This window comes from Podarcis bocagei (assembly GCF_964188305.1).
Source record: "Podarcis bocagei genome assembly, chromosome: 7".
NCBI lineage: Eukaryota > Metazoa > Chordata > Lepidosauria > Squamata > Lacertidae > Podarcis > Podarcis bocagei.
This window is the reverse complement of record NC_138132.1, coordinates 36,373,911-36,498,277: the sequence shown is the minus strand read 5'-3', so window position 1 is coordinate 36,498,277 and position 124,367 is coordinate 36,373,911. Positions and strand designations below refer to the sequence as shown.

The following is a 124,367-nucleotide window of genomic DNA, read 5'->3' as shown; positions in this document are numbered from 1 at the left end:
TCCCATTGTGCTCAGAGGGACCCAGAAATAGACTCTAGCACCTAGAAGCAGGGATGCTTTTGGACTTGAGTATTTGGGATATTTGCCTCAAGTATGCTTAATGGGAGCTTATGAAGAAGGGCAATGTCTTAGTGGTGGCGCATCTGCTTGGCCTGCAGAAGGCCCTGGGTTCAGTCTCAGATTGCATCTCCAGGTAGGGGTGGGGAAGACTCGTTGCCTGAAACCCTGGAGAGCTATTGCTACCAGTTTGTGTTGACAATACTGAGCTAGATGGACCAATAAGGACATGAGAAGAGACAGCTGGATCAGGCCAATGGCCCATCTGGTCCAGCACCCTCTTCTCACAGTGGCCAACCAGATGCCTGTGGGAAACCCATGAGACGAACCGAACCTTCTCCCCTCCTGTGGTTTCCTACAACTGGTATTAAGAAGCATTGCTGCCTCCAACTGTGGAGGCAGAGAATGGCTAGTAGCCATCAATAGCCCTCTCCTCCACAAATTTTCTGACCCCCCCCTTTGTAAAGCAGTTTCCTACCCCCATAGGATTAGCCAGAGGGTGGGATCTGCCACTTCCGGTTGAAGGAGGGAACTTAGTCCATGGGTTTTCTCATCCAGTTCCAGAACCATCTCAAAGTAAAAATGGGGTGCAGAGAAGAGAATCCCAGGTGGGACTCATGGCAGGAACATTAGGGAGTCCAAAGGCCAACACTAGTGTTGGGCTTGCAGTGCAGAAATGGCTGGGCTCTCCTGATACACTCAGCCAGAATTCCCCCAGCTAAAGGACTTGACATCCTTTGTGGGCTCAGCCCCACCATTCGCCCTGCGTTGCACCTGCAGGTGGAGAGGGCACCGCTTGGACACCGGCATCCTCACGGCATCTTTGCGGTTGCCCTTCCTGCCCCCCCTCCTGAGCCAGCCCAGCACTTGTTGCAGCTGCTGCTTTGCTTCCAATTAGCTCACATCTGTTACAGCTCCAGTGCCGCCCCCAGCACCCCTCCAGCAGAGCGCTGAGCCGCCTGCAAGTGATTTCATGTGGCAATAACGGGAATCACGAAACCTGAAAAGAATCTAAACAAGAGAAGCCACTCCAATTAACCTTAACCCTTGAGAGGCTGGGTGACACCCACCACTGAAGGGGGCTTCATGGTGTCCTTCAGAGATCCGATATTAGCTGTGACTTAGGGGACCTGAGGAACTTCAGGGACACAGGCGTCTGTATGTGTGTCTATGTGTTTAAGACAATGTTTGGAGTCAGGTTGCTGAAAGGGTCTGGCTCAAGGAGGCTGCTCAAACCCTCACCCCTTAAAACCAGAGAAGGCTCGGAAGAAACCAAAATGGTTGCAACACCAACATGTTTAAATGCATTGAGCACAAACGGCCTCATGCTGCTTCTCCCAACCCCACATTCCAGATGTGCCTCCGGTTGCCAGAACCAGACCAGATCCTTGAAGGATGTTGTGACACTCTGGTTTGCGTTAGGCGATGAAATAGTGACCTTTTAAGTTTCCCAAAATTCCTTGGGGTTTTTTTTTTGGGGGGGGGGGTTGAACTGCTAATCACATCTCTCATGAAAGTAATACCAAAAAGACCGCAAAAGTGTTGTTGCTTTAAAAAAAAATTAAAATCAATTCAGAACTTTCCTTAAAAATGTTAAGCAGAACCAGAAATTTCCGTTTAATGTTTTGAATCTGCAGAACTGCTAATTTCAGAAATAGTAAGTTTCAATTCTGCTCCAAGCCTATCCAGATGTCAAAGAGCATTTGCTGCTGCTTGCCAGGGCTCCCCCCCCCCCCCGAACAATTCCCCGCTCAGCCTGGATAGCAGCTGAACCTGAGATGTGCCTCCATGTCAGGGAGCTCAGCAGGGGCCTGTGTACCTTTGCAGGCTCACGTGCCTGGATGGTGCTCTCATGAAGCACATGCCTGCTGTTCGTGCTGCCTTTGGCATTTGAGCTGAGACCCACCTGGGCTCTCCAGCAGTCAGGGAAGAGGAAGCCACCCTCTTGCATCGTCTGGATAATTGGAGGCAAAGAACCAGAATTGGGATCCACCATGATCCAACTGGGGGAAATGTTTGTGGGTTCTCATGAAGTGGCCCCATTAGCCATAGATGACGACTGATGCTTGCAGTTGCCACACCCCTCCATCTTTGTTGAGAAACCAGGGAGGCCATGTGGAGCAGGCCATGCAAAACTGCCTCCATTGCTACCCAGTTGCTGCAGAGTACACTTTACAGAGGGCAGAACATGTGTTTGGATTAGTTATTTCTTTTATGGCATTTCTATCCCACCTTCCTTTCATCCTGAAACTTAAGGTGGCCTACACGTTCTCTGGAGGCCCTTCCCCATCCAGGTTCAGAGGCACTTACTGTATTTTTCCGTGTATAAGACGATGCTTTTTGCTAAAAAGAAAATAGGCAAAAATTGGGTGTCATCTTATACACGGATGGTGAATGCAGAGGGGGGACGTGTGATTAATGGCAGCGGCAATTGGGTGGGTGATTGGTGGCTGCAACAAGGCCTGCTGGTGATTGGTTGGGGCTGCGGCAATCGGCTGTTGGCAAGCAATCTGCAGTGGTGAGCAGGCGGGTGAGCGATTGGCAGAAGTGACCTCCCCCACCCCCAAAAGCTAAACAACTTAATTTCTTAATTTTGGTTTTAAAAACTAGGGGGCGTCTTATACACAGAAAAATATGGTAGCTTCAGCAAGGTGGTGGCCTCAGGCACCTGCATCATCCAGAGAAGGAGCTCAGGGGGCAGAACTGGGTCTTCTTGAGAACTCCCAATGCCAGCAAGGGCAGGCAGGGTTGGGCCAGGGAGTTCCACTGTCTCTTGCACCTTATTGGATTGTGTTTGGCAATGGGTGGATGTGTGACAGTAGGTCTTCCAAATTTCCAAACACTTCTTCGTTTTTAGTGTTCTAGTTATAGCTAATGCTGCATTATTCGTGTGCTTTCGCCTCTTGTAGAAGCAGCACAGTAATGCCACAAGCCACTCAGTGATACTGAGGTGTCCTCTGACAGGTGGCCTTCCAAGCCTAGCCACCTTCTCAGGCTGTGTTAGGGTCTGCCCTGGTTGACCATCCTCTTTGAAAACTGATACCAAAGAAACTAAATTAGCCCCTCAAGGTGCTGTGGTCAATTTTCCAGTTATTTTTCCAAGGGACACATACGCAAATATTTAGTTTTGTAGTTCCAGTTTTGTACTTCCCTTTTCCTGTCGTTAATTAAAAATAGCATTTGGGTTTGGGTTGATCCCATGATATGACAATAAAAAAGGCTAATTGAATGGTGTAGGGAGTGATGGGGGGGGTTGTGTGCAGAGAGCCCCAGAAAGCCACATATGGTGTAATAAAAACAAATGAAGAGACTCAAATGTGTTTTGTGTCAGGCACGAGACTCATCAACATTAAATATCACTAACATGGAGAATGCATATTAACTTGTAACATATCACAAGACCTTGTTGGCTGATGAATTCAAAGGAGAACATCTTGGCTTTGCAATGGAGTCTTCTGAATGGAACGTGACCTCATAAGTGAAGTTGATTCCTGGGGGGGGGGGGAATTGTGGCCCCCGCAGATTCCCGAGGCAAGGGTGCATTCGCCCTTTGAACTTCCAGACTGTTACCGTGGAATGTTTTACAACCATTCCTTGGTCTTCCATGCACCACTTTAAAGCCTTCAAAGTGTCTGTGTCTTCTTGTTCTCTCAGAATTTGCTGCATATGGCTGAGGACTATCCAGAGTATTTGAGCAATTGCAAGAAGTCAGGCCACGGGGTTGGCTTATTTACTGGGAAAGGTCTGTGCTCAAGACAGCTAGCAGTACAGCTACCAGAACAAAGTGATTCTAAACCCCAGATATGTTGGTTTGGAGGGGCTGGACTGGCAGATCAACATCCACCTGTGGATGGAGACTGCTGCAGATTGAAGTCCAGCCAAGTGGAAGCAGCAGAGGCAGAAAGGGACAGTATGGGTGTGTCAAGGGCACGGTGAGAGGCATGGTTTTGCAGCGTCCAAACCCCTGCCATCCTCTGTGCATGCCCAAAAAAACACAGCCCAGCTTATACCACTGAAAGGGCAAGTCTAAGAAATTGCAAGCCCCTAGGTAGAAATGGACAGGCCCCAAGAGGTCCATATTGGCACAGGAGTGCTCAGGATCCAGTACAACCCACCAGCCAATCACCTGGCACCACCAGACATCTTTATCATAGAATCATAGCATTGTAGAGTTGGAAGGTGCATCCCCTGCAATGCAGGAACCATACTTGTGGAAGGCCCCTGAATTGGTATGTATTCTGGATCCAGGTCAGGTTTGCCCCTGGTCAGATCGGGGCTACTCTAAAATAAGGTAAAGGTAAATGGACCACTGACCGTTAAGTCCAGTCGAGGATGACTCTGGGGTTACGGCACTCATCTCGCTTTATTGGCCGAGGGAGCTGGTGTACAGCTTCTGAGTCATGTGGCCAGCAGAACTAAGCCGCTTCTGGCGAACCAGAGCAGTGCATGCAAAAGCCGTTTATCTTCCCGCCTACTTATCTACTTGTGCTGGTGTGCTTTTGAACTGCTAGATTGGCAGGAGCAGGGACCTAGCAACGGGAGCTCACCACATCGCAGGGATTCGAACCGCCAACCTTCTGATTGGCAAGCCCTAGGCTCTGTGGTTTAGACCAAAATAACCTGAGCCCTAATACAAATACTTGAAGTAAATACTCCTCAATCTGTCCGGCTGTCTTTAAGGTGTATTTGGAAGCTGCAAATGCAGCAGCCGGGTTGCTCACTGGGGCATGTTCTGGTGGTAGGTGGCACCTACTTCCAATTCATAGGGTCCCCCCCATCTAAGAATCCATTATCTCTTGCCAATCCCAAACCAAGACTCTGTGGTTGGAATGGGATTCCTTCAAAGCCTCAAGTTGCGCCAAGGATGATGTGCTCAGAAACTCTGTTAACACAAACATTCACAAACACAAACTTGTTTTTTGAGTAACCACCGTAGCGGTTGTGACTTCTGCAGAGAGAGCCACTAAGAGGCTCATTTACACAAGTGACATAATTTCAAACATGTCAAAATATGGATTACAGAGGCTGGGGTGGTGAGGAATGCTCTTGGAACAGAACAAGAGCAGAAGGAAACTGTTCCTGAATGGTGGATTCTTCGTGCCTCTCAGTCAGTAGTCCCCAAATCTTTTGGGGGCCACTGCCCCCTTGTTTTCCTGAACTTATCCCCAGTACCCCCAACCTTACCCTATAAAAAGCATTATTCAGAGCAGGGGTTTGCATGACCCACTAAGGATGATAATAACACAATAGAATTTGAAGCAGTAAGTTAATTGTACATTTATTCAAAATCTAATTAAAACTGTTTGGTTTAATTAAGTCAACGAACTTGATCCAGTGATACCAGCTTTTCAAAGTCTGATAACCATTTACACCTCCAGCACTCCCTGCCACTCCCATGTGTTTTGTGTGCCTCCTAGGTTATCCCACTGCCCCAGGGGGCACCCACTGTGGGAACCCCTGCTCTAAGCCACTGGTCTATAACTGGTGGGTTAGGACCCACTACTGGGACGCAGCCTAAACAAGTGCAACAGGCAAACAGCACAATTCTACCAAACTAAGACCTTGATCACCTAACATGGCATTTGTTCCATTTACTGTATTTTTCAAATACAAGAAGGAAGAGGTGTGGGTGTGTCACTCTGTCTGGATAAGAGGAGGGCCACTTGAGCTGGGATCCTTTAGGCAGAAGAAGCCAAGCCCACCACCCCAATGCCACTTGGCATTTGCTTTACTCATGCTAGCCTTGTTGGAATTGCAGCTTAAAAGAGAGGAGGTAAATGGAGCTGGAGCTGCTAATTGTTCTCTCTGTTTAGAAGCCTCCGGCTGCTGGCCAGGCCTGCAGAATCCAGAGCTTCTCAGCTGTGGAACTTGGCACTGGTTGGGTGAGACGGGGCTTCGGTCTTTGGCCCCCTGCCCTCGGCAAAGCACCTGAAGTCAATTAAGTTGCCATTCTGTTCTTTTTAACTTTGTCAGTCGATGGGGGGACGGCACGCAGAGGGAGGGAGGCCTCAAGCGGTGTAAGCTTTGCCCCGTCACTGTCTCAGCAGGCAATGTGAATATGGAGGGGCGCTTTGCCAGACCAAGACCATCCCATCCAGGACTTGGAGGAAGGCATCAGCACTGCCCTGCTTACCTCTGGACTTTGTTCTGTCTTGAGCTGGGCTTCCAGGCTTATACTGATCCTTCCTGAGTCTGGAAGCTCAGAAGAAATTCCAGCTGAGATCCACTCATGTCTCTGAAGTGCGACTTTGATCATGATGGCCAGGAGTTGTGCTGAAAGACCCACAACTTGCAATCAATGGAGTGGAGATGCATTTTTAAATAAAAAATGTGGGCAATATTTTGCAGTTTAAGAGCAGCTGTGAGCTTGTACCTGCTCCATCCCACAAAGAGCCTCGTCCAAACAATCATTTTCTCTGTCTTTCTTTCTCTTTCACTGACTACCAAAGCAGACCTGGGGAGTGTTTATGGAATCTGCCTAAGAAAAATCTATCCCTTTGTTCTTAGCCCTGTTCAAAATGTAGAACCGACAATATACCGTACATTTAAGCTGCCCCAAATCTTGGGAATAATAAATAAATAAATGCAATCCGAAAATATTTCTTACCCTTGTTATATTTTTCACTTATCCCCATCCCTAGTGATGGGAATCAATACTTTTGAAACCAAACCAAAGGCAGGCCATGAAATACAATATGAAGTATGTAAGACTGCCTCTTCTATAACATTAATGACTCCCTGGTACTGAAGGAAAATCCAGCCCCCATGTTTGCAGGAAGTGCCTAGGTTAGATTCCGGTGGTAAGGCCGTAACAGGAAGGGTTGTATAGGCACCAAGGGACATTTGGGGCCAAGCCAGACCTGCAGAAGAGGGACGGGATCCCTAAGAAGTGAGCGATAGGGAATGCTTCTGATCCCCAAATGGCAACGGGGCAGAAGAGCGAGGGGATGAAAGTGCACCAGGACCTTATGGTAGATCAAAGAGGGAAAAGGCCCTAACAGAAAAGTTGCTTTCCTAAATGGATTTTGTAAATTGTCTTTCTAGACATTGAATTGGAACAGAAAGGAGGAATGGAGGTATTTGCCTGAACCCACCAATAGGGTCTGTACCAGCTCCAAACGCCAGGAGCCATCGGCAATGTCTGAGGGATTCCCAGAGGCATGGAGTGCCTGCCCAGTTTGTGGTGTGATCTGGCCCCTTCAGCTGGTGTCTGGGAAGCTGGATTGAGCCAGGAAGCCTGGCTCCAGGGATAAGAACGGAGCATCTCAGGGAAAATGCTTTCCATTTGCTGCCTGCCGCTCAGGATAGCAGCAAGGGACTTGGTGGGTGCAGGAGGCCACTTGGCAAGGTCACACTACAGCTCTAATGCCTTTCCCCCCAAGCTTCCTCTCTGTGGCTTTGAAGGAGAAACCAAAAGGACTCACCCTGTCCAGCCCACTTTCCTTACAACTATCTGGGAAAGGCTTTTCAGAACAAGTGGAATGAATTTAGTTGCTGGACTGGCAGGCGGGACGCTTGGTGTCATGGGCTGGATGAGTCCAGCCCTCCCTTGGGTCCTCATCATCCCAACTCATCCAGTCTATGACACTTGGCCTGATTCAGCACACTTCCCACATTCTTCTTAAGCAAAGAGGCATTCTCTAGGTCATCTCACACAGATCACTGACACAGCCGCTCAAGAGATCCTAAATATGTACTCCTGCTGGTATATTTAAATTCCATTCTTGTAAGTAGACCACGCAAGACCACAACAGCCCTTTCTTTTGAACTGACATTTCCTGCAAAGCCCTGAAGTTTATAGTAGCTGATGAGATAGTATTGCTTTCATAGGAAGCCTTGGACCATAAGCCTTTGTTTGAAATCACCGGGAACCATGAAATGTAATGTAATAGCAATCAAGACCTGAAAACTAAGTGTTCATCTGACCTGACAACAAAAGCATAGCACCTGACACTTTAAATCCTTGCATCCAAAGTTGAAAAAGAGGTGTTGTCATACCTGGGCATCCTTTTTAATTATTTAAATTTGTATGCCACCCTTTATCTGAACATCACTGGGTGGTTCACAACATAAAAATACAAAATGAGAAAACAAAATACGTAATAAAACAAGAACAAAGACAAACCAATAACCCCCATCCCACAATCACATTTAAAAGGCCATAGACTGTGAAGCAGGCAAAGTCCTGGTTATAAAGCTATGTAATAAAGGCACCAGGCGAGCCTCCCAGGGGAGAAGACCCCACGAATCATTTATTAGGGATGGAGGGGTGTTCAGTAATGCAAAAAGTTGTATTAGCTTCTCCCTCTTCTGCAGGTCCTAAATAGATGGTGCTTTGAGGCTGCAGTTGCCTATGAAGATACTTCAGGTTTTTCCTCAGAGATCCTTTCCTGTAAAGCCCTTCCCCCTGTTGAATGCAGTGATTTTTACTGGGTTCCTCCACCCTGGCTACTAAATGCATTTGCAATAATTTTTAAGCTGCTGATAATCCAGCTGTATTCAAAGTTCTTAAACACACCATAATTATTTAAACACACCATTAGTGCACCTACCTGTCATATTTTCCCCAAGTAGCCAGAAAGCCCATGGGAGGTGGGGATGAAGGAGGTCTTCAACTGATGCTGGAATATTGACCAACTGGGCACCATCCAGACTTGGGTGGGGAACTTGCCCCACAACTTGGGTTGGTCATGGTTATTGATGACTCATAGATCTCCTGACCTAGCATTGGCCACTACCAGAATGGCCTCCCTAACAGACCTCAAATTCCAGGTAGGACAATATGGGGAAATATACTCTTTCAGATAGTGAGCTAATGGATTTTAATGAGCTTTACCATATTGGATATAACTCTGGTAGCAATCACATCTACTGAGATAGGATTTTATTGTTTTTGAAAGCCACCTTGAACTGTAGAAGAAAAAGGCAGGCTATAAATCTTTTAAATATATAGGTAAAGGTAAAGGTAAAGGGACCCCTGACCATTAGGTCCAGTCATGACCGACTCTGGGGTTGCGGTGCTCATCTCGCTTTATTGGCCGAGGGAACTGGCGTACAGCTTCCGGGTCATGTGGCCAGCATGACTAAGCTGCTTCTGGCGAACCAGAGCAGCGCATGGAAATGCCGTTTACCTTCCCGCTGGAGCGGTACCTATTTATCTACTTGCACTTTGACATGCTTTCAAACTGCTAGGTTGGCAGGAACTGGCACTGAGCAATAGGAGCTCACCCCGTCATGGGTTCGAACTGCCAACCTTCTGATCGGCAAGTCCTAGGCTCTGTGGTTTAATCCAGAGCTCCACCCGCGTCCCTTTTAAATATATGGGCGCAAGTAAATAAGACCTGGAAGTGAATCCCTTTTGAGTTCGGCCAGCTGCTCTATTACTGTGACCCAAGATAGGCAGCTAGGGGGGTCCATGCACAGACACCATGACCTGAACATCTCCCAGCTCAGTCTCTCATCACCTGCAGTGCTCTCACACTGACTTGGCCCCTGCGCTAGCCCCACCTTTAGACCATCTCCCTCACTCTTATCACTGCAGGGGGTTGGACTAGATGACACTTTGGGTCCCTTCCAACTCTCCAGATTCTATGATTCTATTATTCTCTCCCTCTCACGTGGCTGGTGCCTCCTTGGCCTTCTTGCCCATACAGGCCAGCAGCAGGAGCAGGAGCAGCAGCAGCAGCAGCTGGAAAATGTGGCAGCCACATGTTGGCAGAGGCTGAGTCCTGGGCACATTTTTTCTCCGCGCAGCCTTTAAGCGGTGGGAAGCATTTCAAAGGAAACCATTCCCCCCATAACATGCTTGTGATCAGAAGATGACTATTTAGAAGGCAGCCCGGCATTAATTTAGCAATTCACTACAGAGTTTGGCGTGAGGTTGAAAGCACTAAAATAAATTGTGGTGAAGTCGTTTCCCTCAAACCAGATTGTGTGGTTTACATTATTTGTCAAAGTTAAGTACAACTGGCAGGTTTGTATCATTCATGCGCAGCTCAGCAGGGAGAGGAGCCTGAGGACAGGCACTCTGCGGGGCTTTGGGGTTGTCAATGTTCCCCCTAAGATGCTGTTTGATGGGATACTGCACAAAGCTGGGTCAACTGGAGGCCAGTTCCCTGTGTCTTTAGCACCATGGCGTCATAACCTCTTCTTCTTCCTTTCATGTTCCCTATAAGTTGATTGGTTTATTTCCCCATGATCTCACATGGAGGAGGGCACAAGGGACAAAGCTCTCTCTCATACCTGCTCCCTAGCCACTGGCACAGAGAGGCATGCTCAGTAGCTATGAACCCTTGTGGCTGTATCCTACCTCCAGTGTCTGCAGTACAATGCTTCTGAAAATCAGTTGCTGGAATCCTCAGGAGGGCTTGGCAGCCAGGCAGACTTGGTCCAGGTGATACAGGCTTTACTCTGGCATGGTGCTCAACAATCCTGTGTTAGTTTTTTACCTGGATACTGCTGGGGAATAGGGCTGCTCCTGCTGCTACCCAGGTCTCAAGGTGTAACCATTCTGGGTTTTAACTTCCTTCTCACCAGAGTCTCCAAGGGAGTGAGTAGAAAAGTCAGGATGACTGGGCAGAATCAGAGACAGGGGAGTTGACTTTGTGTCCTATGAGGTTCCACCACAGTCCCAGGAGTGTGTGAATCCTCACCTTGCTGCTGTGCATCTAAACCAGGTTTCCTCAAACTCGGCCCTCCAGATGTTTTGAGACCACAATTCCCATCATCCCTGACCCCTGGTTCTGCTAGCTAGGGATCATGGGAGTTGTAGGCCAAAAACATCTGGAGGGCTGAGTTTGAGGAAGCCTGATCTAGACCAAATCCCTCTCCAATTTGTCCTGTTTCATATGCAAAAATAGGATTTTGCCAGTCCTTCCCCTTCACAGTGAATTATATGTTTTTGAACTATTCACCAAGCTTGCATTTAGAAGTCTTCACTACACTTTCATTGCATAAGAAATCATGTATAAGCAGTGCCCACTCTAATCTTAATCAAACAAGGTTCTTATGCTGAGTAGGTAACCTGGCACATACCCTCTCCCTGACCCTATCCAGCCTTGTGATTTCATGCCCTGTTATTGTTTGAGACTTCACCATCAACTTTGTTGGAATGGTCATGTTGTTTGGATGCCTGGTTATTGTCTTCCAAAGCAACTACTATATTCCAAACTTAAAAATGGAAAGCGTAATTCTGGTGATCAACAAAAGAAGTTTAAAGATTCTCTCAAGGCAAATCTAAAAAAAATGTAGTATAAACACCGACAATGGGGAAACACTGGTCTGTGAGCACTCCAATTTGAGAACAGCCTTTACCAAAGGTGTCATAGACTTTGAAGATGTTTGGCCTCAGGACAAAAGGGAGAAATGAGCTAAGAGGAAGGCACATTTGGCAAACCCTCACCATGATCAACTCCTGCCCGGAAACCTATGTCCCCACTGCGGAAGGATGTGTGAATCCAGAATTGGCCTCCACAGTCACTTATGGACTCAATGTTAAGATTGTGTTCATGGAAGACAACCTTACTCGACTACGAGTGATCGCCAAAGAAGAAAAAGAATTGTTTGAGTTCTTAAAACGTCCCTATTTTGAAGTTATTGAGTCTTAATCTGAGATACGTGCCGACTTCAAGGCAAAGTGAGGAAATGAGAGCATATTACATTCTCTTCAAAGGCAAATGTGATTTTAAATTTAATTTTATGTAAGACAATATAATGGTGATGTTATAAGTGAGATGAAATGAGCCTTGTTAGACAGCCTTGTTCCAGGCAACCATCACCCCTCCTCCCAACCGTATTGCAGTTTCTTCTTTCAAACTGCTAGAAAGCATCCACCTGCTGAGCCAGAGGTTATGGCCAGCCCCCATGGTTATGCCACCTTAAAGACCCCACAGAGAGAGGCTGTCGCTTATTGCTCATCTTAAGAGGATATTTCCTGTGAACATTTATTAAACACAATCCCACTTATCGCAAATGCTTTGGGATGAAATAGCTGAGGACTGGGTTTGTTTCCTTCTGCACAGATTACCATTTGTGCTATGGTTGCAGAGCCTGCATTGAGCTTCTAACACCACTAGGAAGGCCACACAATTGCTGTGGGATTAGCATGTCTGGGCAGCAGCCGGATCCCCTATTATATTATTCCAACGATGTGCGGAATCAGCTGACGAGCCTCCTGCAGGGGGGAAGCCAGGATCGGAAGTTCTGTCATGCAGCTTTGGAAGGGAATGTGAGCAGGGAGCATTTGCGGCAGCTGTGAGACACCCTGGGAGCAGCAGAAGAAGGTTGGAAGGACCAGGTGGGGCTGTCTGGTGACAGCAGGGTGCCAGAAGCACCAGCCAGTATCCACAGAAGCCATAGAGGGCTTCTGGCCAAAGGGGCTGGCCAAAGGGGAACACTTCCTTGTGGGCTGATGGGCACTTTTCATTCTCCCATTCTTGAGGCCTTTGTCCTGCAAAAGACTGCATGACTCTTTCTGGGTAGCATTTATGGTAAGATGCTGGAACAAAGCAGTGAAGTCTCTACCTGACGGAAAGAAGCAGGACTAACTTTGCTGCTGGCAAAACCCCGCCTGTTGATGAGAACAGGGCTGGATTAACTATTAAGGAAAATAAGCATGTGTTTAGGGCATCAAGGGAAGGAGGGCACCTAGAAACTTTCCATTCCCGGATTTACCATGGACCATATGGTGTAGCTCCTGCCAACCTAGCAGTTCGAAAGCACATCAAAGTGCAAGTAGATAAATAGGTACTGCTCCGGCGGGAAGGTAAATGGCGTTTCCATGCACTGCTCTGGTTCGCCAGAAGCGGCTTAGTCATGCTGGCCACATGACCTGGAAGCTGTACGCCGGCTCCCTCAGCCAATAAAGCGAGATGAGCACCGCAACCCCAGAGTCAGTCATGACTGGACCTAATGGTCAGGGGTCCCTTTACCTTTACCTTTTTATATGGTGTAGCTGAACCAGGTTCTGCAAAAAAACCACAATAAATGAAAAAACCCCAAACCACATACATGTATATATACAATAATACAAATAGTAATATTAATGATATATTGTTTTTTTATTTTTTATATTTTGAATTAGATATATGGGGGGACGGACCAAAATCTTTTAAGTGCTTAGGGCCTCTAAAGGTCTTAATCTGGCTCCAGGTGAGGGCATCAATCTATCCATACATGTACCTTATGGAGTTTCACAGAGGCAATTCTGACAGGGCCCTGCCCACAAAGAGCTTACCATCTAAATCAAGCTGTGCAGAAGCAATTTGAGGGGCTGGGGGGCAGGGAAGTAAGTGAAAGAAAAAAGGGGAAAGGGAGGATGGTGAACAAATACAGGAGCTACCATTGTGGAGTAAGAAGCAAGCCATTTGCTAGAAGCAAGAAACGTATGAGGGAGTGCAAGAATGTAGGAAAAGCGGGGGGGGGGGAGGGAAATTGCTTAGACTTTTAAACTGGCATAACCAGATTGGAGGGGGGAGGGGAATGAACTAATGGTGCACTTGAGGCCAAGAAGACTGAGAGGTGACATGAGAGCCATCTTCAAAGATCTGAAGGGCTGTCACATGGAAGATGGAGCAAGCCTGTTCCTGCTGCTCCAGTGGGGAGGACCTGAGCCAATGAATTCAAGTGACAAAAAAGGGAGATTCTGACTAAACCTTAGGAAGAACTTTCTGACAGAGCTGTTCAACAGTAGAACGGACTCCCTCAGAAGGTGGTGGGCTCTCCTCCATTGGAGGTTTCTAGGCAGATATTGAATGGCCGTGCATCAGGGATTATTCAGCTGTGATTCCTGGCTTGCAGGGGGGTTGGACTAGATGACCCTTGGGGCACTTTCCAACTCTACAACTATATGGTTATATGAAATGTCAGAGGGGCATCAGCTAATAAGGAGCTGTGACATCCAGTCACTTTGTATCCATAGCAAAGCATTGGAAAGGAAGATCCCTTTTGTTTGCCTATCCATCACAATTTAAGGGTTTGGCCTTTGGAAACAGTGTCTGGGCGGAAATCACTGAAGTGTCTGGGGAAATCTGAATTTCCCTAAAAATAGCTCAAAAACATTTTTTGGGAAAAAAGTTCAACAACTTTTATTGTCCCACCTAATTCAGAAGTGTGTGTGTTCAGCTAAGCCTCAGTAGCTAGGGAAACCCAGCCAGATGGGTGGGGTATAAGTAATAAATTATTATTATTATTATTATTATTATTATTATTATTATTATTATTATTATTATTATTATTATTATTAATATTATTATTATTATTATTATTATTATTAGCACTGAATAGGTGGCCTGGGTGATGCTGGGCCACCAATTCTTTCTACTGCCACAGAAGCTGAGCCGATGAATTCTGTAGCGTTTGTGAAGGTAAGAAGAATGAAGCCACCCTCGCTTTGCCACCCACAGAAAGAGAGGCCCCCTCTCTCCCTGCCCCACCAAGCACCCCTCACTTCTGGTGATGGGAGAGGAAGAGACCACACATTCTGTTCCTTGCCTTTACATTCCCTCCTTCTCCTCCTTAAGTTAACCCCAGGAACCTTCCATATCCATCTCACATTATCTCTCTTTGCAGACGGCAAATATTCGAGGTCTTTATCAGGGGTCTTGCCCACAAGAATGTTCTTCCCTAAACAAGATAACAAGTGGGGAGGGGGCTACCTGGTCCTGATTCTAGCAAGGAGTTGGCTTCCAGGACCGTGCAAGGATTTGGGATCACAGGCTGCAGCTAGGCAGGTTGGGAGCTACCAGAGGGGAGCTGAGACCAGAATCTGGACCAGAAATTTCAAGAGCTCTTTGCTGACACATAGGCCTAGTCAGGAAGAAGCAGGTGTCCTTTTGAAAATGTATCTATTAAAAAAATACATACACTTATTTTCTGCTCCAGATTCAGTTGATGCATCTGCGAATCAGGCCCAAATGAAACAAAGGTACCACCACGTAAATAGTAAAATCATAGAATTGTAGAGTTGGGAGGGACCCCAAGAGCCATCTAGTCCAACCCCCTGCAATGCAGGAACCACAGCTCAAGAACCCCTGACAGATGGCCATCCAACCTCTGTTTAAATACTTCCACTGAAGAAGAGTCCACCACCTTCCGAGGGAGCCCGTTTCACTGCCAAGCAGCTCAGAAAGTTCTTTCTAACGTTTTGTGAGAATCTCCGTCTTTGTCATTTGTTCAAGTCCTGCCTTCTGGAGCTGCAGCAAAGAAGGAAGTAGCAGTCTTTTAGGCATTTGAAGTTGGCTATTGTATCTGTCCAAAGCCAAGCACAGATAGTTGTTGTTTAGTCATTTAGTCGTGTCCGATTCTTCATGACCCCATGGACCAGAGCACGGCAGGCACTCTTGTCTTCCACTGCCTCCCGCAGTTTGGTCAAACTCATGCTGGTAGCTTCGAGAACACTATCCAACCATCTTGTCCTCTGTCGTCCCCTTCTCCTTGTGCCCTCCATCTTTCCCAACATCAGGGTCTTTTCCAGGGAGTCTTCTCTTCTCATGAGGTGGCCAAAGTATTGGAGTCTCAGCTTCAGGATCTGTCCTTCCAGTGACTACTCAGGGCTGATTTCCTTCAGAATGGATACGTTTGATCTTCTTGCAGTCCATGGGACTCTCAAGAGTCTCCTCCAGCACCATAATTCAAAAGCATCAATTCTTCGGCGATCATCAATTCTTCGGTGATCAGCACAGATAGTAGTGAGGCCCATTGTTCAGCACCAGAGAAAGAGAAAATGTGGCTGCCCCAAGGGGCGTAGGAAGGGGGGGTGCAGGGGGTGCGATCTGCCCCAGGTGTCATCCCTGAGGGGGTGGCAAAATGGCACACTGCGTGGGGTGGCACTTACTGTGGGGCCTGGCCTGCAGGGCACCCGAGCCATGCGTCTCTCCTGGGAGTGACGTCGTGGCTTGGGGTCCCACGCTGCCTGAAATGGCAGTGTGGGGCTTGCGTCCGCCAGAGCTGCCTACTCTGTGGGCAGCTCGCTGCGCCACCCCTGTGCACGGATCACCCCAAACCCATGCGTGGATTGCTGCCATGCCCCCATGGTTGGCTCGCCCCGTCCCGCCGCTCTGGGTGCCAAAGCAGCTAGCTATGCCCCTGGCTGCCCCCTACCCCACCCCATGAAGGAAAAAGGAGCTTTCTACACAAGGATAACTAACTTCTGATGTCTAACCTCTAGGTTAGATTACTGCAATGTGTTATATGTGGGGCTGTCTCTGAAGATGGTTTGGAAACTTCCACTGGTACAGACTCTGGCAACCAGGGCAGGACGGTTTGAGCATATAACACCAATCCTAGCCCAACTGCACTGACTGCCAATTAGTTTCTGCACCCAATTCAAAGTACTGGTTTTGTCCTATGAAGCCTTAAATGACTCAGGACTGCAATACCTCAAGGACTGCTTCTCTGCATATGAATTGATGCAGACCCTGTGATCAACATCTGAGGCCCTTCTTTGTATGCCCTGCTCACAGCAGGTCCAGAAAGTGGCAACACAAAAACCGGCCTTTTCTGCAGTGTTTCCCCATTTGTGGAATGTTCTCCCCAGGGAGCCTCGCCTGGCACCTACATTATATATTTTTAGGTACTAGGCAAAAACATTTGTCTTCAACCAGGTCTTTGGATGATTAATCTATGACCTTTTAAATGTGCTTGTTTTTTTTTTAAAAAAATGCTTTTGTAGTTTTTGTTACATATTTTGTGGTTTTTATTTTATGTTTTACATTGTAACCCTGCTGTGATCTTTGGATGAAGAGCGGTATCTAAATTGAAGAAGAAGAAGAAGAAGAAGAAGAAGAAGAAGAAGAAGAAGAAGAAGAAGAAGAAGAAGAAGAAGAAATAATCTCCAGATTTTAATAGGGATGATGGCAGAATGAGTAAGGAAAATTGTGAGGAATTAAACTTGATACTTTGCATTCTTGTCAGCTTCCTTTCAAAAAGCATTTCCCTTTGGGATATTTGCATTTCCCATGACTGGGAGAAAACACCTGAGGCATAAGGGGGCCTCCTTCCCACCCAAGCTTTGTCTGAGGCTCACAGTGGCTAGTCAAAGCCAATGAGCTGTCACTGCCAAATTATCCCAGGTCTCCCAACTTCTCACCCTTCCTCACCCCTCTGAGTATTTTCACCGTATGGGGTAAAAGATAAACATGACTGACATTTGGAGTGAGGCAAAACCATCCTTTATCTGCAGCATCTTATTTCCCCCTGAAATTCATTTCACAACTTGCCTGATGCATGGCTTGAGTTAAGGAACTAGCAGGCAGCTCTTACCGAGAGGGACATTGTGGGGAAAGAAGATGGAGGAGGAGAAGTGGTCAGATGATGCCAGGATCTGGCCTGCTCCTCTCCCTAACAGCATGCAAAGGTTCACCTGTGGAGCAGCAGGCTGTGCTCATCATGAAAGTCTCACAACCTGAGACAAGCAAAAATCCTCAAGCAAAAGGGCAGAGAGCTGTATGCGGGTATGTGTTTTCTGTTAAGACTACGGCCGCTGTGTCGCCATCTGAAGTTTGAAGGCCACAGGGAGGGCAGCAGTAGAGCCATAATTGAAAACTAGACAGCCCCGATGCTGAGAGACGCCCCAAAATGCCTTCATGCCTGTGGTGGCTGTTAGTCAAGCTGATATTCTAACCCCTGGAACACTCAGCCTTTCCCTCACAAACCACCAGCTGACCCAAAGGAGTAAAATATCTAATGTGTGTTCGTCAGGAACAAAAATTGGAAGCTGTCTACAACAAATGAGGTTTGTTTGGTGTAACCTAAGCTCTTCCATGGGGAGTGGAAGACAGAAAGCAGCAATCTTGGGCCCTGGGAAATAAAACCCTTTCCTTCCCAACCTCCGTTCCGTCTTGCCACATTTCACAAATCAAACTTCTCAGGCAATTAAAGTGGGGCTGCTCCTCAAGAAACAGACACAGAAAGGTTTGAAATTTTATAGTTAAAAATGATGGCTTTGATGTGAAAACTTGAAGCTTTCACATCAAAACCCAACATCCTTGAGGGGGAAACAATCAAGAGAGGAAAAACACCCTCACTTAAAGACTACAACAAAGTGCTGCAATTTTGGCAGACTCTTTAGGTGGGCAGAACTGTACCTCAGAGTGCAGCAGAGTCCCCTTTTAGGGATGGCGTGTGTCCTGCCCAACCCTTAAAAGAGATGGGGGAAGGTCTGCCCCATAATTCATTACAAGCTTTTAGGTTTAGCAGGGGGTGGTTCTTCCTCTCTGCTTCACAATCAGAGAGGCCTCAACCCAGGTGGACTTGCCTGCTCTGCAGCATGGCAGAATAAGGGGAGAAGAAGTCCAGAGTAAAGGACCATCTTTCTGTCCCACCCCCAGCTCCCCAAAATCAAGTTTATGTCGAGACATCTTCTGTCTTGCTGCCAGAGTGCATACTCAAAAACTGTCTGTTCCTCATTTATCCACTCGTTGTTAGTAATTAATTTTATTCCCACACACTTGGTGATTTCTCTGCTTCCTCCTAATTTTAGATTGTTTATAAACAACTTAAAAAGCACAGGTCCCAATATCGATCCTTGGGGGAATTCCATTTGCTATTTCTCTACACTTGGAGAACAAGCACTCTCCTCTTACTCCTTGACTGTTCAGCTTAGTGAGGTACTTGTTGAAATTTTTTTGAAAGTCCCAGTACACCATGTCAAGCAGATCTCTTCTATCTGTATGTTTGTTGACACTCTTAAAGAACCCAAGCAGGTGGTTGAGATAAGAAGTTTGCCTTGCAGAAGCGATTCTTTTTGTGAACCATTTTGAGGTTTGTTTGTTTATTTGACAATCAAGCAGTATATACATTTTAATAAATGAATAATAAAATGACGTAATCAGGAAATATGGCAATGTAGCTGGACTGTAAATAAATTTCTGTAAATCCAAAATACTACTCATGACTATCATGCCAGAGGTACAGTGTAAAATGCAAAACTTTGACTCGCTGCCTTAGAATATTTAGGGGTAATGATTCCCAAGAATTTGGCCCATGCTGAAAAATTCCAGTTTACACAACTTCTTAAAGGTATTAAAAAGACCCTTTATTTATGGAATACGATCAAGCTCCCATGGATGAGAAGGATGGTGACAATAAAGATGGTAATTGTACCCAGGGTCTTCGTTTTTATTTCACATGACACCATTAGCTATTTCATCATGAAGGCTCTTCTTCGTGAGATGGTTTCTGGTAGCTGTGCAGTCTGCTGTAGAGGCCATTTACAAGGTCATCCAAGCCAGACAGCCCCCACCCTACATGTCTCAAGCCCCTTTTGAATTAGGTGATGGCCCCTTCAGAACATGAGATCTACATTTGGCATCAAGTCTGATCTTTTTAAAATTCAGTTTTAGTATCCATGTCTTCTTATCTTGCCCTTTTATTTCAAACTATTCTCTACACCAACAAGTCCTGGAAAGAAAATATTTGCTTCCTTGATTCAAGCTGACTGATTTGTGATTTGAAACAGGTGTGGGCAGCCTTCAGGCTCCACTCTTTGTGTTGTGCTAGAACCCCAAGGCCTACTAACCAGAGCCAGGTGGGGAGAGGGGAGCTGGTGGGCAGTGTCATCAATTACTAACTGCACCCCATGAGCCACACTCTGGCGTGGCCTGCAGAGGCAAGGACAAATTTGCTCCGGAGCTACTACAGGCAAGGGATTCAAACAGCTCAATTTAGAAGAGAGGGAGAGAAAAAGGCTTTATTGTTCTCGTTAAAGCACTTTGGAGTCAGGAAACCTTGCCAATGCACTGCAAATCGCCTAGTGATCTATCAGTAGATCCTACCCCTGATGGAGGCAAACACCCCCCTGCCTTCAAAACTGTGTAAGAAACTAGACCTAAGTAGCTAGAATTCAGGTGGCAGAGCTCAAGAGACTGGCAGCTCAGCCTCACCTCCTAGTTCACTGAAGAATGAGGCAAGAAAAGGCAGAGGCCAACATCTGAGGAGGATTCAGTCCATGGTGTTAATGCAGGGGAGCCCTGGTTTGTTGGGTGGTCTAATCTGGAAGGGTTCAGAAGGGCTCCGAGATCTGGAACCAATGAGTGATGTGATTCCTGCATTGCAGGGGTTGGATTAGATGACACTCTGGGTCCCTTCCAGTTCTATGATTCTATGGTCATCTGACCATCTCTGGCTCTGGGATGTGGTTGTACCTAGCAGAAGAAAGGAACATACTCAATAAATATAAATATACTTTGCAATACAGAGCTGTGAACAACAAGTCTTCCATTCAACACAATTCAGGGCAGGGTGTGTGTGTGTGTGTGTGTGTGTGTGTGTGTAAAGGTGAAGGATATAGAAAGTTGGCTTATACCAGGTAAGACCATTGATCCCTCTAGCCATGGGCGTAGCAAAGGGGGAGCAGGGAGGGGCAGCTGCCCCCCATCAATAAAACTAAATAAAAATGCATAGCAAACTAAGGTTCTGCCCCCCCCTAACAAAAGGCCTCCCCCCCCAACAAAACCCCTGGCCACGCCCATGCCTCTAGCTCAGTATTTTTCACATGGACTGGCAGAAGCTCTCTAGAATTTCTGACAGAGGACAATCCCACCTCTTACTGGAGATGTCGGGGATTGAATCTGGAACCTTCTACCTGAAAGATAAGTGCTCTACCACTGAATTATGACCTTTCTCCACGAAGCATGTCCCTTTCCAGATCAGTTATCAAAGCAGATTGCAGTAGGAGAGAGGTTAGGAAAGGATTTCCCCCTTGTGGCAAACTCCCCACTCACTGCTGATGTCAGTGGGATCAATCTTACCCAAGCAATGTGGGTATTTTGCTCTGCAATCCTTTGTAATGCCAAAACGAAGTATCCTTGCTTGGGGCCTGATGAAGGAGACCCCAAGCCTACTCAGAGAATCAATTGTTGTTAAAAAAGAAAGAAAGGAGGGAACCTGACACCTTAGTTCTTGGAAGGCCCTCAGATGTTGGTCAGCTACTATCAGCCAACATGGCCAATGGCCAGGGATGATGGTGGGTTGTAGGTCAACCACATCAGGTATTGGGATGGGACGAGGCTACAGGTTCCTCATACCTGCATTCGTGGATCCACATTTGGCTCATTCCAGCCTCAGCACCAAATACCTTCCGCTGTGATCCTGAGCCGCAGCCCTCCCCATAAGGAAGCAGCTGGAAACGAGAGAGCTTGACATTTTGACGCAAGTGTGATGACCGAACAGGCCGAGTTGTTTTCAGACAAAGGGTTTTTAAATATTTATAGTCTGGGAAAGTTATTTATTTTAGCATTCTAGCCAATGCGTCTCATCACAACCCCTTCATAAATGGTAACAAAATGGTGAGAATGTTTAGCAGGCGAGCAACCAACATTCCATCCCCTCTGAGCATTCCGCTCTCGGCAGGGGGGGGGTGTCTATATGACCCACTGATTGGCTGGCACCAAGAAGCAAGCCCACAAAAGCTTTAGAACACAAGAGGGGGCTGCTACATCAGGCCAACGACCCATCTAGTCCAGCATCCCGTTCTCACAGTGGCCAGCCGGATGCCCGGGGAAAACCCACAAGCAGGATTCAAGTACAAAAGCACTTTCCCTGCGGGTTTCAGCAGCTGGTTTTTGGAAGCATTGCTGCCTCTGACTGTGCAGACAGAACATAGCCAAAAAATTGCTCCAAAGGTTCCAGTATGTTTTTATCCTGCTGCACATGGCCTTCTCATGGCTTTTTATTTTATTTTTTTAAAAAAGATACTACTACTATGACTTTCATGTTTTTGATTCTGCTTGTGACTTTCCCAGCTTTAGTTTAGTAGCTAAGGCCATTCATCGACAGGGACAGCCTGACTAGTGTAGTTCATTCATTGATGAGCTTAAGGCTGGATTATCACAGGGTTCTCCACATGGGGCTGCCCTTTGGTCTGGTCCCAAGCTCCAGCTGGTGTAGAATGCAGCAGCCAGATTGCTGGTGGGGCGGGGAGGGCATGACCGACAAAATGTGATACCATTGTTAAAATACCTGCACTGGCTGCCCATCTACTGCTGAGCCACACTCAAGGTATTTGAATTAATTCACAAAGCCCTGGACAATTTGTTTCCAGGATACCTTAGGAACCACCCAAAGCCTTATATCCTGGCTCTGTCACTGAGATCCTCTGCAGGCGTGGTGTTGGTTGTCCCTTGAATTGGCAAAGCTCATTTGCCACCAACATGAAATACAGTGTCTTTGGTCCAATCTTGCGGAATGCTCTGCTGATAGAGATTAAGCAGGCACCTTCTGTTTAAGTCTTTAAAAGCCTGCTGAATATGTTTCTATGCTGCCAAGCTTATGCAGGCAATTAAGAATGCATTTATGCCCATTAGTTGGTTGATGTTCTCTGGGTTTTTAAAATTTTTGTATATAGATATTATTGGAAACCACTTCAGTTTTTTAAAATGATACTTATACATATTTTAAGTTAATTAATTTATCAATATTAATAAAAAATAACACCACTGATTAATATACTGGGGGATCCTGCAATTCTATTTCCCGCTAAGGAATTTAGTTCTGCTATTTTCCTAGTTAGTATTCAGTATACCCTGTTGCTCCCAGCCCTTTTATATCTTAGTTCTAAATTCTTAATTTCTTGTACTAAAAGCTCTTTCTGTTCTTGTCCTCTCTTCTTAATTCAACTCCATTCTTGTATAAAGGTACCTTTCAAAACTGCCCTCAGTGTATGCCATAGCAGATCAGTGGAATAAGCCTCCAGCTGATGAATTACCAAAAAACCCTCAACCCCTGTTTTATGTCATCTATTAGGTTTTTGTTGTTGTTGCAAGCCTGCTTTGTAGAAGTGAAGGGTTTAATTGCCAGGATTGGGTTTGTTTTGTGTGAAAGGCATATGCTAATTCAGTTTTGACCAGAACATGGTTAGAAATGGTTGTTAAAGCCCATGTCTGTTTCTTGGATATTAAGAGTTTGAGGCAGGGCTTTTATCAGCCAGAGCTCACACAGGAGCTCAGCTCTGGCATCTCTCAGGTGGGCGCCATTACCATTCTAAGAGAACAAGGGTGAGCTCCAGCCCCTATTTTTCTAGAAAAATAGCACTGGTTTGAAGTTATTATGTAGTCAACTTGCGTATATGGTGTATTTACTCCTGAGTAATTCTGGTCAGTTTTGCCTAGCTGAGGAGGGAACTCTCAACCATATCAAGAGCAATGACATAGGCATTGACCTTGCCCATATTATAGTATTATTTTGCTATATATTTTTAAGAAATTGCAACAAACAACCCCCCTCCACTTCACATTTAGAGTAAATGCCTGCTGAAAACTTTTCTGTTCTGCCAGGCCTATGCTCGCAATTAAGAATGCATCCTTCCAAAATGGTTAATTGATGTCTGCTTTTAACTTTTTTATGGCCTTTATTGTACTGTTTTATCCTTTATTGCTGTAGATCGCTTTGATACATTTTCATGACAGAGCAGTATATAAAATTTTTTTTATAAGTAAATAAAAGGGCCTAGAGAGACACCAGCTATTCATCTTTAATATTTGGGTTACCAAGACTTTCATGGCATAAAGTTATGGTATTTTTTTTTATACATTTTGCGTGACTTACCATGCATGTTGCGTATCTGTAGACTTGTGATTTGGGGGAGGGGGGGAACCACATACCTGGTGCAGAAGCACCCTTAGCTGCTGAAGCCAAGGAGCTATTGGCTAACCAAAGCAAATAGTGGTCAAAGGTAATGAAATAAAAACACCAGAAAATCCCTGCTTCTAGTTCGGGATAAAGGGGAGCCAATGTAGTTCAGCATTCTGCTCTCGCAGTGGCTAACCAGATGTCCTGCCCACAAGCAGGATTCAAGCGCAAGAGCCTTTCCCCCTCTTGTGGTTTCCAGCGACTGGTATCTAGAAGCATTTATTGCCTTCAGCTATGGAGGCAGAGCATACAGTAGCCTACTAGCCACAACGGCTACTGTATGCTCTGCCTCCACAGCTGAAGGCAATAAACTCCTTTTTAAAAACATCTATTGCCAGGGCTTTTTTTTTCAGCTGGAACTTACCACCACCTCTAAGGTGGGCACCATTCCCATTATAAGAGAACAAGAGAGACATTCATGGTGAGTTCTCGTACCTCTTTTACTAGAAAAATAGCACTGTCGTTTATTTATTTATTTATTTATCCATCCATCCATCCATCCATCCATCCATCCATCCATCCATCCTGCCTTGCTTCCTAAAGGAGCCCATCACTATATTTTGTGGGAGTGAATTCCATTGTTTAAATAAGTGTTGGGGGAAGAAGTAAATGTTGGCTGCAGTAAAGTGAAATTTGTCTTTGTGTAATGGATTCAGAGGAAAGATTCTGAGGCTGTGATGAAACCTTATATTCCGACGTAGCTCAGCACTGCCACCTAGAGCATGTGGAATTTTGAACTCCTGCCATGAAGCATAAATAAACATACATCCTGTGCTTTGTCTCTGAATAAAGATCTAGGAGTTAAGCTCTTTTTCACAATGCTGCATCCAATTAGAACTGGCTAGCTCTTCCACTATGCAGGCACAGAGTTGTTAAGAAGGTGCAACTACCACCTGAGTACATTTCTGTTTTGCCACGAAGACAACTGACATCAGAAATGGAGTTAATCTCTCTGTTTGGCTTAATAACAAACCATCTTAGGAAGAAGGCCATCATTTACTGGTTACAGATTCCCATAAATATGTGAGGCTTTAACCCCACTCATTGTCATTATGGAAACATCTACTCAAGAGAAAAATTATATAAAATCCAATACTCTGTCCTCCTTTTATATTTGAACATTTGGAATTTGGAAGGATATTTTCATCAGAATCTTCACTCCACCTGGTGGCAAACTATCACAATTCTTTTCGGGGGGGGGGAGCAACACAGAAGGGTGGAGTCTGTCAGTAAAGAAAATTCCCCCTCCCCTGTTCTGTCACACAGGCACATTGGCAACAGAGGAAAAAACAAGGAAAAAATGTCTGTAAACTCAACACAGTGATACAGACATAATATGTGTGATAAATGTATATGTGTTGGTTTGTCACCTTCTAGGGCAGTGTTTCGTGTGCTGTTGGGGGACACTGAATACAAATAAGGGGGAAGTAGAAGCATAAAGAAAGAAGAGAAGAGAAGAAGAAAAATAAAAATGATTCGTACATGTTTCATCTGTTGTGAAATGGCGCTTACCGCCAGGTCGGGCACTATTGTGGATAGGTGATCACGCATCCCCTGGAGGCGAGGGGTTTTCTCAGGCTTGGGTGAACCCTTTTCACCTTCACCTGGCCCAGGAAGTGGATCACAGCTTGCTTGCCTATTTGGCCAATGGCAGGTGGGCTGCAGCCCTGGCCCCAGGACATCAAAAAATAAGGTACCTCTTCATTGTGCATCACCTAATCAGTTCATTGAATTCACTGACGCCAGCAAAGCCTGACTCCAGGTTCAAGGGGGGCCTGGCAAACTGTCCTTTGATGGTATCCCTGGTGGTCTCAGCTGGTGGCAGCATCACTTTCAGTTTCAGTTTCTAGGTCTATTTTAATTTCCCAGATTGCCCCAAATATATTGTCACTCTGGAACATTGTGGTAAATTTAAATGGCAGGTGGACACAGCTGCCTGGCACTGTCTGGAGTGCCAGGATGGATTTTATTTCTAAAGGGACCCAGCACCCTGACAGCTATGACCCCACAGCCTCAAGCCTGAGCCCTGGTCATTAGGTGGGTTGGAGCAAGCAACTGAATGGAAATTGCCAACGTCCTCCTCACTTCATGCCGCAGTGAGTGTAATTCTCCTTTGATATGTACTCAGCTTCTCTTGTTTTCCAACCTCATTCCATCTCCCTGAGAGAGCGATTTTTGGGTGGGAGGGGGATGAGTCACCAGGCTTGGCCTAAGCAATATGTCACCAGCCCCCAATACGTCCTTCAGTGAGGCAGAAATGGACTGTGGCTCATTAAAGAAGAATTATAGCTTCTGCTTAAGTAGATCTTCCACCTAAAATAAATTCCAAAAAGCGTTCAGGCGACTTCAAATGTCAATGTGAGAAGAGTGAAGCCATCTGGAGCAGATCACGACAACAACAGTAGTCAATGGAAGGGAAAAGAGGCTCCAGCTGGAAAATAGGCTTCCTTAGGGGCCATTCTGGTTTTCCAAATGTATCCATTTGGGACCCACAAAACATGGGAAGGGTTTAGAGCAGGGCATGGAGAAAGTGGATGTAGAAAAGTTCTCCTCCCTCTCTCATAACACTAGAACTCAAGGACAGCCAATGAAGCTGAATGCTGGAAGATTCAGGACTGATAAAAGAAAGTCCTACTAGATGCAGTGCATAGTTAAACTGTGGAACTTTTCCCCGCAGGACGCAATGATGACCACTAACGTGGATAGCTTTAAAAGAAGATTGGACAAATTCATGGAGGAGAAGGCTATCAACAACTACTATCCATGATGACTGTGTTCTGCTGCCACAGCCGGAGGCAGGAATACTTAGAATACCAGTTGCTGGGAACTGCAGGAGGGGAGAGTGTTTTCCTCTAAGTCAGCTTTCCTCAACCCGGCACTCTCCAGGTGTTGATGGAGCCAGGTAGCCCCAGCAGTCAGAAATGGCCAACTGTCAAGGATTAGGGAAGGTTGTACTTGAGGAGATTTCACCCCTCCCATACCCAAGAATCTCCTGATGATCTCCTGATGGTCTCTGCTGACTCTCCAGAGAGGAGGAGGCGTATCCTGCCTATCTACTTATTCTGCCCAGCAACATGTCTGTGAGTGAGAGTCAGTCAGCCAGTGTATCGGAGAAAGTGAGAGATTCTAGAGATAAGATTGCTGCTAAGTGCAGCTGCAGACTCTCAGTATAGCATTGATTTATGCTTAGAATATTCAGCTCTGTATATAGTTTTGTATCATAGTTGTAGTTACAGAATAAAAGGAAGATATTCTACAGAGCTGCTCTCTGAGTGGTTTATACTCTGCAAGACTCTGCAAAACTCGGCTGCGCAACGACTGTATTATTGAGACAGTGAATCCGGTGCTCTCAGCTCTGAGCTGTGAGTCCACAGCACTGTGACCTGTTCCTGTGAGAAGGAGGTCTCTGGCGGTGCTTCCCAGCTCGCCTAGCCCAGTCGGGGTTGAGGTGCATGAGTCCAGTTGGTGCACTGGCTCTAGGGCGATGCTGACAGTACTCTTGTGCTCAAATCCTGCTTGTGAGTTTCCCTTTGGGGCATCTGGTTGGCTGCTGTGAGAACAGGATGCTGACTAGATGGGCCATTGGCCATGATCCAGCAGACTGTTCTTATTTTCTGGTATTCTTGTGTTCAAAGCATATGGAAGGCACCACATTGGTGAAGGCTCTCCTAAGCCACCGTAAGAAGTTCCTCCTTTTCTACAGCTGTGGGGTGGTGCTTACAGACACTGGATCCCATGCCAGCCTCCTACCAGCCCCACTGTGATTCTGTATTCCTGCCTCACTTTCCCGCTCTGTGCATTTTGTGTAGCATACCAGGAGCCTGCTCTCTCCAGCTCTAGCTTTCATGCATTGATTCCCCACCCCACCCCCGGCAAGATGTTGTTGGAGCCACCTGATCAGTCTCGACTCCTGGCCCTTCTACCATTTTGTTCTCCTGCTCTCTCTTCACAGGCAGAAAGGATAAAGCGTAGTAGGCATATGCTGAACTGCATATTTGGCACTGTCTTGGGAGGGAGCCAGGCAGAGGAGGAAGAATCAAGACATCCTGGCAATCAGCCTCCAACAAGGGTGGCATCAATTAAATACCACAGAGATAACACCGCATGACGCCTTCAGAAAGGCCTCCTGGGCTTTCCCTCATAAATAATATGATACCACAACATCCCTGCAGCAACATCCAGACAGGAACATGTCTGTTGGCCAAACACTGGCAAGGAATCCCAACACAAAAACTGCCTTGTTATTCCCAGAACAAGCAACCTGCGATGCACCTCCAAATCCCTATCAGTTTAGATGGCACAAACTCAGATGTTGTGGTACGTGGTCAAATCCTCATTCCTATTCAAACTAGATGTTTGGCTTGTTTTTGACAATCTGTTTTGGAGCTAGTTGGATGCCAAGGAATGACGGATAATATATGGAGGAGTCATAGATAATAGAGACAGAGTTTGCTTGGCGGGTGGGGTATTATTTATGTATTAGCTGCTCTTTAGCCTACCTTTTGGGGTACCTACCCTCCTTAGGTAGTTTATAACCTCAAACGTCATCATTATACGATAAATATTAAAATGACAAGAAAATAACAAAAGAGAGAGCGCAACTATAGGGATTTGCTAGTTTAGTAGTTTCATAGTACTACTCTCTAGTAGATTGGGAGCCAGTGTGGTGTGGTGGTTAGAATGGCAGATTAGGACCTGAGAGACCAGGGTTCAAATCTCTACTCAGCAATGAAGCCCACTAGGCGACCTTGGGCCAGTCACTGCCTCTCCACCTAACCTACCTCACAGGGTTGATGTGGGGATTAAATGGGGGGGGGGGGAGAACCATGTATGACATTTGCTAAAACAGAACACCATAAACATGGTGAACTAACTGCAGCCTGGAATGAAGAACATATTTACAGTTCTTCTAAAGACCAACCAAGAAGGAGGCCTGTTTACCTGGGAAGAGTGTCCCAGAGAAGCCACCACAGAAAAGCCTTTGTCACTAACCAAGAAAGGATTCACCCCCCCCCATTTTTGTTTTGTGTAAATTCTTGTTGCTTAGGGCGTGAACACAGATACACACTGGGATGAGGATCACAATGAGCTGCACATACTAGCTACATGTCAGTGAACCAAGCACTGGCCTATGGTACGTTCTGAGGCTTCCTCTCACTGGAGAACAAGGCCCACTGCAATTGGTTGCCTGAGGTGGGCTGCTTCCACCTTGGGCACGTCTTGGGTCCAGGGAGCACTTGCTTTCCTAGAAACAGGAGGTGCTGGTGCTGCAAGTGAGGGAGCAGGTCAGAGGAAGAGGACCAGGCCTGCCAAGAAGCAAGGATGGGGGTTACTTATGTACCAGGCACTGCAGCCAGCAGGGACCCCAAACTCTGAGATTTCATTTGACAATAAGTATCTAGCCTTCCTGGAAAGAATGTTACCAAGCAAAGCTTCTAATTGACTTCTGTGAGATAAGCCAGCCTGGCCCCTCTCAGCCTTGTTTGTGGTTTTAGCCAATGAGTGATGTCAAAGCCCTAACAGATAAGTGAGTTGATTGGACACCAGGCAATAGGAATCTCTGGGGTCCTACAGAGCTGCTGTTTCCCTTCCCCTTTAGTGCAATTTTCATTCTTGCTTCTGCCTCATTTGATAGTCCTTGAAAACTCCATCATTTGCCCTTCCTTTTTTCCTAGCAACAAAGTTGCATCTTTCCTGTGGTGGGTTCAACTGAGATCTGGTATAAGCTATTTTCTGCAAACACTCCTACACAATCAGTGTGCGTGGATGTTAAAAAGCCCTTCTCTCACACACCCCCAACCACAAAATGTAAAATGTGAGACCTTTGCAACGAGGCTTAGGACAATGCCTGGAGCATTTTTGTATATCAGGGTTGGCAAACGCCATTTGTTTGCTGAAAAATTTCAGTGCTAACATTCACTTTGCTGACGCACTACAAAAGGGGTGGAGATCCTTTGGCCTGTGGGGCTGATTCCACCCAGCACAGGTCGTACTTGGGCCTGGGAGGCCATTCCCCCCAAACCACTTCCATCTGCATGACATCACATGTGACAGCAGGTCTGCAGCAGCAGGTAGAAACACAACAGCAAGGGAGGCTTCAGCTAACTGGGGGTGAGGGCAGGGCTATGGATCATCTGCGCTACTGAGTAGCACCGATGACCCCCCTCCCCCAAGTGGAGCATGTTGTGAAGACACAGAGGTGTCCTGGCTCCTCCTGCAGCATTAAGACTCTCAGCCCAATGGTTGCCAAAGGCTTTATTCCAGAATTCACTGCAGTGCCCCCAAATCAGACTCCAGGTGCCTCCAAGAAACCCCCAAGCAGCTGCTCCTAGCAACCACAATGGCACCTGAGCTGTCCCAAACAATTGAAGAGCCTTGTGGCACTTCAGAGGCCATAGTGGTGGCATAAGCTTCCATGGGCTCAAGCCCATTTTGCCAGATGCATCCAATGCCCACATTCAAACACAGTTTTTCTTTCCTACTGGCCCTAAATATGACCTGAAAGGTTGTGATTGGTGGAGGTTTTCTTAACATTTCATTTCGGTTTCTTCACCATTCATCCATCGGGCTGAAGTTTTAGTGCAATGTACTTAGTGCAATGTAGTGAATCAATATCATTTGTGTACTCAGGGAAAAGGAGTCACAGGGGTGGTTTTTTCCAATATGGGGTTCTCTGGTGCGTGGAGTGAAACTGGTCTGATAGCTTTTTATTCCATGAAGATGAACCTTAGAGCAGTGAATGGACACTAATGCATTATACAGGCACAAATGGACACAAGAGAGATTTAGCTGAATCAGACTTTGGACTGAGCCTCAGTTGGCTACACTAGGCTACACTCCCAGGCTTTGCATCCAGCTCCCGGGCCAGCCTCCTGTTAGAAAAAAGTTGTGTTCCTTCCAAGTGGCTAACAAGCTGCTTCGAGTATGTGACATGTTTATTAACAGATGCAGAAGTGACCATAGATGACTCCTTAGGCTGGTTACTACTGGAATGTCATCCTCACCCTCATCCTCCATGACTTTTAAATGAAGCCAGACACAGAAGGGCCTCTTTGTCCCATCTTCCACCCACCGTGGCAATTTGCTGAGCTCCTGCTGGCTCTAGACAGAACTTTGCATGCTCCAGTCCAGGTTTTGCAACAGTCGCAATATTTTGGCAGGATATTGTCTTAGGAGGTGGTACGAGTGGGGTGGGATTCCCTCCTGCCGCAGTTTGCACACTCCATGCCTTTGCAAAGCTGGATGTGTTACGTTTGTAGGCAGGAGGAGAAGAGCAGTGATACAGGGGAAGCCGTCCGGGCGAAGAGGGGCTGGAGTCTGCCGCATCAAAAACAGGAACTTATTAATGTGCAAATTGCTTAGATATGATCACATTCTTCTTTTGCTCAGCATATCCAGAGAGCCGTGTGGGATACAAACGAGCCCAGGCAATCTTCGCAAGCAGGAATTCGGCTCAGTGGAGGAGACGGAATCGCTTCCCTCTGTGAAATTTGGAAAACTATTTGGTGCCTGGCTTTGGAAGAAGAAAGGATTTGGGGTTGTTGTTGTTGTTTTTAAAAATCCAAACTGAAGGTACAAAAACTGGCAGAGGGAAAAACTTGTGCGGGGAAACTTTTTTCCCTGCTGGAATGGATGATTGCGATGAGTGCTGAAATTGGAGTCTAACCAGAGTAGCGGAGAGAGTTTCTTCAGGCAGCAGCAAGCAACTGACAGCTCAGAGGTAAGGATTTCGCAACCCACGCTTGTTTGGAAGGGGCTGTTGCAAGGGCTGATTTGCTGGGCATGTCAGGTTGCTTGAGAACAGCACACCTAATGTAATGTGGTGGATCACACTTTTTGGCATTGCTGGGGAACTGCCAGAGAACAGAACCTGGAGGGTTTCACTCTCAAACCAGGGACAGGGTTTTCCTGGCCTGACTCTGGTTCAGTGTTAGGAAATGGTTTGGGAATATGGATCATGTTCCTAGGTGATGGATCAAGGGAAGTATCTCAGGACAACTGTGTATACATCCCCACTCACCATGCCCCCCTCCACCTCTTTCCCCCTTTTCTTCCTAATGTAACACTAATGTCTCAACAAATGAAACTGATCTGTAGAAAATTTAACTTGAAAAAAGAGACATTGCACATAGTTTTGTAAACCAAGAAATCTTTAATAAAAATATGTTTTCATCATCATCATCATCATCATCATCATCATCAAAAATAGGGGCTAGGGCTCCCTGCTGCATTTGGTTTCTTTGCTATAGTACTTCCTGATCAGTCCTTTCCTAAGGAGGCATTCAGCCTGGCAATCTTCTACATAATGCCCTATGATGCCTGGTTCCAGGAGGACAACCAGATGGGCAACTGTGGTGGCGATTACACATTGCATTGCATCTGATTAAATCCTCTTTGTTGGTCCCCAAAGCCTGGGCTGACACTCTAGAAATGTGTTTTAAATTTATCCAAATTGAAGAGCAGAAACTGGAATCCTAAACATGCTTACATGGGAGTGAACCTTATTGAGTGGGAATTAACTCTGAGCTAACATGCTGTATGGTTGTGCTGAAAGGGTTGTCATCAAAGTATGGAGATCAACAGTAGTTTTTTTTAGAGTTTAAGATGGTCTGTTAGAGCCATTGTTTCCTGTGGTGTACACCCACACCCACACACCATTCGATCCGCTGCAGTGTCTGATTAAGCTGGCCACACTGCATGATCAGCAATTCTAGCAAGGTAGGCATGTCATCTACCACCTTCAACTATCTTAGTTTGGAGGACCATCGTTTTTGAGAGATTTGCATGGCCTCCTAAGATCAGCGACATACAAGTGTTTCTTTTGTCCTTGGGATATACCGTACATCCATATTTTTTTAATTGCATTTATATCAGGCATAGGCAAATTCTAGCCCTCCAGATGTTTGTGACTACAATTCCCATCATCCCTGACCACTGGTCCTTTTAGCTAGGGATGATGGGAATTGTAGTCTCAAACATCTGGAGGGCCGGAGTTTGCCAATGCCTGATTTATATCCTACCTTTTCCTCCAAGGAGCTCAAAGTGGCCTGTATAATTCTACCCCTCCTCATTTAATCCCCACAACAACCCTGTGAGGTAGGCTAGGCTGAGAGAGGCAGTGACTGGCCCAAAGTCACCCTGTGAGCTTCATGGCCAAGAGGTGATTTCAACCCTGCTCTCACCCAGGTCCTGGTCAGACACACCATTACGCCACACTGGCTCTCTGGTTGAAAAGATTTTAAGATAAGCACATCACTGGCCACAAAGCCTCTCAGATTCTCAAAATAACAATCCTCTGGCATGGATCCTTTGGGCAGCAGTTTCCTGTGTGGCTCAATGATTTGCTTCTCTTCTGCATGATTTCCTGGGCTGTGCAGAAGCCACTCCTTTGGAACCAGAGCTGGAGGAAGAAGGCACCTGGCTTCAAGGACCAGCACAGCCTATCCCCTGAGGGAGATCCAGCAGATCCCTCCTGTTGGGTGAGGATGATGAGTGAGGACAGAATCCAACCCTGCAGCAAGTTCCTCCATGCCTGAAAGAACCGCACCTTGGAATCTGGGGGCGTCTGGCAAAGTCCCAGCAGGAAGCATGATCCCCCAGGGATTCTCCATCTGCCTGGAATGAGGCAGGGCTGGTACTGCACTTGGGGTTCAGGGCGGGGTCCATAAGAAACAGGGAATGCTGAATGCCAAATAAGAAGAAAAACAAACAGAGAAAAAGGACTGGAGGCTGGTGATGACCGTCTTCTTGCAGGGGAGAAATGTACCCAGGAGTTTTTGTTTTGTTCTGAAAGCAATGCCTCCCTGAGAAATAACGGGAAGCTGTAAAATCTGGGCACAATTACGTTATGTTAAAGGAGGCGAGTTTGTCAACAGCCTGTTTCCTTCCTTTGCTGACCCTTTGGCAGCACCCTTCCTCAGGACTCTACGCCCAAACGAGATCAAGCACAAGTGAGCCTCAGAAGTGGGATGAACTGAAAACCCTCAGCCAGTGAGAACATCCACACCTCCTCACCCCAATCCCAAAAGAGCTAACCTTCTGAAGTCCACACCAGCTGATCTCACCATGATGGTTCTGCCTCGACAGTCAAGGCAGCAATGCTTCTGAATACCAATTTTTGGAAACTGCAGGAGAGGAAAGGGCTCTTGCACTCGGGTTCTGCTTCCAGGCTTCTCCTAGGCGTCTTGTTGGCCACTGTGAGAACCAAATGTTTCACTAGACAGGCCATTGGCCTGATCCAGCAGGCTCTTCTTATGTTCTTAATGCCAAGAGGCATTGTGTGAGTCGTTGGCGATGAGCTTTAGAAAAGCTTCAAGGTGTCATTGTTTACTGCCATTGGCATGAATATCATGGCTCCATTTCCTTTGGCTACTGTATAAAGCCTGATGGCTTTGCTAGTGTACGTGTTCCCATGCTTCCATGCAATGCATACTGTAGGCCAATGGACTGGTGAGGAAGCAGGGAAAGCAAGAATAAGAACATCAGAAGGGCTTGCTGGATCCAGTTTTCACAGTGGCCATCCAGGGAACAAGACCACTCTCCCCTCCTGTGGTTTCCAGCAACTAGTATTCAGAAGCACTCTGAATTCAGAAGTATTTAGGCTAGTAGTCATTGTTAGCTTTAGCCTCCTCCACCAGTTTTTTCGAAATCTCTTTTAAAGCCATTTAGGTTGGTGGCTCCCACTGCCTGCGGCGGGAGCGAGTTACGTAGTTTAAGTATGCCCTGAGTGAAGGAGGACTTCCTCCTGAATCTTCCAACATTGCTTCGTTGGATGTTCATGAGTTCTAGTGTTATGAGAGAGTGAGAAAGGCTTTCTCCATGCCATGCATAATTTTACAAACTAAAACACAACCTCTAGTTTGATGGGACCTTTTGCAAGGGATGCACAGGCAAGAGAAGGCAATTGAGGCTTCTGAGGTTGCCAAAATGAGGCTTTATGAAGGCAGCAGGGGGAGGGAGAGGAGGAGGTTGCAGATTAGCAGAGCCCACCTGAGTGCTGAGCAGGAGCCAGGGTTGGGCAGGAGGACACAGATCTTGAGAAGGCTCCTGCAGACTTCAGTGGTCTTCTTCCATGGCTTCCTTGCCCTTCAGTTTATATTTCAGGATTAGAGAAACTCCTATCAAAACCAAATGTTGACCTTCTGGTTAGGAAACACAACAGAGCCCAGCCTGTTTTTATGGCTTGGAGGATTTAGCAAAACAAAGTGCATTTTCAGCATCATGTGGGGATAAGGCAACGATGGCCCCCCTCTCTCCCCCTGCCAGCCACACGGTTTTTTTCTCTGCTTTCAGTGACCTTGTGCACTGCGGGAGGCGAGAGATGGCAGTTCTGTCCTGTGCGGCTCTCTCCCTGCTCAGCGTGCCAAGCAGGACGTTGACCCCCAGAGCAGGCAGGAAATGATGATGGGCCAGAGGGGTGGGAAGGGGTCAGTCAGAGGGTCACTGCCAGGGAATGCCTCCATGAAGGTGGGAGAGGGCAAACGGATCTGTGTTTCTTTCTTAGATCTTAGAATAGTAGAGTTGGAAGGGAGTACGAGAGACATCTAGTCCAACTCCCTGTAATGTAGGATTTTTTTTGCCCAACGTGGGGCTCAACCCCCTAACCCTGAGATTAAGAGTGTTGTACTCTACTGAATGAGCTAACCATCCATATCTTGCAAACTTCTGGGGTGACAGCAGGGGTGGGCAGGCCAGAGAACCAGCCATTGCTCGAGTCAGCCTTCCAGCCATACCTTTTGCCTTGGATTTTTTCTTCCCCCAACCCTGGTATGGTGGCAATGGTAAAGCACTCTGCACATGCTCAGGTGAATCTTCTGCTTTGTTATTGCTTCACATGTAGCAGGATGGAAAGGGGCTCCAGGGCCACATTCGAGCGTCCTGGGTAGTAGTTATCACAGGCTATGTGAGGTTGCTACAGGGCTTACAAGGGCCAGCTATATTGGCATGCCCTGCCCCCCCTCCCACCACTATTGTTGTAGATTGAGAGATGCCTAAGTGTCAGGATTGCCACCAGCCACCCAACCTGCTTCCGTCTCCCCTCCACTCCTATGCATGTTGGCACCAGGAGTGGGAACTGCACTTCAGTAGATACTGGTAGTGCTGGCAAAGGAGTCCTGCTGGTATCAAGACCCCTTGCAAGCCAGCCAGCCAGCCTTTGACTGGTCTGTGTGAACCATACCAATGAAGAGACTCTCTGAGCCGTCCCTCTTAGGGGGAAGAGCACAGCAAAGTGGAGATCACAGGATGTAAACAGGGGATGAATCACCCTGCGAAGCTGGCGTAATCCTTGTTTGGCTTGCAGGAATTTATTAAAATCTCTATTTATGAAGGAGATTTATTTATTGATGCTGAGGACGGTTGTTTTGGCTGGAGGAGGTTCACGCGTCTGCACCAAATCAACTTTCTAGGCAATGAGGCCTGCAGGAGTTAAGCACCTCAGTTGTGGAGCCAAATGGAAACTTAACGGGTTGGGAGGACTCATCGGCCCACAATTGTAACTGCTAAGGAATCTGACAGGACAGGCCCCCATCACTTTTGATGTACAATGTGACATTATGCATTGCATCAGCCCCCGGGTTGCTTTGGAATGGGCTTTTGGGCCAGGGCTCCTAAAACCACTTGTCACTTAAGTAAACTATGAGGTGTCAACGCATCGCAAGAGTGACCCCAGGGAGCATCTTTTATGGATGGGAACAGCGGAAACTCAAGCGGTTTGGAAGCCCAGCCTGACAGATAGAAGTCAGTATCTGGGCTTGTATGGAAGCAATGGAGCCTCCCTCCCCAACTCTCTCTTAAGCTATGGAACTCATTCCCACAGGAGGCAGTGATGGCCACTGACTTGGATGGCTTTGAAAGAGGATTAAACAAATTCATTGAAGTGAGGACTATTGATGGCTACTACCCATGATGACTGTGCTCTGTCTCCAAAGTTGGAGAAAGTAATGCTTCTGAATACCAGTTGTTAGAAAACACAGGAGGGAGAGAGTACTTTTGTGCTCAGAACCTGCTTGCTGGTTTCTGACAGGCATCTGGTTGGCCACTGTAGGAACAGGATGCTGGATGTCCACCCCCACCTTTGTCTGATCCAGCAGGCTCTTATGTTCTTATGCGTTCTCTGGGCCTCCCTTGCACTCTTAGTTACAGGCAATGGGAGCCTCTCCTTCCTTGTTCCCCTACTGCTGTTTTCTCTCATCTGCAGGCCCATTGAGTCAGGCCAGCTGTTACTGGGGGAACTTGTTGCTAGTTCCCAGGACTATAGTAGGTTAAGCTCTGTGTGCTGCTGTTGTGCCATGTGTGTCCATCTGGGCTGTCAGGTGGGCTTTGGATTCTCTATCACAAAGCAGAAAGTGGTGCAACTTTCTCCAGGTTCAAAGGCAGTATGAACATAAGAAGAGCACTGATTAATCAGAACAAAGGTGCATCTAGACCATCTATTTTCTTATACCAGAACAGATCATTAAAGTCAGTCTGTGAGCACTTAGAAAAAGATGCTGTGATTACTAAAATTCAGCATAGGTTTATCAAAAACAAGTCATGCCAGATGAACCTCATTTCTTTTTTTGATAGAGTTACAAGTTTTGTGGATCAGGGGAATGCTGTAGACATAGTGTATCTTGATTTCAGTAAGACTTTTGACAAAATCCACCATGATATTCTTGCGGAGAAGCTGGTAAAATATGGGCTGGACAAGGTAACCTTTAGGTGGATTTGTATCTGGTTGACTGACTGAACCCCAAAAGGGCTCATTAATGGTTCTTCATCATCTTGTTAAAAAGTGACAAATGGGGTCCTGCAGCACTGTGTCCTGGGCCCATTGTTGTTCAATGCCTTTATAAGCGACTTGGATGAAGGAATTGAGGGGATGCTCATCAAACTGGCAGACGACACCAAACTGGGAGGAGTAACTGCTAATGATGCAGGAGACAGAATTGGGGTTCAAGATGACCTTAACAGATTGGAGAACTGGGCCAAAGCTTACAAAATGAATTTCAATAGAGGTAAATGTAAGGTTCTGCACTTAGACAGGAATAAAAAGCTTCACAAACATAAGATGTAGGAAACGTGGCTTGTTAATAGAACATATGAAAAGGATCTAGAGGTCTTAGTAGACCACAAGTTTAACATGAATCAACTGTGTGATACAGCAGTGAAAGAGGCTAATGCTATTCTAGGCTGTATCAACAGAAGTATAGTATTGAGATCAAGGCAGGAGTACCTGGAGGCTTTTCTCCTGCTGAGTGAGCTCTGCTCCTACCTCCAGTCCCCATTTGGACAGGCAGTTTTTGCACCCAACATCTCATTGCAAAGCCCACTTTGGAGTTTTGCTTTTTTTCAAGCACCTTAAACATTTTTCTGTTCAAAGATCTGATCTGCATTTTCCCCCCATACCAAAACAGTTTTGTACTTTTGGCTTCATGGAGATGGGGGAGTTGGCTGTGTGATGTGACACAAGAGCACAATCTGCTGGAAAAACAACAACAGAACAGTAGCCTCTACCTTGAACTCGAACAAAGCTGAAGATTCAGGACTGGAAGGACTTCTTCATGCAGCACAGTGTTAAAATATGGGGTTTGGGGAAAGACCAAGAATTAAATTTAAAATATTGACAGATAAGAAGGAAAAAGGAGGCTTTGCAGTACCTGATCTAAAACTTTATTATGAAGCGGCATGTTTATGTCGGACAAAGGATTGGATAATTCAGGAGAACCTAGACTTGTTAGATTTGGAGGGGTTCAACAATAGATTTGGATGGCACTCTTATCTTTGGTGTGGTAAGGCAAAAGTGCATAAGGGGTTTACAAATCATGTGATAAGAGGTGCCTTATTTGAAGTCTGGGAAAGAAACAAGAATTTGTTGGAAAGGAAAACACCGTGGTGGCTGTCATCAATTGTTATATTAACAGTTAAAAAACTGAACATACTAGGGAGAGGGGCCACATATGAGGAAATTTTGATGAAGGCTGAAAAAGGTTGGAAATTAAAGCCCTATGAGTGTATTGCTGGAAAACTGACAGGATGGTTGCAATACCATCAAGTCAATGATGTCTTTAAAGAGGATAAAAAAATAGGATTTGAGGACAAAAAAAATCAAAATTCCAAATAGATATTTTAGAGAGTAAATCCAAGCTATTATCAAAAATGTACAATCTCTTACTAGAATGGAACACAAAAGATGAATTTATAAAAGAGGCTATGATAAAATGGGCTATTGATTTAGGACATAACATAGAATATGATGTATGGGCCAAACTCTGGAATGAGAGCATAAAATTCACTGCTTGTTTGGCCTTAAAAGAAAATGTTATGAAGATGGTTTATCGTTGGTATCTCACTCCCACCAAATTGGCAAAAATGTATAGAACAAGTAGTAAAACCTGCTGGAAGTGCAAGGAAAAAGACGGCGATTTCTATCACATGTGGTGGTCTTGCAATAAAATAAAAGAGTTTTGGGATGCGGTTTACAACGAGTTAAAAAAGATGTTTAAGTACAGTTTTCCCAAAAAGACAGAATAATTTTTGCTAGGTTTGGTGGGAGAAGGGATTAAAAAGATAGATCAAAGATTATATTTATATGCAACAACTGCAGCCAGAGTTCTAATAGCTCTAAAGTGGAAGCAACAGGAGATGCGGATGATAAGAGAATGGCAGATAAAGTTGGTTGAGTATGCTGAGATGGTTAAATTGACACACAGAATCCGCAATCAGGAGGAGTCAAAGTACCAAAAAGAATGGAGTAAATTTATGTTTTATATAAGTGAGAATTGTACAAATATGAAAACGTTGGCAGGATTGAAATAATTCTCATGTCATGGCATAATTTATAATTAAAGAATCTGTAAACTATAGAATGGAATAGGAAAACTGGTGGAAGGGAAGGTCGGAAGCTAATGGATCTATGAAACACAAAGTAGGATACATGTAACAAGATGTGATGTTTTGGTGGTGGGTGGTGGGGATTGGTTGGTGATTGTAAATTTCAATAAAAATCATATTTTTAAAAAAATATATATGGGGTTTGCTCCTACATGATGCAGTGATGGTGACCACCACCATCTAACAGGGAATTAGACAAATTCACAGAGGGTAAGGCTATCAGTAGCTACTAGTCATTGCAACAGGTGTATGGTTTGAAATATAGAACTAAAAATGGCAATTGCTGCTGTGGGGCAGTGGTGGAATGGCCACCTACCCTGCTTGGTGGCTTCTCAGAGGCATCCTCTTCCCTGTTGACGGGATCGTGAAGCAGGAAGGCCTTGCCATTGCACCCTGATCTCGTTCTTCAGCTGCAGCCAAAGGAAACACCCACCTGCTGGCAGAGATAAGCCCATTTCGTCTGCTCTTGGTTTTTGGCTGCTGCATTGCATCCTGATGGATGGCAGCACAACTCCCCCGAGGCAGAGGTAGGCGGTCCTGAACGTGTGCCAGGGAAGCCCTCCAAACTTGCAGAATTAATGGGAAGCAAGATCTCTGGCAGGTGAAGGAAAACCAGGGTGCTCAAGGCGCAAGATGGAAAAGAAAGGTGGCAGCCTGCTGGCATGCACTGCCATGTTACTCACCAGCAAAACCTGGCAGAGAATGGGGGGAGCGGGGGGGGGGTAGTTTTATAGACCGTGAAACAAATAAAGACCCATGTGATGGTGTGATATATCCTCTGCAAAGGGTGCTAAATTAAGGTCGGGGCTGACTCTAGAAGGGTGGCAACGCTGGTGCCCCAAGACCAGGAAATGTCCCACAACTCACCTCAACAGCTGCACCATCCTCACTCTGCAAGTGGCAGCCAAGAAGGTTGGCGGCAGCATGAGCACATTCTCACTTTGCAGACCATACCCCTCTTCCTGGTGAAGGCAGTGGGAGATCCCTGGGACACACACAGAACACTGAAGAGACATTGGTTTACTAGATAGATAGATAATCATCTACCTATCTTCCTATACACATAAAAAGGTATAATGTCATCATGCTGGTGTGGCCAGTTAGTATGTTGGACTAGGACCTGGGAGGCCAGGGTTCAAATCACCATTGAGCCATGGAGCTCACTGGGTCACTGTCTCTTAGCCTAACCTACCTCACAGGTTTGTTGTGAGGATAAAATAGGGAAAACTAGGTTTGCCACCTTGGGCTCCTTTGTGGAAAGGTGGGATATAAACACAAGAAATAAATGCAATAAATAATAAACTGCAGCATGAGAATGGTGAGCCCATTTAATGTGCCTGCAGTGAGGTTCGGTGGAGAGTGAAGAGGCCATTCACTCAATGATATAGTGAGCTTCTGGCTGATGCACCTGCCCTTGCTATGCTCAAGGAACATGCAGTGAGGTTTAATGGAGGGGGGGGGCTTCACCCACATAGCTAGCTGCTCTGTGAAATGCCCCTCCCCTGGCTCACTTAAAAAGGAGTGACTGGGGTGAGCTGGGAGGGATAGGGTCTAAGGAGTGGGGAGGTGTAAAGGGAGAGGTGTTTGGTGGGGGAAAGGGGGTTGCCAAAGGAGTAGGTGAGGTTGGTGAATGGAGCAAGTAGGGTCAGAGCCCCTAGTATTTGCTATACAGAATCATAGAAATGTAGAGTTGGATGGGTCCCCCAAGGGTCATCAAGTCCATCCCCCTTCAACCCAAGAATCGCAGACAGATGGCTACCAACCTGATTAAAAACTTCAAAGGAAGAAGAGTCTACCACCTTCCAATGTGGTCTGTACCACGATTGCATAGCTTACTATCAAAAAGTTCTTCTGATTATATATTACACACACACACACACACACACACACACAAATCTAAGACCGCTTTCATAAAAGTTTATTGTTTTAACTCTAAAAAGCTCAACTAACCCCCCCCCCCCAATAATCCACTATGCAAATCCCAAAATTGCACTTTACAGAAGACCTAAAAAAGACTGGCCATAATTTGAGGCCTTAGTAATTGAAATAGTTTTCCCCTGATGCCGAAAGGATATTATTAAAGTTGCTTGGAAACATCCCTGTGGAGCCTAGCCCAGGAAGAGAAAAAGTCACATCCCTTATATTGCGCACAGAAACAAACTGGAAGCCAGAAAAGATGTTTCAGCACTGGCAGAATCTGGCCAGCTGGCCAGCATCTGTTAATAACCTAGACCAGTTGCAGTTTCCAAAACTTTTATTCATAGGCTTCCCTACAAATACTGCATAATCTAATCTGGGTTTAGTAAAGTGTGGATAACTGTAGTGATCCTGCTTTTTTCCATGGGTCAAATGAAATCAGTAAGAAGCACTTTAAGCCACAATTGTCACTTGAGCCTCCACAGATGGAGGCAGCAATGCTTCCGAAGACCAGCTGCTGGAAACCACAGGAGGGGACAGGGCTCTTGGCCTCGAATCCTGTTTGCAGGTTTCCCACAAGCGTATGGCTGGCCACTGTAAGAACAGAAGGCAGCACTAGATGGGCTATTAGCCTCATCCAGCAGCCTCTTCTCATGTTCTTATGGACAAAGACTGACTAGGTTTTGATAGGTGAGCCAGCAAGGTCAACAGGAAATTCTCCAAGGGCTTTCAGAACACCGTCAACCTCTGAAAGTTACTCTGTGAGTCCAAACCCCTTGAGGTAGTGATGAAGGCCCTGTTGACACCTCCACCCAACATGGACCACCAGCTCCCCACCCAAACCACACTGTCAGACTGTATGGGTCACCTGTTGCCACATGTGTCATTCTGTGAGAGCCCCCAGTTTGCCAAGGCGGTCATGAGATCCTGAATTGCCCCAACAAGAGGACCTCAGGAAGTGCTGAAGTTCTAAAGAATGAAAGAAATGGAGACCCATGACACCAGGTCTAAAATCATCTCTAGGAAGGCGGGTGGGACATGGACAAAACTCCTAATTTGTGCTGTGATGTCAAATGCCTGGTGCAAACCTGAAGGAGCGTCTCTACCCCCATCATTCTGAGGTCCAGTGCTGAGGGCCTTCTGGCGGTTCCCTCGTTGTGAGAAGCCAAGTTACAGGGAACCAGGCAGAGGGCCTTCTCGGTAGTGGCACCCGCTCTGTGGAATGCCCTCCCACCCGATGTCAAAGAGAAAAACAACTACCAGACTTTTAGAAGACATCCGAAGGCAGCCCTGTTTAGGGAAGCTTTTAATGTTTAATAGACTATTGTATTTTAATATTGTGTTGGAAGCCGCTCAGAGTGGCTGGGGAAACCCAGCCAGATGGGTGGATTATAAATAATAAATTGTTGTTGTTGTTGTTGTTGTTGTTGTTATTTTGTACTCACATTCAATTTTGTATTCTGTATGCTTTTATAATAGTCACTTTGATATATTTTATCTAGTAAGTGGTGGAATACTACTCCTGCTACTACCAAATGAGTTTTACCTAGAATCATAGAACTGTAGAGTTGAAAGGGATCCCAAGGGTCATCTAGTCCAACCCCTTGCGATGCAGGAATCACAGCTTTCCCTTTCGCTTCCGTGGCCTAAATTTCTGTTCTTGATCACATGGTCTATACATTCTGAATGCTCTGCTCACACATTAGACAACACCCACACCATACACACAGAGTACACTTATGCCACACTTTGGCATTCCCAGTGTAGACAAAGCAGCATTTTCCATATGCACACTTAACGAAATTGCCTTGTAGGGTGAGGGACGGGCAAAATTTTCGATTTCTGTTTCTCTCAGTTTCTATCCTCCCCCCCCCCATCTTAAGTTCTCAAAATTTCCACATCATTTTGTAATTTCTTAAACAAAGACATCTTTGTGAAAATCCACGTGCAAATTTCTCCTAATACAACACAGTTTGGTTTGCAACTTTGCAAGTCATTTGCATAAGTATATGCATTTGTATGCACACTTTACACCAGCACATACGTTTTTGAAACCTTAATGGGCTGGAGGATGGCATTGCAAAATTTGGAGAAGGGCAAATTTGGCTGTGTTTCAGTCTGGGAATTGTTTTGAAAAATGCAAATCAGGAAGGTTAAATGCATGCTGAATCAGATTTCTCCTCCATCACTAGCTGGGGTGTCCAGATTCAAGACAGCCAATGAAGGTGAATGCCAGAAGATTTCAGAACAGACAAAAGAAAGTACTTCTTCACATGGTGCACAGTTAAACTATGGAATTTGATCCCGCTGGATACAGTGATGGCCACACAGATTCCTGGAGGATAAGGCTGTTGATGCCTATATTCTGTCTCCGCTGTTAGAGGAAGCATGTCTCTGACTTCCAGTTGCTGAGCAGCAGAAATAGGGATTCCCATAGACTTCTGGTTGGCCACTAGCTTTGGCTGAATCCAGGAGGGCTCTTAGGACCTCATGCTGTGTTCTTGCGACAGAGACTCCCTGCACATTCAACAGTGGTTTGGGATTTAACAGAGGATCCTTTCAGCAGAATGGATTTCTCAAAGGCTGTTTCTCATTCTCAACTACTTGGGAAACAGTTTTGGGTGCTCCTAGTCCCCCTCTCCCCCACCCTCACTAAAGATGAAACCATGCTTGGTCAGAGAAGCTTAAAAGGTGATGCCAAGTGCATCAAGCAGACTTCCAAGCCAAGAGGCAGGCAGGATTTACACAAGCAGCTAATTGTTTATTTGAAATCTACGTGCACGTGTGCAGGCATACACACACGATCGACGCAGACAAGTTTAATGATACAGTGTCCCTCGTAAGTGCAAACAGATGCTTGACACCAAGATAATCTGGCAGCCTTGGCAACGACCTGAAGAGTGACGGCAGAAGCGTGGAGAGAAGGTTCGGCTCCATCTGTTTGGCTCAAGGGCTTGAACTGCAGTTGCTCCATCTCTCAGCCAAGGCCAACAATGACCTGGCTCCTTAGGCCCGCAATTAGCTATGCCACTACCAAACTCGACTCGGAGCATAAGGACATCAGAAGAGCCTGCTGGGTCAGGGCAACAGCTCATCTAGTCCAGCATCCTTTTCTCACAGGGGCCGACCAGATGCCTGTGGGAAACCCCAAAGCAAGATTCAAGTACAAGAGCCCTTTCCCCTCCTGTGAAATACTTGCAGCTGGTATTCAGAAGCATTCCTGCCTCTGACCAGGGAGGCAGAGCACAGCCATATTGACTAGTAGCCACTGGTAGTCCTGTTCTCCAGGAATTTGTCCAATTCTCTTTAAAAGCCATTCAGGTTGGAGGCCATCATTACCTCCTATGGAAGCGAGTTCCACGGTTTAATTCTGTGCTGCGTGAAGAAGTATTTCCTTGGATGTGTCCTGAATCTTCCAACATTCAGCTTCATTGGATGTCCAGGAGTTCTAGACAGGGAGAAAACCTTTTCTCTATTCGCGCTCTCCATTTATTAACTTCTATCATGTCACTTCTTCCTTGCCTTTTCTCTAAACTGAAAAGTCCTAAATGCTGCAACCATTCCTCACAGGGGAGTCACTCCATCCCATTGGTTCCCCTTTCCTGGACCTTTCCCAGCTGTGCAATATCCTTTTTGAGACGAGGCATCCATAACTGTACACAGTATTCCAACTACGGCCACACCCTAGAATTGTGTAACGGCATTATGATACTGGCAGTTTTATTTTCAATTCCATTCCTAGTGATCCCTAGCGTGGAATTTGCCCTTTCCGTGGCATGTGTGGTGCTGTTCAAGCCTGTGGTCTGTGTAATGTTGAGAAGAGTCTTTCAGCTCCTTTCTCCTCCTCTTCGCTGGAGTCCTGCCACAGTGGTCTTACAAGCAGGAGAGGCGCCCACAGATGTGTTCTGAATCATGGGCCTTTCCAGCTTTAGCAGAGTGGGAGGTTCCACAGAATGATAAAGGAAATGGTCCAACCTGTATATAAATACTACATCCCCTTTGTTACTTGACCTCTGCTCCTTGTTTTGTCTGCTGCATGCAGCACCTGACTGTCACAACCTTAAGTGGTAGCAGATTTGGAAACTGACACAGTCTTGACTGTTTTCAGAAAGGCAAAATGTCAGAAGATGCCTGCCGGGAGCCTGCTAGGGATCTAGAGCAGTTGAGAAGGAAGGCTGTGAAATGAAGGCTTGGAGAGCCAGTGGGGAGTAGTGGTTAGAGTGCCAGAGTGGGATACCAGGGTTCCACTTCCCGCTCAGCCATGAAGCTCACTGGGTGTGACCTAGCCTACTTCACAGGGTTGTTGTGGGCATTAAATGAGGAGGGGGAGGACCATGTTTGCCACCTTGAGCTCCTTGGATGAAAGGGAGGGATGTAAATGCAATAAACTAGCTAACTAACCATCTTCCTTTCTCCTTTCCTTCCAGTGTCTTGGTGCAAGCAGACGACTCACGTCGCTCCAAGCTCATCCTTGCTGTCTGTGCCCAATGGGACTGCCGCCTCTCGCCTCTAAGGCTCCTTATGGGGTTGGAAACAGAATCATGTTATCTGCAACCTAATGCTTTCGGGGTCAAGACCTTGGTTCGTGAAGATGGTCTTTTACTGGGCGTTGTGTACAGACTCGTGGTTCTGATCAAGTCCCGAACACATTAGGAAAAAGCTTCACACACCGTGACCCAATTGTGGGCCGGAGTCCTTCCAGTCACTCTGCCTTCGAGGGTCTGAGCTGCTGGGAAGTTACTATGCAGCTTGGACTGTGCACAGTGGTGGTTTTTCTGAGCTTGGCGGATCTTGCAGACAGCAGCAGCAGCAGCAGCAGCAGCAGCAAAGCACTGAAGGGCAAGAGGCAAAGACGAAGTATGTATGAAAGCCCTTTGAAATGGCAAGTTGCAGACCTGCATCATTGACCTCTTCTTCTTGCATTGCGTTTTCAGGCAACGCAGGGCTTGGGGCTGACAGGAATCCTCCAGGAGGGTGATCCGGCCTTGATTTGATGAAGATGGCTCTGCTCTGCCTCCACAGTTGGAGGCAGCAATGCTTTTGAATGCCAGTTGCTGGGAAACACAGGAGAGGAGAGGGCTCTTGTGCTTAAATCCTGCTTGCAGTTTTCCCATTGGTTGGCCGCTGTGAGAAGAGGATGCTAAACTAAACTAAACTAAACTAAACTAAACTAAACTAAACTAAACTAAACTAAACTAAACTAAACTAAACTAATGGGCCATTGGCCTGATCTAGCAGGCTCTTCTTAGCTTCTTTATAAAAAAATAGCAGCCCCTCCTCCACCTGCCAGACTCAAGCCAAGCTCCCCTCTCCTAGATCCTTTTTGGGTGGGAGGGTGGCCTTAATATTGATGTGAGAAATGCCGTGTTTCCTAGATTCAGGAAACTGCATGCTGTGTGGTTGAGAGGTGTCTTAGTTGGAGAGTGCTTCTTATGGAACAAAGGAAACTGAGCTTTCTAGACACCTTCCTGTCCATTTGTGTAGAGTGTGGGGTGTCACAGAATCCTAGGATTGTAAAGTTGGAAGGGACCCCAAGGCTCATCTAGTCCAGCATCTGTAGCATCCCCATAAGCTTCCATGGCCTTTCATTCTGGACTCCATATTTCCACATTCTGGCTATCTGACATGTCTGCTACCAAGAGTTGTTGGAAAACCCTTACTCTCCTCCCTGAGTGACAGCTCTCAGAGTTCCCAAGGAAGAGGGATTGACTGTTAAATCATTCTGTGAGAGGGACGGGGGTATGTCAACAACTCTCAGCACCCTTAACTACAGTTCCCAGGATTCCTTAGGGAAGCTGTGACTGTTTAAAGTAGCACCATAGTGTTTTAAATGTATGGTGTGAATGTGGTTTTAAAGAATGTCTCACTTTTATGCTGCCAGAAGTGTCATTTCAATAACTATATTGCAATATACCTTCTGCCAGAATAGATATGGGAGATGTGTGTGTATATTTATTTGCAGATCCAACTACATGTGACATTAACTGCATGATTTGCCCTGAAGGGGGTGGGGGTTTTTTTTGTCAAGGGGCTAGCATGGAGAAGGGATGTACACCAGTCAGGACTGGCAGACAGCAGCGGGTGGGGGTGGAGTGGGGGGCTTAACTTCTTGGGGTCTGCTGCAGTCCAGATCCACACTGAGTCCCTATGTGTGCCATTTACAAAGAGCAGGGGAGCAAATGGGAGCCCACCTGCCCTGTCCCCATAAACAGTAGAGAAGTCACTGTGCCAAAACAACAGCAGTCATCTCTGTGGACCCTGGAGGATGTGAGAGGGAAACAGAGGTGCAATTCCTGCATTGCAGGAGCTTGGACTAGATGACTTCCAGGGTCCTTTCCAACTCTACAATTGGAAGAGGACTTTAAGGTCCATGAATAACCATAGTCTAGAGGTCCCAGACCCTAAGGAAGTCAGACTATCCTCCACTAGGGCCAGGGCCTTTTCAGTGACGGCTCCGACCTGGTGGAATGCTCTGTCCCATGAGACTAGGGCACTTCAGGATTTAACCTCCTTCCATCAGGCCTGTAAGACAGAGCTATTCCACCTGGCCTTTAATTTGAATTCAGCCTGATCTTTTATTTCCCTTCTCTTCCCTCCCCCTCCCCTTTTATAAAGATTACCCGCTCTGAGACCCCACAGCTAGTGGTGTAGTGGTTAAGAGTCACGTAATCTGGGAAACCGGGTTCGTGTCTCCGCTCCTCCACATGCAGCTGCTGGGTGACCTTGGGCCAGTCACACTTCTGTGAAGTCTCTCAGCCCCACTCACCTCACAGAGTGTTTGTTGTGAGGGAGGAAGGGAAAGGAGAATGTTAGCCGCTTTGAGACTCCTGAAGGGGAGTGAAAGGCGGGATATCAAATCCAAACTCTTCTTCTTCTTCTTCTAATTCTCCCCTGGCCTCCTTGCTGGCCCAAGTAGGACTAATTCAGTCAGCTAGCCCTGGTTACTATCTAATGCTTATTAGATGGATTTCCCCCAAATTGATTTCTGAACTTTGAATTTTAGTTATTCATGTTTTTATACTGTATTTTATGCTGCTTCTACAGTTAAGTGTTTTAAATTTGTTGTTAGCCGCCATGAGCCTGGTTTTCTGAACCAGGAAGGGTGGGGTATAAATAAAAAATTATTATTATTACTATTACAATTTGAAGCTGGAGGTCATGAAACTGTGCCTGAGACACAAGTGTAATAAGTGGGACTTAAATTCAATCTTCTAATATATTAAGATAGGAAAAAACCTGATGTCCCAGTGGTCCATGGTGGTTGAAGTGGACTCACTTCGGAGAAGGAATCGGCTCCCAATTTCTCAAGACAGGATCCGCTTCTAATAGCTTCCCCCTGCAAATCCAGTCGTGGCTGAATTGACAAATTGGTCCTGCTGCTTCTCTCCCAATCTCCCAGCCTCACGGGAGGCCTTTGCAGCCTCAGCCTATCTCCCCACCACTGAGAAGCCAGGCCTTTGACTCTCAGGAATGTCAGAGCACTTGCTTTGGAGGAAGAATAAATAATGTGTTTAAAATAAAGTCAAAAAAGATGTAGACTTGCTATAAACAAAAGCCAATGCTTGCATAATTAACCAGTATAAATATAAATAACCTGTGACGATTTGTTTAAAAACCTGGCTGAGTTGTCCATGATAATTGATACCAGAAAGCAGCACAGACATAAAAGGGGATGTTTTTGTTGGCCTGAGCCAAGGAGGGCCCAGGAGGAGTGGGTCTCTGTCCTCTCCGGATCTGGACTTCTGCTTCCATCCAAGCGAGTTCAGAGAGGGAAGCCTCCCTGCAGGAGAGCAGAGCAGAGACAAGGCTGTGAGAGCCTCGACTTTTCCTTGTAGGTTCTGCTGGGGCAAACCTTTACTCTTCTCAAAACCTTGTGTGAATTTAAGTGAGGGAAGGAAGCAATTCCAAAGCATTCTTGGGAGCTGAGTCTGTTTAGCCTGGAGAAGGGAAGGCTGAGAGCTAATAGGATAGCCATCTTCAAAGGTCTGGTGGGCTGTCACATGGAAGATGGAGCAAGCTTGCTTTCTGCTGCTCCAGAGGGAAAGACCTGAACCAATGGATTCAAATGACAAGGAGATTCTGCCTAAACATTAAGAAGAACTTTCTTATGGTAAGAGCGGTGGAACGGACCACCTCAGAGGTGGTGGACTCTCCTTCCTTGGAGGTTTTAAAGCAGAGGTCGGATGGTCATCTGTCAGGGATTTATTTGTTTATTTTGTGATTCCTGCATTGCAGAGGGTTGGGCTAGCTGACACTTGGGGTACCTTCCAGCTCTTCAATTCTATTATTCTATGATTCAGAAAAGCTTCTTCTGGGTCAGGCCATAGTCTGCCTGGCATGTGCAGTTTAAATCTTGAATGGTCCAGACCCACAGCCATACATGTGTCACTTCCCTTGCCCCTCTAAGGCTGGCTTCTGTTCTGCCTGGGAGATTGGCCTCTGCGCCCAACCACTAACTACTTTAATGGGAAAGTACAAGAAGCTGGTCTTCCATCTCTAGCTGTTGTTGACAATGGTGGAAATAGCGACTTCAGAAGCCATTCCCAAGAAACTTAAGCAAACCAGTCCCAGGGTCCTGTGGTGATGGCCCATATCCCTGAGATGCCAGGCGATTCTGACAGCAAGAAATCATAGAACTGTAGACTTGGAAGAGATCCCAAGGGTCATCTAGTGCAACCCCATGCAATGCAGAAATCACAGCTCAAGAATCCCTGACAGATGGCCACCCAATCTCTGTTTAAAGACCTCCAAGGAAGGGGCGCTCACCACCTTCTGAGGATGTCCGTTTCACTGTCAAACAGCTCTTACCCTCAGAAAGTTCTTCCTAAGGTTTAGGCAGAATCTATTATTGTTGTTTTAGTTGCTTTATTGCTTCAACTGCCCATTGTGCATTCTGTGAACATCTCCAGCTTCTCAAGGGCCTAGCTAGCAGTGATGGGCAACCAGATGCCAAAGGGTGTTTGGGAGATGCTTTGGGTCTCTGCTCCCAACTCCTGGGACCTCCTGCTTACACTGAGCTATGACCCTTCATAGAAGCAGGCAGGTGATCTTGCTCTATGGTGCTCACTTCTCTCTCCCTCCTTCCAGTCAGTACTGAGATGACTCAAGGCTGTGCGAAGGGATGTGACCTGTGCTCTGAGTTCAACGGGTGCCTCAAATGCTCCCCCAAACTCTTCATCCTTCTGGAGAGGAACGACATTCGCCAAATTGGCATCTGCCTGCCCTCTTGCCCACCGGGCTACTTTGATGTGCGGAACCCAGACATGAACAAGTGCATGAGTGAGTCTTTGGGATGGGGGTTGGGGGGGAAATAGGGTGGGGGGAGGGAGCAGCCCAGCATTATTTTCTTGTGAAATTCAGCCATGTTTGAATATCATTTCCCACCATATCATGGTGTCTTGGTAATATTCTGTGTGATTTCTGATTTTTGAACAACCGATACGTAATCTGAGGTGTGAGCCAGCCATCTAAACTCCTATAAGGAAGGTTCTTAACTTAGGAAATACAGTTTCACCTAAGGCAAATGTTTTTGGCACTCCATTGGAACGAAAAATATCATGGGTTTCCAAGAGCTCATTTCAGTGCATATATCAGCAGAATGGATGAAGAAAGTCCTCTGCCCCCATAGCCAGTGGTTGGCATGTTGGACTAGGACCTGGGAGACCAGGGTTTGAATCCCTATTCAGCCATGAAGCTCACTTAAACCAGTCATTGCCTCTCAGCCTAACCTACCTCACCAGGTTAAGAGGGAGAACTATGTAGGCCACCTTGAGCTCCATGGAGCAAAGGATGGGCTATAAATGCAATCAATCAATAAAGTGTAGATGGGATCCCAGAGCACTCCTTGGTTCCTCAAGAACAGCTCTGTAAGCTACCAGCTTGGTTGCATTCCTGTGGAATGGGACAGTGCGGCAGAAGGAAGCATGCCTCCTTTGGTGCCAGGGCTTGATGAGTGTGCACAGAAAGATCCCTTAGAAAGTATGGACAAAGAGGAGGAAGCATGCAGAACATCACGCCTGCAGGGAGGTGAAGTCAGGGCTGACCCAATACCTTTGGCTTCCTGATGTGGGCGAGCAAATGGGACCCCACTCACCAAGTCAAAAGGCACAGCGCCTAAGGCTGGTCTGGTTACCTTGGCACCTGAGGCAGGTAACCCCACAAGCAGGACCACTCCCTGGGAGCAAAAATATAGCAGCAACACCACTTTGCTGCCCTTTCATGCCACTGTATGCCTGTAGGAAACCTGCAACCAGGATTCGAGCAGAGCAACTCTCTCCTCCTGTGGTTTCAAAAGCATTGCTGCCTCCGACAGTGCCATTGATAACCCTTTCCTCGATCACTTGCCTAATCCTCTTTTAAGCCATCTAGCTGGAAGGTCCTCACAGTATCTTGTAGGAGCAAGTTATGTAGTTGAACTATGTGCTCTGTGGAGGACTTCCTTTTAGCCATCCCAAATTTTAGACAGATAGATGGGGACTGACCAGGGCCTTGTTCAGTTCTCAAGGCAGAGAATGGACACTTCTCTTTCCCCTTAGCAAGCCCCTGATCGATGAGGGCCCAGCACATTAGCAGGGCACAAACTGTTTCCTGTGTGTTGTTTTCTTTTAGTGGCAGGTGCCAATTCCATCTTACTTCAGTGCCAGCTCTGTTGCCATCCCCCCCCCCACCAACCACGTGGGACCCTCTTGGCCACCTAATTTGGGATCCACTCGCAGGAGGACTGTTGGGTAGGAGGGAGATTTCCATTTGAGGCAGTAATTCTAACTGGTCATTTTTATTTCTCTCCCACGGGACACAGAATGCAAAATCGACAACTGTGAGGACTGTTTCAGCCGAAACTTTTGCACAAAGTGCAAGGAAGGCCTGTACTTGCACAAAGGAAGATGTTACACCACCTGCCCTGAGGGTTATTCTGCTGCCAACGGCACCATGGAATGCAGCAGTCCTGGTGAGCATGATAATCAAGAAGGGTGTTGGTGTTGGAGGAGGTCTCCTTGCCTGCCCTGCCCAGGGCAGCCAGTAGCTCAGGCCCAGGGGGCCCTGGAGGTTCCAGAGCAAGAGGGGACTTTGGTTAGAGGCCACCATGTTCCCCAGGATTATTCAGCCTTTGCTGTATTCATGGAAGCACCTTGATGTATATTTTGGTTTCCACGGAAACAGGGGCAAAAAAAAAAATCACCCAAGGTCTATGACTCTGTGACAAACAGACCTCTCTCTCTCTCCCCACCCCCTGCTTTTTTTATAGCACAATGTGAAATGAGCGAGTGGGGTCCATGGGGCCCTTGCTCCAAGAAAAAGAAGCTCTGCGGCTTCCGGAGAGGCAATGAGGAGCGCTCTCGGAAGGTCCTTCAGGCGCCCTCCTTGGGGGACGTGTCTGTGTGCCCAGCCACCACCGAGCTCCGGAGATGCACAGTGGTGAAGAACCCGTGCCCAGAAGGTGAATGGATTATGAGTTCCACTTACCCCCTTTGCTTGGTTGGCATAAGCACAGGGCAAAGAATGAGAAAGACGGTTGCTTTATGTCCCGAAATGTAAGCGTTCTCTTCATCGGGCTAGCTGGTAAATCCAATGGAGGCTTTGCTGGACTTTCATTGCTGCATTTTGGACCGGCTGAATTTTCCAGGCCCTTTTCAGAGTCAGCAGTTCTCCAATTCCGATGCAGTTCAGGTTTGCATAAGCAACACACAGCTAGGGATGTATCTCGCAGGGGCAGGTGGTGCTCAAGCTGAAAACCGGCCAGCTAAGTCAAAGGGAGCAACTGCGCTCTTGTTGCCTCATTTTTCAACATTGTTGTCTTGGGTGTGCAGGGAGGAAGAATGTGGGCTGTGACCCTTTAGCCCCGTTTTTAAAATGTATCAGGCTATCTTTTGATTTGTGGTGCTGTTTGCCTTGGATAAGATTACATTTCCTGTGAAAAGACAGGTTTGCATTGTGTGCAACTCCATCCCATGAGGCACTCTTGCTTCACACCTAGAATAAAAATACTGTGACGTGCACCAAGGCATATTATTATTATTATTGTTGTTGTTGTTGTTGTTGTTATTAAAATTTATATACTGCCCTATACCTGCAGCCCTCAGGGTGGTCCACAAGATAAAATTACAACATAGAAACACAAAATGCATAATCGAAACAGAAACAGCCAATCAACCTCCCCAAAACACATAAAAAAATCAAAAACCATTTTAATTAAAATAAAATAAAAAGCAGTTTAAAAGAATGTAAACAGTACTCTCTGCTGGGCAGCAGCAGCAGTCCTTTTGTAGTCTATCAGGCGAAGCCCTGAGCCTGGTGGAGAGAGGCAGAAGCAGGACCCTCAGACTCTCAGCATGTTCAGCAGAACCTTCTCAGTGCCATATTAATAATAATAATAATAATAATAATAATAATAATAATAATAATAATAATAATAATAATAATAATAATAATAATTTATTATTTATACCCCGCCCATCTGGCTGAGTTTCCCCAGGCACTCTGGGCGGCTTCCAATCAAGTGTTAAAAACAATACAGCATTAAATATTAAAAACTTCCCTAAACAGGGCTGCCTTCAGATGTCTTTTAAAGAGAAGATAGCTGCTTATTTCCTTCACATCTGAAGGGAGGGCGTTCCACAGGGCGGGCGCCACCACCGAGAAGGCCCTCTGTCTAGTTCCCTGTAACCTAACTTCTCACAATGAGGGAACCACCAGAAGGCCCTCAGCGCTGGATCTCAGTGTCTGGGCTGAACGATGGGGGTGGAGACGCTCCTTCAGGTATACAGGACCGAGGCCATTTAGGGCTTTAAAGGTCAGCACCAACACTTTGAATTGTGCTCAGAAACGTACTGGGATCCAATGCACATCTCTCAGGACTGGTGTTATGTGGTCTCAGTGGCCACTCCCAGTCACCAGTCTAGCATCCAGGGGATGGGCCAGAGCTCAGTAGCAGAGCATCTGGTTTGGATGCAGAAGGTCCCAGGTTCATTCCCCGACAGCATCTCCAGGTGCAGAGGGCAGAGAACGCAGCCTGAAATTCTGGAGAAGCCAATGCCAGTCAGCGTAGACAATAGTGAGATGGACAAGTGGTCTGACTTGGTATAAGGCAGCTTCCTGCGTTAATTGATCTGGGGGGAATGAGCTTTTTTGCCCCTTAGAGACAACATTATAGCCTGGAGAAGGAGGGCAATCTCTCTTTGTTGAGAAGACCCAGGGGTAGGAAACCTGCTCTGTGCGCAGATGGCCCCAGGTCTAACCTGCAGCGTTTCTACATAGGGCTGTGAAAAGCTTCTGCCTTAGATCCTGGAGAGTCGTTGCTGTGACTCAAGAGTAGATAAGATTGAGCTAGGTGGACCCATGGCCAGTCTCCGTATAAGACAGCTTCCTATGCACAGGTAGCACGTGGTGTTGACTGTTCATGTGCCATTTCAGAGTGTCTAATGTCCTCTTGCTGAACAGCAGATGCAGGTTACGGGACAACCTCCTCTCAACTAGCAGGCAATCTGTTCCTCCATCTCACTCTTGGCCTTTTGCTTGTTTGCAGGATGGAAAAAGAAAAAGGAAGAGCAAGGAAAGAGAGACAACGCGAATGAGGACAGAAGCCGGAAAGATGCCAAGGACGGCCGTGTCAGGAGAAGGAAAGGCCAGCCCAGGGGAACAGTTGTGCCTGTGACCTCTGCTCCGTAGCTGTCGCTCCACAGCTGTGCGATGACAAACCTCCATTGCTGCTATGTATATGAAAGCTTTATTGAACCAAAACACTGCACCACAATGATGTAAGACATGGCTGGACAGACGGAAGGATCCTTCTATGGGCAGAACGTACAAAAATGCAGACCCACCTATATCCAGCGTAGTGTATCAGAAACATGGAAATTCCTCGTGGTTCCTTAGCAAGGGGACTGTCTCAACAAGGTGCTCTTGACCAGAGTGCCCAGGACTTGATGTTGGGAAGATGAGAGGGAAGAAGGCACATGCTTTAAGGAGGGCCACTGAGCAAACATCTCCAGCTGGAGTCACTATGGACAGACGGCATGCGAGGAGACAGTTCCCAATGCCAAGGACAAGACTGGAATGAGTTTGCTCAAAATCTGGAAATGCACAAAGGCTGCTTTCAAGTCCTCTCCATTGTGTTTCAACCTGTATCACTGAGAATATGTGTTGCATATCTGTGATGAACGTCCAGGGGTGTTTGCCCTGATACTGCTTCAAAATTTCAGATTAAAAAACCCCCAAAATAGTCCCATTCTTATGTCTGCAAATCATCTTCAAAGTAGTAACTCCGAAAAGAGTATTCTCATCCTTCAGGGTACATAAAAGGTTTGCTTCAACATTCTTTCTATTGTGCCTTCATGATGTTTGGTGCTTGTGATGCTACCATGGCATTTTTATGTGATTGTGCTTTCAATGATGTTTGCACCTGCGAAACATCACTCAGACTGGAGGCCCCCAATCCTGAGGTCTCCTCTGTCACACTACTGTCAGAAAGTTCTTCCTAGGTGGAATCTCCTTTCCTGTAATTTGAGGTTATCCAGGCTTACCTTTTGCCCTGCTCTTTTCAGGCAGAAGTCCAAGCTTAAAAGCTCTGTGTTGTTTTGTTTTGTTTGTTTTGCCCCACAGCTACCCCCATGAAAACTCACTCTCTAGCACTCAATCAGAGAAAACTTCAATTTGGGTTTTTAGCGGATTGCTGCTTGTGCCAATTTAGTTGTAAACAGCAGGTTTTCACAGAAAAAGCTCTGGAAATGAAGCTTTAATGTGCAGACTGTGCCTGGAAATAGTGGAGAAAAGTTAAGTGTGGATAAGCCCTGAATCCAATGGTTTGGGTCCTACCCTCTGGAGCAGCAGAAAACAATGAAGAGCTTCCTGAGAGTAAGAGCTATTTGACAAGGGAACAGACTTCCTTGGAAGGTGGCTGAAAAATCAGAGATTTTTCAACAGAGGTTGGATGGCTATCTGTCAGGGAATCTTTGGCTGTGATTCCTGCATTCCAGGGGGTTGGTTGAGATGACCCTCGGGGTCCCTTCAAACTCTACAATTCCATGATTTTATGATTTATGCACTGGACACAGCTGTTGAGCAATGAGCCCTGGAGGGACGAGCATCAGGCCGGCAGCATGGGAACACAAGGCTTCTCCTGTGGGTGTACACCAGCCAAGTCCGGTTCCCTCTTGCAGTTCCATTGTCCTGCTAGGAATTTCCACCCTGGTTTCTGTTTGCAGCCAAGGGGATTGGGCAGTTACGTTTCTAGGGAAGGCTCACCGGATTGCCTTCCTGGCTCCAGCAGGGGTGTGGGAGCGGAATAGTTGTGTCAATTCCAGAGCTGTACCGAGCTCTCCCGGACTGCTTGTTCACAGCAGGGCTGCCAGGCCCATCATCCACTTTGCACTTAAGTAAACACTGCGCCGTTATATCTTTCAGAGGGGATTCCATTTCAGCACGATGATAAACGAGCAGCATACCAGGCCACAAGTGGGCAAGAGCTCCTCCAGGCTCAGCCTTTGAACCGCACAGAGATTATGTTGAGGCAAAAGCCGAAGGAGGTCTTCTCGGCTCCTTCTAAAATTTCTCCCCCTGGCCAGTGAGAGATAAGCAGCTTGTTTCTGCTGCGGCATCTCAGCAGTGGGCCGCGTGACCCTCCAGAACTCCGAAAGCTGCCTGGCAAAAGAAGGGCCTTTGTCTGAGTGGGGCCTCAAGTTGCTAAGATGCTCTGTTATGAGACTGACTCTGTCGGAACAATTACCTTAGGAGAGCACTCCCTTGCCCTGTGCCTTTGCAGCAGATAAGAGTGGACAGAGAAAAGCTTTTCTCCCTCTTCCATGGACTAGAATTCATGGGTATCCAATGAAGCTAAATGTTGGATGATTCAGGACAGATAAAAGCATGTCCTCCTCCTCCTCCTTCCTCTTTTAAAAAACAACAACCCTCAAAGCTGTTTACAAAAAAAGACAAAATAAAATTATCACTAAGAAAAAATTAACAATAATTTGAGACTTTCAAGAAGTTAAATAATGATGGCCAAAAAACAGATGACAACTCATACTGCCTTTCTAAACATCTGGGTGGGTTTGTTTAAATAAATGTTTTTAGCAGGTGCCGAAAAGAGTAGTGAAAGCTCCTGCCCGGTATCAACAGGCAGGGAGTTCCAAAGTGTAGCAGTCGCCACGCTAAATGTGGAAGAGATATTATGTGGCACCTCTAACACTGCCAGTTCCATTGACTGAAGTGGTCAAGTGGGCACATACGGGGTAAGGTGATCTCATAGGTGAAATATTGTTCTATATGCTGTGACGGGGAGTTGTTAGTGGTACTGCTTGCAGCCCTTCCTCGCTGGTACCTTGGCATCATCATCATCATCAAATGGAAAGCCCCCGTAACCTGCAGCTGAGATGAGCCCCAGCAGAACCAGAGAGTTTTGCTTCAACCAAGATCAGGAATCAACCTCACCCCATGTTCTCTCTTTTTGGGGACCCAGAGGCCAGCCCCTTGTTTTGGGAAGTTTGTGCCACCCAGAGCCATGATCTCAAGGCACAAAGGGCCCTGCAGAGTAGTTAAGTAGTAAGAACATGGCAAATAAGTAGGAAAGGACGAAGAGCAGTCATACCCAGGTATATTTAGCAAGGCTAGTGATAAAAAATTGAGTGGTGGAGAATCAGCAGTTGCCAGAAAAATATTGTATCACATACAACGCCAGGCTCTCTGTCTCTCTGCCCACTCTTATCTTCCCAAAGAAACCCACCCAGAGTTCAGCTGAAAGTCCAGCATACCCCCCACCACAGTGACAAATTGTACGGATTATCTTCTCCCTCCCATGTTTAATATAAATCCCAACTTTCGCCAGCTTCCCTGGCAAGCCAAGTTTAACATGCTCATGTGCAGCCCCCCAATAATAATTTACTAGCCTTCTGCCTCCATAGCAACCTAGAGAATGTATATACCTTACTTGTTAATGTTTACATTAAAATGACTCTTTGCTCTGAAGAAATCCCAGTTTATACATTCAGAAGTGTGAGGCATCCGTCGCCCTTCATCCCTTCGTGGTCTTTCTCTAGAACGCTGCAGAAGTGGCTGTTTTTGTGAAATTTGTGGGTTTGGGTTTTTTTTATTATTAAGGGTCTCCTTTGAGGTATCAGAAACTCCAGATTTATATAAGCAGCTACTCCAGATTAATCACTCTGATGGTATTTATACACAGTGTAATATATTGCAGCTTGGGATCTCTACACTCAGTTGGAGAAGCAGGGTAGGTGGGTGGGAAGGAAGGTGAGGGGAAAGAGAACAGGGTTCAAAAGAACCCAAAGGGTTGTTGTGATATAGGTTTTACTTCCCATGGTGTGCGTAAGTGCATATTCCCTCTTGTGTTGCATGGAAATGATGCAAATGCATGTCCATCTGGTTGCCAGAGGCGATTCTGGAAGGAGTGCACATACATGACATCAAGAGCAACAGAGAACCCAAATGCAAAAACGTGGTGGCTGCCAGAGAACACTGGAAATCATGAAAACATAAGAAGACGCTACTGGATTAAGCCAATGGCCCATCTAGTCCTAATCCTGGATCCTGTTCTCACAGTGGCCAACCAAATGCCTGTGGGAAACCTGCAAGCAGGACCCAAGCACAATAGCAATACTCTCACCTCCTGTGGTTTCTGGCAACTGGTATTCAGAAGCTCCCTGCTTCCAGAGCATAGCCATTGTGGTTGGTGGCCACCAATAGCCCTCTCCTCCATGAATTTGTCTAGTCCTCTTTTAAAGTCGTCCAAGTTAGCGGCTGTCATGGCAGGTATGCCTTCCCAGTATCTGCCAGGCAGGCACAGCCAAGGTGAGTGGGGAGAGGAAGAGGAGGGGAGAAGGGGAAAAGGTCAAAGCTTTCCATTTCACCTTGGCAGCCTCTGCTTTGTCAAAAAGCAGCAGGGGCAAAACTCCGAACGGAAATCCATTCAAGAGCTTCCATTTGGCTGAGAAATGCTCATTTCTTCTATGGAAATGATTTCACAACTCTTGTGGGGGCTGTAAAAGGAAAGCACAGATTAAGACATGTGGCATGATGAGGCCATGGCACTCTGCCCCGGTGGTGTGCAACACACAGGAGAGAAAGAGGAGAACTCTGCCCAGAGAGACTGGGAGGGTGCAGCACCCACATGACGGGGTAAGACGGAAATTAGTAGAAGCAGATAGAGAGCACAGATGGAAAAGGACACAAAACATCAAAGGAGAACACCGCTCAGAAAGAAAGAGGGACTTCTTGGTTCTTTGGATCTCTTTCAATACCTGCTCCTCATCATTAGTTTTGCTTCCATCCCAGTGTGTGTGCTTCTGCCCTGGAACAAGTTATCCTGATATTTCTTATGCGTTAAAGAGCACAGGAGCAGACTGCTGCAGTCATCTTACATGTCCTGCTCTGTGTAGTCTCTTTGCCAGTTTGGCCACAGCTTGAGCTGCATTCCTGAAGCTTTTTCTGCTCTTGCAGAGCCTGGACATCAGATTCCTGGGAAGATCCCAAGTTTCTCCCCCCCCCCCTTCCCTTAAACAACACACAAAGTGTGTTTTTCTACGGAAAAGGAGAGAGAGCGCAGGGTGAAGAGAGCAAGTATTACTCAACTATTTAGTCTGAGAGTTCAGAAATCAAAAGAGCCCTTTGACAGATGGATATCGCCTTTAATAGAAACCACACCGAGGCTGGGAGAGGCCTTCTGTCTAAGCCTCTAGTCTAAGAGCTTAAATAATTAGCTGCAATTTGAATCTTTAAAAAATCCCACTGGGGGAGTGAGCGCTTTGCGCACAGATAAATCTATCACGATAAAAGGAAGGGGTGGGGAGACAGACTCCAAAAAAAGAATGAAAATTGCAGCTCTTACATTTTGCTACTGAGCTCCCACTAATTGAAACCAACTTCAGACCAGAGAGGGTGTTCACTGCTGAGATTCCGCGGAGGCTGTTGCTTGTAGTGGTAGAACACAGAATAGGCATGCAGAAGATCCTGGGTTCAATTCCTAGCATTGCCAGGAAGGGTTTGGAGAGGCAACAGTCCTGAGACCCTGTAGAGTGGCTGCTAGTCACTGTGTGGACCGAGAGGCAAAGGGTGGTCACACCAGACCCCCCAGGACTCTCCCCACACCACACCCATTTTTGCTTGGCTGAAATGTGTCCCTGAACCAGCAAGTTTGTTTATTTACCGTATTTGTTAAATTTTCTTTCTTTCTTTTAAAAATTACTTTATTGAAACAATACTTTACAAACAAACCGACCATAAGCAAACAAACAAACAACAAAACAAAACAATGCAGTAACCGCATCAAAGAACAAACAAACAAGAAAAAACACCACATATTCTTTTGACTTCCATTCATCCCACTATGTTTTCTAGGCTTCATTTTTAATTTCACACTTTGTATTATCACTTCTTAATTTTAATTATCACTTATTTTACTCGTGTTCCCTATTGTCCTGCAAGGTTCAGTCTAGACTTGTCAAAGCGTTTAAGTTTTTACAATGTGTCTGTAAATATTCTTTAAAGACATTCCATTCTTTATTTAATCTCTGTTTTGAATCATCTCTTAAACTTCCAGTCACTTTGGCTAGTTCTATATATTCTATCATCTCCACCTGCCAGTCTAGTTTGATGGATATCACTTCTCCTTTCCAATTATTTGCTATCAAAATTCTAGCTGCCGTTGTTGCATACATGAAAATTCTTCTAGAGTTTTTCAGGATTTCATTGTACATGATTCTCAACAGGAAGGTTTCTGGTTTTTTGGAATGAAAATTTAAAGATTTTTAAAAGTTCATTATATATAATGTCCCAGAATTCTCTAACTTTCACACAGTTCCACCACATATGTAGCATTGTACCTTCTGACTTCTTACACCACCAGCAAACGCTCGATTATTATTTTTTTAATAATACATTTTGGCTAATTTGGCTGGGGTCAGCTACCATCTGTAAAACATTTTCATCAGATTTTTGTTCAGATTATAACATGCAGTGAATTTTATGTCTACCTTCCAGAGTCTTTCCTACACATCCATTTGGATATTATAGCCGAAGTCCTGGGCGCATCGAACCATAACTGATTTGTTAAATTTTCATCCCACGTTTCTCTAAGGAGCTCATGGTGGCGTACATGGTCCCCCCCCTTCTCATTTAATCCCAACAACCCTGTGAGGTAGGTTAGGCTGGGAGGAAATGACTGATCCAAAGTCACCCAGTGAGCTTCATGGCCGTGTAGGGATTTGAACCCTAGTTGACCAGGTCCTAGTCTGATACTCTAACCACTACATCACACTGATCTATTAGCGCAAACCAGACCCCACACCTGCTTGTCTTCTTTCTTGCATCCAGTCCAGCGTATGCCACTGCCCTTTGTCTCAGTGTTGCTATTGTAGAACTGAGTAAGGAACAGGAGGAGGAGGAAGGGGATAAAAGTAGAATTAAAAAGTCTCTGCCTCCCACAGCTTTGGCTTCACCTCCTGTTGGTCTCTCTGCCTTCCACTCTACCAGCCATTCAACGGAGTCCTGAACTGGGATAATGCTTGCTTGGATGGAAAAGTGTGTGTGTGTAGAAACTTGCATGGCTGGAATCTAACCTACTGCACTTGGCCACTGGTCAAGGATGGTGGGAGTTGCAGTTCCATCACCACCTGGAGATCAAAGTCTGAGGAGTGCTATGTTTTTAGCAAATACCATGAGCACCACTTCTCTCCTCTAATGTGAAAATGTTTGGCATTAGCCATGACCCTGTACCTGGCATCAAAGAGGGTGGGGAGAGTGCAATTCCAGGAAACAGGCAATTATGCGCAGATTAGATGCTTTCAGCAGTGGCTCAAAGGGACGCTGTGATGCTCATAAGGCCACTGTGGACCTACAGAAACAAATTATAACCCTCCCCCTTCTAAAGGCTCCGCAGTTAGTGAGATCTACCTCCACGGACGCGGGTGGTGCTGTGGGTTAAACCACAGAGCCTAGGACTTGCCGATCAGGAGGTCGGCGGTTTGAATCCCTGCGATGGGCTGAGCTCCGTTGCTTGGTCCTGCCAACCTAGTCGTTCAAAAGCACATCAAAGTGCAAGTAGATAACTAGGTACCACTCCGGCAGGAAGCTAAACAACGTTTCCGTGCGCTGCTCTGGTTCACCAGAAGCGGCTTAGTCATGCTAGCCACATGACCAGGAAGCTGTCTGCGGACAAACGCCAGCTCCCTTGGCCAATAAAACGAGATGAGCGCCACAACCCCGGAATCGGTCACAACTGGACCTAATGGTCAAGGGTCCCTTTACCTTTTACCTCCACATTCTAAATTCGCCTTTAATATCAAAAACGGAAGGGGAGAGGTGGGGGGGGGGGAGATGTAGCCTCTTATTTTATCTGGTCTGTGCTGGTGAGCATGGCTATTCCAAAATACGTTGAGCTGACTCTGCACAGAAGTCCACGGGGGTCTTAAGGGGGCACAGAGTAACTATGGCTTGCATCACGTTTGTTTCCCTGCCTTCGGCTTAGAATGATGGAAAGCGGAGCGGAGCTGCCTTGGGAGCTTCAGGGCAGAGACAGGATTTGAACCCAGATCTCCTCCTTCTCCTTCTAGTCCTGTATCCCCTGGCTCTTCTCCCCATAAAAGTTCCCATCACCCCCACCCATCCCGCCGCGACAATTCCCCACGGTGCTTGCAGGGGCTTATGGGAATTGGAGTCCAATCGAATTTTTACCTCCCGCCCCTTCCTCAAGCACTACCCACGTGCTAGGCAAGGAGGAAGTCCATTGGACGGACGGACCGGAGGGACTTACTCCTGAGTGGACAGAGGGCAGAGGCGTGGCCGGAGCTGGCCCGCCCTGGAGAGTCACGCCGCCTTCATGCTTTACCGACGTCATCCAACAAGAGCTCCCCGCCGGTCACTTCCAGGAGCGGGAGTTTGTGTGTGGTAAGGGGAATCGTACCAAACCTTTCGCCGTGACGTCACGGCCAGCTTCGGAGCGGTGCTGGCGAAGGGCAGCGAACTGACAAGCTGCGCTTGTGCCCGAGTCACCGGCGGCGGAAGTGCGTCACCGCCTTTCCCGGAAGTTGCTGCTGAGTATCTTCCGGCCGTCTGAACGTGGCCTGAGCTGCAGCAGGAACTGTTGCCGCCGCTGCGATGGTGAAGCCGGGATTCAAAGGCCGCGCCAGCATCAACCCCTCGCGGGCCAGCACCAACCCCGGTGAGTGAGTGGGGTGGGCGGGCAAGGGAAAGGAGGGAAGGTCGCCAGGTGGGGGTAGCCCCTCCGGGCTGGATCCTGCGCTCTCCCCACGGGGTGCTGGGCCTCGGCGCTGGTCCGCAGCAGAGCTGCAGGTGAGGCCGCACTTGGAAGAATGCGTCATGATGCATATGGGGGCAAAAAAAGGAAAGAAGAAAAAAAGGTATTAATTTTTCCTGAACTGGCGGGAAGTGACCAGGAACCTCAGGGTCGTAGTGGCCCAGCACGATGAGGATGTCGAAAAAGGTAAATTCCATGCTAGGGATCGTTAGAAAAGGAATTGGAAATGAAGCCGCCAATCTCATAATGCCATTATGCAAAACTATGGTGCTACTTCACATTGAATACTGTGAGCAGTTCTGGTTGCTTCACCTCCGAAAAGATATTGTAGAACTGGAAAAGGTTCAAAGAAAGGGCAGCTAAAATGATCAAGAGGATGAAGCAGTTCCCCAAGAGGAAAGGTTGCAGTGCTTGGGACTTTAGGAAAGGTGAGTAAGAGGTGACATGATAGAAGTTAATAAAAGTATACATGGCCTGGAAAAGCGGATAGAGAAAAGGTTTTCTTCCTGTCTGATAACACTAGTGCTCATGGGCATCCAAAGAAGCTGAATGTTGGATAACTCGGGTCACATAGAATGAAGTATTTATTAAAGCACGGAGTTAAACTCTGGAACTCGCACTCACAGGAGGCAGTGATGGCCACCAACTTGGATGGCTTTCAAAAAGGATTAGACAAATTAATGAAGAAGAGGGCTACCAATGACTACTAGCCAATATGTCTATGCTGTGCCTCCACAGTTGGAGGCAGCAATGCTTCTGAATGCCAATTGCCAGTATTCCACAGTAAGGAAGGTGCTCTTGTGCTTGAATCTTGCTTTTGGGTTTTGCATAGGCACCTGTATGGTTGGCTGCTGTGAGAAGAACAGGATTCTGGTCTAGCTGGAACCCTTTTGGCCTGATCCAGCAAGCTATTCTTATGGATCTTGACATAGCTGTTCAGGCCGTGTCTGAGCATTGCACTACCAGGTTTTATAGTATGGCCTTAACCAACCTGGTACCCTCAAGAGGTTGGGGCTACAATTCCCATCTGCCTCAGCTAGCTGAGGTGGGTGGGAGTTATAGCCTCAAACTTCTGGAAGGCACCAGGTGGGTGAAGTAGTACATTGAAAAGCTCTGTGGAGCCACTTAGGTCCATGGTGACAGAAGATGGTAGCATAGATGTCACAGGGGGAAACGGTTTTTCTTTTAACAGTTCCTTTTCTTCATCTTTGGTTACTTGTGTCCACACAAGCTGACACAGGTTCCTTCATTTGTACAATTCCTCACTTACACTAGAACTGACTGATGGTTCTTTTAATTTTTGGTCACCATTTAGTCACCATGTCTTTCATTTTCTCTCTCCCTCATCACGTTAGATCGGCCAAATGGCGCTGGAGGCCACAACATGCGGGACCGGGCAACCATCCGGCGCCTCAACATGTACAGGCAGAAGGAACGCAGGTGAGGCTGGGTGTGTGTATGCCATGAACTGCAATAAACACAGTACTGGCTGGAGGGTTTCCTAGTCAGGGCATTGAGGTTCCTGAAATGACAAATTCGTGGAGAGGACCATAATGGCTATGCTCTGCTTCCACAGCTGGAGGCAGCAATACTTTTGAACACTAGTTGCTGGAGACCACAGGAGGAGAGAGTGGTCTTGTGCTCTGGTCCTGCTCATGGGTTTCCCATTTGTGGCATCTGTTTGGCCACTGTGAAACTAGTGTGCTGGACAGGAGGCCTTTGGCCTGATCCACCAGGCTCTACATATGTTCTTGTGTAAAATGACATTTAAAGAGGACTTTTCCTGAGACCAGCAAATGTTTCACAATCATGTTTCATGAGGAAGCTTGATGCAGAAATTCATTTTAGTCAGTAAAAGGAAAGGGAGTCATTTATTAGTTGGTTCAGTTTACATCCTACACTTCATCAGTTCCATTGATCTCAGAGCAGGTTTTTTTTAATGATAATTTATTTAGTTATACCTCAGCCACATATCAACACGCTATAAAGCAGTGCTATTTTAACAAGATAAAGTAGAACAAATATCAATGCAGTGATAAGAATGCAGCAGAGCAGCACTAGTAGCTAGTGAAGTATTTGCTCAGCTCTCTCCTCTTACCAAAAGCCTGATTGAAAAAATGAGTTTTTAGAGTTTTGCGTCACATCTTCAAAGCAAATTCCATGGAGGTTTCTGGGAAAGAAAGGAAAAAAACTTGTTAGCAGCCACAGGAGGGAACAGTTTGGATTGGGTCTATGCAGGACGAAGGAAGTTCTAACCCTTTGCCCCTGTACAGTGGCCTAGATCCAAATCATCTTCTCTTGCCAGCTGCTATAACATGTGTAAGGGAAAAAGTACAATCTTAAGCGCTTAAGGCCTTAAGTCTTTTTCTCCATTGTTAATAGAAGTTCTGGGTTGGGATAGAATTTTGATCAGGGCTGTGACATAGGGCAGAGTTAGGTTGCTTCCTGCCTTCGTCAGCATGGCCTGGTTCCAAATTGTCTCTTCCATGGGGTTGTTTTTTGTAATATAAGAATATTGCAATATTCTGTCATACCATGTATGGTTTGCTCATACCATGTGAGGATGTTCATTAGGTCTTGTGGGTTACAAAGTATAAAAGCACAAAGCAAACGATGAAACAAAAAAAGTTAAATATTTACAACCAAGTCCTTCCCTAATTTTGAGAGAGCAATAGTGGTCACTCCAGAACAGTCTTCCCTTACTGCCATCTGTGGAAGCAAAAAGCCTGCCATTCCTCCAGTTCTCTTCTGGGTTGCAGCCCTGTGATTTTTCAGTTTTGCCTCCTATGAAAACCATGCTCTCCTGCAAGAAGCAGTGCTGGTTATACAAATAAATAAAAGCAAGCAACTGCATGTGCACATCAAATTGTGGTTCTTGCAGTCTGAATTCCTGCAGACTCCTGGCAGCTGACTTTTTGATCAGAAATCCAATAAACTAAAGCACAGTTTGTTGGTGGACTGCCTCATTCCTGCTGGGATGACTGTTGTGTGTGTGTGTGTGTGTGTGTGTGTGTGTGTTTTAAAAGGCTGCTCTAGGTAGATCCTTGTGTCCTCTTAAGCAAGAGCACATACATACTCAGGATAAAAGATTATAGATTTATTTAAAACTTCTATCAAGGAAAATATTCAGCATATGGACTCTCCCTGTAAGTTTACAACACCCATCAGTGCATCACAGGGAGCTGTTGTTGCAGGAGGTTGGACTAGATCACTTTTTTTTACTTTCCAACTCTATGGTTATATGATTCCATGAAAAGAAGTTGTCTGCCCAATTGTTGGTCTGTTAGTTTTTCTTATTTAAATCCTGTAAGTAATAAATCTACTTCCTCTGTAAGTTGCTGAATAGCTGGAGACCCCCAATCTGTTTCTTCTTTTCTTAAAGTAAAAATGAAAAGTGGTCCATTAGCATTAATAGTTATTCCCAGAATTTGCTTTAATTAGCATCCTTTTCATGTCGCAGCAAGAGATTAGTAAGCAGAAGTGGTTGTGGGGCTCTCCTTCAAGCTAGTTACTGTGGTGTGTTTGTTTCTTGGGTCAGCTATTCACTGCTAAAAGGGCACTTCCCCCACCCCACTTAGTTGAGACACAACTTTTGCTACCCCACCTTTCCTCAATGCCATTCTTGCCTGCTCTTCCCTCAAGATCATGTTCCCATGCTTTTCTGCTTCTGAGCTGACCTTGAGAGCAACTAACCTATTATTGCCCATTCAAACACCTCAGCGCTTGGCAGGAAAGGGTTTCGTGCTGACTCAGCACTTCAGAAGAGGCCACATGACATGCAGGTCTTTCCCCCATCACTGAGCCCGGGGAGCCACTGTTTTCGAAAGTCCTGTAAGCTGATTCAGATACAGGTTCTTAATAAACAGGGCTCAAGACCCTCTTGCCATCCCCTCTGCTCCCTCACCTGTTGCCCTGAAATACGGGATTGGCAGACATGCATCACGCCAGTGTTGCCGAGGAGAGTCACAGCCGCTTTGCCGGAAACCTAGATCTGGGTGAAGCTGCCCTTCTTCAGCTGCGAGGCTGAAGTCACTGCTGCCTCCTGTTTTCCTCAGACTTGGCGCCTGCTTCTGTACTGTCTGTAAACAAGTCGATTTCATGCCCCGTTGTGCAGCCGGCATGTGCTCTGTACCCCTGAGCAGGTGCTAAATGGAAGCAGCCTTGCTGTGTCTCCCCAAACATCTCCGCCTGTGAAAGGGGGCCAAGGGCAAAATGTGGAACCTCTTAGTGATGTGTTTTTCAGAGGCTCTGCTCCATTGCTTGGCGCGGCCTGTGGAAAAGTGTCAGCCTTGGGTAACAGGCATTCTTGCCCCCGCCTCGGTAACCCTCCTGCCCTCCCGCCTGACATGCAGCCAAGGAGCCCTTATTGCTTCCAGTTGTTCACCTGGAGCCGTACACTCAGCTCCCTTCTGCTCCGTCTTGTGTTTCGCTTGAGCGTTTGCCCTTTCCTTCAAGCCAAGGAGCAGGGGCAGGATGGAGGGACCAGCTTATTACTCCCCTGGGAGCCCTCATAGGTACGGTTTTGTTTCTGTCAAGTACATTTTCTGCAGTCCTCCAATTCCAAACACGTTTTACAATCTTAGCTGTGTTCGCCCTCTTAATACATCGGAATCTGCGAGTCGGCTGAGTGGTCCATCTAGCTCCTTATTGTCCACACTAATTGGCACCAGCTGATCGGAGTTCTTCCAGGGAAGGAATCTGGGACCTTTTGCAAGCAAAGTGTGTCCTCCGCTCCTGAGCCTTTGGCTCCCTGTTTCCAATTCAGGGTTGGGGAAACGGAAGCTGAAAGGGACTAGCTTCCCTCAGACAGGATCAAGCACAAGCCAGCTCTCCAGTGGCTGTTCTTTGTCTGCAGGAACAATCGTGGGAAAGTCATCCGGCCACTGCAGTTCCAGTCCACGGTGGCACCCGGCACGGTGGCAAGAGTGGAGCCCAACATCAAATGGTTTGGTGAGATTGTTTTTGGCTATGCTGTGGCACAGTTTTTTTTAGGATTTCTTCCTTGGGTGAAAGGCAGACGTGCAGGGACCCTAGTCAAAGAGCTGGGTTTGGATAAAGGCCACCTTGCACCTGCTCCTAAATAACTGCTTATTTCATCAAGCCCAAGGTGTGGGAGGCACCATATTGGGCCTGGGGTGCCCCCATTTATGGTTCTCTCAATGCAGGTAACACGAGGGTGATCAAGCAGTCGTCCCTCCAGAAGTTCCAGGAGGAGATGGAGACAGTGATGAAGGACCCCTACAGAGTTGTCATGAAGCAAACCAAACTGCCACTCTCTCTCCTCCATGACCGAATTAAGCCTCATGTAAGTCCTCCTCTTACCACCTTGTGGTGGGGACTCTTCTCTCCCCACAGCATCCAGGGCCCCTATTTTGTTCTTTTCTTGGGTGTGGTTGTATGCATGCTGGACTCTGGGGAAGACTTCTGGGTTACATTTCCCACGCATTCGCAGAGAAAAGCATATTCCAGTAGGCGTAATTGCAGTAGGTGCAATTAAAGGCCTAGTGAAGGTGTGAACATTGACTTTGCAAAATAACTCCACATAAAGGTTATTCTCTAGTTCACCAGTGCACAGATGCCGACATGCCCAGAGAGGAGGGGGGCAGCCTTTGTTAGGCTTTGTTGCCTGAGTGTCCGTGTCCCTCCTCATCTTAGTCCATTCATGTAAACCATGTGTCATTTTGTGATTTGCACCTGCTGAATTGCTTGTCTCTGTAAACCCCCATCTAGACTTTTCTCCCTTCCCGCAAAACTCCCCAGTGCCTGTGGGCTGCTTCCGAGTGAGTAGGAGCCTTCCTTTGGTTCCAAGCCTGATTGGCTGGAGGAGGGCCCTGTAGAATATGATTACGTTTGCAACTTATAGATGTAAACTGAGTTGCAGCGTGGCTGCTCGCCCTTTGCCAGGAGGTGCCCAACATGCAAGGGCTCAGTAAACCTGGGGGGGGGGGGTGTTTCTTGACCCATCTATTCCAGCACCATGTTCTTATACTGGCCTCTCAGTTGCCCATAGAGGAAAGCTACAGGAACCCTCTCCCCTCCTGTGCCTTAACAATAATAATAATAATAATAAATTTTATTTATACCCTGCTCTTTCCGGCCAGAGCCGGGCTCAGGGCTGCTAACACCAATAAAATTACAGTAAAATCATAATAGGGAAAAAATACCAATTTAAAACACAGGTTAAAATGCAATTTATAATGCAGTCTCATTTTAAAAGTAGCCCATAGATCAAAACCATAAGGGGAGGGAAAACATAAGGGTCAGACTGAGTCCAAACCAAAGGCCAGGCGGAACAGCTCTGTCTTGCAGGCCCTGAGGAAAGATGTCAGGTCCCGCAGGGCCCTAGTCTCTTGTGACAGAGCATTCCACCAAGTCGGGGCCAGTTCTGAAAAGGCCCTGGCCCTAGTTGTGACCAATTTAACCACCTTGCAACCTGGGACCTCCAAAATGTTGTCATTTGTGGACCTTAAGGAGAGTCGGTTCTGTAGGTATGTGGATCCTAGGCCGCATAGGGCTTTAAATGCAACTGGCATTTGGAAGCATTGCTGCCTTGAACCGTGGAGGCAGAGCAAAGCCATCATGGCTAGTAGCCACCAATTGCCCTCCTCCTCCATGCATTTGTCTAATCTTCTTTTAAAGCCCTCCAAGTTGGAGGCCATTGCTGCCCTCTGTTGCATGCCAGGTGTGTTCATGTGGAACATGTATGCGGTCTGTGGTGTTTCTCTGGTAGCCAGATGTGCCAATTCCCAACTCCGGGCCATTGCCCAGGCCTGGCACTGAAGAGGAGGCCGCTTGGCTCTGTCCTCTGGCTTCTTAGGTCCGCCCCACAGCCGGTGCCTTTCATCTCAAGCCCAACATTCCCTCTGCTCTGGCCCACGAGCCGGGCTCTTTCTTCTACGCATACTGAGCTCTCGCAGGACAATTTTGTTTTCTCACGAGTTTCCATGTGTCTCCAATAAAAGGAAAACATCCTAAATTAAGAAAAGAGTTCTGTGTAACTTGAGTGCACATCACTTAAATGAGCAAGCCTTGCTCTCTGTAGGAGATTCGCTTCCAAGAAAAGGGCTGGCCCTTGCAGCTGGACTTTGAAAGAACAAAGCAAAATGGGAGGCAGATTCTCCCTGACAAATCTGGGCCGTGGCTGGATCTGGAGCCCTCTTCGATGGAACTGAGCAGAGAGAGCAGAGGGATTTGCACCCTTGTAGCTTTAATTGCGTTGGACTGAGCGAATGGTAATCTTAATAATAAGAGAAATGGAGCAGGTCTTTCTGGCAAGCCCCAGGGCTGTGGCTCAGGTCTGCTGGGCCGCTGCTCTCAGAAAAAACCCCAAACAACAACAGAACAGGGGCAGTACGTTGTCCAAATCAGTTTAACTTGGGTGTCTTGTTCTGAGCCAGGGCAAATGAGGTGTGACTTCTCCCTCCCCCCCCTCCTTGCCTTTCAGAATTCCAAAGTCCACATTCTCGACACAGAAACATTTGAAACTACATTTGGCCCCAAAGCACAAAGGAAGCGGCCCAACCTCTCGGCAAGTGATGTGCAGTCCCTGGTGGAAAACGCCACAGCTGGAGCCAGCAGCTATGACCAAGAAAAGGACAGGGATCGGGTGACAGAAGATACTGGAGTGAGGTGAGCCCCTGGAGCATCCTCCTAGGGAAGGGGATCCCTCTCCCGTCTCTTTTTCTTTCTCTCCTCCCCTCCCCTCAAGGGCCCCGTTGGCTGAGTTAGCAAGACAGGAATTGGAGCTTTTTACCCTGAGTCAAAGGCAGGGCTAACTGGTTTTTTTCCTGTCTCATGGACTGGGCTGGATCACTCCCTCAGAACAGGCTAGCTGAGAGCCTGTGTGGTTTAGTGGTTACAGCATCAGACTAAGACCTGAGAGACCAGGGTTCAGATCCCCATTCATCTCACTGGGTGTCCTTGGTCCAGTCACAGCCTCTCAGCCTAACCTACCTCACAGGCTTGTTATGACACCTTCAACTGCTTCTTTGCAGGGAGGAGGCGCGAGAGGAGATCTACAAGAAGGGGCAGTCCAAGCGCATCTGGGGAGAACTGTACAAGGTAGGCTCTGTGGAACTGTGGGAAGGAGGGCAGTTCCCATCTCTCAGCCGGAACGTGACCCAATAGGTCCCTTCAGTTGCTCTCCATCCATTTGCTTCTGGGAAGGGCCTTGCAGAGGTAATCCCTGCTGTGATGTTCTGTGTGCTGCTTCCTTCCTTATGACTTCAGGCTTATACAGGGGAGGCATGATGACAGTGCGGCGTAGCGGTTTCAGTCTAGGGCCCGGGAGACCAGAGCTCAAATCCCTACTTGGCCATGAAGCTTGGCCTGCCTCACAGGGCTGCTGTGGGGATAAAATGAGAAGGAGAACTATGTTTGTCACCTTGAGCTCCTTGGAGGAAGGGGGAAATAAAAGCAGTTAATCAATAGCAACAGCACCTCTGGGTCCCAGCTCAGCTCACTGAGGCCCTCTGACCTCTCCTTTAAACTGTTGCTGCTGCATTTTCCTTATCTCTGCTGTGTCCAGAGTTCTGTGTTCATAGCAGCACTCAGCCACTTCCCTTAGCTTACACATGCACTTGTTTTTGTGTGTATGAGAGAGAATGTGCACCTTATGTTTTCAGACAACCTCTTTGTTCAGAAGTCTTTGGTAATGTAAAACAGCCAGAGCAGAACTCCTGTTCCCCATTCCACTAACCTCTGAATGCAGCGTGGTGAATTTCAGCAGTTTGAGTGTGGGAGCTGGACCTCTTTGCAATAGATGCTCTTGTGTTTTCTGCAAGCTAAGCTGGTCCTGATCCTGGAGCCTGGTCTTTCTCCCTTTCCATGCTGGACTGCAAAAGTAGGCAGTCGAATTAGTTTCCCTTCCGTGTTCTTTCCTGTTTGGAAGAGTACGAGGGCTGCTGAAGGTAGCTAGACTGTGGGGCCTGATGGTGGCCTGAGCCAGTCTGTGGCAGTGGGTCTGGGTTGCTGATAGGACTGTGCAATAAATAAGTGTTTAAACAAGGCAGGCAATAGGCTTCCCAGGGGGCACCTCAGCTGAACCTGTACAGATAATTTGCAGGCAGTGTCTCACTCTTTCAGATCCACTGGTATCTTTCCACTTAAAAAAAGGTAAAAGTACCTCTGACCATTAGGTCCAGTCGCGGACGACTCTGGGGTTGTGGTGCTCATCTCGCTTTACTGGCTGAGGGAGCCGGTGTTTGTCCAGAGACAGCTTCCAGGTCATGTGGTCAGCATGACTAAGCTGCTTCTGGCGAACCAGAGCAGCTCATGGAAACACTGTTTACCTTCCCACCGGAGCAGTACCTAATTATCTACTTGCACTTGACGTGCTTTCGAACTGCTAGGTTGGCAGGAGCAGGGACTGAGCAACGGGAGCTCACTCTGTTGCGGGGATTCGAACCGCCAACCTTCTGATCAGCAAGCTCTAGGCTCTGTGGTTTAGACCACAGTGCCACCCACGTCCCTATCTTTCCACTTAGAGCTCAGCTAGTTATGCAGAGCCTGCTAACAATCCAGGAGCAACACCCCTCCCTCCCACCACAATCAAAGATCCAGCATAAACAAAGAACTAGGAAGGCTTCTTTCTTCACTCACACTCACCCCCACCATGAAAAAAAGAGGACAGAGTTTTTAATTTTTATTTTCTGGTGGTGTTTATGTTGTTGGTTCCCCCTAAATAGCTTTCCTCCATATTAAAAAGGATGGTTTTTTAAAAAATATTTAAAGGAGACTATCTTTTTGCTTGCTTGCTCTCCCTCCCTCCCTCTGATAACAAAACAGGAGAGATTGGTGGGGTGAGGGCTTTTGGGGGAGCCCTGTGGGAGGGGGAATGGAAGGGAGAATACTTAGCTGGCTGCCTTATGCTGAAATGGGAGGTTGGGTACTATGTGAGAATGATGGAGGAGTGTGTTTTTCAGTAAGCAGTGCAAGCAAATACAGTGGTACCTCGGGTTACAGACACTTCAGGGTACAGACTCCACTAACCTAGAAATAGTACCTCGGGTTAAGAACTTTGCTTCAGGATGAGAACAGAAATTGCGCAGCAGCAGCGTGGCGGCAGTGGGAGGCCCCATTAGCTAAAGTGGTGCTTCAGGTTAAGAACAGTTTCAGGTTAAGAATGGACCTCCGGAACAAATTAAGTTCTTAACCCGAGGTACCACTGTATGTTTCTACTCACAAGCAAGTCCTACTGAATTCAACAGGGCTTACTCCCAGGTAAGTGGAAATAAGCTTAGTTGAATTCTGGGGTTTATGCATGCATAGATTCCACTTAGTCCTTTGAGTGGGGAAGCAGATGTAACTTGACTAGTAAATCACTTAGGCTACTCTTAAATTGGCGTTCCGTGTGCTGCGCTGGCTCGCCAGATGCAGCTTGTCACGCTGGCCACGTGATCCGGAAGTGTCTGCGGACAGCGCTGGCTCCCGGCCTCTAGAGTGAGATGAGCGTACAACCCTAGAGTCTGGCAAGACTGGCCCGTACGGGCAGGGGTACCTTTACCTTTTTACTCTTAAATTATTTGAAAATAGATTGAATATATTATATGGGAGTTCATTTAATATTTTTATTAAATCTACTACTTCCTTACATTTTAAGGCCCTCTGCTGTCACAGGGTACCACAGCCCACCCTCCGCCACTGCATGGAGGTATGGGGGACCCTCTGCTGCTGAAGGGAGGCCCAGCAAGGCCCTCCACTGCTGCAGGTGTATATTGTGATATGTCGAGATATCGTGATGTTTAGCTGGTGATATATCATGATGTTGAAAACCAGATATTGCCTAGCCCTAGTCGCTGAGATTCTGTGGAAAGTTTCCTTCTAGTCTAATGTGTGTCCCTTGCCCTCTCTGTGCCCTTCCAGGTCATTGATTCATCAGATGTCGTTGTGCAAGTGCTGGATGCCAGAGACCCCTTGGGAACCCGCTCCCCCCATGTGGAGACTTACCTGAAGAAGGAGAAGCCCTGGAAGCACCTAATTTTTGTCTTGAACAAGTGTGACCTTGTGCCCACATGGGCCACGGTGAGTCTCGTAAAGGAGGGGTGCTTGCTGGCAGAGCCAGGAAGGAAGGCTGCCCTTTGATGGCTTCCTGCCAAATTCCCCTGGAAATGGCCTTGTCAACCCCAGAAGCTGCTAGGTCTGAAACAGTTCCTTGGAGTGGAGCGAAGGGTTAGGCCACAGCTCCCCTGGGTGGGGGCTCATTGGCAGGGAAACCAATTTTGGAAGTGGGATTTGGATTTTGGAAGTAGGATTTGAACATTTCCAAAGTGCTAGATAGACCTGCAGAGCAGGCTTTTCGTGTCTGGGAGTCTTTCGCTATGATCCCTGCGTAGCAGGGCTGTTGGACTAGTTGACCCTTTGGGTCCCTTCCTACTCTGCACTTCCATGGTTCTGTGATTCTATGAGTAGCTGTGCCTTGTGAAGTGGGATGCTGAATGGCGCACTCTTTCCTTCTCCTAGAAACGCTGGGTGGCTATTCTCTCCCAGGAGTACCCAACTTTGGCCTTTCACGCCAGCCTCACAAACCCCTTCGGAAAAGGGGCCTTCATTCAACTCTTGAGACAGTTTGGAAAGGTAAGGCACATCTTTGTTTCAAAGGTGCATTGCAGTGGCGTGCAGTCACTAAGACTAGGCTTGTCCCCTAAATGTTCCCCTGGTGCCTCTTTCCCAAAGCCCGGAAAGCTTCTGCCTGGCTTAGGGAGGGAGGTGCGAGGCTCCAATGGGTCCAAGATCCATCCTGCCATCTTCCCAAAGCCCATCTGGTTTTTGAAAGGAGGCTGGAGGGCTCCATCATCCTGTCACATCCCTGGTACCTGTTTGGCCTCCCTCCTTGCTCTTCTCCAGAGTAAACTGGGGAAGGGGCATAGCTCAGTGTGCAGAAGGTCACTGGCATCTCCAGGAAAGGCTGGGGGAGGCTTCTTCTCTGAAACCCTGGAGAACCATTGCGGCCGCTTAGTGTAGAGGATGCTGATTTTGTTCAGGGCAGTTTCCGTTCTTCTTTGGTGAAGTTAAGGATTGCTGTGTCCTCTAAGAGAAAGAGGTCTATTGGTGGCTACTAGCCACAATGGATAAGCTCTGCCCCTACATTTAGAGGCAGCAATGCTTCTGAATATTGGTTGCTAGAAACCGCAGGAAGGAAGAGCACTCTTCCTGCTTGCAGGTTTCCCTTGGGGGCACCTGGTTTAGAACAGGATGCTGGATTAGATGGGCCACTGGCTTGAACATACAGCAGCTGTTCCCAATAGCTGATTCAGAAAACCAGCACCCCTCTCCAGGTTGGACGTCTCCTGTTTGAGGAGGCCAAGTGGATGCTATGCCCACACACGTCCTTCTCTCCCAACAGCTGCATGTGGACAAGAAGCAGATCAGTGTGGGCTTCATTGGCTACCCCAATGTGGGAAAGAGCTCTGTGATCAACACACTCCGTTCCAAGAAGGTCTGCAATGTGGCTCCCATTGCTGGCGAGACAAAGGCAAGTGGCCTTCTTCTTCATCCCCAAAAAGTGGGGGGTGGGGGCTCATGTTTAATCTCCAGTAGGCAAAGGCGAGGGCGAGTTGCTAAAGGTGGCTCTCCCCCTCCTCCTTCAATCAATCCCTACTGTCATCAAGGAGGAAATGCTGCTTCTTAATCTCCAGGGAGCAACCCCTGAAGGTGTTTGACTCTCCTTCCCCCAGCAGTGCTGAGGTGGGAGAGAGAGGGAGAGCACATTAATTAATCTCTGCTGAGCAGCCCCAGTTTAAAGTAGCTGCTACCACATTCATTTTCAGGTGAATAAGGAGGGCCAAGTTGATGCCATTCTTTCATCCTACAGGTGTGGCAGTACATCACCTTGATGCGCCGCATCTTCCTCATTGACTGCCCAGGTGTGGTGTACCCCTCCGGTGACACAGAGACGGACATTGTGCTGAAGGGAGTGGTGAGTAGTGGAAGGGACAAGCGTTGAAAGGAGCAGGTGCTTCTCTCCTAACCTAGCCCTGGTTTATTATTTATTTCTCTGAATTTATATCCCACCTTTTTCTCTAAAGAGCTAAAGGTGGCATATATATGGCTTTCAGCTGCCTCATTTTATTCCTACAACAACCCTGTGAGAGGCAGTGACTGGCCATCAAGGTCACCCAAGGTCCTAGTGCAACACTAACCACTACAGTACTCTGACTCTCCATATTTGTTGTCTACCATATTTCACTATCAAAAAGGTGCTGAGGATTAGGATACTTGAATTGTCTTTGCAGAGGCTTCCTGGCTCCTCAACATCTGGCAGAGGGGACACACAGGCCCATCAGAACCCCTGCCTTTGCTCGTTGGAGCCACCCTGCATCGTTCTCACTGCTGCAGCTGTGCCCCAAATGCCCCAATGCCATGGTAATGAGCTGCTTTTCTTATCTCCAGGTTCAAGTGGAAAAAATCAAGTGCCCGGAAGACCACATCGCTGCCGTGCTAGAAAGGGCCAAGCCAGAATACATCAGCAAGACGTACAAAGTGGACTTCTGGGAGAATGCAGAGGACTTCCTTGAGAAGCTGGCCTTTCAGATGGGGAAGCTGCTCAAGGTGAAGGAGGAGAGCCTGCCTTTCCTTCTTGGGGAGTGTGGGTGGAGGGTTATACGGCCAGGCTGTCATGGAAGAAGTCACTTGCTTGGGCTAGCTAGCTGCTGAACTGCAATTTGATTGGGGAAGCCCTGTAGCTCAGTGGCAAAGCATCTGTCTTGCAAGAAGGTCCCAGGTTCAATCCCCAATGGAATCTCCCAAGTAGGCTTCTCTCAAACCCCGGAGAGCTGTTGCTAGTCAGTGTAGACAGTACCGAGCTAGATAGAATGAATATAAGGCTAGGTTCCTGTGATTAATAGGCCAGGAATATATGTACTTTGGAAGCAATGTCAATAATAGGAAAGTGTTTCATCAGAGGAAGAATGAGAAGAGCAAGCAGGCACTCTTTGGTCACTTGTCTCTTTCCAGGAATCCATCCATCCAAGTGACAGGTGTTGGCTACATGGGGAAAGGTATGCTTGTGGGGTTCTAGAGAAAATGGGGTTGCAATCTATCCCTCATAAGTATCCCCACCTTCTTGCTGTAGCCAGAACCTGCCTCTTGTGAGCTCAATAATGAGACTCCACCTTTCCTTTTAGAGAGTTTCAGCAGAGAGGCCCCTTTTTTCACAAATGTCTATGCTTTGTGGGTCTGAAAGCACTGTCCCACTGCCATTTCAGGGAGGAGAGCCTGATGTGAGCACAGTGAGCAAAATGGTGCTGAATGACTGGCAGAGAGGCCGCATTCCTTTCTTCGTGAAGCCCCCAAATATGGAGCAGGGCTCCCAGGTAAGAGCTGCATGTTTAAGGTGGGTGAGCAAAGGTGCCATCTGATTTCTCAGTCCCAGTGCGGTCGCGGCTGGAATTCTTTGGAAAACAGAAAAGATGGGATATAAATCCTCCAAAAAAATAATTGATTTTGAACAACATGTAACGTAAACTGGTGAGCAATATCTAAGCAAGTGGAGCAGAATTGATTTTGCCTGGTCCTCATTTGGATGGCAAGCAACTCTTGGACTAATAAATCACCCTTGTCCATCAGCCATGGCAGAAAACAGGATGATCTTACTGGCCAAGTGATTTTACTCAAAAGGGGGGCAGGGGCAAAACATTCCCATCTGCCCTCATGGTAAAAAGGACAGGACAAATGAAAATGAGACAGCACTGAAGACCAGGCTAGTCCCACTGTTTCGGTGTTTTGGGGGGTCCTACATCAAATACCTTACACTTCTAAAATCACAGTAGAAGGTGATGCTTTCTTTAATTGTAACAAAAGTCACTGCTGTTTTGTTTACTAGTAGTTCTTTGCTGCAAACCAAACCCATGGAGAAAATCAGGAGTCCTCCCCCACCACCCCAAAATAAAATAAATTCAGGTGATTTTTGCAAATATAAAGGGATGGTTTCTAAAAGGAGCTTTGGGTCAAGCCAAAAACTCTAATCTGGAATCCCTGGCCCTTAATCCTAGAGATGTAGGGGAAGGAGCACTTGGTACGTGTTTAAGGTGGAAGGAGAATCAAAGAGCATATCTAATCTGCATTTTGATCAGTTTTTGAAGCTGGACCCTGCTGAGGTGCAATTACAGACCCAGCAGTGGGAAGTAAGATGTTCTGGAGTGGAACTGACACATTGGCATGTGGGTGTGGGTGTTGGTAATTGTGGCTCCCAGAGATGCTTCCTTCCCTTCATCTTCCAGCCCACAGGTGCTGCTTTGGAAGTGCCCGCTGCTGCCAGTCTGAGCGAGAGCCCTGGGGAGAGCCTTGTTTCGACGGAGACAGCTGCAGCAGAGCCCAGGGGCGATGAGGGCCCCCCACAGGAAACGAAATGGCCCTTGTCCCATGTGCGGCAGAACTTTGGAAAGCTCCATGTGGCCCCTCAGTTCTTGAAGGAGGACCTGATCCCCGTGGATGTGCTTGATGTTGATGGGACGGACAGTGATCCAGAAGAGGAGGAGGAGGAAGAAGATGGGGAGGAGGAAGGGCACTCCCAGCTTGGCAAGACAGATAACAGGCCCTCCGGCAAGGAAAGCACCAGGCAGGACCCAAAGGCAGTGCTGAAATCCCTGGATGAGAAGATTGCCAAGTACAAGAAATTCTTGGACAAGGCCAAGGCCAAGAGGTTCTCGGCAATAAGGTAGTGGCTTTTGCGCTGTCCCTGGGAGTGGGATGGAGCTTGGTTGAGCTTGATAGTTACATGGGTGTAAAAGTCCAAAAAGTGGAGGCTAAGCTTCTGTCCAGCCATTATGTTGCCTTTCCGACCCAGTGGCAGCTGAGGCAATCCAGCTGGCCACAACATGCCATGAGCAGAGATTTGATGACTTGGCCCAGCCACATACTGCAGAGGAAGGCTTTTGCTGTCCCAGGCATTGCTTGCCCCCCCCCCCCCGGCCTTGATTTTGGGAGGTGGTCTTGCTCCATCAGCGAGTACTCTTCTGGGGACAAAATTGAATTTGCGACAAGGCTAGTGTGCTCTTGTGCCACAACCTTCAGTGTCTCTCTTTCCCAGAGTATGTGATGTGTGCGACTCCTGCACTCCTGCAGAGGTGGATGGTATTGCTAAATTGTGACTGTCGCAGATGGTATGCCTGCTTAGATGGCAAGGTCTGTGTGTGTCTGTGTCAGAATGCCAGCTGTGTGCAGGTTTTTGCAAGGGCCTAAATGCCCACCTCCTTGCCTTGCAGAATTCCCAAAGGACTGAGTGAAAAAGTCTTTGCAAAATCACAGTTGGACTCTGGTGCAGTTGCAAGTGATGAAGCTGCAGGTAGGTTGGCATTATGACAGCACTGGGAGGTCTCCATCTGAGAGCTCACCCACAAGAGGCCCGTCCTGCCTGTAATCCCATGGTGAGAGGGGATGGCCTGCTCCCGGCTGTCCTTGGCTGTGCTCCTTCCACTACGCAGTCCTGAGTGACTGGGAAACACAATTGAAAGCTCTACATCAAGGGAGGGGTCAATTATTAATAAGAATATTATTTATTAAATTTATATACTGCCCTTCTTCCAAGGATCACAGAGCGCTTTACAGTATAAGGCAAACAACAAACAAAACAATACCCACCAACTTCCATTTAATAAGGCCATAAATTGTTTCTTTAGTCAAAGGCTTGGGAGAAGAGGAATGTTTTAACCAGGCGACCATAGATCTATAATGAAGGCGCTAGGCGAGTCTCCCCAGGAAGAGCATTCCTCAGATGGGAAGCCACAGCAGAAAAGTTCCATTCTTGTGTTGCCACCCTCTGGACCTCTTATATTCTATGGATTGGGCTGTCATCGGCCTAAGTAGTTGCAGGAAGGCCTTACGTCTTTGGGAACCCCTAGCCACTCATCACCCTGCAGTGCTTGGCAGTTTGGAAAAGCTCCAGCCATCGGCCTGAGCAGAACCACAAGTTTCTGGAGCATTTTGCCTCACACATTCTTGAAATGCTGCTTTTAGGGAGCCCGAGGAAAGCTGAGAAAAGAGGACGGCAAGAGGATGGTGAACAGGACCAGGGTGCCTGTCCGGTGAAGGTTTGCAAGAAACAGAGTTCCAAAGAGGTAGGTGCCAACAGTATCTTTCTGCAGCTCCCACAGTTTCAGGGCAAGGGGGGCTTTTGCAGCTTATGCACAAAAATTTGTACAGCATGTTACGTGGAAGGGAAAATATTCACTGTGTAAACCCACCTTTTGTTCCTTTTAAATAACAATGAATTTGCCCATTCATTTGCACATGGCAAAATGACATGGGCTGTGGCAGCAGTGATGCTTTCCTTTGACTGACTAAAGTGGGGAGGGGTCAGGGCATGTTCCCTCTTCCACAGTCTCCTGTGTCCCCACTGCATCTGATGGGTGAGATTGTCCAATTAAAAACAAATTGCCAAAGAGGGTAGCACAAACTTTCTTTGCTTCTTTCACAGAGGAGAAGAGCAGAGCGGCAGCAGCATTCAAAGAAAGTCGGTGTCCGATACTATGACACACATAATGTCAAAAACAAAAACAGGAACAAGAAGAAACCCAACTCAGCAGGACAGAAATCAAAAACTAAGAGAAATAAACACAAGTAATAGTTTTCTGATCTAGACGCCTTTCTGTCCAGTTTTCTGACTGAAAATAGGGATTCAGCTTTAGCCCGCATGTTGTGTCTATGCGGTATTCCTGTGCTCTCAAATTATAGGTTCTCTAATGTTAAGGGACATGTTTCCTGTGTGTTTTTGGCAGATGGAGAAATTTTTATATAGAACCTTGAACTAGCAGATGCTTCTGTAATTGGAGCTACAAATCATTGATAGAGCACATACCTGCATGTAAATAAATAAACCTGCCATAAAAGGAGATGGGATCAGTTAGCTCTGCTTCAGTGGGAAGACTTTGACCCTTGTTAAACCTCTGGCTAGGAAATTAAGAAATGAAGCAGCAGCAAGTAAAACTGCTCATTTCCTGAGTTAAACTATGGAACTTGCCCAAACACAAAGCTGTGATAGCCACCAATTTGGATGGGTTTAAAAGAAGATTAGACAAGTGCATGGAGGAGGAGAGGGCTATTAGTGGCTACAAGCCATGGGGGCTATGCTCTGCCTCCACAGTTCAAGGCAGCAATGCTTCTGAATGCCAGTTGCAGGAAGCCACAGGAGGGGAGAGGGCTCTTGTGCTGGAATCTTGCTTGCTGGGTTTCCACTGGGGCATCTGGGTGGCTACTATGAGAACAGGATGCTGGCCTGATTTAGCAGGCTGGTGGCGCTGCGGTTTAAACCACTGTGCCGCTCGGAAGGTCGGCGGTTCGAATCCCCGCAACAGCGTGAGCTCCCGTTCCTCGGTCCCTGCTCCTGCCAACCTAGCAGTTCGAAAGCACGCAGTGCAAGTAGATAAATAGGTACCACTCCGGTGGGAAGGTAAACAGCGTTTCAATGCACTTTGCCGGCCACATGACCTGGAAAAACTCTCTGTGGAAGTGGACAAACGCCAGCTCCCTCAGTCTGTAGAGCGAGACAAGCACTGCAACCCCCGAGTCGTTTGTGAATGGGACTTAACTGTCAGGGGTACCTTTATCTTTATGTTCTTAAAGAGGTTGACTGGATATTTAAATATCAAGGAAACTCATGCCAATTAAGCAAACAGACCAAGTTTCAGAATTGTTTAGTTTAATGTGACTTTGTAGAGCCTTTGTCCTGCTGCGGGGCAGAGGCTTGCCTGGTAATAACAAACTGAAGTACTACGACATAAAAAAATACTTTAAAAAATTCTAGTTAGGGTAAACTGGTGAGGCAAATCCCAAGCAAGCTGAGAAATCACTAGAAGCAGAGAAGGGGAGCTGATCCAGATGAGAGAAGGGGTGCAAATTAATTCTGGAACCTTTTTTAAAGAACTCTTGGAAGATATTCTTTTGTTTGCCACTCAGGAGGCACTCCCCCCTCCAGCCCTGGGCTGTTGGAAAGGTCCGCTACTTCTTTGGTGCAATGATGCCTTCAAGCTGCGCCTGAAAAGCAGAAAAATACAGACTAATTAATTAGTCTCTCACTTTTGCCAGAAGGTGCACATCTAACAATCCACTGCTTCACTTGGAGGCTGCTGCAGTGCTGGGGGCTGAAACAAGTTGGAGTGGAGAGGGGGGGGTGTTGTTTGTTCTTGTATTCCTCATCCCATGTTTTATAAATTAAGTTTCTTTCATTCTTGGCATGGAAGTCTGTTGCTTTATGAGAAGAAAGTGGAGAGTTGGCACTGTTTCCTGGCTACAAAAGTCTCATTTCATAATGTAAAAGTACTAAAGAGGAAATTGAATCAAAGTTGCTGTAACAGTGGTTTGCATTCTCTGCTTTCATGACTGGCCGTGAAGCCCTTGGCTGTCTGAGGGCTGTGCTATGAACATCATTTCTGGGACTCAGGCTCACAACAGTGACTAGAGGCAACTTGATGCCCAATTAGAAAAAAAACACCACTGGCTGCCACTGAACAAGGAAGGGTTACTGGGGGCCACATCCAATTTTCTTGCTGGTTTTTCTTCCCTGCATGCCAGAAGCAGGCTCCACCAAGGAGGCAAATCTTTGGTAAGAGGAAAGTGTTTTCTGTCCCTCCACCCCAATCATAACACCCCTAAATTACCTAAGGGACAGGTGGAAGGAAACAAGACTTCTAAGCACACAATACCCATTGTGAAGCATTCAAACAGGCCTTGATTTCCCAGAAGTAGCCCTTTGAAACTTGGTGAAATATCCCACCCTGTCAACTGACGTGCTCAGCTCTGTATGATCTGGTTTTGATCAGACGGACTAAGATTAAAGAGTACAGTTGCACTTCTGGGACCCTTAATAATGCCCCTCACTACTAGTGAAACATGTTGAACTTTCTACATAGCTGATCCTCTCAGCAAGTCTTAAGTCCTCTGATTAAGAATACCACTGCTGGTTAGCATATGGCTAACAGATTAGAATTAAGGACTCTGGCCTTCCAGACCAGGTTAAGGACTAGGGACATGCCTACATGCCAGTGTGGTGTAGTGGTTAAGAGCGGTAGTCTCGTAATCTGGGGAACTGGGTTCGCGTCCCCGCTCCTCCACATGCAGCTGCTGGGTGACCTTGGGCCAGTCACACTTCTTTGAAGTCTCTCAGCCCCACTCACCTCACAGAGTGTTTGTTGTGGGGGAGGAAGGGAAAGGAGAATGTTAGCCGCTTTGAGACTCCTGAAGGGGAGTGAAAGGCGGGATATCAAATCCAAACTCTTCTTCTTCTACATAAAGCCAGGCTCTGGTATTTTCTAACAAAACATACATTACTGGGAGGCCATGTAAATTGGGAGCTAGAAACTGGCCTGACCAAATCAACCTGGGTGTGCCCTGTGTATAACAGATGAGCAGGAAAGATGTAGCAACCCTCCCAAAGTCAGAAACCAATAGATGATGGGGCGGGAAGGCTCCTAAAGTCTAATTGCAGAATCCTGTTAGGAGCATAGAATTTGCTGGACTATAACTTCCATCATCGCCGACGAGCTGGGAGTCCAACAGAATTTGGATGTCTAAGAAAGAGTGGTTTCTTTATGCACCAATCCAGCCCCTGTCCCCTCTAACCAACCTTGAGCTGCTGATTTGTTCGTTTCAGGAACTGCACTTCTTCTGTGTGCTTCTTCTCTTCCACCTGCCGCCTTTCAAGTTCCCGTTTCTCAATGGCATCACACTTGGCCTTCTGCTCATTCACTTGCCTCTCCAAGTCCCGCTTCTCATCCTCTAAGTCTGCAATCTTGGAGCAAAAAACAGACCCACCAGGTAATGAGTGGCCACAAGAAGTGCAGTGTTACTTCTCCAGGCCTCCTGGAAGTGTCTTTACTGTCACCTAATAGAAGCAGGCATGGACGCGGGTGGCGCTGTGGGTAAAACCTCAGTGCCTAGGACTTGCCGATCGTATGGTCGGCGGTTCGAATCCCCGCGGCGGGGTGAGCTCCCGTCTTTCGGTCCCATCTCCTGCCCACCTAGCAGTTCGAAAGCACCCCTAAGTGCAAGTAGATAAATAGGTACCGCTTTATAGCGGGAAGGTAAACGGCGTTTCCATGTGCTGCGCTGGTGCCGGCTCGCCAGAGCAGCTTCGTCACGCTGGCCATGTGACCCAGAAGTGTCTCCGGACAGCGCTGGCCCCCGGCCTCTTAAGTGAGATGGGCGCACAACCCTAGAGTCGGACACGACTGGACCGTACGGGCAGGGGTACCTTTACCTTTAATAGAAGCAGGCAGGATGTGTGACAGTAATTACTATTCAGGTGGTTCCCACGGCTTGCTCACCCTAGGCAGCTCAGCCTTGAAGCTAATGATTCTCCTTCGCAAAGTTGCAATAAGATGCACTGCACACACACATCTGCACAACTATAAGCAAATGGTAGACTTCATGCTTGCCAAGAAGCTTTGAGGCCCAAACCAACTCTGCCTTTCTTTCCCCAACTAAGATCGTGCAGCGGTGGGAGATGTTGGCCTCCACACTTACTCTCCTTTCCATATCAGACTTGCCCTGCTCAGCCTGCAGTGCCTTCCTCATGCCAAAGGCAACACTGCTCTCATACAGGGTCTGGTAAGCAGCAATTGTCATCCGGATCTCGTCTCGCACTCGCAACAGCAGCAGCCCCCGCTCTGCACAGTTGATGGTCACCTCTCGGATCAGCTCATCTGCAAGGGAAGAGTTGCAAATGAGGCTTTGCATGGGAAAAGTCTGGACTGATGCTCTTTCTCCCACCCACCTCCAGAGGTTGGAAGCTAGGGACTCATGACTGCCTTAAAGGACAAGAATTCTTCAGTGTGTGATGTTCCAGCTTGCGAGCGAGTTAATGGCTCTAACTTAGGTTTCAAAGCTGTACTTGTAGCAGCAACAAAGTTGATCAGGGAGGCTTTTCCTAGGAAGATGAACTACAGTTATTTAGGAGGCAAGTTAAAAAGAAATGGATAAGCAGAAAGGGGTGTATTTTGGGGTGAGGGTGGGATGGGAAGTAACACTATAGTGTGTTACAGTGGTACCTCTGGTTGCGAACGGGATCTGTTCCAGAGGTCCGGCCAGATCCCGAGGTTTTCGCAACTCGAGGATCACTGTTATATGCATGTGCGTGGCGGTAGACTGCTTCTGCGCATGAGTGTGCGGCAAAACACTTCCAGGTTTGCCACTTTTGCAACCTGAAGTTTACGTTACCCGAGGGTTATGTAACCTGAGGTGCTACTGTATTTTAATTGGAAGAGGTGTAGGATTAGAACTGGGGGTGAGGATGTGACAAATCATTGAAACGAGGACCTGGGACTCATGCCCTCATTTTCTGGATGAGATTGTGAATGCGGAGAGGGCTGGCTCTGTTCACTCACTCACCAAAGCACTGGGAGTACAGCTCTCGCCTCACAGGGCAGATGCCTGTCTCACGGGCCTGGCGCTGCTGGAGTTTGAGGTCCAGCTGTTCCTGCAGATGCACCACATCCATGCGTGTGCTGGGGGTGCTCGACACCTGCTGGATCCATAGCTGGTTCTCTTCCACCCATTCTCTACACCAAAGCAAGCAGAGAGAGGCTAGGATTCAAGGAGACCAAGCAGGCTCACTTTATGTTTTGGTAATGAAAGAGACATTTCCAGTGGCTTCTAAATCTTAGAAAGGAGACAGCAACCCAAAGCCTGTTCAGACCTCAGTTTATCATGGATTGTGAATTCCTCGTGCCTCCATCATTCCCAAACTAAAGTGTCCTCTTCAAACTACTGCTGTCCCATACCTAAAGGTAAAGGTACCCCTGCCCATACGGGCCAGTCGTGTCCGACTCTGGGGTTGCACGCCCATCTCGCTTAAGTGGCCGGGGGCCAGTGCTGTCCGAAGACGCTTCCGGGTCACGTGGCCAGCGTGACAAGCTGCATCTGGCGAGCCAGCGCAGCACACGGAAATGCCGTTTACCTTCCTGCTAGTAAGCGGTCCCTATTTAGCTACTTGCACCCGGGGGTGCTTTCGAACTGCTAGGTTGGAAGGCGCTGGGACTGAGCAACGGGAGCGCACCCCACCACGGGCATTTGAACCGCCGACCTGACGATCGGCAAGTCCTAGGCGCTGAGGTTTTACCCACAGCACCACCCGCGTCCCGGAGGTCCCATACCTAGTCCTCCCTAAATAGAGATTGCCATGCTTTGAAAATTTGAATACAAGAGCTACATCAGTTGTATAGGGAAACTCCAGATTTAGGGAAGAGAAAGTGAGTGACAGCAGTAGTTGGAAGAAAACATGTAGAGGAGGACATGGGCATAGCCAAGTGGGGGGCAGCTGACCCCATAAATCAATAAAAATACTTAACTGAGGTCCCCCCAACACAAAGCCTTCCCCCCTAATAGAAATCCTGGCTATGCCCGTGGAGGAGGGGGAATTAAAGGGGGCACGGGGGAGGGGTTCATAATCCACATTAAGCTGAGGAATGGATGGCTCCATGTCCAAGGGCATTAAGAACACTGTAGCCTCCACTCCTTGAGCTGCTTGGATCCGAGTGCACTGTGAGTAGACCTGTAACTGCAGGATGGAGCCGCAGCTCAGTACAGTGGTACCTCTGGTTGCCAACGGGATCCATTCTGGAGGCCCGTTAGCAACATGAAAAGATTGCAACCCGCAGCGGCGCATTTGCGCATCGGTGGGTTGTGATCCGCTGCTTCTGAGCATGACATTATTTTGTGCTTCTGCGCATGCGGCGAAACCTGGAAGTAACCCTTTCCGGTACTTCCGGGTCGCTGCGGAACGTAACTTGAAAGAACATAACATAAAGTGGATGTAACATGAGGTATAGCTGTATTTGGGTGGGTGTGGATGTTTTTAACCCTCTAAAGCTGTCAGTTCAGCATGCATCTACAGAGGAAGTTTTTTTTTTGCTGTTGCCACTATAGAGAAGATGCAGACTTCTTCTCATGCAGAGCGAGGTAGCTGGGCAGTGGGTGCTTGCCATGCCTGGAATGAACGGGGACCCGCCCCCCCAATAAAGAATAGAGCTTCCTTGCTGGCCTCTACTGTGGTGGGGAGCCCTCCAGGACTGGTAGCTCAGCTGCCCCTCCGGCCCCAGCAGGAGGAGGGGGACTCGAGAGGCCCCTGCCCAGGAGCCACTTGGTTTCGGACCCAACCCACTCACAGAGCCTGCATCTCACCTGGGGGGCAGGATGGCGTTGAGGATCTCCTCGGGCTGCTTGGTGGCGTCTACAGTGGGCGGCGGGGTCTTGCCCTTCGGCGTCGGGACGGGCCCCGGCGGAGGCCCCACCTGCGGGCTCGCCTTCAGCGGACGCGCCTGCGGAGGAGGAGGAGGAGAAGACGGAGACAGAGGCAAGTGGAGCGGGGCTGGCTGGGGTGAGCGGAGGGGCTCCGTGCACGGAGCTCAGACCCAGACGCCATCCCCCCGGGACGTACCTTGGGCGAGCGCTTATCAGTGTTGCGGCTCACCAGCACCGGCGTTTCATAGCGGAGCAGGGAGTCCGCGGGCGGGATCATGTTGGCAGCGGTGGCTCCTCTCCTCCTCCGGGCGGTCCCGGCTTTCGCCCCGGGACCTGTTGTGCTAAGGTTGGCATAGCGACGGCGACCGGGCTCGGACAGGAAGCCCAGTCACATGACACGCTCCAGCCCGCGCCTGCGCAGAAAAGCACCGCGGCCGTTCCATCTACAACACGGCAGCCTAGAGACTCGCAGGAGCCGAAAGGGTTCGTGAGAGTAGCGCCGCCTGCGCCGACTTCCGGGTACCGTGGACCGCTGCCCCGTTCCTCCCGAGAGGCAAGCAGAGAAGAGGCGCTCCCGGCTAAGCACGGGGTTGTTCTTGCTTGAATCCTTCTTAACATAGTCCAGTGCGGGTATTCTTGCTATTTTGCTTTGCACACGAAAACTGTCCTGCAAAGCAGCTTAGCAGCAACAATCCCTGAGGCTGGGACTGGAAGAGAGGAGAAGGGGAGAGAGAGGAGCGGAGCGGTCACCTGCTCAGGATGAGCCTGTCCTTGTTTTCAACCCCCGCCCCCGACTGTCCCTGCCCGTCATGGAAAGCGCCTGGAGGTCTGTGAGCTTAGTTAGGCGCGGCTGGCGAGCACAAGCGACGGGGCATTCTACGTGGTGGCCCCGCAGTCGCGAGCCTCACTTCTGGATCACGTCTAGAGCTGTTTCGGAAAGGATTGAGAAGCATCTCCTTTCCCCCAGTGATAGATTCCGTATTTATCGCGCCTCCCTCCGTCTGCAGCGCTTCAGCGCTTCACACACGGCTTGGGGGGGGGGGGAGCTTCCTGCTCTCTCTCTCTCTCTCTCTCTCTCTCTCTCTCTCTCTCTCTCTCTCTCTCTCGTTTGTTATGAAAAAGCAATAAATGAACCCATTAAGTGAAGACGGAACTTGGCCCTCCAGCTGTTTTGGGACTACAATTCCCATCATCTCTGACCACTGGTCCTGTTAGCTAGGGATGATGGGAGCTGTAGTCCCAAAACAGCTGGGGGGCCAAGTTTGGGCATCACTGCATGATTAAGTAAATGTCTTATCAGTGGCCGCCAGGGGGCGTCTGACCACGACTAGTCCTCCAGAGTCCAGACAACTCCACTCACAGGGCAAACCATAGAGCGCACAGTAGGTAGAGCGGCATCGAGCCTGGCTGGGAAGTGTTTCTCGATAGTGACACCGGCGACGACCTGGAAGCGGAAGCGGGAGGAAAAGAAGAAGGAGAAGAGGCCGGCGGTGTTATGGAGGAGCCGCAGCGTCGGCGGAAGCGGAGCCCGCGCGGAAGCCACTCGCCGCCGCCGGGGAACTCGGGGGCCGGCAGGTGATGATGCCCGGGGGTGGCGGGGATGGGCTCAGAAGCTCCTGTGTCTTGTGAGGGGAAGGGGCCCGGCCCAGCGCCGCCTCCTCCTCCACTGGGGCTCCGTGGAGAAGGGGGGGGGGGCGCGAGGCCGTGGGCCGACTCGCTTTATTTGCCCTTTGCCTTATAAAAAGGAGCCTTGAAGGACCGAGAGTCATTGTGCTGTACTGGTTAAGAGTGTCGGACATGGGAGAGACCGGGGTTCAAACCCCCCGCTCGGCCATGAAGCTCCCGGGGTGACCTTGGGGACCAGCCACTGCCTTCTCTCAACCTAAGTTGCCTCACAGGGTAGCTGGCACCATGTTTGCAACCTTGACCTCCATGCCTAAAAAAGGTGGGATATGAAGACAACGAACAATACAGTGGTCTCCGGGCAACTTTTTCCTATTCAAGTCTGGCTTGACTGGCTTTGCAAGAAGGTGAGGTAGGGCAGAATGACAATTATGGGAAATGTGGGTTAAGTGCTTCTGTAGTGGCATTGGGCTTTGATTAGATAACATACATTAGGGAAACTGAGTTTCACCTGTTAACTGTGAGAGTGGTGCTACACATACTAGCCTTCGCCGGCGTGGTGCCCTCCAGATGTTTTGCACTGCAACTCCCAGCAAGTACAGTATGCCCCCTCAACTGTGAAGGTCTCCTTATCCCACTGGCCTTCACCTCAGATCTTGCTTAAGCATAGGAGGAATTGCAGACAGTGGAAAGATACAGGAAGCCCTCACAGCCCACTGTCTTTGTGTCACCTGCTGTCTCTTTAAATAGTTGTTGGCTTTATTTGCTGTTTTGTTATGCTTCCTGGTTGCATTTTTATCTCCTGTACTTTGTTGATTTAACTTTATTTAAGCTGCCTTGTGGGACGCGGGTGGCGCTGTGGGTAAAACCTCAGTGCCTAGGACTTGCCAATCGTATGGTCGGCGGTTCGAATCCCCGCGGTGGGGTGAGCTCCCGTCTTTCGGTCCCAGCTCCTGCCCACCTAGCAGTTCGAAAGCACCCCTAAGTGCAAGTAGATAAATAGGTACCGCTTTATAGCGGGAAGCTAAACGGCGTTTTCGTGTGCTGCGCTGGTGCTGGCTTGCCAGAGCAGCTTTGTCACGCTGGCCATGTGACCCGGAAGTGTCTCCGGACAGCGCTGGCCCCCAGCCTCTTAAGTGAGATGGGCGTACAACCCTAGAGTCGGACACGACTGGCCCGTAAGGGCAGGGGTACCTTTACCTTTTAAGCTGCCTTGTATGATTCTGCAAATGTCGGGTATATATTCCTTATTGATGCCCCACTCTCACCTCTGAATTGCTGTATACCAGACCACAGTGGATCAAGTGTGTTGACTTGCATGTGCCTTTTTTTGCTGACGGGAATTCATGTGCTTAACCTTGGTTTCATATCTTTAAAAGGTCACAGTCAAAAAGAAAAAACAAGTCCTCAAACAAAAAAAGCAAATCCCCCCGAGAGAAAAGAAGCCGAAGTCCACATCATGTGATACCTAAAGTAAAGCAGGTAACTGGGCATACCAGATAAAATTGACAGAAGCTTTGTATTGTATTGCACACTTGGGATTAAAGCAAGTATGGACAACTCGAGGAAACAAAAGTTACTGGTGTAAAAAAAAAAAAGCTAAACAAACACTAGCACTGCCATTAGATTGTGCAATAGCTTAATTTTTCCAAACAGACCTTGTAGTGTGGCTATTAAATTCAGCATGCTGTGATAACAGTTTTACAGTTTTAGAAAATATATGAAAAGCTGAAACCATTTTACTTATTTATACTCATGAACAGAACTTTTAAAAACTTGCCTTTTGCTATTGCCCTAATGTAGGAGCGAGAAGAACGCTCCCAGAGGGGGCATGAGGAGCGTCCACATCGAGACCACTCTGAGTCGGGCCACAGGCGGGAAAGAAGCAATGACCGAGACAGACATCGGGACCATTCTGGCCGAAGGAAGCCCCACCGGGATCAGCCTGGGGGCCACGAAAGGGAGAGGGACGGTCATCGCTTCCAGGTTCAGCAGGCACAAAGGGAATTATATAATGAGCAACGTCGGGAGCGCCGGGAGCAGGCAGAAGCCAGTGGTGACGAAGAGAATCCAGGGGCAGAGGGGTCACACAGCACAGACAAAGAGCCAGGGAATAAAGAGAAACCAAGCTTTGAACTGTCTGGTGCACTTCTGGAGGATTCCAATACGTTCCGTGGTGTCGTGATCAAATACAGCGAGCCCCCAGAAGCACGGATCCCCAAGAAGCGGTGGCGTTTGTATCCTTTCAAGAACGACGAGGTTCTCCCAGTTATGTACATTCACAGGCAGAGTGCCTACCTGCTGGGCAGGCACCGACGCATTGCTGATATCCCTATTGACCACCCCTCTTGCTCAAAACAACATGCTGTCTTTCAGTACCGGTAAGTCTTGGCCCAGGTGTGGGTATGGATATGTAGCTGCTTAGAAGCCTCTATGAGCTATGAGTAGCTGTTAGTTTCAAGTTAGCTATTAATACTCCCCACTTACTGGCTGGGATCTATACAGCAAGAGACAGTATTAAGGACTTTGGATACATCATTTTATTGATAAATACGCCCTGTAATTGCTACCTCCATGTTGTCCTACCCCTCTCCAGCAAATTTATGCCAAATACATTCATCTGCTGTCGTTTTGACCGTAGCTCCTCTTTCCTGGTACACTATGTCACTATTGAGAAAGTATCCTTGCTTTAAAGCTTCTTGCCTGCAATTTGATGTCAGCCTTGTCTCCTAGTAAAGCCCTTCTAATTCCTTCAACTTGGGACAAACAAGCAACAAGTCCCAAGCAAGTGTCGGGGAGCTTCTAGCCCAAGGACCTAATTAAGCCTGGCATAGGTCCCAGTTTGGTCCATGAAACTGTTCCCCACAGACTACAGTCACCTGCTCCCCATTTGCCCTTACATAGAGGATGTGAAGTGTGGGGCAGGTATAGACACGGTTATAAAGGATTTAACTTAAGCCCCCAATTGTTCCTTTGCAAGCAGGTTCTTTGTTGGTGATGATAGGAACTCCCTAGCATAGCTGAGGGGACTTGCATTGTTTGCAGGAAGGGGTGTGGATTCAAACCTTCTTGGAACAGAGAATTTTTTTTCTCTGCAGAAGGGGAAATGCTTTGTTTATGGAGAAAGCAGCTTGAACCCAAACCACTTTCTTGAGAATGACTTCAAAGGAGCTCCCTCTGACTGCCAATCAGTGGTTACAGCAAGTCCCTTTGAAGGCATGCTCCTTTGAACTTCAACATGTGCATGTGCCAGTCATCTGGCAGTATTATGACGTTGGCAGAGGATGGGGGAATTAAGGGCCAGCCTTGACAAACCTGGTAAACTAATGGAAGCCAGTGCAACAGAGCTTACCCTCCCTATGCCTCCTCCAGATCTCTTAAGGGTCAGGAGAACCCCCAGAGCAGCACCCAGGAGACAAGGGGCTTGCCAAGCTGTACTTGGCAAGCAGAAATATTTGTGCTGACAGAACAGTCGTAAGAGCATGACTTTGAATTCCTGTCTAAGGATCTGGCCCACTGGGTGGTTCCTATTCCCCATTCCTGATATGCTGAATAGTGTGAGGACTGGGAGTGATCAGAAATTGCAATTATGGGGCATATTGAAGGTTTAAAACCAGAGCAGACCTTATGGGGCTTTAAGTTCATTATCAATAGTTCCACTAAAGATTAGGGCAGCTACAAATTTCTCAAGGTGGAAAGGGCCACAGCTGATCTCCTTGAGCAAAGCAGTCACAACTAAATAGCTCTTCTTCCTGAATAAGCACACAGGTCTCTGCTGTCAGTTATGTACAAAGAAGTTTTATGTTTTAAGATGTGCTCCACAGGGTTGTTGTGGGATGCTGGAAGCTGGGAGAAATCTTAACGAAGTTGGGCTCCCATATATTATGCTGTTAATCAGTACAAATCTCTTGTTTCTTACAAGGCTTGTGGAGTACACCCGCCCTGATGGCACAGTGGGCCGGAAGGTAAAACCCTACATTATTGACCTTGGCTCAGGCAATGGCACATTTCTGAACAACCAGCGCATTGAGCCTCAGCGCTACTACGAACTGAAAGAGAAGGATGTCCTGAAATTTGGGTTCAGTAGCAGGGAGTATGTTCTGCTCCATGAGTCATCAGATACCTCAGAGGTGGACCAGAAGGCAGAGGAGGAGGATGAGGAGGAAGAGGAGGAAGAATCCACCTGACAGCCCATCAGGGGGTGGACTTAACCTTTCTCTGCAGCTGAGCCTCAGATCCTTTGTGTGGACTGAAGCATTGCTGCCCCGATGCCTCTCACTGCCTTAAAATCTGCTGCCTTTGGCTAGTCATGTTAATTTGTGAACTTCTCACACACTCAGTTGATGGTTATGGGCACTGAAGTAGAGCCAACTGTTGCTTTTCAAATGGTTTGGGTTAATCAGAAGGTGCTAGGAAAGCGAGGTCACTTTTGATGCCCAGCTGATATCGCAGCTGTGTTGCTAGAGTTTCTCAATGTATCTTTTAATTTAAGACTCTGAAACAAGAAACCACCCTGTACAAAAATTGCCTTTTCCAAACAAACAGGTTATTTTGCTTCTCCCCACCCCTTTTTATTTTTTTGCTTGCACACAGTTTTTAAAAAAATGATAGATGCAACTTTTTTTAAAGAAAAAAAAGAATTTTGGTTTAAAGCCTGTTGGATGTTCTGTAATGTCTCTAGCAGTTCGATTTATTAATGTTTTGAGGTAAAAGAACTTGCAAAAAATTGTGTAGATTTCTGAGATTCATGTAGGAAATTGTGCATCAGAATACATTTTCAGGGATATACTTTCCAGATCCGTGGCAGTTGAATCTGGAGTGAAAAGGAAGTTTTCTGTCTCCTCTGTCTGGCTTTCTCCTCTGAGGGGAAGGGAGCATTAAGTTCGTTTCTCAGGCACCCGTATTACCCTATGAATAATTTTGCACTTAGCATGGTGGATAGTTTCCAAAAAACATTTAAGTAAGTTTAATTTCCTTTCTTTCAATGTGGATGCTACTTTATTTTTGTCTTACTGATAGCAAGAGGCAGGAGGTGTATTAGTGTTGTATGAAGGGAGGTGGAAGAGACCTTTGCCCACAACCCTTTTGCACTCTGAAAACTTTTGCACAGGTTCTGTAGCTGCAGTTTTGTGTGTAGCTGCCTTACAATAAAGGAAACACAACTTGCTGTGTGTAGGGGTAGTAACTTTTCCTACTGCCCCACACTTTCTGAGAGCACCTCCTGTTTGCATAAATGTACCATGTGCATAGGGTTGTGTGCATGTCTAGAAGAATATTAGGATAAAGTTCAGCATGTAAATATGGGGCCAAAATGCAGATTTTCAAGCTTTTAGGTGATGGAGATGGTTTTGGACAGCAGTATCGCCTTTCCCAGAAGTCCCTATTTTCTTTTTTAAATAAAGGATTTGTAAATTTAGCTTGAACATGTTTATATTGCTGTGGTTTTTTTCTTCCTTTCTCCAAATTGATAATGTTATTTCCTACTTAACTTTTAAATGAAAACAGGTGGGTTGGTGTGATATTACAGATAAGCAGCAAAAGTAGAGTTTACAAAGCTCTGTGTATTTTTTAAAAATGGCATTCAGCAAGCACGGCAAACCATTCTATCACTGCAACCTTGTACTATTGAGAAGTAACGCTGTAAGCTGTTTAGAGCCTGTGCCCCATAATCCAATACCAAAATATTTATTTTCAATACAATGCCATTGTGACCCTCTTAAGAATGTTGGGGGGGGGTGAACAGGGGAAGGACTAGACCATGTGAAAAGTGAACAGAATATTTGAGCTATAGTTCATTCATTTTCGCCTTTGTATTCAAGTTATAACAAACTGCACCTAGACATTCTGTTGTTGCTCCCATAACCTAGGTTTAAGGTGCCATTTAGCTCCTAGCTTTCATATCTCAATTTCTAACACTGCAGGCAGCAAAATCACAAAATTGGGATGACACATACAGCCCCAATTTTTAAAAAGGAAGAGCAGCAAAGAATGGACTTAACCAATCCATGAAAGAACATATTAGACAACCTGGTCTGAGATGGGCAGGTGAATGTGTTCTGTGGCTCTGCCCATGTACATTCAACTGAATGACCCACTTTATAATGCCAAACCCAACTGTGTGGACTCCCTAAGGAGATCACAATTGCTGTCAGCTTAGCAATTATTTCACTTACTGTGTTGTCCTAATGCGTTCTCAGTTTCCGGCTTACAGTTTGTCTGGGGTGTACAAACCATGAGCTTAGGTTTGAATGATCTGCTACTGGCACAGAGGAGATAAAAGACAGCCAGTGTGATACAGTGATTAGAGTGCCGGTTTACAGCCTGGGAGACCAGGATTTGAATCCCCACTCAGCTATGAAGCTCACTGGGTGAACTGGGGCCAGTCACTGCCTCTCAGCCTAACCTACTTCACCAGTTTGCTGTGAGAACAAAAATAGAAGGGCACCCATGTGCACCGCCTTGAACTCCTTGGAGGAAAAGGGATATAAGGTCACACATCACTCACTCCCAAAGACAGAGGGGCCTCTGCCACCTGGTTCAGGCCTGGTTCGAAATATAATTGCTTTCTGCTTCATAACAAATATTTGCTTCATCTTGCACCCATTGCCCCGTTGAAGGAATCCCAGGAACTTCTCCTGGCCTGTTGACATTCCCTAAATATATTTGAACGGAGGCGATAGTGCAACTCTTCTCCACCCCCTCTTCTGCTGAGTAACGTCAGAAAGGCAGAGGCTTGGGAGCCCAACTGTGAGTTGGCTTCCTGGCGGGGTGAGAGACCTCCCCAGGTGGAAAGGCGGCGGGAATCCGTGGGCCTGTGTCCGTCGGCTCCTCGACCCTTCCCAGCCCACTGATCGGCTGGGATTGGGACCGGCGGGCGCTTCTAGATCCAAGAGGGAAGCGCGAGCGGAGCCTTCCGGTCCCTCCATCCTTCCTGCTGCTGCTTATCGAGAGCGGCTCGGCGGAGTGGAAGCCCCGCCGAAAGGGAGGGAGCTGGCAGGGCGGGGACTGCCGCCTGCGGGCCGACCAACCGCCGCTTGGCTGCCTCCGCCTCCGCGCAAGGGCTGGCCCGACGGCGGGGAAGGAGGAGGCTCCAGCCTCTGCTGCTCCCAGCGGCTCCGCCCGGCATCGCGCTCCCGCTCGCCTGCCTGGGTCGGGCCTTCCTCTCGCCTCTCCTCCTGCCGCTCGCTCTCCTCCTTCTCGCGGGCGATGGCGGCGCTCCACGGGGCGGCCACCAAGGCCGGCGCCCCGCCGCAGATCCCGGACACCCGTCGCGAGCTGGCCGAGCTGGTCAAGCGCAAGCAGGAGCTGGCCGTGAGTAGGAACCCCCCGACGCCGAGGGAGGGGAGGGGTGGGGCGGGCTAGGCCTGGGCGAAGATGATGATGCCCTTGGCCGGGGCAGTGTGGGCGCGCTCGCGGGGAGGGATGCCTTCTCTGCCCCTGCTCCTCCAAAAGCCCCCACCCACCGCGAGGCTCCCCTGCCGCCCCTCCCCACCGCGCGCTCGATGTTTCCTCTCTCCCTTCTGCCCTTTTGCAGGAGACGCTGGCCAACCTGGAGCGGCAGATCTACGCCTTCGAGGGCAGCTACCTAGAAGATACCCAGATGTACGGCAACATCATCCGAGGCTGGGACCGCTACCTGACCAACCAGAAGTGAGTGGAGGGCGGGGTGCAAAACGGAAAGCCGCCCTCAAAGAGGACTGGCGTCATGGGTAGCAACAGGAGACCTCTAGCAAAAGCGCTTTGCAACTGCGCCAGGTCCACCCTGCTCTAAGTGATAAACCCTATAGCTCTCCTCTGGGGGGTGTCCCATGGCCTTGACTGCTGCGGGTGACTCCCTGCTGCCCCCCTTCCACTTTGAGCTACTCCTTCCTTCTCCTCCCCCCACCCTCCACCTCCTGCCTCACCAGTGCTCCTTCCCCGATTTGGGGCAGGGGCTACAGCCACCTCTCTGGGGGTCACCCACTGGGCCTGGGCCTTAATCTGTTGTCATACAGCAGCCACAGTTTATTCTAGAGTCCAGAAGGCGGCCTGCAAAAGGGCACTCCCTCCCACTTCTTCTTGAGAAGAGAGGGGTGGTTTCCCCGTTTGAGGTGGTGGTTGTGGGGAGATGCTATTTCACAGGTCTGTCCTTGACTTACACCAGCCAATAGGAAGGCTGCTGGATCAGGCCAGTGACCCTTTTAGTCCAGCATCCTGTTCTCACAGTGGCCAACTAGATGCCCCAAGGGGAAACTCACAAGCAGGACCTAAGGTCAAGAGCCCCCTCGTCTCCTGTAGTTTCTAGCAACTGGCATTCAGTAGTATTTACCTCCTCCGACCATGGAGGCAGAGCATAACCATTCTGGCTAGTAGCTGTGGATAGCCTTCTCCATGAATTGGCCTAATCCTCTTCCAAAGCCGTCTTGGTTGGTACCCAGCACTGCTTCCTGCAGGAGCAAGTTCCATAGTTTAACAATGTGCTGTGTAGCTGTCCTAAATATTCAGTTGAAGGTCCACAAATTCTAGTGTTTAGAGTCAGGGAGAAAAACTTGTTTCTATCTATTTTCTCCTCTCTTGCTTCCAGAAACTCCAACAGCAAGAATGACCGACGGAACCGCAAGTTCAAAGAAGCCGAGCGCCTTTTCAGCAAGTCATCAGTCACATCAGCTGCTGTGAGTGCAACCTGGGGATGAGGCCTGTGTTGTTTCTCTGAGGCCTCCCCCTCCTATGTCCTTTCTTCCACCCAAACACGTGGAACGCATATTGCATGATTTCCAGTAACAGGTACTCAGAAGCATTGCTGCCTCCAACTTTTGGTCCTCCTCTAGGTAGTCTCCCTGTATCCTCCCCTATTGACAGAAAGAAGTCACTGAACTGATCCCTCAACTTCTCTAGACATCTTTCAGGTTGAGCAAACTGTGTTTATTTGTTATTTTGAAAGCATTGGAGTTATTCCTGTCCAGTTTTGGCCAGCCCTCTCGCACAACACACACCATTTGGGTCCTCCCAGTCTCCTTCCTTCCCACCTTGTCTTATTCAGGTGTAGTTTGTTCTTTGTCCTCCGAGCACTGAGGGAGGACCAATGCCAGCCCTCCTGGGGCAGAGGAAGCTTTGTCCCATCACTAGATGCCTGAGATCCTGTCAAGGGAGATACTGCCAGAGCATAGAAAGTAGGGCAAGTACTTGGAGTGGGGTGGGATTTGCAACCTGTGCCTGTCCTATGGCCCAATCTCGGAAGTCCAGCCAAATGTGGCACCTCTTTGAGTGGCCTGAGAAGGAGGCGATGGGGTGGAGTCTCCCAGAAGTTCCCACAATCCTCCTCAATCTGGTCTCTTTTGGTTTCCTAGGCGGTCAGCGCACTGGCAGGAGTTCAGGACCAGCTCATTGAAAAACGTAAGTTGGCCTTCCTTCCTGCTGAGCCCCCTTCCCTCTTGTGAACTTGTCTCCACACTGCTCACTTCACAGATGCTGTGAAATCCAACTCAGAAGGTGCAGAGTTGGACTGTCCTGCTTCTGGAAGAGAGCAGGATTGAATGCCAAAAGCTCCCTGCACGTGGAAAACTTTTTTTAAAAATTAAATATTTTATTGAAGTTCTGTAAATAAAAAAACCAATACAATAAAAACAATAGAAATATCAAAAAAAGTGCAGTATATCTAGGTGAGACCCAATATTAGACTGGCAGAATACTTAAGACCATTAGGAAAGCTGAATTTCATATTGTGCTGCGGAGAGAGAGTCCTGTGTGCTTGTTATATATAATATAACACCAAACAGAGTAAAAATTTTCAGAGCCCTCCAAGCTTTTGCCACCAAGTAATTTAGGGGTTATTTTTTCAGCTAATGCTAAACTTCACATATTTTTATACCAAAGCAGAAGTCACAAGTCCTGCAAGGTTCTCCGTGAGAGCTGAAAACTTTGAGTTGCTCTTCCCACAGATTTAGTAAATAAAGCTGCAGTGAAGTTGTGTTGGGATATTTGAGGATTTTGGTCATTTCTTGACCAATTGTCCAGCATTTGAATGCCTGTGGGTGGAGGAACCACAGGTGGAGGAAGGTGCTTTCCCCACATCCCCACTAACAGTTCTGGCATCACATGGGCAATTTGCACTGGTACGTTGTGCCATCTGCATAGGATTTCCATGGAACACTCCCTCATGTAAGCCGAGGCTGGTTTATATAATTTGGATGACCATAGCACATAGAATCTATTGTCGGCATGTGCAGGTCTTTCTTCTGTGTAAGTATAAGGCCTAATAAAACAGACCAGTGAGAATATCTACTAATTCGGCACATTTGGCTGACACTAGGCCTTTCATGTGGAAAGCTCCTTCTCCATCAAGGAGAAGGGCAACCCTTGCATCACCCAAATCAGCCCATGTTTCTCACTTATTTACCCTTCCATCCTGCTCTGAGTTTTCTGAGATAAGAATAGGTTAGAAATATAATGGTGTTTTTTTTAAAGAAGATTACAGTAAATTGATAATTGATTCAGGTGTGGGTGCAAAAAGTGCATTTCCCCCCTGCTGTGGGGGCTTCCTTCCTGACCCCTGGGGGCTGGCCTTCTGGCCAGAGCCAATGAGAGCAGCTATTTCTCTGAGCTCTGAGGCGTGCCTGAATTTCTCCTTCAGGGGAGCCTGGCAGCGGGACGGAGAGCGACACCTCCCCAGACTTCCACAACCAGGAGAACGAACCGAGCCAAGAAGAAGCGGAAGAGCTGGATGGCTCCGTCCAAGGGGTGAAGCCCCAGAAGGCAGCATCCTCCACTTCAGGCAGCCACCACAGTAGCCACAAAAAACGGAAGAACAAAAATCGACACAGGTGAGGTGGGCGAGGGCTAAGTGTGTGGGCTGAGCTGGAGTTGGGGGGTTTAGAGGGCACCTTCTCTTGAAGGGCAAATACCCTGCCAGAGGATTTCCCCCACTGGCTTGGCACATATTTTGGTCTTGGAATCATAGAATTGTAGAGTTGGAAGGTACCCCCAAAGGGCATCTAGTCCAGCCCCCTGTGACACAGAAATCGCAGCTAAAGAACCCTTGCGGGATGGCTGTCCAACCTCTGGTTAAAAACCTCCCGTGAAGGAGAGTCTCGCCCTACCAAATCTTTCTTTTGAGGTGGGTGTTGAAGAGGACTCTTGGTGGCACAGAGCAGGGCTGGGGGGCTGGATTTTTGGGCCACGTGGACAGGTGGGCAGGGGGAGTGCAGTGCAGCAGTTAGAGCAGTGCTTCCCAAACTTTTTCAGGCCACCGTTGCCTTGGTTCCATAACCTCATCCCCAGTGCCCCCTACTCTGTAAAAAGCATTATTCAGAATAGTGGTTTGCATGACCCATTAAGGTAGATAATAACACACTAGAATTCAAAACAGTAACAGTTAATTGCACATTTATTCAAAATCCAGTTAACGCTATTTAGCTTAATTATTTCAAGAAAACTGATGAACTTGATACGTTGATACCAGCTTTTCGAAGTCTGAGAGTTATTTACACCTCTAGCGGCCACCCCCTGCCACCCCTTTGCCTCTTAGTGCCCCCCTAAGGAATCACACTAGTGTTGGACTAAGATCTGGGAGACCAGAGTTCAAATCCCCACTCAGCCATGAAGTTCCCACTGGGTGACCTTGGGGGCTCTTGTCACTGTTCCCAGGCTAACCTACCTCACAGGGTTCTTGTGAGGATAAGATGTGCAGAGGGAGAACCAACCAATGCCACCTTGAATTCCCTGGATGGAAGGAGGTGGGGTAGGACTGTTGTGCATAAATAAAAATACATGTCAGGTCATAGGATATCCAAGGTGTGATTGCAAAGGAAGAGGAAGCAGGAGAAGGTGCCTTCCTGACTCTTCCTTTACAGGCAAAATCCTGCCCCTTTCCTGTTACTGTGCGGGGCAATAGAAAAAGATGTTCCGTTAAAAAGCAGCCCATTTTGCCCGTAAAGGAAGAGTCGGGGGTGAGAGCACTTAGAGGGGGCTCCAGCTTGAGGTCTCAAGCCATGCCTTGAATTTCCTTACGCCTGATTCACCTATCAGGGCTGAGAAAGGTAGGCGTGGTTTATTTTTTTTGTTTTGTTTGGAGCATTTGGGTCCCGCACTTCAGCCCCAAAGACTCCCAGAGCAGCTTAGACTAGTGGCCAAAATTGTGGAAACCTTTTGGAAAAGGTGTATTTCCGAGGTTTGATGGCTCATAACACCGCTTTTTTTTGGAGTAATACCATAAAATTATATATCAATGGGGAGATAATTTAATGAAGAATGCAACACTTACCTGTATTCTGTAAAAAGTTATACCCAAATAACCAGAACAGAGAAGCACAACTTCCTTAGGCTGATATGCAGTAGCGTTCCTTCATTTGAATGTAGCCAATGAGCATGAGTGTTTAGAGAGCCAATCAGGTGTCGTCTTGTTTTGGCAATGATCCAATCAGGTCACAGTAGGATTCAGCTGTTGATGTTACGTACTGGAGCTGAGAGGAGGACATTGGTCAGTGTGTTAGATGATTGCTATCAAGTTGGTTGGTGTTTTTTTTTTGTTCTTTCATTTAGTGAGCTTGTAAAACGTAATAAAATTAAACAAATGGCGCAAAGAGTTGACTGGTAACCCAGAAAGCGATGTAAAATAGTACTATTAAGTGAACAAGGCTACAGTTATGAAGAAATTAGAAGAAAAATTGGTGGAAACTTAACTAAAGGTGGCATTTCTAAATTTTTGAAGAGCTATAAGGAGACTCAGTCACTACAAAATCAGACTGGTAAAGGCAGGAAAAGGTGCATAACAGCAAGTAATGACAGAAGAATTGAGAGACTTGTGGCTACGTGGCAGAAAAATAATCTGGGTGTATACAAGATGACATGGCGCAATGTAATGTGAAGTTGAGTGCAAGGACTGTTTGGCGCAGACTGCAGGAATATGTTCTAAATGCTAGAATTCCAAGGAAAAAGCCACGGTTATTTCTCAAACAAAGGCTGAAAAGATTAAACTGGGCTAAAACCCAACTGGACAGCAGAACAGTGGGACAGTGTTGTTTGGAGTGATGAGACCAAAATCTCCTTGCGTGAGGAGAAAAATCAGAGAAGATTTACATCCTACTTGCATTACACCTACCATGAAACACCCAGTTAGTGTTATGATCTGGGATTGTATGACAGCAAAAGCTGTGGGCAGAATTTGCATCATTAATGGGAATGTAAATGCCCCAAAATACATAAATGAAATACTTGAGCCCGAACTGAAGCGTTCCACACGTGATCTTTACATAGACAATGAAGCATTTATAGAAATATTTATTTAATATTTAAACAGGATTTAGCTCCATGTCATGTTGCTGCTGTTTGCAAAAGGTGGTTTCAAGATAATCATATTCCACTGCTGGAATGGCCTGGGAATAGCCCAGACCTTAACCCAATCAAAAACCTATGGAGCCAACTAAAGAAACTTGTTAGTCAGAAGCAACCCAGCAATAAAACCCAATTAATAGAGGCAATAATTCAATCTTGGTTTCACATTATTACAGCTGCAGAACTAAAAAACTTGGTTCATTCCAAGGGAAGGCATCGTAATGCCGTAATTAAAGCTAAAGTTTACCCAACTAAGTATTAACTGACATGGTGAGAATTCTTACATATCTCATTTTTTCTATGTGTTTCACGTTTCTTCTTTATGACTGCTGTTGTAATAAATAATCCTTCATAAAAGTTACTACATTACATTCTTCATTAAATGATCTTTACATTGATATAGAATTTTATGGTATTACTCCAAAAAAGAAGTGGTGTTATGAGCCATCAAACCTCGGAAATACACTTTTCCCAAAATGTTTCCACAATTTTGGCCACTAGAGTATATATGATCAAGACAAGACAATCCCTAACTGCAGGCTTACAGTCTATTAAAAACAAACAAACCATGAAACACAAGGGAAACGGAACAGGGAGGGAAGAGGAAAATGAAAACCAAAACTCGGACACCAATTTCTGCACAGCTGTTCCTATATTGACCAGCTGGCACAGTTCAGGAGCAGGAGGTGCCTGATGGAGCTAGGCCTCTAGCAAAGCTGATGAAATGAGCCTTTCTGGTACCCATCTCTCCCACAGAGGCAGCCTGGGGTGAATGGCTGCCTGCAGGTGACGGTTGAGGGCAGAGGAGGCCCGATGGGGCTGGCCTGTCCCAGCAGAGCCAATCATTCTCTGCTTCTCAGCTCTCCCACTGCTGGAACGGCACCCGAAACAGCGTGGTGCATCACTTGGTGGACCAAAAGTTCCCCACCAGTAATGTAGAGGGAGGTAGCTTTATTTTAGTAAATTTTGATTCTTCATTCCAAGGAGCTCAGGGTGACAATTATGGTTCTTTCTTATCCTCTCAGCAGCTCTTGGGAGTAGGTTAGGCATGGTTCACCCGGTGACTCACTGTTTGGAGCCGGGCATTTGATTCACCACTGCTCCATGCTGACCCTCTTGAGCAAACCCATTTATGGGTTGCAGGGGGGGAAAGAAGCCGCCCCAGGGATGCAGTTCAGGTCCACAGCAAGGGATGCTCCTAAATTAGTGGGGGTTTGCTAAGGGCCCATCTTCAAATAGGAAAGAGGCCTCCGTTGAGCAGATGACAGATGGAAAATGCAGGTGAAATGTCACCTCTAACTTCAGCATGTTATGGCTATTGGCATAGCCCCATCTGGGTCCAGGCTGCTCTGTAAGAGTGAGAGGGCAGGGACCTGCCCCACAGGGGTTGCAATTTAGGAAAGTGCAAAAGGTAGTGGTGGGAGAGGGGGACGAGGGATGGAAAATGGGAGTCTGCCACAGTTTCACATCCTAGGTAGGCATTCAGAATATCTGGCAGCTGGGTAGAATCAAAGATTTACAGAGTTGATAGAGCTGGACAGGATTCCAACCCTCTGCAGTGTAGGAGTTGCAGCTCAGGAATCCCTGACAGATGATGACCCTTAAACAAACACCACTTATGTTGTGGGGCGCTTCAGGCTTTCCCTTCCTCCTGGGTTCTCCGGACCGGGAGTCTCATAGCCATGCTGTGTTTGATTGGTCTGCTGAAAATCCCAATCCCCCCAAGAATCCAGACCGGGGTTTGTGAGTGAGGCTGGCATGTGCGTGAATGTCTGGGACCGAATCCGTTCTGGTGCTGCTTATTCCTGCCTTTGCTCTCCCAACTTCCCGTGTCAGCTCCCTCCCACCCACTGCTACTCTGCCCTTAAGAGCTGCCTTTGCCCCCCTCCCCATCATCCTTCTTCCTCCTCCTCACCTGCCTGTTCCCTCCCCCTGCAGCTCTTCTCCCCTTGAGCCCCATAAGAATGCTCCACAGAGCTTGTAGGGTGGGAGGTGGAATCTGTGGGGTGCCAGGCTGAGAGGCTGGGAGTGGGGCGGGGGGGGGGAGAGAGGGAGGGATTTTAAAGGCCAGTGCTTGGTCATCAGATGCCCTATTCTGACGTTTGGATCATCGCCACTGGCTCTGTTTTTATTTTTGAATAAACTTGCTAGGGTGGCTAATCGACTAATTAATTTTAATTCCTTAGTATATTAATGTCTGTTGCTTTCTTCCTTTCAAATGCTGCCCCCTCAGCCCGTCTGGCATGTTTGATTATGACTTTGAGTAAGTTTGACTTGACTTAGTTCTTGTGCTGTGTTTATAGTCCGTAGACCTTTCTCCACACCAACCGCCCCTCCCCTGCTTTCATCTCTTCCCTCCCCCCCCCATCCCCCACTCCTCCCTCCCGCCATGCCTGGTCAAAGCTATTCTAACCCATAGTTTATCTGTTTAATTGTAGGTATGTATATTAGGTTAGGCTGGCAAGTTTTTTAAAATACAGACAAAAGCGCATTGGAGGTAACTTTTTATTTAATAACCTTGGCAATATTCAATCAGCTTCCTTCTTCCGCTTCCTTTACATCATTTTAAAAAGCAGATAAACTTCTGTTGGGGTTTTGAAAACTTGATTTTTCTTGCTTTGCTTTTCTGAAGCCAATGGCCCATGTTGGACTTGGCATTTTTCCCACCCCGCTGCAGAGAAACACGAGGCCTTTGATTTGGCTGGGGTAGCCAAATCCTCTTTCAATCTGACATCCGCTCTCTCCTCAAAAGAGCTGCACTCTTTAACCTGCTAACATAGCGCATGACATGTTAACTCAGTCTATGGATGCTGGCTAACTCTCTAATTCATTTTCCTTCTGATTGTGTGGGTAGAAAACTGCATTTCTGTGCAGGGTTGGGGTATGTTGTTGGGGTGGGGGCAGATTCTGCTTTGGCCTGGCTGAATTGGCAACTGGGGACAAATTAACCACATTCTGTGGCTTGGTTTTTGGATCTGACTTTTCCCTAAATCTCATCTGAAAGCTCCTTTCTCTTTCCTTCCTTGCAGGATTGATCTCAAATTGAACAAAAAGCCCCGAGCTGTAAGTATCATCCTCTGACCTTGGAATGCCCTTCTCCACCCCCTACCTTCAATCCCCTGCCCTCCCTCTTCACCCAGTTCTTCTTTCAATGGCAGAATTCTGGGATGGGGAGGGTGGATTAGGAGTTAAGACAAATCCCATCTTTTCACTAAAGGGTGAATCCTTCCTCTACTCGTCCTCCACTTAATGAATAGAGGGCAATGTGTCTAAGTGGTTAAGCTTCAAGATGTTTTTCTTCACACAGCTAAATAGAATTAAATTATGGAACTCTCTTCAGCAGGAGGCAGGGGTGGCCACCAACTTGGGTGGCTTTAAAAGATTAGACAAATTCATGGAAAGGGTTGTCCTAGCCGTGATGGCTGCACTGTGCCTCCACATTGGAGGCAGTAATCCTTCTGAATCCCAGTTGCTGGAAACCGTAGAGGGGAGACTGCTTTTATGCTTGGGTCCTGCTTGCTGGTTTCCCACTGCAACATCTGGTTGGCCGTTGTGGAAAGAGGATGCTGGACTAGTTGGCCTGAACCAGCAGGCAGTTACGTTCTCATGTTTTCACCAAAGGCAGTGTTTACATCCACCTTTCTCTCTGGCATTGCCCCTGCTGAGCTAAATCTTCCTCCCTCTCCCCACACTGAATGCAAAGAGTGGGGTGGGATTCTGAAGCAGCAGTTTGTGGGAGCAGCTGTCCTGATGCCCTGCCACCTTATTCTTTCCTGCCACAGGATTACTAGATGCCTCCAAGCTGAATCTTCCAAGAGCCTGTCTGCCTTCCGCCCCAAATCCCAGCCCTCACCAGGAGACTGAATAAGCACAAGGCCAGCTCTTTCCCATCCCAGACTGCCCAGGTCTCCTGGCTCAGCTCAGCTCAGATGATGTTGATGGGGACAATCTGTGACAGCAGCAGCAGCAGCTGCTCCTTCTTTGCTTCCTTCCTTCTCAGCTGTTCGGCGACAGACGCCCACCTTGGATTGGCCAGCCTCACTGCTGCTGTTTCATCATGTGTAAAATAACCATCAGGAAATGCTCTTGTTGATGTTTCCTTCTGTTTCTTCTGGTTGATTATAACCCATTTTTTGGTCTCATGATGTTGCTTTTTTAAAAAACAACAACAACAACAAACCTTGATATTTAAATTACAACTTTTTTTAAAAAAAGAAAGAAAAGAAATGGTCCAGCTGTGCTGCCCCCTTGTCTATGTAGGTCCTCTTCCCTCTTGTTGGAGCCTGACTGTGGTGATGCTGGGGGAACTACTTCAAAGAGGCAGCGGGTTGGAGCAGGAAGGTGACTATTTAATTCTCCTGATGCTTGAGAGGGATGAAGGCGGTGGGGGCAGAGTCTCTCTCTTTTTAAAAAACACTTCTGTCTTTTGTTTGTAAATAAAGCCATCAAACTTCCATCTCACTGAGCTTGTTTCTGAGCAGGGGGGGGGGGACCTAGCTGGCCAGCCAGCCTGGGTCAGGGCCAGATCCTGCTGGTGGTGGTCTGCAAGGCACCATTGCATCAAGACAGGGAAGCCCTTTTGCAGCCAAGAGCTCTGGGGAGAGGCAAGCAGGTCCTAGCAGGAGCACCTGGGCAAGTGCTGGGGAGGGGGGCTTGGGAGGGAGCTCTCTGATGTCTGTGCTGGCGAGTTTTGTCGGCTCACCTGATTGTGGCCGTTCATGGATCCAGCCTGAAGCACTTGGGAGAGGCCTTCTGAGACGTGGGGACGCCAGGTGGTCGTGGGATTTGGCACCTTCTTGTTAGCAGGGAGCAAAGGAACCAGAGACATGGATTTCCAAAACAAGCACCTGAAAATCACCCAGTTCTGCTTTCATCATTTGGGCTGTTCCAGTTTTGCACTCTGTTGTCACACCTCCCTGAATTTCAAGGATTCAAAATTACAGGAATGGTGGAGAAATCTCTGTGACCGAAGATGCAGGAGCATCACCTGGGCAGGTGTGTGAAATGTGTGCAACCACCTTCATGGACAAGTCTGCTGTTCGCCTCCCCTCTGGCCCATCCCCTTTTCTCACCACTCCTCCCCCTGCCAATCAGCATTTAAACAAAGGCAACTCAGACAGAGGAATCCAGCTGCTAGGAAGTAACCAGCCAAGAGTACCTTCAGCCTAGATGTTAAAAGTCAGACCCTACAACCAAACCTCCCACCAACACCAAGATAAATCACAAGTCACCTCCACTTGCCACATTGGAACCCCTTTAGCATTTAAACTTACATTGCAGTAAAGGTGGCAAGAAACAGATAGGTAGCCGTGTTGGTCTGCCATCGTCAAAATAAAAAAATTCCTTCCAGTAGCACCTTAAAGACCAACTAAGTTAGTTCTGTTCAGTTTCGGTTTCAGTTTCTGTTAATTGGTTCTCGTGGGAAACTTGCAGATTCTAGCTTCACCAATTAACTCAAGCTGGTGTCAATTTACTCTTGGCAGAAAGCCCAGGTCTGCTTGACCTAGAAACTACTCACTCTGATTGGTTAACGAGCAGCACTCAACTCTGTTATCTAGGGATTGCTAGCACAGTTTGATGTGAGGTGTGTTAGGAGTTAGAAGTGCTGTGTATGGTTATGAGAGAGAGAAAGAAAGATAGGATTTATTTGCTTTGTTTTGTATGCAGAAACTCTGCTGGTTTTATTTTTCCTTTTAATAAATCCTGTAAATAGTTATTCTGAGTCTAGCTGACTAGTCATCATCGCCGCAACTAGCTTCTTCGCTGTGCAGGAAAACTCTGCTACGTTTGGGCTAAAGCCAATAGGGCTATGCCTGACACTCCAAAGTTCCATGAGGTTATGGGCATTGTGCTGCCAGCCTGAGTTGCGGTGGTGTCAGCATCAACGGCGTTGGTTCCAGTAGTTCCAGAAGTTGTTGTTCCTGGCTGGTTCCTGACCGTGGTGAGCTGGTGACGCAGCGGACTCAAGGACAACAGCTGCAGCGTGTGAGTGCTGGGTGCTGTGGTTCCTGTTTTCTCTCTCGGTGGTCGTGAGTAGCTGGTTCCGGGTTCCAGGGACATCGCTCTCAAGATGGCCTCACAACCAGTTCAGATGGCCTTTGAGCGTCTGAATGACTCCAATTACTTGCTGTGGTCGGAACGCATGCAGGCAGTGCTGCAGAGGGATCGTCTCTGGCAAGTGGTGAGTAAGTTTCCTACGAAGCCTGATGATGAAGACCTCGATAAAGACCAAAGAGCAAGGGCCACAATTGTCTTGGGGCTGGAAGATTCCCAGTTGCCGTATGTGAGGGGAATCAAGACAGCTAGAGGTGTGTGGCAAGCACTTAAAGAACTCCATGTGCGTGAGACAGCGGTTTCCAAGCTGTTCATTCGCAAGGCATTGTACAAGGCAATGTTACAGCCTGGGGTTACAATGCAGGAACACCTACACAGTTTACAGTTAAAGTTTTCTGCGCTACAGGAAAGAGACTGTGCATTAGACCAGCAGGAGAAGGTGGCTATTATTTTGAGTTCTCTCCCGGAAAGCTGGGACAATTTAGTTTTGTCTCTAGAAGGCATACAGGAGCATGATTTATCAGTCAGTTACGTTACTGGGCGTTTGATTGAAGAATGGCAGAAGAGGCAAGAAAGGTCGTTGGCTGCAGAGGCTTCTACTGGTGGGCGGTTTGGAAGGAGTTCTCATGCCGTGCCAGAGGTGAAGCAAAAGCAGCGTACTGGTGAGGAGTCAGCGTTTGCTGTTAGGCGTTGTTTCCGATGTGGGTCTTCAGCGCATCTAAAACGACAATGTCCGGAGTTGGTCAAGTCTCAGTTGCCGGTGCAGGAGCAGAGACGAGATCAGCAGCAGCAGCAGCGTAAAAAGAAATTCTTCAAACGAAAACAGTCGGCTCAGCTGGTGACCGGCGAGGTCAAGATTGCTGATGAGAAACAAGCGGTCTGGGTGGTCGATTCGGGAGCGTCTCGCCACATCGTGAATTCAGATGAATTGTTTGTTTCCAAGAACTCAGCACAGCGCAGCCAGGTGGCTCTAGCAGACGGAAGTACATCCGAAGTGATTTCGGGGGGTGCAGTTTTTGTTCCTTGTCTTCGTGAATGCCTGCAAAATGTACTTTGTGTGCCTTCATTAAGGAGCAATCTGATGTCTGTAGATTGTTTGCTAAAAGCTGGGTTTAAAGTGCATTTTGAAGGAGACAGTTGCATTATTAAGAAGGCTGGTGAGATTTTAGGCACTGCTAAGTCAGAGGGAGGCTTGTTTTGGCTTAAAGCAGGATCTCAAGTTGCAGCAGTAGTCAGTAAATCTCAGCCTGCAGTGAATAACAAAGCTATACATGACCACTGTGTGCACTTATTGCATAGGAAAATGGGGCATGCTTGCTGGAAAAGTGTACTAAAAATGTCTGAATTGGCTGATGGGGGTAATTTAAAGAGTTGTAACAAGTACCTTGATTGTAATGTGTGTAAAAAGGTTAAAACCCACAGAGTCTCTTACCCCAGAAGTGACAGAGTTAGTGAGTCACCGCTACAGCTGGTTCACATGGATGTAATTGGTCCATTTGCTGTAAGCAGGGGTGGATCGCGTTTTTCACTAACAATTGTGGATGACGCCACGCGTTATTCTTGGGTTTTTCCCATGAAGAATAAGGGTGACGTGTTCACTAAGTTTAAAGGCTGGGTGGCATCTGTGGAAAGATTTCTGTCCATTAAACTCAAAAGGATTCAGACGGACAGAGGTGGCGAATTTATGTCAAATGCCTTTAAAGATTGGTTACAAAAGCGTGGCATTGGGCATAGAAAAACGAACGTTTTTTCCCCAGAGGAGAATGGCGTTGCAGAGCGAAAAAACAGATCTTTACAAGATATGATGTTTGCCATGCTTGATGATGCTGATTTACCCATGTCTTATTGGGGGGAGAGCATGCTCACCGCGTGTTATCTCCAAAATAGGCTCTTTCACCAAACAATAGGTACAACCCCATACTTTAAATTGTTTCAGAAAAAACCTAAAATTGACCATTTGCATGTGTTTGGATCAAAAGCCTGGGTATTAATTCCGAAACAAATGAGAAAGAAGGGAGATCCTAAGACCAAACAGTTAGTGTTTGTGGGTTACCAGGAGCTGGGAAAAGGTTTCCGCTTTGCTGAAGGGACAAATGGCATTGTGATCTCCAGGAATGCCAGTTTTTGTGAACATAGTGGCTGGGAGAGACTACATGCCAATACTGAGGTTTGGTTTGAACCTTCCCAGGAGCTCCATGACTCTGAAAGTAGACACAGAGAATCAGAGTCTGAGGGGGAGGAAAGTTCAGACAAGAGCTCTCAAGAAAGTGGAAGACCAGTTGCTAAGCAACAAAAGAGAGGTCGTAGTTCTGAGGAGGAAAGTGGGTCAGAAGAAAAATTTTCTCCCAGAAGATCTAAAAGACAAAACAAAGGAGTGCCTCCAGTGCGTTTTTCCCCAGATACTGCAAATGTGTTTAGTGTAAGTGCAGAACCCAAGAGTTTTCAGGAGGTGTTAAAGTTACCAAAAGAGGAGGCAGAGCGCTGGAAACAGGCAATGGAGGAAGAGATGTCCTCTCTGAATGAGCACAAGGTTTTTACACCAGTAGCAGCGCCTGAGGGGGCAAAGATTGTAGGCTGCAGGTGGGTGTACAAACTTAAACCTCTGGTGACAGGAGAGTACAAATACAAAGCTCGTTTAGTTGCTCAAGGATATTCTCAGAGGCCTGGAAAAGATTATGATGAGACTTTTTCCCCTACTGCTAAGGGGGACAGTGTAAGGCTGATTCTAACGCTTGGAGCAAAGAGAAAACTCCTGTTAAACCATTTTGATATCCAGACTGCATATTTGCATGCATCAATATCAGAAGACCTGTATCTAGCCGAACCGCCTGGTTATGAGACAGGTTCCAATAGAGTGTTGAAATTAAACAAAGCTCTATACGGTCTCAAACAGGCTGCAAGATCTTGGAACAGATGTTTCCATGAGGCCTTAGTGTCATTTGGTTTCAAGCAGAGTACAGCTGACAATTGTGTTTATGTACGTGGTACAGGCAGTGATCAAGAGTTTTGTCTGATTTATGTAGATGATGTATTGTATGCCTGTAAAACAGATAAACAAACTAAAAGGTTTGCCAAGCAATTGTCCAGTAAGTTCAAAGTGAAAGACTTAGGCCCGGTTAGGACATATCTAGGGTTGGAAGTGTGCTGGGCCCAAGATGGCAGCTGCCTAATTAGTCAGCAGAACAAAGTTAAACAACTACTGACTACATACAGGATGCAGGATTGCAAAGGGGCAGTGGTGCCTATGGATCCAGGTTTCATAAAAACACTTCACATAGATGAGAGTCCTGAATTTGAACATCCTGATGTATATCACTCTGTAATTGGAAGTTTATTGTATATAGCACAGTGGTCCAGACCTGATATTAGCTATGCAGTAGGCATATTAAGTAGATTAGTCTCAAAACCCACACTAAATGCCTGGAAAGGGGTAAAACAAGTTCTGAGGTATCTCAAACAGACAATTGGCTATATGTTACAATTAAATTCTTCAGAGGATGAAATGTTGAGTTGCTACTGTGATAGTGACTGGGGAAATTTGCCAGATAGAAAATCTGTCACAGGACTAGTCATAATGGTCGGTGGAGCTTTAATCAGCTGGCGGTCACGCAAGCAAGACGTTGTAAGTGTGTCATCAACGGAATCAGAGTACGCCGCATTGAGTGAATTGTGCAACGAGGTGATTTATTTCAAGCATTTGATGGCAGATTTAAATGTAAATTGTGGAGAACCGGTACAAGTTTACATTGATAATCAAGCTTGTATAACCTTAAGTAAAACAGAGGGTTTCAAATCGCGTTCCAAACATATCTCTGTAAAATACCAAAATGTACGTTGCTGTGTACAAGACAATGTAATCACCTGTACTTATGTGTCAAGTGAAGAAAATGTAGCAGATGTGTTAACTAAACCATTGGCAAAGATAAAGAACAAGCGTATGTGCAAGGGTTTAGGTTTGCTGGAAAAATAATCTCCTACATAGGTGTATTTGGAGTTAATTGTTCAGCAGAATCTGTGAGGGGGTGTTCAGTTTCGGTTTCAGTTTCTGTTAATTGGTTCTCGTGGGAAACTTGCAGATTCTAGCTTCACCAATTAACTCAAGCTGGTGTCAATTTACTCTTGGCAGAAAGCCCAGGTCTGCTTGACCTAGAAACTACTCACTCTGATTGGTTAACGAGCAGCACTCAACTCTGTTATCTAGGGATTGCTAGCACAGTTTGATGTGAGGTGTGTTAGGAGTTAGAAGTGCTGTGTATGGTTATGAGAGAGAGAAAGAAAGATAGGATTTATTTGCTTTGTTTTGTATGCAGAAACTCTGCTGGTTTTATTTTTCCTTTTAATAAATCCTGTAAATAGTTATTCTGAGTCTAGCTGACTAGTCATCATCGCCGCAACTAGCTTCTTCGCTGTGCAGGAAAACTCTGCTACGTTTGGGCTAAAGCCAATAGGGCTATGCCTGACACTCCAAAGTTCCATGAAGTTCTTGGTATGAGCTTTCGTGTGCATGCACACTTCTTCAGATACGTATCAAAGCTGTTTACAAAAATAAAAACTACCACCCACTTTGGGAACTACTGTATTAAACCTTTTAAATATTGACCCTGGGTGAGTTGTTGCTTGTCTCTACAAGGAAGTGGAGGCATCTTCACATTGGGACAAGGGTGGGGAGACTTCACTCCCTCCACCCCCGCAAACTGGCAAACCTCCTTGTGTGGCTCCTTGTAGAGTGACTGTGTTTGGGATTTGCAATGGGGAGGTATGAACCTGGCTCTTGGCAAGTAATGAGTCTACCTCTCCTTGAGGTCAGGCATCTGCACCAAAGAGAACTAATATCTGTGAGCCTCCCTCATGAAGGCTTCCTTTGCAGAGATGCCCAAGGGAGATTTGCTCCCCTCTGAGGGGACTTCTGTGCCCCTTAAAGGTAAAGGGACCCCTGACCATTAGGTCCAGTCATGGCTGACTCTGGGGTTGCGGTGCTCATCTCGCTTTATTGGCCGAGGGAGCCAGCATACAGCTTCCGGGTCATGTGGCCAGCATGACTAAGCCGCTTCTGGCGAACCAGAGCAGCGCACAGAAACGCCGTTTACCTTCCCGCTGGAGCGGTACCTATTTATCTACTTGCACTTTGACATGCTTTCGAACTGCTAGGTTGGCAGGAGCAGGGACCGAGCAACGGGAGCTCACCCCGTCGCAGGGATTCGAACCACCGACCTTCTGATTGGCAAGTCCTAGGCTCTGTGGTTTAACCCACAGTGCCACCCACGTTCCTCTGTGCCCCTTAGGAGCTTGCAAATTGTGCAGAGCTCCAGTCTGCATTAGCAGCAAGAACTGCTTCCATCTTGGAGCCCCAGGCAGTGTCTGTGTGGCTTGTGGGAGGTCTCTTAGCCAGCCACTGGCCAGCCCTGCTTAGCTTTCAGCAAGCGAGTGGCTCTGTGGGCCTTCAGGTGTGGCTGGGACCTGAGGTTTGGGAGCCTGGTAACCTGTTCCCAGAGCACCAGCAATGCCTGGAAATGAGAGGCAAGGAGAGGCGAGATTAAGACCTAATGAAAGGGCTAATCCCCCTTCCTCTCTTGCACTGATCCTCTTGGGTCAGGCAGGCGCTTATCCCTCCCAAGGCAGCATCCCAGAGGGGAAGCCACAATACCAGTCTCTGTCTTGGGCACCTGGTTTTGTTTGCAGCAGTGGAGCGAGAGCAGGTGAAGATGGCACTCTGCTGGGTGGGATGGGTCAAGGCAGGCATCCTGGGGGCAGGAGGCAAATTCTGCACAACATGCCTCTGTGTGTGTGTGTGTGTGTGTGTGTGTGTGTGTGTGTGTGTGTCTCTGTGTGTGTGTCTGTCTGTCTGTCTGTCTCTCTCTCTCTCTCTGTGTGTGTGTGTGTGTGTGTGTGTGAGAGAGAGAGAGAGAGAGAGAGAGAGAGAGAGAGAGAGAGAGAGAGAGAGAGATATGCAATGTCATCCATGACAAATATCAGGAAAGAAGATGTGATGTAGTCATTAGCTGATCCTGGGCACTTCCTGCCTTTTTGGTGTTTATGAGACCCATTTTCTCTTCTTTCTTCTGCAGAGGCGCCATGGTGCCCCACAAGAGGCTGCTCCACCCCAGAGCTGGCTTCAAGTTGCTTTTGGCGCTGGTGCCAAAAGCCCTGGATGGGCTTCTTCTCCTGTGGCGAGCCGTGTGGGTTAGTATATGTGGAGTAGTGTAGGATTTCCATTAGCAGACTGGGAGTAGTCCTGTGACTGGGTGAAACAACACCAGCTCATGTTTTCCCCTCTGGGATCAGTCAGCCAAAGGGGAGGAGCCTTTCAGATCACTGAGTTTTGCCTTTGCACGAACGGACCTTGCTGAACTTTTGCGGTGGGGTAGGCAGGGGTGAAATGGCACCATTTAGGCACCCGCTACACCCCCATCTCTGCCAGTGTTGTGGGCTTGCAACTGACCCCTTGATGCAATATGGACAGGGTTTGTTGTTGTTTTTCAAGAAGAAACAACATTCCAGTTAGTGATGGCTTTTCCAGAGTAACATTTGGCTCTCAAAATCGTTTGGTGGGGAAGGAGTTCATACAGGTGAGTACATACATTTCACTTTTAAATTTTGAAAAGTTTGCATGTTGGTTAGCAGACCCTCCCTATTTTCCAAGGACAGTCCTGGATTTACAGAAGCCATCCCGGTTTCTGATTTGAATGTCCCACTTTCCCTTAGGATTTCTCTATTTTCATCAAAGAAATGTTGGAGGGTATGGGTTAGAGTGAATTGGGGGAGGTTCTGTGGGGTTTGTGTGTGGGTTTTAAACTCCTTTGTTAATTGTGTCTTGTTTTTTAAACTCTACTTCCTACTCCTTATTTATTTGTTTCATAAAACCGATCTATTGCTTGATTGTAAAAAAACAACAACCCTCAAAGTGGTTTACAAAGAGAATACAGCAATAAATTTATCAGAAAAACAACTTTAAAACAACACAAAACATTCAAAAGATAAAACCAATAAAACAGATTAAAACCCACATCAGCTTTCTAAGCATCTGCATAGGCTTGTCTAAACAAAAATGTTTTTAGCAGGTGCCGGAAAAGAGTGCAATGAAGGCCTCTGCCTGATATCAATAGGCAGGGAGTTCCAGAGTGTAGATGCCGCAGGCTGTGAGCTTCCTTTCTGACATTCCTCAAATGTGGAAGCAACAGCATCCCAGAGGGTGGCAAGCAGAGGGGTGGAGAAAGGCAGCCATGCTGCACATTGTGGTTCAGAGGTTTGCAGTTCACCAAACTGCAATGCCCTGGATTCTTTTGGGGAAGCCCTGGCAGATATAATGCTGTAAATGTGAGGCAGATTGGTAGGACAAGTAATGCACCCTCAGGTGAGAAATGGGGTGGATGGGATTTCCTTGCCTTTCTAACTTCTCTCTTTCCACCTCCACAGGTTATCTTGTTCTGTTACAAGCTCTGCTGGGAAGCTGCCTTTGATCTTGTGCAGGAGGTAACAGCCCTGAATCTTGCAAGTAACCCCCCCACCCCAATGCCACCTCTATCCAAGCTAAAAACACACCTCAGCCTTCGGGGTGTCAGAGTGTTATAAAGGCTGGGGGTCTAAAATACTGTTATACGCAACCCCAGTCTCCAAATCGTGAGAGCATCCTGGGGTTCCAGGAGCTTACCCAGGGTTCGGTTTTCTTGGAATGAAGGTCAGAGAAGACTGTGGTGTCTTTAGGGTACATAGTTTTATTTACACATATATACAATCTGAGGATGAAGATGGAGGGGCTCACAACGTCAACACCCCAACAGATCTTGCTTCTCCATTAGTCACAGCTTTGGATCCAGCACAGAGGGAGCATGTCTCTGTGTCTCCAGCTTCCAGCTCGCTCTGGCTGCTGTTCTCCTACCCAGCAGCTAGGACTGGTGGTGGATGTAAGCCAGTGGCGTAGCGTGGGTTGTCAGCACCCGGGGCAAGGCAAGTAATTTGCGCCCCCTAACCCTAACCCCCAGATGTTGCACCCGGTGCGGCCGGCCCTCCCTGCACCCCCCACGCTACGCCACTGATGTAAGCCCCCCGCATTAACCCAGTGGGAACCATCACTCAGCTGTACCTTTTGCTACCTGGCTCATTCTTTTGGGATGCTGATGAGGACACTTAAGTGGCCAGCTAAGCTCATTGTCTTAACTTGTCTGACTAGTTTAGCAAACTCTAACTAACCATCACTGGGTACAGGACCCCAAGAATTGGAAGGGACTAGACTGACCCCCCCCCTCCAAATCCACAACAAAACCTTGAGTTTCATGTTCTCACCCTCTGTTGCTGTCTTAGGCTTGTTCGTCAATGACTTCATGGCTGGAGGACATCGGTGAAGCCCACCAAGGAGATGGGCTCCTCTCCTCACCAACAACCCCTGAGCCCCAAGAGGCAGGTTTGTAGACTTACGATGGGCATGTTGGGGGGGGGCGAAGGGAGCGAGATGAAGGGGTTACATCTTCTCATACAAGGACTGGCCTTCCATCCTGCTCTCTGTGCAAAGGAGCCCATCTAATCCAGCATCTCGTTCTCACAGTGGCCAAATAGATACCTGTGGGAAGCCCACAAGCAGGATCCTGCCCACCTGTGATTCCAGGGCATTCTGCCTCTGACAGTGAAGGTGGAACTCAGCCATTGCGGCTAGTAGCCTTTGGTAGCTTTATCCTCCACAAATTTGTCCATCCAAGTGGGTAGCCATCACTGCCTTCAAGAGTGTGTGCCATAGTTTGGTGGGGAAAGTGCTGCCGTTGCACTCAAGGCCTGCTTTCGGTTTTCCCTTTGGGGCATGAGGTTGGTTGGCCACAGTGAAAACAGGAGGCTGGACTAGATGGGACTCCTTTGGCCTGATCCAGCTGCTGCAGGCCTCTCCTTAGTTTTTTTTAATGATTCCTAAATCGAACTTCCATGGACAGAATCATGGAATGGTGGTGAGCAAGAGTGAGAGTTGGCCATTGCTCTCACATCTTGCTTGTGGGCTTCCCTTTGGGGACATCTGGTTGGCTACTGTGAGGACAGGATGCTGGGCTAGATGGTCCCCCATATGGCCAGATCCAATGTTATCTCCTTCCATTCCACCCCATTAGTCCATGGAAACCAGCTTTGTCCACCTTAGGAGCAAATGGCTCTCCAGGGTCTCAGGCTGAGAGAAGGGTATTTCCCCCCTACAGTTTGGGATTGTGTTAGCAGAAGATGCCAGGGACTGAGGTTGGGACCTTCTGCAAAGACTCTGTTGCCACCAACCTCTGGGTTTTTTGTCTGAGGGTTGCCTGAAGTTCACAGGCAGAGGCAGTTGGGGCAAGGTATCTAACATCCTGTGTCACAGGGGGTTGAACTAGAGATGAGCCTTTGATCCCTCCCTACTCTACGACTCTATGATCTTGGTGTTTCCAGGTGCTGAGAAGCTGGGGAAGATGGTGCAGATGCTCCAGGAGTCCAGCAGCGCCATGCTGGGGCAGCTGGTGAGTCTGGAGGCCGAGGTGCAGCACATCAGCCAGGAGCTGCGAACTGAGAAGCTCCTGTGGAGCAGCCGCTACCTGGAGCTGCTCAGGGAGCAGCAAGAACTGCTTGTGCAGGTGGGCCTGGAGTGGAAACCCCCCTTTCCCAGGAGTCACTTCCCCTAGGCTCCTCTTCAGCTGGAAAGATGGTAGGGCAGGGGTGGGGGGCACATCTGTACCCCGCCCCCAAAGCTGTCAGGACTTGCAGCTCTTGCCATTCTTCCTGGCTGTTCTGGGGCTGATGGGAATTGGAGTCTCAGTGGAATGGGCTACCTGGGAAGGTGATGGACTCTCCTTCATTGTGGGTGGATGGACAGGGATTCTTTAGCTGTGATATCTGGAGTACAGTGGGTTGGACTAGATGACCCCTGAGGTTCCTTCCAACTCTAGAGTTCTATGATTCTATATCTGGAGGGCCACTCCTAATGGAAGGGCCTCCACGTACCTGTGCCCCAAGACAAGGGTTTATTTTTGCAATTTTTATTTTGCAAACCCCAAGGGCTAAGGCCATCCCGAACTGAGGACAGGCTGGAGAATGCCAGCAGGAAGGTCCTCTGGGAAAGCCCCACCAAAGGGAGAGAATGGGAGCTGCGTTCAAGCTATGCTAATGGGCAGCAGAACTTCATACTGGTCCCCCCACCCTACAGATGATCTCTTGTTGAAATTCATATCCCACCCTTCTTCCTCTGCCACAACCCTGAGTCCAGTCTCCCACCTCTCAGTCTACCCTGCCTCTGCTAGGTGTCCATCTATGGCAACAGAAGTGACACTCGCTCAACCGGCAGCAGCCAGCCCAGCCCCTCCCCAGCTGGCTGATCTCTCCTTCACCTCCCTTGTGGTTGCTTCATGGCTTTGCTGTGGGAGATGCAGGCCGTTCCTGAGCAGAACAGGCTGCACAACAGAGCATCAATGTCATCCAAGCCAATGTGGTGTAGCATTAAGAGTGTAGGACCAAGACCTGGGTTCGTATCACCACTTAGCCGTGAAGCTCACTGGGTGACCTTGTGGGCCAGTCACTGCCTCTCAGCCTCCACCTACCCCACAGGGTAGTTGTGAGGCTAAAATGGAGGGAGTGGGCGAAGAACCGCCTAGGCCACCTTGAGGTCCTTGAAGGAAAAAAGTGATATATAAATGCAACAAGTAAGATAATAAATGAATGAATCAAGCCCTCTGTTTGGTGCAGTTCCAAAGGCAGGACCAGACTCTGTGGCTGCAGGACATGGAAGGGAAGAGCGATGCCCAAGAGGCCCTGGGATGCTACACAGGGGCTGGTGGCCAGAGGACACAGGCTGCAGCAGGCAAGTGAGCCCAAAGGACAGGGGATCACAAGCTGGTGATGGAAGGGGAAGCTATAAGGTGGCAGAGGAGGAGAACTTGCAGGGTAGCGAGATGCTGGAGGGGTGGTGGAAGAAGGCAAGAAGCTGGTTTCTCCCAAATGGGCTTTGCTGCTGTGAGTTTCAGCCTGCAATATGTTTCACCACCTGTATATTGTTCTGCTTCCTTTCAGAGCTTCCCTCTCCCTAGTCTTACAGACTAGGAACAGAAGGCGGCTGAAAACAAGAGAGGCATGCTCAAAGTTGCACAAAGAGCCCCTTGTGGAAGGATAACTGGAACCCACGTCTCTGTTCCTAGCCCCCTGGATTGCACAAGCTCACTGATAAAATAAACAGGATTAAATAATCTAGGGGTTGCTATATTTCAAAAAGTGAAAATCTGGACACAAAAGTTGTTGAGCTTTTGAGCAGGTGCCGGAAAAGAGTGCAATGAAGGCCTCTGCCTGATGTCAATAGGCAGGGAATTCCAGAGTGTAGACGCCGCAGGTTGTGAGCTTCCTTTCTGACATTCCTCAAATGTGGAAGCAACAGCGTCCCAGAGGGTGGCAAGGAGAGGGGTGGAGAAAGGCAGCCATCCTGTGCATTGTGGTTCAGACAGTCCAGAGACACTGGACACTGTTTCCGATGGCCAGATCCCAGCGATGTCCGGGAAATTCCGGATGTATGGCAACCCTAAATAATCCCAAAGCCAGAACCTTTGTGACAAGGGGGCCTCTGGGCTATACTGGGTTGCCTTCAGGTGGCTGGGGGTGTGGTGGTCAGATAACTCCATACCCTCCCAAAATTTCTCCAATGAAATTAGGGACATACTAAGGAAAGTGGGATATTCCAGGATCAAATCAGAAACTGGTATGGCTTCTCCAAATCAGGGACGTCCCTGGAAAAGAGCGACACTTGGAGGGTCTGTAACTAGGCCCATTTGGAATCATGTCCTCCATGAGAATTTTCTTGCCTGAGATTCAGAAGAAACTCCAGGCTATGGGGGCTTTGATCAGATAAAGCTCCAAGGGTCTCCAAGAGGCAAACAGATGGATGCAAACAGGAATGGGGCAGGGGGATACACAACATTTGTGTGTGTCCTTGGCTGGTGGGTTGGCACCTCTCTCTGCCTGCATTCTGACCATGGTGTGTGGTGCTTTTGGTGCTATAGAGGGTGATGCCACTAGGTGGCACCCATAGCCTTCTCGGTTTGCTGGCTAGCTGGCTAATTCTAAAAGGTCTCCCTGATTTCAGATTTAAAGAGGGCATGGAGACCAGCTTCTGGAGGAAGGATGGGGTGACAGGGATTGAGTCAGAGCTGGTGGTGTGTGGTGTGGAGGTTATAGGCCGTGGTCTAGTCTAATCTCCATACTTGATGTGGGAGATCAAGATAGATGTTGTGAGAGAGGGAGAAAATACTTGCGTCCCTGATTCCTGGTACCTAAATGCAGGACTTTACGTTTATCTCTTCTGAATCTCATCTTGTAAGTTTCAGTCCAACATTCCAGCCTGTCAATATCATTCTGAAACTTTATTCTTCTTTCTGTGGTTTAAGCTGTTCCTCCCAGCTTCATTCAACTTGCAGATTAGATAGGTACCTTCTCTACACGCTCAGACAAGTCATTTAGAAAACTGATAAGCAGCAGAATGCTTTGCATTTTCCTACCATATTCACAACATACATACGTAGATACATTCTTTTATTTGTATGCACCTTTCCATAGTTCAAAACATGCTCAAGGCAGCTTATAACATGAAAATTACAAACATATCAAATAATTACAAACATAGCCCCTCCAAAAAGTTCCAAATTTGAATTTTTTTCACATAGAAATAATTGACCAATTTCCACACAAAAATAATACCAGTAACAGGAACAGCCTCCTGCAACAACACCCCCCTAAATAATACCACAGTGCAATAGTCTGTTCAGCAGCCTCAGCTTTTGTAGCTGGAGTCAGTCAGCCTTGCAGTCAAGATAGTCTCTGATGTCTTCAGCAAACTGGAATGTGTGCAGAAGAGGGAGACCAAAATGATAAAGGGTCTGGAAACAAAGCCTTATGAGGAATGGTTGAGGGAGCTGGGGATGTTTAGCCTGGAGAAAACTGAAAGGTGATATGATACCCATCTTCAAATACCTGAAGGCTGTCGCAGGGAAGATGGAGTGAGATTGTTTTCTGCTGCTCCAGAGGGAAGGATGTGAACCAATGGATTTAAATGACAGCAAAGGAGATTCTGACTGAACCTTGGGAAAAACTTTCTGATGCTAAGAGCTGTTTGATAGTGGAACGGACTCATTCGGAAGATGGTGGCCTCTCCTTCATTGGAGGTTTTTAAAGAGAGGTTGGGTGGGCATCTGTCAGGGATTCCAGAGCTGTGATTCCTGCATTGCAGGGGGCTGGACTAGCTGAACCTTGGGGTCCCTTCCAACTCTACAGTTCTATGATTCTGTGACACTCCTCTTGAAACTTCCCTCCAGGCTGACGCAGAGCCATTCACAGCGAGCTCTCATTGGCTATGGTTGCTCAACCACCCGTGGATCCACCTAACAGTGTTATTATCCAGCCCATGTTTTTATCATGTTGTCAACAAGGAGATAGTGGGAGCCCTTGTGGCTTTGTTGAAAGCAAGATGTAGTGTGTGCATGCCTTGCCCACCAATGATCTAGTAACTCAATCAGCAAAGGAGATAAAGTTTCCCTGTCACAACTTATTCTTGGTAAACTCATCCTGGCTCCTAGTAATCAATGCATTCTTTTCTTGATACTCACAGACCAACCCCTTAGTAGTGCTGCTGCAGAGTTCAGCCCAGGCTAGCCTGTCATTTCCTGGATCCACCTTTCCTCCTCTTTTGAAGGTAGGGACAACACTCCTCTTCCGAGAATTCTCAAAGATCACAGGGAGCAGCTGTGAAATAACTTCCACCCTCTGCTTATAATTGTATTATTATTTCCCCTCAGAGCTGTTGTTTGTACACAGGAGTAGGGACACCTTTCTCTTGCAAATTTGTGATGCCACCTAGCCAAGCTAAGGGCAACTTAGCCCTGCCCATTTCAGTGAGAAGGAGAGAAGCATGTGTGCTTAACACTTGCATTAAAGCAAGCCAGTAATGTAGTGGATCATGCACCTAAATTCAAAGGACTTGTAAAACAGCAGGAAAGGAAATCAGGTTAAGGCCATTATAAAAACTCTCTCAAGTAAATTTAAAACCCCACTTTAAAAGTACTGCTTGCTGTCATAGCTGTCACAGATTGGAAGCTCAAGCTGACATGAATGGTCTCTCACTCTTTATCCTCACAACAACCCTGAGGTTGGTAAGGCTAAGAGATTGGTCACCGCTCAAGGTTACCCTAGGGACGCGTGTGGCACTGTGGGTTAAACCACAGAGCCTAGGACTTGCCAATCAGAAGGTCGGCGGTTCGAATCCCCGCGACGGGGTGAGCTCCCGTTGTTCGGTCCCTGCTCCTGCCAACCTAGCAGTTCGAAAGCACGTCAAAGTGCAAGTAGATAAATAGGTACCACTCCGGTGGGAAGGTAAATGGCATTTCCGTGTGCTGCTCTGGTTCGCCAGAAGCGGCTTAGTCATGCTGGCCACATGACCCGGAAACTGTCTGCAGACAAATGCCGGCTCCCACAGCCTATAGAGCGAGATGAGCGCGCAACCCCAGAGTCGGTCACAACTGGACCTAAATGTCAGGGGTACCTTTACCTTTACAAGGTTACCCAGTGAGCTTCATGACTGAGTAGGGATTTGGTCTGTCAGATCCCTAGGCCAGCACTCTAACCATGACACTGCGATAGGTGGGATGAGAAAGAAATGCACTCTGAACATGCTCAGGCACATGGTCCCCTGGATGACGATTTATTATTCCAGCTTGCCCAGGGCTCAGCCACTGGCTCCCACACCCCATCAGAGGAGAGGTTTCCTCTTTGCTTCTGATCTTCTCATAGGCATTTCCCCGCCCAGGTTGCTTCCAGAGGAAAGGATAGGTAAGGTGCAGCCCGATGGCAGCTGCCTTCCCCAGGCACAGGATGAGTCATGCAGGAGAGGGCAGGAAGCATCTCGTTCTGTGGAAAGGCTGCTGGGAACGGGGATGAGCTGGATGCCATGTCAGAAGGGAGGTGAGCATGCCAGCCTGGGGCAACGGGCAGCACAAGAGAGGGAGGAACATAGGAATGTAAGAAGTGCCTTCTGGATCAGGCCAGTGGCCAGTCTAGTCCAGCATCCTGTACTGGCGTTCAGAAACATTGTTGCCTCCAAACTGTGGAGGCAAAGCTTAGCCACCTTGGCTCGTAGCCATCAATAACCTTATGATTTTGTCCAACCCTCTTTTAGAGCCATCCAAGTTGGTGGCCACCACTGTCCCCTGTAGGAGCGAGTTCCAATAGTTTAACTATGCGCTACGTGAAGAAAGACTTTGGGCTTGTCCACACTTCCGCTTGCCCTGTGCCTGGAAAGAAGGGGACTCCGAGCAGTTTTCAGCTTGCCCTGTGCTTTCTTTGTCCTGCTGCTCTCCTCCGGAAAAACCCGCCTGCTTCCTTGGGGTCCTTCTATGCAGCAGAAGGAGAGGGGAACCCCCCCCCCCCGCATATCACTGTAGTCCAGAGAATCAAATGATGGGATGGGAACATCCGTTCAAAGCGCAACTTATTGCATAAGAAGAGCCTG

At 47.5% G+C, this 124,367-nt stretch overlaps 6 protein-coding genes across 11 annotated transcripts; 5 read left to right on the top strand and 1 right to left on the bottom strand.

Moving 5' to 3' along the window:
- Window positions 1–30,671: 30,671 nt before the first annotated feature.
- Window positions 30,672–55,690, top strand: RSPO1 (R-spondin 1). 2 transcript variants are annotated; one of them, XM_081203719.1, is made up of 6 exons: window positions 30,672–31,402; window positions 45,900–46,329; window positions 50,560–50,751; window positions 52,271–52,420; window positions 52,718–52,909; window positions 54,995–55,690. In XM_081203719.1, the coding sequence occupies exons 2-6, from the start codon at window positions 46,215–46,217 to the stop codon at window positions 55,135–55,137; spliced, it is 792 nt and encodes a 263-aa protein (XP_081059845.1). In that variant the 5' UTR covers window positions 30,672–31,402; window positions 45,900–46,214; the 3' UTR covers window positions 55,138–55,690. The 2 variants fall into 2 exon arrangements, with proteins under 2 accessions (XP_081059845.1, XP_081059846.1); XM_081203720.1 differs by lacking the exon at window positions 30,672–31,402 and having other exon boundaries at window positions 46,207–46,354.
- Window positions 55,691–63,429: 7,739 nt separating this feature from the next.
- On the top strand, window positions 63,430–81,308 carry GNL2 (G protein nucleolar 2). The gene is made up of 16 exons (XM_081203664.1): window positions 63,430–63,637; window positions 65,089–65,173; window positions 68,589–68,683; window positions 68,899–69,038; window positions 71,178–71,362; window positions 71,728–71,794; window positions 74,597–74,755; window positions 75,194–75,307; window positions 76,077–76,205; window positions 76,545–76,649; window positions 77,123–77,281; window positions 77,938–78,045; window positions 78,952–79,388; window positions 79,936–80,015; window positions 80,687–80,787; window positions 81,147–81,308. Exons 1-16 carry the CDS (start codon window positions 63,574–63,576, stop codon window positions 81,291–81,293), a joined length of 2,175 nt encoding a protein of 724 aa, XP_081059790.1. The 5' UTR covers window positions 63,430–63,573; the 3' UTR covers window positions 81,294–81,308.
- Window positions 81,309–82,350: 1,042 nt separating this feature from the next.
- Window positions 82,351–88,295, bottom strand: DNALI1 (dynein axonemal light intermediate chain 1). The gene is made up of 6 exons (XM_081203725.1): window positions 88,101–88,295; window positions 87,845–87,981; window positions 86,054–86,223; window positions 85,190–85,368; window positions 84,291–84,455; window positions 82,351–82,702 (listed from the first exon to the last, which is right to left on the bottom strand). The coding sequence occupies exons 1-6, from the start codon at window positions 88,179–88,181 to the stop codon at window positions 82,667–82,669; spliced, it is 768 nt and encodes a 255-aa protein (XP_081059851.1). The 5' UTR covers window positions 88,182–88,295; the 3' UTR covers window positions 82,351–82,666.
- A 781-nt stretch (window positions 88,296–89,076) lies between these two features.
- On the top strand, window positions 89,077–94,950 carry SNIP1 (Smad nuclear interacting protein 1). Of its 2 annotated transcripts, none has more exons than XM_081203703.1 (4): window positions 89,077–89,479; window positions 90,907–91,009; window positions 91,331–91,908; window positions 93,450–94,950. In XM_081203703.1, the coding sequence occupies exons 1-4, from the start codon at window positions 89,400–89,402 to the stop codon at window positions 93,712–93,714; spliced, it is 1,026 nt and encodes a 341-aa protein (XP_081059829.1). In that variant the 5' UTR covers window positions 89,077–89,399; the 3' UTR covers window positions 93,715–94,950. The 2 variants fall into 2 exon arrangements, with proteins under 2 accessions (XP_081059829.1, XP_081059828.1); XM_081203702.1 differs by lacking the exon at window positions 89,077–89,479 and adding an exon at window positions 89,530–89,939.
- A 1,634-nt stretch (window positions 94,951–96,584) lies between these two features.
- Window positions 96,585–107,289, top strand: MEAF6 (MYST/Esa1 associated factor 6). Of its 4 annotated transcripts, XR_014010473.1 has the most exons (9): window positions 96,585–96,838; window positions 97,062–97,177; window positions 98,091–98,178; window positions 98,854–98,899; window positions 100,137–100,326; window positions 105,069–105,098; window positions 105,274–105,332; window positions 105,865–105,898; window positions 106,618–107,289. XR_014010473.1 is itself a non-coding variant. In XM_081203728.1 (8 exons), the coding sequence occupies exons 1-8, from the start codon at window positions 96,734–96,736 to the stop codon at window positions 106,624–106,626; spliced, it is 618 nt and encodes a 205-aa protein (XP_081059854.1). In that variant the 5' UTR covers window positions 96,585–96,733; the 3' UTR covers window positions 106,627–107,289. The 4 variants fall into 4 exon arrangements, 2 of the variants coding, with proteins under 2 accessions (XP_081059854.1, XP_081059855.1); XM_081203728.1 differs by lacking the exon at window positions 105,274–105,332; XR_014010474.1 differs by lacking the exon at window positions 105,069–105,098 and having other exon boundaries at window positions 96,591–96,838.
- A 7,460-nt stretch (window positions 107,290–114,749) lies between these two features.
- On the top strand, window positions 114,750–120,275 carry LOC308592341 (uncharacterized protein). Its single transcript, XM_081203730.1, has 6 exons — window positions 114,750–115,069; window positions 116,303–116,359; window positions 117,188–117,287; window positions 118,283–118,464; window positions 119,570–119,684; window positions 119,894–120,275. Exons 1-6 carry the CDS (start codon window positions 114,923–114,925, stop codon window positions 119,908–119,910), a joined length of 618 nt encoding a protein of 205 aa, XP_081059856.1. The 5' UTR covers window positions 114,750–114,922; the 3' UTR covers window positions 119,911–120,275.
- The last annotated feature ends 4,092 nt before the right edge of the window (window positions 120,276–124,367 follow it).

Coding starts and splice junctions, on each gene's coding strand:
- LOC308592341 (XM_081203730.1), top strand. CDS start 114,923: ATGAGACCCATTTTCTCTTCTTTCTTCTGCAGAGGCGCCATGGTGCCC. Junction 115,070..116,302: donor TCCTGTGGCGAGCCGTGTGG/GTTAGTATATGT, acceptor CCACCTCCACAG/GTTATCTTGTTCTGTTACAA. Junction 118,465..119,569: donor AGCAAGAACTGCTTGTGCAG/GTGGGCCTGGAG, acceptor TGTTTGGTGCAG/TTCCAAAGGCAGGACCAGAC.
- MEAF6 (XM_081203728.1), top strand. CDS start 96,734: ATGGCGGCGCTCCACGGGGCGGCCACCAAGGCCGGCGCCCCGCCGCAG. Junction 98,900..100,136: donor GGACCAGCTCATTGAAAAAC/GTAAGTTGGCCT, acceptor TTTCTCCTTCAG/GGGAGCCTGGCAGCGGGACG. Junction 100,327..105,068: donor AAGAACAAAAATCGACACAG/GTGAGGTGGGCG, acceptor CTGCCCCCTCAG/CCCGTCTGGCATGTTTGATT.
- GNL2 (XM_081203664.1), top strand. CDS start 63,574: ATGGTGAAGCCGGGATTCAAAGGCCGCGCCAGCATCAACCCCTCGCGG. Junction 76,650..77,122: donor ACATTGTGCTGAAGGGAGTG/GTGAGTAGTGGA, acceptor TCTTATCTCCAG/GTTCAAGTGGAAAAAATCAA. Junction 78,046..78,951: donor ATATGGAGCAGGGCTCCCAG/GTAAGAGCTGCA, acceptor TTCATCTTCCAG/CCCACAGGTGCTGCTTTGGA.
- SNIP1 (XM_081203702.1), top strand. CDS start 89,857: ATGAAGACAACGAACAATACAGTGGTCTCCGGGCAACTTTTTCCTATT. Junction 89,940..90,906: donor TGGCTTTGCAAGAAGGTGAG/GTAGGGCAGAAT, acceptor TATCTTTAAAAG/GTCACAGTCAAAAAGAAAAA. Junction 91,010..91,330: donor TGATACCTAAAGTAAAGCAG/GTAACTGGGCAT, acceptor GCCCTAATGTAG/GAGCGAGAAGAACGCTCCCA.
- DNALI1 (XM_081203725.1), bottom strand. CDS start 88,181: ATGATCCCGCCCGCGGACTCCCTGCTCCGCTATGAAACGCCGGTGCTG. Junction 87,982..88,100: donor CTGATAAGCGCTCGCCCAAG/GTACGTCCCGGG, acceptor CCTCCTCCGCAG/GCGCGTCCGCTGAAGGCGAG. Junction 86,224..87,844: donor AACGCCATCCTGCCCCCCAG/GTGAGATGCAGG, acceptor GCTTTGGTGTAG/AGAATGGGTGGAAGAGAACC.
- RSPO1 (XM_081203719.1), top strand. CDS start 46,215: ATGCAGCTTGGACTGTGCACAGTGGTGGTTTTTCTGAGCTTGGCGGAT. Junction 46,330..50,559: donor GGGCAAGAGGCAAAGACGAA/GTATGTATGAAA, acceptor CCCTCCTTCCAG/TCAGTACTGAGATGACTCAA. Junction 50,752..52,270: donor AGACATGAACAAGTGCATGA/GTGAGTCTTTGG, acceptor CACGGGACACAG/AATGCAAAATCGACAACTGT.